At 36.5% G+C, this 144,179-nt stretch overlaps 1 protein-coding gene across 3 annotated transcripts; it reads left to right on the top strand.

Moving 5' to 3' along the window:
• Window positions 1-34,608: 34,608 nt before the first annotated feature.
• On the top strand, window positions 34,609-123,532 carry tlx2 (T cell leukemia homeobox 2). 3 transcript variants are annotated; one of them, XM_051928047.1, is made up of 3 exons: window positions 34,609-35,655; window positions 61,615-61,852; window positions 123,193-123,532. In XM_051928047.1, exons 1-3 carry the CDS (start codon window positions 35,175-35,177, stop codon window positions 123,242-123,244), a joined length of 771 nt encoding a protein of 256 aa, XP_051784007.1. In that variant the 5' UTR covers window positions 34,609-35,174; the 3' UTR covers window positions 123,245-123,532. The 3 variants fall into 3 exon arrangements, with proteins under 3 accessions (XP_051784007.1, XP_028657360.1, XP_028657361.1); XM_028801527.2 differs by lacking the exon at window positions 123,193-123,532 and adding an exon at window positions 90,610-94,336; XM_028801528.2 differs by lacking the exon at window positions 123,193-123,532 and adding an exon at window positions 79,486-80,313.
• Window positions 123,533-144,179: the final 20,647 nt, after the last annotated feature.

The following is a 144,179-nucleotide window of genomic DNA, read 5'->3' as shown; positions in this document are numbered from 1 at the left end:
CTGCTGTTTATTTGGAATTTGTGTTCTCTCCAGGCCCATATGAGTTTTCTTCTGGCTCCTTTGTTTCCTCTGGTGTTAGGTTAGCCTAATATGAGAGACCCTGGGTGTGGGTGGGTACTGCAGTGGATAGGCAACCCTATCCGGCTGCATTCATTCCTTTCAGATGGTAATATGGATGCCTGTAATGGAGATGAAAAATGTTTAAATAATTAAGACACGATCAAAAAAAGTATTTATACTATAGCTCCTGTTCTCTTTGTAATACACAGTGAAGCTTTAGATGATGAGTAAATGGTTTCTATGAACAGCATATCTGGGTGGGAGCAGTTCTTCCAGGCCCTTGACTGCTTAGTCAGATATACCCCACTGTTCTTTTTATGAGTGCATAAGAGTTGCTATGTTTTCATTTATCAAACTGAGTTTGATTTTCTCCAAGTCCTAAATTATATTGGTCAGTTTTACACCATGGATCCAGCATTTCAGTTTTGTTTCCCAGGCCCAGTTTTTTTCGAAGCACAAGATTGCTTACATATTCTCTCAATGTCTGCGTGAGTTTTCCTCCAGATATTCTGGTTTTCCTCCCACATCCCCAAAGATGTATGTGTTAGGTGGCAATACCAAACTGATTGTGTATGAGTGTGTACATGAGTGGGCTATTTAATGAGCTGCAATTATGTCCATTGCTATTTTCGGCCTTGCATCCCATTCTACTGGGACAGACTCTGCCTCTGTTAACCTTAAATTGGGTTTGAGACTGTTGTGCTATGTTATTCATATCCTCTTGACCCAAAATTACAATATGCTTGACATATTGCCTGACAATTCCTTAACAAAAGTGACAGTGACAGAACTGAATGACACTAGTGAAAGATGTTTAAAGACATGGAATTCCTACCTGTTGATCCCTTTGACCTGAAGGGCATGTATGACTTTGATAGATTATGGAATCCAATCCTTTAAAAGCTTGGCTATAGATGACTTTACAATCAATTCCATAAAAAATTCAAAAATTCTACTAGCAAGTGCAACTAATATCTTAAATGTGTAAGTTGGGACCGGGAAGCATTTCTTCACACTGATAGTGGTTTAAACTAATCTTTTCATTCACACAGTCAAACTGAACATTGTGATATTAAAAAATAATAACTGGTAGAATGTTAATCAAGGATTGTAAAAGCTAACCCTGTATCCGAGATTGATGCATCTACAGAACAGTTATTACATTAAATTGTAATGCGTGTATTTTTTGTCAGGCAACCCCATTGACACGGTGATTAGTTCCACTGTTTCACAGCTTCATGTAACTGGTAGAGGTGAGTTTGTAGGTTCTTCTGGTTTCAACATAAGTTTTCCCGAAATTGATCCCATTAACATATATGGCAAATTAGTCAGTGATTCTAAATTGGCAAGGTCTGACTAAGTATAGGTATTCCTGTGAGTGTACCCTTGTGATGTATGGAAGTCCCTTTCAATGTTGATTCCTGTCTTGTGCTTTATGTTTGCTTTATCAGACCCTACCTCATATTCTCACTTCCCACTCAGCTCAGTAAAAAGGTGAATAAATGAAAGAATAGAGCTATGGTGTTATGATCAGCAGACTTTGTTGATTTTTCGTGGGTTGCGATGAATTAAAAAAATGCATATACTGATGTAAGGGTTTTGGAACTCAAAGATTCTGAAAATAAGATTTTTTTTTATTTTATGATGATTTAGAAAAGTCACTTAATATATAGCATTGCCGCAAGTCCATCTTTGCTTTGCTTTCGTACAAGAAAATACAAACACATAACTCCAGTTCTTAAATCCTTACACTGGCTTCCGGTTAAGTTTAGGGCAGATTTCAAAATCCTCCTTTTAACATATAAAGTATTAAATGGCCAAGGTCTGGATTACTTGTCTGAACTTATCATGACTTACAAACCAGAGCACACATTAAGATCTCAAGATGCCGGTCTGCTTATGATTCCAAGAATTAATAAAATAACAGTGGGATGTCGAGCTTTTAGTTACAGGCCCCTAAACTGTGGAATGGTCTGCCTGCTACTATAAGAGATGCCCCTTCGGTCTCAGCTTTTAAATCCCGGCTGAAGACTCACTACTACAGTTTAGCATATCCTGACTAGAGCTGCTAATTAACTGTACAGACAGCATCTCTGTTGTTAGTCATTAGCACTAAAACATAAGTAACATGATAGTTATAATTTGTTACCAACCCGCACCTATTCTGTTTCTCTTCTCGGCACTCAAATGTGGCATTTGGTGCCACGGCCCACCCTGCCAAGTTATTTTGCCTGCCTAAGGTAAAGTCATCCCTGATGGTGGATTGCAGGAATCGTGGGGTAGAGAAGTCCTTTCATCGGATAGGCTGGCCCAGCGTTGTTTCAGCTGTGGAATGGCCAAATGGGGGAGGCAGCTTGATGGCTGAGGTCTCCAGGACTCTAAACAAATCCAAATCATATTATGTGATATCATCTACTGTTAAATTCTGCTCCATACTTGTAAATTTTTTATTTTTATACTGTATTGAGGATTTGTTCTGTTCTGTGTATTGTATTGTATTGTATTGACCCTCTTCTTTTTGACACCCACTGCATGCCCAACCTACCTGGAAAGGGGTCTCTTTTGAACTGCCTTTCCCAAGGTTTCTTCTATTTTTCCCTACAAGGGTATTTTTGGGAGTTATTCTTTGTCTTCATTGAGAGTCAAGGCTGGGGGCCTGTCAATAGGCAGGTCCTGTTAAAGCCCATTGCAGCACTTCTTGTGTGATTTTAGGCTATACAAAAATAAATTGTATTGTATTGTATTGTTTTGTAATATGAGCTTTCAGGGTGAAGACATTGGATTTTCCATGGCAGTTTTTCCCCAGAATTCCGGATCCATGTGACATCACCAGAGTGACCATTTATAAGTTGGCTTGTGCATTTCTGGAGTATCCAAGATAGATGGATAATTCCTTGTGTGTGTAGTTTATTAAGAATTAGATTTTTATTCTGGTTATCAGTCCTAGAGTTTAGATTGGTGAAATAGTTTTGACTAGCCAACCCACGGAGTACCATATGCCGCATAATCAGGCCGCTTTTTTAATGATTTTTAAGCACAGGGAGAAAATTAACATTTGAAAAATAGGTAATGTAATAAATCGCCAAGAAAAGTAACATTTCATGTGCCCACACCCAACTCGTCACCTGAGTCGTTTTCCTCTTTGCACGTGTGAGTCACGTAGACTTTTCATTGTTGTTTGCGGTTTTGGCTGCTTTTCTATATATAATCCACCAAGTCACCCGACCATGATAGTACCGAGGGGGGGGGGGGGGGGGTGTACAAAGGGCAGGGACATGATCAGTGCGAGCGTATGACCCGCTAGCCATGTTTTTGAAAGTTTGGCCCTGTGCCTTATTAATTGTCATCGCAAAGGCAAATCTAACAGGAAATTGTCTTCATGGCAATTTATCCGCGACAAACAAACTGTTTTACACGCTGCATACCAACCCGCGGCGTAATATACGTCGCATAATCACGCCGCTTTTTTAATGTTTTTTAAGCAGCAGGAAAAAAATGAACATTTCCAAAATCCGGAACGCTGCTTTCAGTAAGTACAATGCACACGCGTTTAATTGTCGGCCACTTTTTGCCAGCCGTCTTTTCTGGTTTGGGCTGCTTTTACAATGTTACCCGCTTGTGCATATAAATCTTGAAATCCTTTGAGTAAGTAATTAACTAACTAACACCCACCCACCCAGCTTGTGTGGAAAAAAATGCGCCCGTTCTTTCATCATTTTGTTGCAGCCTATCAAAGACTTGCTGATCATGTTTTCTAGACTCAATATACATTGGCTTTTCACTCAGCGCGAGGGCGCGCATTCATCTTGGATTATTAAATCCAGCTAGTCTGCTAGACTAATCTGCTACACGGCTGCGTTTGAAAAACCGACTTATCCCGGATGAGTTTCACCGGCATTAATGATTAGGAATCTGGTTGGAACAAAACCCTACATCCACAGGGGTTCACCAGGACCGAGTTTGGGAAACACTGCTGAACACAGACGAAACCGACTCAGGTGAGGATTGGGGGCGGGCAAAGTAGTTGCAGCTATTGATTATTCAGTGTTGTTTGCCTGGATGTCTGATCTGCATTGACTGACATGGCTATTTTCTGCATATCCCATGGTTGTCTTCCGGCAGTGTGAATGCCTCGAGAGACAGGGCGTCCTTGTGTGGTGAGTTGTTGCAGTTTGTGACCACCTCGCCGATGTTATCCCAATGTTGGCAAACAAAGCCAACAGCCATGTTGCGAAGTTTGAGATCAACAGTTTCGTCAATGACATTTTTCCAAAAAAACCTGACTGATAGAAACAAACAGTTTCCTGATGCAGGAATTTCTATAACATTGAAAGAAGTGTTGTTTCCATGAAATACATTTGAAGCCGTAGCCATGGAGGGCAAAAGAACAGTCAACGTGGCTCACAGCTGGATTTGGACAGCAGCACAGACCAAAGCGAGTATGTGTTTGATGAGCTGTTCGAGTTGGCGGAGGGTTAGAGTTTCTGGGTGGGGCTTCGTTGTTCGTTTCCCATGGTTTTCGATGGTGGACGTGGTCGGGTGTCGTAACCGAAACGAATAATGAAAAGTCAACATGGCTCAGAGGTGCATATGGACTCGTAGCACAGACGAAAGGGACTAACTGGGTGGTCAGTGAGTTTTTGCGTCCGGGCACATAAGCAGGCAGTGTGAATGCCTAGAGAGCGAGGGTAGACACGGGCCAGGGAAAACGGAGTGTTGGCGGGCGGTGAAACATCTTCCATGTTCCTGCAGGACCATCTAAGAAGACGTATGTTTGTCGCGGATGCGAATTGCTGTATGAAGTATGTAAAACAGTTTGCTATGGTGCACGCGGTCATGCGTCGTAACCGAAAAGTCAACGTGGCTCAGAGGTGCATGTGTACTGTAGGACAGACAAACATAAATGACGGCGTTTTTTCCGAGTCGTCGCGTCCGAGTTGGTGGGCGTGGCTCTGCGAGTTGTCGTCGCATCCAATGGTCTTAGAGTTGGTGGGTGTGGCTCCTTCCTGCATGCGCCATGGGCATCTTACTTGTCGGAGGCTTAGTGAATCCACACCCCTTCTGGCGTGCTTTCCATGGGTGGCTACTTGTCGGCGGCTTAGTGAATTATATATATAGATGTTGGATCAGTTTGACCTTTGGCATTGACCTTAGGTTGTTCCTCACTATGTTCATCTCTTGATCATCATCAATAAAAACATACTTTCTCATTTTGAGCCAGTAAAAGTGGTATGTGTGTGCCCTCTCTGATGGACTGGTGTCCAAATCAGGACTGGTACTTTGTCTTGTGTCCAACACAGTTCTTCTTCCTATTACCCAATAATGCCCAACAAGCATGTGAGAAGAAAAGTATGGATGCATTATAGTGCATTTGCCAGATTTTCCTTGTAATTCTTTGACACTGGTATAAAGTAATAATATCTTATTTATTGTTTGAAAACTGTACACGTTCTTGCACACTTTTGAGTTTTGAAGATTAGTTTACAGCACATCACCAAATACTTTTATTCTGACACAATATTGTAGTGTCTGGGCTTACTGAAGAACTTCATTTCAGTAATCAAATTGTGATTGAATTTAAACTTAAAAATGACATTTTTTTAATGCAGACACTTGCTGTTTGGAATTTGCTACTTTAATACTGTTGATGTCTCAAACCCCACATAAATCATTTTAATAGCTTGCATAATTTTTCAGCATGCACTGTCTGATGTGCTACAATATATATATTTTAACAATAATTAATCACAAATACCTACAACCGCTGGGCTTCATTCTTCATCCTAAAGTCTCACTCTGGAATTTTTTTTAACCAATGTTACCAACTTTGCCTAAATCTATTTTATATATGTACACATTGAGCTCAAGGCAACACTCTTCCATATTGAATGTGTTCACCCTGGAGCCATCACTTAATCCTTCATATTTAACACAGCTTCACAGTACAATAATAAAATAAAAAGAGAAATGATTCATGGACTTGAAAATTCAACCTAAATGACATATGTAAAATGACCCCTCTGACATATTGATGTACAATGAAGAACTGATTGATTTCTTTTGATAGATCACTGAAAGCTGAAAATTTGCATCTATATTGTAACTATTCTTAATTACCAAATTTTGACAATAAATAAATTAAATTAGTTTTACTGTATATTGGAAACGAGAATTGCATGTTTGATTATTATTTCGCTAACTTTTAATTTGCATATACCATCCCATGTCTGAGGCAGTTTCTTTTTGACTGTTGTTGTGGATGGTAGCAGTGGACTGAAAACTAAGATGACTTTTGATTTGATGGTCAATCTAGACCTTTATTTGTCCCCAGGGGGATGTTTGGCTTTTTACAGAAGTGCTTTAAATAAATACATACATAAATATAAACACACACATCTCTCATACGATCCTCTCCATACATATTAAAGTACATTCAAGAATACGATCAAAAGGAATGGCATTAAGAGTGCAATAGCTATTAGGAGGTTCCTACAAAGGCTTCACTCTTCATGGTAGTTAATTTGAAGTAAACTCAGTTCCCAAAGTTTTCTCTGGAATGCACCGGGGAGTCATTGGGAAGGGAAAAGGCACTGTCCTTCCAAACCTGGAGCTGGTGCCCCTTATCCCAGCAGGTGATGTAAAGGCTGTATCTGGTTACAGATGGTGGATAGCATCCTCAGAGTTATTGGCTTGTTTGCTCTCTTTCTCCAGCCTCCCCTCTGGTCTTGTGGGCTTTGGAGTTGGGTTAGGCTCTGGAGACATGATGCTTGATCCTCGTCATCCAGGCTACCCTGGCCCTGTAGGCTCTCTTCTTGGTAGGGTGATAAGCTCAGCTATATGAGGGATCTTAGAGTAGACCAGCTCTTCTCCTTCAAATGAATCAAATCCAGGGTATTGCTAATTCCTTCTGGAGAATTCAGACATAACCTACTGGTAGGAAACCCAAGACATGCCAGAAGGATTGTGATATTTGACTGGCCTGAGAACATTTGTCAGTTTTCTAGATGAAGCTGGAAGAAATTGCTGAAGATAAGATAGTCTGGTCTTTTTAGCAGGACAGGTGGCCAATGCAGCTCCCTTAATAAGAAACAAAATCAAAAGTGAGGTGAACAACAACAACAACAACAACAACATTTATTTATATAGCACATTTTCATACAAAAAGTAGCTCAAAGTGCTTTACATAATGAAGAAAAGAAGAATAAAAGACAAATAAGAAATTAAAATAAGACAACCTTAGTTAACATAAAAAGGAGTAAGGTCCGATGGCCAGGGTGGACAGAAAAAACAAAAAAAAACTCCAGAAGGCTGGAGAAAAAAATAAAATCTGTAGGGGTTCCAGGCCACGAGACCGCCCAGTCCCCTTTGGGCATTCTACCTAACATAAATGAAATAGTCCTCTTTGTAGTTAGGGTGAAGTGAGGGTGAAGTGAGGAGCTATAGGACAGTTTTGGGACCAGGACTTTTCCACTGTTTTACAGCTAGATCCCAGGCAGGTTTAGTGATGTCTTATGGTCTCATGGTGTATTAAAGTCAAGGACTGAACTGAAGTCCAGAAAGTTTAGCTATTAGGCAACAGTACCTAAAAATGCACATGCTGTACCACTGAAAGGGAGGTCAAATTATAAAAACAGTTTATTTACTTGTGTGCAATGGTTAGAAACTAGAAAGAGAATGTGTACTAAAATTATGTTATGTGGATTTATAATTGATGCTAGTTTCAGACAAAAACTTGCAAGAAAAATAAAAACAGATTTTCTAAAATGACAGATGACTAGTGCAGTAAATATAAATTCGGAATAAACAGAGAAGCTTCTAAAGAGGTGCATTACTTTACAGGACCAACAATAATAAATGTGCATCTTCATGAAAGCCTGATGCATAATAGTGTTAAGTGCAAAGGTCTGTGCTGTTACTTATTACCTGTTTTTCTATGTTTTTACATAGTGTACATAAAATATGTGCACTAAAAGGTAAAACCAATCGTCTTTCTCCATTTCTTTTTCCAAAATCATGAAAAAAATTCACTGATGCAGAAAAGACTCTCAAAAATGCATTTCACTAGATGTACATAAAAGTATAATATTACATAAATAAAAATACAAAACAAAAACAGAAAAATAATATGTCTGTGTTGTTTGTTAATTTTGCTGTTAAGTATACATTTATATAAGCAGAAGCCATTTCACTGAGACTGCTCAACTAACTGTTGTTGAGACGTTATGGCTGGCTAGAATTACCAACATGTCACCCATCCTCATCCTTCTAGATCCAGATCTCTCCTTTGACACAGTCAACCATTCGATCCTCTTTGACACTGTCCTTGACATCATCATTACTGGGACTAATTTCAGATGGTTTGAATCCTACCTCTTGGGCAGATATATAAACATTTTGGTGGATTTGACCATGAAAATATGTGTACACCAAAAAAACAGGAAATGCATATGCCAAAAAAAAAATAAGATTTTTAAAACCTGGATTGCACATTTTTCTGTGACATTTACTTGTATGAATTTCAATCATCTTGTAAATGTACATGCATCAATGCACCTCAGACTATTCCTGGTTGCCACCCTGAAACAATCATATATACAGCATGCTAATCAGTCCCATATGTATGCAATCACAATGCTGCAGAACTTCATTGGCTGGTAGAGCAGCCTCCTTTTTGATGAGTCAAGACCCCGCAAGAGTGCAATATCATGCGCTACATTATAGTGCCTCTCGTCTCTCTTTTGGGTGTCAGGAAAAGGCTTAAGGTGCTTACATCTGAGTGACTAGCTGCTCTAACCTGGCACATGAAAAGAAATTATTGCAGTTACAATGAGTACTACAGGCCATATAAAACACTGAGAGTTCAGCCAATTAGTTTCCCAACAAGCCAGCTACCACCTTGAGTCCTAACATGACTGCTGAAGCTACTTTGCCTCCAAATAAATGAATCATGGGTTGACCCAGGACACCAAGCCATGACATTTTTCAATCTCATCTTGGCATCACTGATGACTTGTACTTTAATAGAATATAACTGCTTGCAATAAACAAGACCAGCTTCATTCATACTGGATGCCCTAAAAGCAATATGAGTGTAGTAAACTGCTCTAATTAGGGTGCAGACATTTAGGAGAAATCAGACTCTGCTGCAATTTGCATTTTTGTGTTGGTAAAACCATGTTGTGTTATATGTATACACACCCAAACCATACAAAAACTTCTTAGTCAGGTAATGGCTTCCAGTACAGCAGCCACAATGGAGTGAAGCTTGGCTGAGATATTCCTGACCTGTCAGTCAATTTCCTGAGAAGTGACAATAGGTGGCCAATATAAACTTCTGTAAAACCACAAACGTTCTTCAGTGCAAATATATGAAATTGTCCCTCTTAATTGGGAACTAAACTACAGAGTACATTATATTCATCATTTTTTCAGTGAAATTTATTTGTCACATTAATTCACATTATAATAATGACTTAGTGATATGAATTATTATATGCACAAGTCGTATTTAGCTGGTTTAGCTGAATTTCCATACTTGATCAAGGGTGTTTTCATTTCGCAGTTTCACTGAAATGTTTCCATACATATACACAAGTTCTGCTATGAGCTTTTCTTTAATAAATCCTGACTTTAAAGTGAAAAGCAGAACATGCACATTTCAAGCCCCTTTCTGTACATTCATAAGTTTTATAAACACCTGACCCCATTTGAGGTGAGATATCAAGAATGCATCAGGCAAGCACGGGGTGCCCCAAGGATCAACACTGAGTCCTCTTCTCTTCTCTGTGTGTTATATATTCTTATCCTCTGTGTATGTTTAAATACAACCAATCCCACTGAGTGATGAACAACAGGAACGCTTTATTCAATGAAACCGAAACAACGGCAAATGCTTATATCTTCCTCAAACACTGTTTACTCAATACTCCACACCCACTTATTTATATTACATATGCGCACACAACCATGCCCTTTACCATATAAGAAATAACATGATACCCCTTGACATTTACAAGATGAATACATAACATTACATAACACTGTGAACACCACCTCATTAGACCCTGTCACCCAGACCCATGTATTCTCATATCAGTGTTATGCTGCACCTGTCATACCCTCCAGAGGACTACAGCTTGGCATGTCTCAACTGATATCTGTAGCTGAATGAAGGAGCACCATCTCCAGCTTAACCTTACAAAAATGGACCACATTGTTATCTCAGTGTGGCTATTCAGCACTTCATCTCTGTTGAACTAAGCTCATTGTTGCTAACACCCACCAACTTTGAGAGTTAGATTGATGATCAGCTATTATTCACTGACCGCAGTGCAGCTGTTTCTCATTTTTGCCAACTTAATCAGTATGATATATGCAACATTAAACAATATCTGACAGAATATACAGTGCAACTCCTGGTCCAGGCATTGGTTTTGTCACTCCTTGACTACTGTAACTCTACTGGCAACAGAACTTGCATGTGCTACTAAGCTGCTGCAGGTGATTCAAAATCCTTGTGTTTAACCAGCTGAGAATGACACATGACACTTCTCTTTCCGAGTCATTGCACTGGTCCTCTGTAGTAGCAAATATTTAGTTCAAACCTTTAATGCTTGCTTACAGGGTAGTCAGTGAGTCAACACCTATGTACAATTAGGTCCATAAATATTTGGACAGAGACAACTTTTTTCTAATTTTGGTTCTGTACATTACCACAATGAATTTTAAATGAACAACTCAGATGCAGTTGAAGTGCAGACTTTCAGCTTTAATTCAGTGGGGTGAACAAAACGATTGCATAAAAATGTGAGGCAACTAAAGCATTTTTTTAACACAATTCCTTCATTTCAGGGGCTCAAAAGTAATTGGACAATTGACTCAAATGCTATTTCATGGGCAGATGTGGGCAAGTCCGTCATTATGTCATTATCAATTAAGCAGATAAAAGGCCTTGAGTTGATTTGAGGTGTGGTGCTTGCATGTGGAAGATTTTGCTGTGAACAGACAACATGCGGTCAAAGGAGCACTCCATGCAGGTGAAAGAAGTCATCCTTAAGCTGCAAAAACAGAAAAAACCCATCCGAGAAATTGCGACAATATTACGAGTGGCACAATCTACAGTTTGGTACATCCTGAGAAAGAAAGCAAGCACTGGTGAACTCAGCAACGCAAAAAGACCTGGACGTCCACCAAAGACAACAGCGGTGGATGATCGCAGAATCATTTCCATGGTGAAGAGAAACCTCTTGACAACAGCCAACCAAGTGAACAACACTCTCCAGGGGGTAGGCGTATCGATATCCAAGTCTACCATAAAGAGAAGACTGCATGAAAGTAAATACAGAGGGTGCACTGCAAAGTGCAAGCCACTCATAAACCTCAAGAATAGAAAGACTAGATTGAACTTTGCTAAAGAACATCAAAAAAAGCCAGCACAGTTCTGGAAAAACATTCTTTGGACAGATGAAACCAAGATCAACTTCTACCAGAATGATGACAAGAAAAAAGTATGGAGAAGATGTGGAACAGCTCATTATCCAACGCATACCACATCATCTGTAAAACACGGTGGAGGCAGTGTGATGGCTTGGGGCGTGCATGGCTGCCAGTGGCACTGGGACACTAGTGTTTATTGATGATGTGACACAGGACAGAAGCAGCCGAAAGAATTCTGAGGTGTTCAGAGACATACTGTCTGCTCAAATCCAGCTAAATGCAGTCAAATTGATTGGGCGGCGTTTCATGATACAGATGGACAATTACCCAAAACATACAGCCAAAGCAACCCAGGAGTTTATTAAAGCAAAGAAGTGGAAAATTCTTGAATGGCCAAGTCAATCACCTGATCTTAACCCAATTGAGCATGAATTTCACTTGTTGAAGACTAAACTTCAGACAGAAAGGCCCACAAACAAACAGCAACTGAAAGCTGCTGCAGTAAAGGCCTGGCAGAGCATTAAAAAGGAGGAAACCCAGCATCTGGTGATGTCCATGAGTTCAAGACTTCAGGCTGTCATTGCCAGCAAAGGGTTTTCAACCAAGTATTAGAAATGAACATTTATTTCCAGTTATTTAATTTGTCCAATTACGTTTGAGCCCCTAAAATGAAGGGATTGTCTTAAAAAAAATGCTTTAGTTGCCTCACATTTTTATGCAATCGTTTTGTTCACCCCACTGAATTAAAGCTGAAAGTCTGCACTCAAACTGCATCTGAGTTGTTTCATTTAAAATTCATTGCGGTAATGTACAGAACCAAAATTAGAAAAAAGTTGTTTCTGTCCAAATATTTATGGACCTAACTGTATATGGAGACACTTATGAAGTCCTATGTTCCTTCTTGCCCACTCATGTTTGCTAGTGAACAGCATCTGGTGACACCACCTCTCTGTGACATCAAATCTCAATCTACACTCTTTTCATGTGTATCTGAGAGCTGATGGAACGAGTTGCTGATCTCAGTCTGTACTGCTGACTATCTCACTGTGTTTAAGAAGCCTCTGAAGACTCTCTTGATCTATGAATATCTGCGTAATTGATAAAGGCTTTGATAGATTTCTTGTAACTAAGGAAAAACAGCTAGCTTTGTGTTCTGTTTGGTTTAGAGCTGTATACTTGCGATGATCAATCTTGCAAACTTGTCCAGTAACACTTAAACAAATCCCTCAGACTAATGTTTATTGAATTATGTTGACCTCTTTTATAAGTTACTTTGAATAAAAATGTCAGTTAAGCAAATAAGCAAATTAATGTAGTGTTTTTGTTATCTGCTCTGGCTCCTGAATGTGGGGCTTAAGGGGGTGGGACCACCTAATTAGGCAGCTGAGGTACTGGCCCCAGCAGTGTTTAAACCAAAGCTGAAGATGAATCAACAGCTTTGGCACTGTATTTGCTTTGTATTTTTTTTTTTTAATTCTCTCTGTGATTATGTGCTTTCTTGAATTTACTGGCTTAAACTTCTGCTTTCATATTTAATACTAACCTGGTTTTTTTCCATTTTTTTACTTGATGTCCCTTCTCACCCAATCAGGTTTACTAGTGAACAGGATTGGTGATGCCACCTCTGTGTGGTAATTCATATACTTTACTATATGTGAGCTTGTTTGATCAGAGGTTTTTCTATGTTTTTTTATTCTCTGTTTAGACATTGTGGATATTTGTATGTTTGGATATCTACCTGAGTCCCATTATTGGTTCTAAGCAGTAGTGAAGCCTGCTAATTAAGTAGGGGTAAACTGTCTGTGATGAGTCCTATTCCTAGGGCCCAGACCTGAATCAGGAGTGGTCTGGCCTTTATGACCTGCTCCCCTTTCTGTGCACTTTTGTGGCAGACAGCACAACACAAAATTTGGTTTACAGTTTCCCTTGCATTTTTATTATGGACATATTGAACTTTTTTACCAGGCTGCCTGAGGTGAGGCCTGGCTTTTTGTGTGGGTTTCTAAGGCCTGTTCACCTTTTTGTGCTTCATTGTATTAGGGAATCAGAAAACCAACAAGTGCTAGAAGTGAAGTAAAGAAGTGGTAACAGAAACCATTGAGCTCAACAGAGTATTCTACACTTAGAGCAGTGAAAAGCTGTTAGGATTTTCTATTCAGTCCTTCAGAGAGATCACAAATCCAGCAGCTGAATAGCAATTTTTTATTGTGTAATTAAGTTTCAGGATTTCTGTTTCATTTCATATTTTTATAAAATAAATGTATGTTTTATCAAACATTTATTAACAATAATAATACATTTCATTTTACAATTTGCTTTTCAAATTGTTACAAGCATCATACAGCTGAATAGAATATTTAACACAGAAACTATCAACATACAGAATACATATATTTGTTATTCTAAAGGTTTAGTAAAAAAAGAGAAAAGCACAACAAAACCTCCAGAAAGATTCCTTCCAGAAATCTGCATGTTTGGGCCCAAGGTTCTTTAATAAGAAGAATGTTTGACAGACATCTGAATGCCCACAGTTCTTTAGACAAAAATCATTGTAGCATCATCCAAGTGAATGAGGAAGACTTTGGTACTCCATCTCTGAGATGAAACTTACAAAGAAGCTTCTTCTCCATCTTGCTATGATGTTCTATGTTCTACATTTGAAATAGCAACACTAAAGAAAAGAAAAGACACTACAGTTAAAGCTGATAGAAATGCTAGGTATAATTATAATTAAACTAGTGATCCATCCTTTGTTAATTCTTTTAACCAATACAAAGTTGTGGGGAGCTGCCCCAGAGTTTGCATTTGAGTAAAGATTGCATTCTCTGTGTTTGCATGGGGTCTCTCAGAATATTTTTGAAAGCATTCTCACTTTACATATCAAGTACAGGATGAAGAGAATAGGTGCCTAACCTGCAAACACAAGGAAAGTAGTAGGCAATCCTGGACAAGATGCCAGCCCACTAGGCACTTCATCTACACAGAGAGACATATCTACGGTCACTTATATGGGTCCAATTGACCAATTAGTCTAACATACTCATCTTTGAGATGTGGAATGAACATCAGAATACACAGAAAGAAACTCTTGAGACATGTGGAGAACTTGAAAACTCCACCAACCAGTAACTGTTAAATAATTATTGACAACACAGGAAGATAATTTAGGTAGAAATTCAACAAATATGAGCAAACCTGTATGATGGTGTTTAGTCCAGCTGTTGTTGGGACCGAACAACCAAACCTGCTGTAATTGAAGTGCTCAAATAAATGTAACAACTCTGATAGTAGCATATAGATCATTAACAATACAATAATCTAATTGTTAGACATTTTGAAAAATAAATTAGAGCATACATTTTTGCATAAAAGTTCTTTCTGTTTAGAGTATAACATACTCAAACCATTGTAGCTGAATTCAGGATCACAGGAAATGAAACTTATCTCAGCAGCATTGAGTCCAAACCACAAATCAGCCCTGGACTGGGCACAAGTCCGCTACATAGCACAGCACATCAGGGACAACATAGGGTTACCAGTCTACCTAATCTGCACACCAATTGAGAGGTATGAGGAAAACCCACACAGATACGAGGAGAACTTACTCCACACAGACAATGTCCCGACACGTAATTCAAACTCAGGACTGGTAAAGCAGCAGTGCTAACTACTGCATCACAATACCTCTCTTTAATTTGTTACATATTTAATTGATGTGTGAGTGTCTATTCAATTAAAAACTAAACAATTGTATTCTAAACTTATTCCCTGTCTTTTTGAAGCACAGCACAGTTTGATTTCCAAAAAGAGAGAAGACACATAGGGTGTTGTATAAAGCTAACATTTCACAGTAATGAAAGAAAAAAAACATTTCAGAAACCAGTATTTGTCTTCTGATACCACTGAAGGATTAACCATACGTGTGTTCTTTCAACAGGCCATGTAGAGGATTCTCTGGAGGACAAGCTGTCACCTCCCCTTTGATCCTCACATATAATATTGCATTTTCTGTGGTGGCTCTTTCCAACATTGACCTCATGCCAGCATTTTTGAAAATTTATCACTAAGCACTGACCAGCGTCTCTAGCTTAAATTCTCAGATACATCTTCTCATTATTATAAATGTTGACTTCTACCTTAAAAATGTAAAATGTTGTTTAATATAACATGTACGCCACATATAAAAAGAATTAATTGGTGCATTTTGGTATATTTTACTCATTGGCAAAAAGAATATTATATCAGGAGATAAGCACATTATTTGAACAAAATTGTTACTTTATATACACTATATTGCCAAAAGTATTGGGACAGCTGTCTTTACACACACATGAAATTTAATCACATCCCATTCTTAATACACAGGCTTTAATATGGAGTTGGCCCACCCTTTGCAGCTATAACAGCTTCAGCTCTTCTGGGAAGGCTCTCCACAAGGTTTAGGAGTGTGTTAATGGGAATGTTTGACCATTCTTCCAGGAGAGCATTTGTGAGATCAGGCACTGATATTGGACGGGAAGGCCTGGCTCGCAGTCTCTGCTCTAATTCATCCCAAAGGTGTTCTGTCAGGTTGAGGTCAGGGCTCTGTGCAGGCCAGTCAAGTTCCTCCACACTAAACTTGCTCATCCATGTCTTTATAGACCTTGCTTTGTACAGTGGTGCGCAGTCATGTTGGAACAGGAAGGGAAAATCCCAAACTGTTCCCACAAAGTTGGGAGCATGAAATTGTCCAAAATGGCTTCGTATGCTGAAGCATTAAGAGTTCCTTTCACTGGAACTAAGGGGCCAAGCTCAACCCCTGAAAAACAACCCCACACCATAATCCCCCCTCCACCAAACTTTACACTCGGCACAATGCAGTCCGGCAAGTACCGTTCTCCTGGCAACCGCCAAACCCAGACTCGTCCATCGGATTGCGTGATTCGTCACTCCAGAGGACACGTCTCCACTGCTCTAGAGTCCAGTGGCAGTGTGCTTTACACCACTGCATCCAACACTTTGCACTGCACTTGGTGATGCAAGGCTTGGATGCAGCTGCTCAGCCATGGAAACCCATTCCATGAAGCTCTCTATGCATTGTTCTTGAGCTTTTGGAGGTCTGTAGCTATTGACTTTGCAGAAAGGTGGCGACTTCTGCACACTGTACGCTTCATCATGTGCTTGTCCCCGCTCTATGATTTTACGTGTCCTACCACTTCGTGGCTGAGTTGCTTTTGTTCCCAATTGCTTCCACTTTGTTATAATACCACTAACAGGTGACCATGGAATATTTAGTAGCAAGGACATTTCACGAATGGACTTATTGCATAGGTGGCATCCTATCACGGTACCACACTGGAATTCACTGAGCTCCTGAGAGAGACCCATTCTTTCACAAATGTTTGTAGAAGCAGTCTGCCTGCCTAGGTGCTCGACTTTATACACCTGTGGCCATGGAAGTGATTGGAACACCTGAATTCAATGATTTGGAGGGCTGTCCCAATACTTTTGGCAACATAGTGTATATAAACAAACAATTTTGTTCAAATAACGTGCTTCATACATATATAGTGTAAGAGAGACGCTATATAGCGCGCGACCCGACACAGATTGGACACGGGAGGCACGTGTAAAATAAATAAACTATTTATTTTCTTCCCCTGTGGGTGCATGTCTTCCCCATGTCCCACAGGCAATACACAGTCCCAAGCACAGTAAACAACACAAAAGCACTTCTTCTCTCTTCTACCACCACCACTCCTCATCAGCAAGCTTTGTCCTCCTTCCACCCGACTCTGGGCTGCTGAGTGGTGGTCGCTGGCTCCCTTTTATTGGGTACCCGGAAGTGCTCCAGGTGCTTCATTGGCGACATCCGGCTGCACTTCCGGGTGTGGCGAAATCAGTGCCCAAAAGGGGCCAGCAGCTCTTGCTGCAGCAACCCCTGGCGGTGCCTGCGGAATCCCCACAGAGCTGCACAGAACTCCAGCCCCCATGAAGCCCTGGGGGAGTCCGAGGCACCGCTTCAACCCAGGGAGGCTTCCATCTAGCATCCAGGGGAAGATAATGGGGTTCCCACTCTTGTCCCCCTTGCAGATGTGGTGGGGCCCCAGCCATCAGTCGCAGTATATATATAATTTTGTTTGCCAAAATTTTGCATCTGTTCACGACCAAACGCTCTGGTGGTGAACAAAAACACTGCCGGCCAGTTTCCCTATGCGCGTTCGTAAGCGCCAATGATTTGCCATTCTCCGTTTTCCATTTTCTTGCATATACAGGGACTAACAAAGCAGCTGATGTTGCAAAAAGAGTTATAATGTTAACCAGGCAGAGGCCTCAAGTGCTGGAAGAGGAGGAAAAACTGTTGCTAGTGTGGTTGAACGAGAGGCAACTTGCAGGGGATAGCGTAAGCGAGGCGATCATATGCGAGAAAGCCAGGAAGATTCATGGCGATTTGCTGAAAAAAAATCCTTCTTCAAGTTGTGAAGGTGAGGAATTTAAAGCCAGTAGAGGATGGTTTGAAAAGTTTTGCAAGAGAAGTGGCATTTAATTTTTTTTCCCTGTGGTTATAACTCAAAAAATTGTTTACAGCGAGCGGTTCATAAGGGTCTAGCGCAAACTCTTACAATGTTTGTTTTCTCTGTTGTTCATGGTTTTCTCAGTGTTATTCAGTGTTTGTACATTTAGTTTACTATTACACTGTGCATTCTATGATATAATTAACTATTGTTGTGCTTAAAAAAATATTTATTTACATACAGTTTGCACGATCTGGAACGGATTAATTGAATTTACATACAATCTTATGTGGAAATTACATTCGGGTTGCGACCAAATCGGGTTGCGTCCAGAATTTTGGAACGAATTATGGTCGTAACCAGAGGTACCACTGTATATATATATATATTGTGGCAAGCGGCTGGGGGTGGTACCCAGACGGGACAGCAAGAAAGACCGGAGGAGGGCTTACGCCTCCTCCAAACCACGAAGGGGCGACTGCCCTGGTGGCTTTGGGGACCACGGGAACTGAGCTTGGAAGCTCAACCCTATAAGGGACCGTGGTCACATCCAGGAGGCGCACCAGTCCCTGAGGATCCCTGGCCCTCAGCACTTCCAGGTGTGGCAGAAGAAGACCAGGGACACCCGGAGTGCTTCCAAGTGCGCAGCCGGTACTTCCACCACACTGGGGAGTGCAGGGAGAAGCTAATCGGGAGGCACCTGGAGCACGTCCAGGTGTGTATAAAAAGGGCCGCCTCCCTCCATTCGAGGGCTGGAGTCAGGAGTGGAGAAGACGAGGTCTTGGTGGAGAGGAGTGGAGGCGGACCTGAGAGGAAGGCATTGGAAAGAAGGCCTGGACTTTGGGGGAGTCTTCACAGCGCATCACTTTTTCCACATTTTGTTGTTATAGCCTTATTCCAAAATGGATTCAATTCATTTTTTTCATCAGAATTCTGCACACAACACCTGTGAATACTTATGTACATGTGCTTTCTCAATTTTTGTATTTTTAATAAATTTGCAAAAACCTCAAGTAAACTTTTTTCATGTTGTCATTATGGGGTGTTGTGTGTAGAATTCTGAGGAAAAAAATGAATTTAATCCATTTTGGAATAAGGCTGTAACATAACAAAATGTGGAAAAAGTGATGCACTGTGAATACTTTCCAGATGCACTGTATTTTATTAGCTTGCATAATACAGTTGAGCATGGGGGAGAAGGAAATTGGTCAGTCCTGGATTGGAAGCAAGCTGATTGCTTGACAACATGTACACATTCACAAGGCATCAGTTTAAAGTCGTCTGACATGTTAAGGACAACTTTTAAATGAAGTAGAAATAAAAGAAAGCCCACTGAGAGAACATGTAAATAATATACACTAAGTACATGTGTGAGTTAAAAGGAACCTATAGAAATGAGATAGCAGAGCTGATCATATCCAAAAGACGTGCAAGCTGGGCTGGTGGATCTAAATTGGTTCATTATGTGGGTGTGTGGAAAGCGACGGCCTTGCACCTTGCTCAGCCTGGGTCATAACCGGCTTTGGAAAATCGATGAATGTCACAAATCATTATGTTCATGGCATGCCGACATTTTAATTTTGGTGGAAACATATTTAGAGTGAAGGGTGACCTCTCAGCTATCATTTCCTGGAGCAAATAATCTTCCACCTTCTTATACAAAAGACTAGGCAGAATTATATTTTAAATAAAACAACAAATAGGATAATGTCCCATTTTTCTGTCCTTATGGCCTGTTCTTTGTTGTGACTGAATATCTTGTGACTTTATGGTGCCCTATTACTGCCTCTGCTGCCATTTCTATAAGAGTCTCAAATGGATTCTATCTGATAAGCCTGTTTTTTTTTCCTTTGTTGCTCCACATACGCAGTTCATGCACCATCCCTACAGGACTAATTAGTAATGTCTGTGTTCACATCACTTACAGTATGTGCCGTATCTGTTGTCTGACTGGAATCACCCATGCAGGCATAGGTGCCATCTACATGGGACATTGAGTCATTTGCCACAATCCTAAAGTTGCCCCCATCCTAGAGAACTGCTAGAAAAAGTCACAATGGTTAATAGAGTTGATTATTCCATACCAGATGCATTTGAGTATACAGGCTACTTTACTTATGAAGGCAGACCTGTGCTCGAGCTGTCAGCCTGACCATTAGCTTATCACCAAAATAGCCAGATAAAGCCATCAACATATTTAGTTTATGTCTCTAAATAAACTGACTAGCTCAGTATAATCATAAAATATAATGCAATAGAAATGCAATAACCATCTTTAAACATTTACTCATAACTCTTGCTGACAGTGCCCAGGCCAAGGTATGCAAAGAATGCAATATCACCATTTGCCCAATCCACAATGCTAGAAAATTTTTCAAATGAGAAGCCAACTATAAATTGCTTATAAGCACTCCAGGAAAAAAATGTGAAGGGTGCTGTCAGTCAGTTCACAGATGATACTGGACAATGACGGATCATACGAGGGACGTTCAAAAGGTTTCTCTACATTGTTTTAACTCTATTTTTTAAGATTTTCAAAAGCAAATCACATCTCTTTTCTACATAGTCACCTTCCTTTGCAATGCAATTTTCCTAGTGTCGTACCAACTTTTTAAAGCCCACTTACTACTCCTGCCGCATTCACCATTTCCAATGAAAGTACGAAAGTGCAGAAGATTTTTAAATATCCCTTGTATCTGTCAGATTTTAACTCAACCTTTATCATAAGCCTATTTGAGTTTTATATTTTGGCTTTTAATTAAATCAATCTTCAGCAATTAATTGAAATCATGTTGTCGTGTTGATAATTAATTTTATTTTGTCATGTCTGTGCCTCCTGTATGATGCAATTTGGAGGATTATATTGAATAATAATAATAATAATAATATTTCTTTACATTTATATAGAGCTTTTCTCTCTACTCAAAGCACTTTGCAATCTCCACACAGGGAGGACCCAGGACATGAACCCATGATCTCCTTACTGCAAGGCAGCATTGCTCTTATTATTATTGTTGTTGTTAAAGTTTTTGAGTTTGTTTTTTGAAAAATGAAGCACAACAAACACAACTTTTACACAGATCTTGTCATTATTCCAAATATCACTAATATTTAATATGTTGCAAGTGGAAGAAAAAAAAAACTCCAAAGTAACCTACAACTCTTTTCAACAAGCATTCAAAATGTACACTCCCTTGAAAACTGAAGACAATGATCTACCCAAATATATCAGGTTTAAATGCATTGTTTAAATAAAAGTGTTGCTGCAGTCCTCTGCTTCTGCATCATTCTATACCAACACCCATTCTTTAAATTCAATTGTAGACTGTGATTGTGGCCGCATGTTGGAATGCTATTATTATTTATGCTGTTATGTTGGAGGCTTGTAAGCCATTTGTAAACTGAATTTAGGAGTGAATGTCAGTTGTAAGAATTTCCTCATTAAAGAAATTCACTTATAAATAGAATTATGGTGACACAGTTGCAAGTGTGGCAAGCTCACTGGCCAGAATGCAAGCTGTGTAAATTTTTCTCTGGATATTAATGCTTTTGCCTCACATCCTAAAGGTCTGAGTGTTTTGTGATTTGGTACATTCACCCATAGGAACACTGGTTAATGTGGTCATGAGTGTACTATGTGATGGACTGATGCCTCATCCACAGCAGCTTCCTGCGCTGCATCCAAGTCTACTCGGACTACAGGTATATCTTTTGGGATTATGAACTATACATATAGTGGTTTCTGTGGGTCCTCATATACCCTTTCTTCCTAGATTCACTCTATATTTTATCATTTTCAAATTTTATAATTTGTTATAATTTATTATGAGAATTAAAAAATAAAAAAAAACTTTTTCTCTACATTACAACTACAGTACATAACATATTGAGAGTGTGCAGAAAGAGGATATTTTTCTTAAGGTGTAAAATTATACTAAAACAGAAATTTATAATAATAATAGTATAGCTTTTATAAGTAAGAAAAGCAAAAAACATAAATGTCTTGTCTACTAAGATTGAAGAACTTGAGGAAACCAAACTTTCTACTTATATATAGTCAGTAGGATTCAGGAGTCCCTGAAGCTAAACAGAAAAGCGAGTCAGTTCAGTCTATCAAACAAAGTAAATTTTCTAATTCCCCAAGGTCACGGAGCAGAAAAGAATTTTGAGTCAAAAGAAATAGGAAGGGATGAGGCATTTCATTTTTTTTAGACTAAGCTGTTAACGACAGCACATTTTATGAACTATGAAGCTTTTTGAAAGGGCAGAGGAGTTAGCACTGCCACCACACAGATACAGCCAACTAGGTTCAAGTCTCAGCCCACTCATTATCTGTGTGGATTTTGGATACTCGCCCCTTGTATTATTGCATTTTCTTCTCATATCTTAAGGATGAGAATATAGATTTGTGCAGAAGTGTGCTCGGCAGTAGAATGGTGATACCTTTACTGTTGTTACTTACCTTGCTCCTGATGCTGCCATGGTACACTTTCACCTTCCATGGCCCTAAACTGGACTAAGTGGTATAGTAAAGGAACAAATAGATGTTTATAATAAGAATAATAATTGCAAACAGTGTAAAATTCACATTTCCAGATTAAATAATTACTTAGAACTAAATGCTTGAGGAAAAAAGTTGCAACGGGTATCCAAATAACTGCCTGTTATGCCCCATAACTAGAGTTTAATGAAAATGAAATAAATATGCAAAGTTGAAAATTTCTAAAATATAAATATTTTCAAGACAAAAATTATATATTTGGATAAATATTGGGCACACAAATCTCACAGTGCCTTCTCTGGACTATAAATATGAACAGTCGAAATGCTTAATGGCAGAATATACTACTAAAGCACACAATCCATGGAAATTTATGCCATTATTTCGATTCCTTCCCCCGAAATTTTCCAAGCTTCAAACGTGCAATAAGGCAGGAGATGTTATTCTTGCCGTTGTATTAATGATGATGTAACCTGCGTTCTATATCATTAAGAAGATGATTATCTTCTATCTGCCCGTTTAGCAAGATGAAATCGCTGGCAGAAGGTCCCCGACTGGAGATGCCCGCGGGCCAGACTGCTCCACACATGGAGTGACAGCCGGCCAGTGGCAGCGAGAGGGGCAAATTTAATTAAAGCCTTTAGTGCTGCGTTTGTAAACAGCACAAAGCCAATGACACGCTTAATTAGGAGGCGCATTTCAATAAAAGCTTATTCAGGAAATCGCATAGAAAAAAAAAACGAAAACTAAAGTACGCCTTAGCCATACGTTATGCCTTCAACATGACATAATGAAAAGGAAAGCGAATTCATATCTTGAAATGAACAGTTCTTTCCACCGCTGCGCGTAACGAATTATGAGGTGAATATTAACGCCATTGGCAGCAGATAACTAAATTTAATAAAGCAGACCGCCATTGGTGACCATGAAAAAGTCAAGAACTGGTGCAAAAAAAAAATCATTCCCAGATGTATATCAATCCATCCGTCAAGTTTATGAATTTGTTTATACTATTACAGTGTCACACTGAGCAACCAGATTCAGAGAAGAAAGAAAACACAAAAGTCTTTTTGTAGAGTATATGATAAGGGTTAATGAGTTGTCTTTATAATTAGATATTCATATACAGTGTTAATTGTGCCTTTCGCTTTATTACGACGAGAAAATTGAACGACTCTGTATATGAAACTCAGTAATTCAACAATTTTATTACACCGTAAACGAAAACCTGGTAAGCTTGATAGACAAGACAAGTGCTTTATAGACTTTTCAGGCTGATGGACGGTCTGCGCCGAAACAAGACTATCCGATCTGAGTGAAAACAAGAATAAATATTCAAATTGGACCATTGAGCTTGTTCTGAGAAGAACGGCATTTTACTGCACGTATCTTTACGAGTTTGCCTTTATAATGGGTGGTTATTACTGATAATTAATGTATCGCCTAATAAATATATATTAATTGTTTTAAATATATTTCAGTATTGATTTAATTCACTTAGAAGAAAGAATAAAAAAAATGAAAACGCACGAATTACCTCAAACATGAGTTCCTACGACAGAAAAGAAAGAACGCTGAACGAACATCGATACGCATTTTCCAACAGCTTAAGAAAATTAATAAAGCACTAAGCAAAAATCAAAATGGCTATTACCAAATCTTAAATCACATTTCAAATAAGAAACATTAATTTTCCTGTATATCGCCATTTTACAAAGAACAGGCTGTTTACTCCGGATAAATTATAACTTTCAGGAAGGCAACAAATAGATAGAAAGAAAGAAAGAAAGAAAGAAAGAAAGAAAGAAAGAAAGAAAGAAAGAAAGAAAGAAAGAAAGAAAGAAAGAAAAATGTAAACCTCACGCCATATATATATATATATATATATATATATATATATATATATATATATATATATATATATATATATATATATATATATATATATATATATATTGAATCATGTGTATAATTAGCCGAATATTCGGTTTTTGTGAATATAGTAAGTAGTTGGCTGGCAGCTTGTATTGTTTTTGCACTTTTATTTGAGACTACCAAACAAAATAATATAGCACAGCGTTAGGACTTCGATGAATGAAACAATTTCGGTAACAGAAAGTACACGAAAACGTCCGATGACGAAGATTAAATTATAGCAGTATAATAAGGCACATGAGGCTTGAGGCTGTAAAGCTAAACAAATAAAATATTTCAATTCGTTATGATTTTTGCTAGTAAAGAAAGTGAAAGGCAAAAGTCACTTCAAGTGGAAATATTCTATAGCAGCGTGCATGAACGACTGGCGAAAACACAACTTTGTGTGTTTTGACATTAGTATAAAATAAAGAAATATGATTCTTTTTAAAAACAATGCAATTAATATTAAACAACAAAGCCGAGTAAAACGGGCAACTTCTGAAAGTCAGTAGACTGGAAATTCGTTATTATTTAATTTCGAATGTTAAAAATGTGTATATAGTGTTACTACTACTACTAATGATAATAATAATAATAATTATTATTATTATTATTATTGTTATTATTATTATTAACAAATATTCCTACACTGTTCTCTTAGAGGCTTGAATCAACACATGCAGGCTCTAAATACGGACGTTCATTTAGTGTTCAGCAGCCACCTCAAATGTTGCTATCTGATTCTATGACACGTGTTTATTTCATCTCCTTCTTTTATGTCCGCTTTATAACTAACCGACGATCAATAAACGAATGTGTGCCATCCTTTCTCTCCGGTCGCCTGCCAATGAGCCAGTGGATACCTACTGAGTCTCCCAGTTGGACTGGGAAGTTCATTGCGGCGGTATAATTCAGGGCACGGACGTTGCCATAATGAGTGAGATGCTATAAAATTAAATTGAATGTTTTATCTTTTAATTTCTCTGTACATACAGTATATAAAAAGAAACGAGTAAACAATATTAAAGTGCAAAAACTTACCAAGTATTTTCTAGGTTTATAGCTAAGATTTCAAGCGTGAAGATTTTCTCTGAACAGAAATGCAGGTTAATGTAACACTGACTCGTAACACTGAAAATATATCATTGCAGCTCATAAAATGAAGGTTCTATTCATATTTCAAAGACATACAGTAAAATAAATACAATTCACCAACCATGCAAGAATTTTACGTTATGTATTTTTTAAGCTCTCGGGTTCATTTCAGATATGTTTTGGTGAAGAGGCACCCCCCAAGGACCCAGACAAAAAAGGAAAACGTGCAGACTCCACACAGGTAAAACTCTGTCAAGTATTTATATTTTAATGATTACTGTTAGCACGTGTATTACGCATTCTTGTTGTTTCTGGCATATTTTATCTAAAAACCTCATAATTTCACACACCCTCTATATAAAATATTTAAATATAAAAACACATATCTATTCTTAAATTTCAAAACTGCGTTTTACGACACTTCATATGTCACTTGAACTGGCCTTTCGAGTATTCACTTATTTCAAACTATTGCATCTCCTTTACATTAGTGTTTGAAAAGGCTTTACTTTTCGTTTTTGTTGAAATTTCGTTTTCTTTTGACTGTGTTCACTGTGGTTTGTAGAATATTATTTTAAAATAAATACACCAGAACCGGTTTGTCACACATCAGTATACAGTACTCACGAGCCAGTCTAGGGGGCGCTCTCTCATGTTACGCTCATCGAGCCGCGCATTCTTTGCAGAAAGTTCTACACAGAAATCACAAAGCTTATTATGACCGAAGTTAATGTGCATGTGACTAATAAGCATGGTTAAAGTTTTAAAGTTAATTGCAATTTATATCTTTATTTAATACACACAACTACTGAAAATGTTTTTAGTTCTTTCAGGTTATATTAGGACTAGTAAGTATGATACAGAAATGGCGCTCTGTTCAGGCTTGCTTCCTTTTTTAAAACCAGTGGTGTTAAGATTGTGTCCCGGCTCCTAGAAAGTGTATGGATTAATAATAATTTCATTTGTAGAAAATTATTTTTATCGGATATCAGTTTGGTACTTCAAATCATCCAAAATTTTTTGAAGTACATTGCATGGAATACTTCATCGGTATTTATAACAAACATACTGTAGAAACAAATCTAAAAGAAAACGTTTTCCGCGTTACCAAAAAGTAGATAAAAGGAAAGGCGCTATATAAATAAAATTAATACTTTGTTGTTCCTATTAAAATATTCTAAAACATCTTCCTGTATTTTGAAATGAAAAGGGGGTTAAACTTTTTATTTGACTCGGGCTTGGCAGAACATGTACAAATGTTAGCCCCTTTGCATATTACTGCCACAATCAAAAAGGTTTCAGTTAAAAATACCAGTTTGTAGCCATGTTGGAAACTGCAACCTGGGAAAGTTGTCATTCAGGAGATGTTATGTCTTCCAGTGCAGTTTATGTCTTCTTGTTTTTAAACCCTTTAAAAATCCCTGCATACATGCATAAATATTAAGTTTCTGTAAATTTGCTCTGAAGTGTTAAAAATGCTTTGTAACAATAAACATAAAGTTCAATGTAGTGTTTTTATACATCAAGCACTCCTGACAGCAATTCTTATCTTTTTTCTGGATTTTATTTGTTATGCATTATGAAAATTTCCAATGAATAACTGCTATGCTTAAAGCTATGCTAAATATAATAATAATAATAATAATAATCATCATCATCATCACCATCATCATTTGACATAAAACCCATTCTTCACTTGTTATCTTTTTCTAATAGCGCTTAAAGAAAGTGTATTTTTATTGATGTAAAATGGTTGTCTAAATAATAGAACACGAACAGGGCCAACAAACAACAACAGCAACAACAACAACAAAAACAAGAACAACAATAACAACAACAATAATAATAATAATAAAGAGACGTGAAATTTTAGGTGCTCATTACTTTAAACTGGCACTGATGAGTTTTGTGTGTGTGATGCTTCCAATGTTGGCAGAACAGAGATGTGCTAAACCTGTTTTAAGATTCTTCTTCTCATTAAACTTCCCTTGGGACAAAAAAGTTCTATCTATCTATCTATCTATCTATCTATCTATCTATCTATCTATCTATCTATCTATCTATCTATCTATCTATCTATCTATCTGCCATAATGTGGAGTTTAGATTATAACAACAAAAAATAAAATAAAATTTGAACTGTTTATAATTATAATAATAATAGATAGATAGATAGATAGATAGATAGATAGATAGATAGATAGATAGATAGATAGATAGATAGATAGATAGATAGATAGATAGATCGTTTGGATCGTTGGTATTTAAATACTGTTCGGTTTATATTCCAGAATTTTGTCTTTTACGGCCTACAGCGCAAAGCATACATGCTTTCTCAAACGCATTCTCGATTAATTTGACTTGAGTTGACCCCTTGCATATACAACCTTTGTTGATATTTGTTGATGTTACAACGGCTTTCAGTTTTCTGAATTATCTTTGAAATTCGATTTCATAAAAGCAGGAATAGCGCCATTAGTTATTTGAAAGTCCGTAATCGGTGTGTAAGTGTTGTCTGCCCGTATACTCATCAAAGAACCGTACGCCCTAATGGCAGTCCTCATGTCAGGTTTCGTTGCGCTACGCACGGGGTCGTCACACTGGACTCGCTGAGTGTTTGTCCCGCTAGAAGCGTCTGATTGAGGCAGGAGGCGCCGGGCTTCCCCCGGGGAGATGAAAAGTCAAAGACTGCAGCTCCTAAAGCAGAATAATGTAATCCGATCTGAGCAGGATTCAGCCTAATTACAGCAGAAATAACAACAGGGGGAGGCACTGTGACTGAAAATCGTCGATCTGTAATAACAGACTCATCACTTTAATAATGGGGTCTTCGAGTAGGAGTCATTATAAAAGAGCGGACTAACAGGAGATGAGGCGAGAAGCAGAGTGGCGACTGTCAATCCTGGCAGCCCTTCTGTACCATCAGCGTCTTTAATAAAACAGATACACTTGGTGTGCGGAGTACAGTACACATAACTGAAAGTCAACACTCCTTTAAAACACTGCAAATCAATTTACATTTTGTGTCTAAGTTTTAATCAACAAGGAACAAATACGAAGTCCGTATTAGAATATCCGACCAAGATACGCTGTTGAAATATTGCAAGTTATTTTCCATTCAGCATGAGAATACGTATTATGAATGGCAATAACTTTGATTCATATATAGTCTACTGACAAATCAGTACGAAAGTTAATGTATTGTGTAATAAAATAGCACATTTGATAGATAGTGCACGTCATAGCAAGTTTGAAATGTGAGAAACGCACATACATGCATTCTCAAACTATCTTATCAAATTCATGGTGGAGGGGGGCCTGTAATATTATAATATGCGGTTTGTGATCATTTAAACATGGGAAGCTGTTTAGCTATGCTAACATATTCGATGATTTTCTTGTTCTAAACGCTTAGATAGATAGATAGATAGATAGATAGATAGATAGATAGATAGATAGATAGATAGATAGATAGATAGATAGATAGATAGATAGATAGATAGATAGAATTGTCTATGTGTGTTATTTAATCCAATTTAAGTAATAGATACAAAAATAAAACGTAAACTTCAAAAATATTTTAAATAACCAAAAATATTTTCTCTTGTTTTCCGAAATTGCAATCTGACCCCCGCTCCAAACAACAATATTACGCCATCTGCTTTACAATTTTTTGACCTTTACAAATTTAAGCAAATTAACAAAATAAATAATGAACTTGAGTAAATTAGCTTAGAAAGAAAGAAAGAAAGAAAGAAAGAAAGAAAGAAAGAAAGAAAGAAAGAAAGAAAGAAAGAAAGAAAGAAAGAAAGCTGATATTTGTCAAGAGTGAAACGGGTAACACAGAATTGTGCCGCGTGACCTTTTAAACGTGTGGTTACGGAAACTGTCTTTGATGGAAAGCACCAACCCAACCTTTATTGCTTTGCTTCTAAAAGCATATGGCGGTCGCTTTCTTATCCACAGACCAAATTCCCCTAAAAACATGGAACACACGGAGGGGCAGCAGGTCGCAAATAACCCGAAGAAAAAACTGTGACAAATTCTTATTGTCTCTGCTTTGCTGGTACTTTATTACCCACCAGGCCGAGATAGCCTTCGGGTACCAATTCATCACAGACTCAGATACAGGCTGAAACCCACCCTAGACAGACGCCCCAGGGCGGGCTGCTCAAGTTTGATGTTATTAAAAAGAAGGTAAAAACAGGGGGTTGGGGTGTTTTCACTAAAAAGTCTCTGTGCCGAAAGTGACTGTACTTAAGTGGTGACGTTTTTCAATAAAAACAGTTTTGTTTCTATAAATGGAGCACAATGGAGCTTAATATATTGATGTTTGTTCTTAATACGTTTTATTTCTAAACCGAGCAATAATTACAACAATAGCAACAATGTTGCATTAGACTAATTGGATTAAGAAGGTTGAAAAGATGAATGGATTGATGGGTCATTTTAGATTATTCTTACCAGGTATCTTAACACACAGGCACGTGCACTTAGACCTTTGTACTGTGTTTCCAGTTGGGCGTTGGACCCCCTCAATTAAACGAACACAAACTGGATTGTCACTGCAAAGGGTATGAGAAGCTAGTAAACCAGCCTACCCGTAGTCAAATAGTATTACTTGTTACTTGTCTGAGGTGACTTTACAATATCTAAGAGACAGATTAGGTTAAATTTCTTTTGTTTTTCCAATTAAAGTGCAGGCAGGTGAAAGGACTTGCTAGTAGTCACACAAGATTTGAACTCACAACCTCGGGGTTTAAAGTCCACAGTCTTAACGATTACGCAACACAGTGCAAAATCTGAAAAAGAAAATAACTTTGTATATTAATTTCCAGTTGAAAAAACAACGCTTGAAGAGAATACTCGGTATCATCAAGGTTTTTTTATTTATATATTTTTAAAATGTTGTGTCCACTTGTTGCATTGTACGTCTTTAAAATATTTTAACTACTGTAATCTGTTGGAGTTTTCCTTTGCATGCGTCTTTAAAAAATATACACAGTTGTCAGAAAACTAGAGGCTTTATTATTCTGGCCATTTCATAACAACTGCAGCATCGTTGTTACTCACAGTCAGGTAAAAGTAAAAAATATGAGCAACAATAGTAAGTCTGATACTCGACGAGAAGTGTTTCTAAATCAAAGTAAATTAGTTAGAAAAATTACAGTTGTTCAATTATTGTTCAATTTATTGATCTAAGATTACTAATAATTCATACTAATAAGGAAATCATTAATTATCCTCGCTAGTTCTTTTTCCGAACCAGCTCATTGTTATGGAGGGTGGTCAGGAGCCGGAACTTATCTCGATAACATATGCGGTGAAATGGAGGAAACAGCCCTAGTTGGGTCGCCAGTCCGTCCCAGGACCATCACGTTCTCACACACTCTCGTACGGGTGCAATTTAGAACCGCTAATAAATCTAACCTGCCCGTGTAGATGGTGGCTGGGAAAACTGGAGTACAACCTACGAAACGTTCCACGGAGAGAACTTCCAAGTAGATTGGATACTCCGAACTGCAATATCGTCTACACTTCAGTCATTATGTGTCATTAAAACACACACACACAGCACATTTTAGGCTCTAACCTTTTATTTCAGATGTTAGATAGATAGATAGATAGATAGATAGATAGATAGATAGATAGATAGATAGATAGATAGATAGATAGATAGATAGATAGATAGATAGATAGATAGATTCCTAACACAACAATTTCCCCTGGAGAACAACCATTCAGAATTTACTTTGCCTAAAAAATAAAACGTTTATACATTTCAATATGACTTTATATTAATTATTTTAATTTTCATTGTGACAGTTTAATGTTGCTAATTAAATGATACACGAGTTTATTGATGCATACTGTCGTTTGTACTTTCAACTTGTCTTTTTACTGTTAAGAAATAATTAAAATATAAACTAATTAGGATATGGCATTTTGCCTCGTTGTTCAATTTCATTAGTATTTAACATCTACAGTGGATGAAAATAACTTTGTAAGCGATAAAGATGTTAGAAACATATCCGAGAGAATGTTTTGCTTTTTAGGAGATAATCTAATAAAACGTAATAACGGAGAACAGCTTGAGAAGAAAGCAATTAAAAGTGCCTTCAATTGATCCAGATTCTGTTGTAAAGAATTAGGAAGATCATTTATCAGAAAAGCAATTATTTCATTACGTAATGAGCGTAAAGGAAAACGAATTAGCTTAATAAAAAATAAGTCTAAAATTACTGTCACTGCAAAGCAATAATTAATGAATTGTAGACAGCGTCATACTGTTATCATAGACTGTTTTGTTTTTCAGAAAAAATATAATACTGTATGTGTGCATGAATTTTTTATATCGGTATTGTGTGTGTTCTTTATAGTCTTTTGTATTTTTGATTTTTTTACACAGGGGGGAAATAAATGAAAGAAAGCAGCGCAAGAAGAAATATGCTCTTGAAGACAATTTGATATATTTGTACTCAGTTTTAATAAACGACTTATATTAAATCCCACTAAATTAATCATCTCTGTCTCCAAAGGTCAAGGATTCTAAAATGATTTAGGAAACATTCTCTAGAAGACCCGCCGTATTACTTATTAAACTTCTTTTAGGAGCGATTTTACATGCAGAGAAATTTAGCTTAAAAATATAATAAAACAAATGTGTTATTGTCTCACTGGTCCTGTCTGAGTAAGATTTTATGTAACTCAAAAAGTTAAATTGGCAGACATTTCTCTTTGAAGCCCATCTCGTTAAATGATGGTGATATTCTGAAACACTTAGCGCGTTTGGTGCAATTTCCAGCGGACTTCTAGTAACCTAAGATATATCGCACCTAGTTCAAAATGCAACGTTTTAAAAATGCGACCCGTTTACTATTTGCGTTTAGCATCAATATTTTGTTTCTTCCAACTATATAAGTAAGACAGACATGTTGTTTTAAAAAGTTATCCCCTATCCTCATTCACACCACAACTGAAATATCAATCAACCTTCGTTATTAATATAGATTACAGTGCACATAATTGATTTTTATATACATCCCCATTGCCAACACCAGCGCCTGAGAAATCTTTGTGCTCCGGCTAAAGCTGAAATAAGTGCGTAATAAAAACATTGATATATTAAATTCGTTTTCCCTGCGTTGCGGATTTATTATAACTCATTTTTCATTTATATTGAATTGAAGCCGAGCGCTCTTCACTTCCTGCTTTAGGCGGAGAAAAAGGTTAAATTACTAGTGTCAGTCTATGCAAAAAGCAACCAATCAGGAGCTTGGAGGGCAGGGCAGTGGCATGGTCGAGAACTGAGCGACCACTTACTCGAAAAATGTGCGTTTACGAATGCGTTCTTTGGAATTGTTCTTTCATGTTTTACTTGTAACATTACTGATATGGATTCAAATGCTTGTAATGGATGCAAGTTACATGCCAGATGTCCATAAATATGTACAAGTATAAATTCTAAAGCTAAACAATATGCCGTCTCTGTCGTTAACGTCTTAAAATTTGATGCATAGTTTTTGGCGGTTAATAATTAATAACGTTGCAAAAGAAAAGCACCAATGCGTCAATAGTCTGCATCTTCTGTGTCTTCATTTATTGGCATTATCAAGTATATGTCGCTCCTAAAAGCTTCAACTTTTTTTTTTGTTAGAATTATAGATAGATCATTATCTTGAGACGGCAATAGTACATCTTTACACGTGATGTTTAGGAATTTACATATTTAACGGTGGATTCTAATTAATCATTTGTGTGTTTTTCTTCCTTTACATTAGTTAATACAAGCTGTTACTGTTATAACATTTAGCAAATCGGTGTATTTTAATTGTAGCAATTACTGTTGGACATTTATGATGTAATATGCAGAATTACAAGGATTTAATAACAGCAGTGGTTTTGGCATCAAAGCTGCAGTAGCCTGTACTGTGACCCTAACTTATCAAACGACTATTTCTAGAAAGAAAAATAAAGCACTATTATCGTCCTTATTATTGTTGCTATCAATAAAAATAATAATATAGATGTTTAAGTACATTTACATTATGAAATATAAATACATATGTCTGGGATCATACTGAGCAAGATCTGCAGTACTTTTTATATTTTGAGATTTTCAAATTTACTGTGCAACAATTCATTAAATTTGTAAGGTACAACCCAACAGTAACATCAATATAATATTTTTATTATTATTATTATTAGTAGTAGTAGTAGTAGTAGTAGTAGTAGTAGTATTTAATAAATATTGTGTTTAAACAAATAATTGTTCGGCTACTAGGTATTTTCATATTAGAAAACTTAGTTAAGAGGTTCAATTAATTAGAAGTAATAATGCTACAAGGTTCTTTTCTGTGTCTGAACATTTATCTTGTTACGTCGGTTAGCGATAACCAGAAGTTGATCTTAAGGAAACTAACGCCTGTATATTTTACGAAAATTACGGATTTGTTGTTTTAAATTTTCGATTCATTGTTAATTAAGAATCTGTTCAATGTTCTATGTGAATTATCGTTAACGCCTAATCTAATTTCCGAAGAATGCGGCAAATTCTAAATTACGTTAATTTAAGTATTGTCTTAATGTACACTTTGTATATCAATAAACATGCAATGAAATTTAAAAAATAATAATAATACACGCACACACACACACACATACACACACACACGCACACACACACACACACATATAGATATATATATATATATATATATATATATATATATATATATATATATATATATATATATATATATATATATACACACACACACACAATTTGGAAAAAAAGCCCTTACTTTAATTATATGATCGTTTCAGAGAAGAATAAGGATGTGGTGCAAATTCACAGCAGAACACAGAAGGTGATTTTTCTCTCTGTTACAGCTGGCCACCGTTTCGTTATGAAGCCTTCTCAAGGATCTATTATTATAGCTTTGGTGGATTTGCTTGGGGGATTTTGCGTTTTGCGCACAGTAAACAATAACGCCCTTCCAGTGTCTGCTGGTTCTTTAAGGAAAAGCAAAAAAATTCCTTGCTCCCGCCCCTTGTTCAGCACAGTAGCCAATCGAAAGGCATAAGACGGGGATTTGGGCAGCTCGATCGGCTCACCTGCTCAAAGTCGGCTTCGTTGCGTTTGTGGCTGGCAATTGCTGATTAATATTCATGGTAAGAAATATGAAATGCTTGTTTTGAGCGGTCATGGATTTTCCGAGTCGGGAGATACTGTGTAGTATTTTGGGAGCACCTTTGATTGCGTTTGTCGCTTAAACGTAGTGGGCTCAGAGAACAACAGTTCAGAATCAACTTTTCCTCACTGCGCCGCTTGGGATTTTTGGCTCATCATTTCAAGAACATGCTCGCTGGGGTACCATCCGTGCACTCGTCGGCGCTTGCTGCTAACGAGCATCGGGATTCCGTCGTGGACCATACCTCTTGAGTGCAATGGATTACTAACACCTTTTGCATGAGTGAATTCCGTAGTATTTGGAGGAAAATTACTGCATTCATGGTGTTCGAACAAGAAAACGAACTTTTACCAACTTTGTAGATTTGGATTGTTTTTGCTTATTTTATTATTGTAATTGGACTTTCTTTGTTTCTGATCATTTGCCGCTTGGAGTGCTAGTTTTTTTTTTTCTCATTGGAAATTTTAAATAATAAACAATGGAGCATACTGGCATTGAGCAAGTGAATCAGACGCACCAGCAGCATGAGCCCATCAGTTTCGGCATTGATCAGATATTGAATAACACAGACCAACAAAGCAGCTGTATGCTGCCCAGCAGGGCTAATGAGACGGATTACCAGTTAGCCACCAACGTTTACGCCAATGGGTACAACAGCGTATACAACCCTGCCTGCTCGATGGGCGCGGGGCTGGCAGGCTCCTACAACGTTAACATGAACATGAATGTCAGTATGAATATGAACGTTAATGTGAACCCCGGTGCTGCTGGAGGAGTTATCCGGGTACCAGCTCACAGGCCCATGCCACCAACTGCTCACCCACCGCCCCCGCCTCATCCACCGGGAATATCAGCTGGCATGCCAACTGTGCCCTCGGTACACACCATGGGTAATGTGGCCAACTTTACCTTTCCGTGGATGGAAAGCAGTAGACGATTTGCGAAAGACAGGTTGACAGGTGAGCTCTAAATCGACTATTATTTTAGAAGATGGAAGACGGGCACGCATGCTTTGTGTGTTTTTTTTAAATATCAGAATTCTTTCGAATTTATGCTGCATAAGCATAGCAGATTACAGCGACTTTACATCATAGTGTAAGTCCTAAAATACGTATGTTGGCATAACTTTTTTTGCTTTAAAATTTACATTGAGATGTAAAATTATATTGAGTTACAATTTATATCGAGACGTGGTAGATATTAAAAGTCTTAGATTGTGACACTCCAGAGTTAAGACCTTTTTCCTCTTTCTGTTTTCTAATGCGAATTCCCCATTGCTTAGAAAAACATTACATGGCAAATGAATAAATGGACAGCAAAGTTATTCAAACTAAAGTTTACAGAAAAAAAAACTCGAACCTGTGTCTAATTTTTAATTATTGAAGACTTGGTGACATGTTTGATTACAATTGACCAGAATTATATCGTTGTATGTGCATTCAGTTGTAAGTTTTAACGTGACAATGATCTGTTTACATTTGAAATGATAGTGCTCGTGTAGTTTTTACGCAAGCCCCGTGTGAACTTCAACCAACAGATTATTTTCAAAAGTAAATCGGTAGGAGCCCGCAAAGAATGCCTGTCCTAGGTAGGCTATACGACAAGAACAAGCCTTACGTCATTGGGAAGCGGGTGTGGAGGTGAAAATGTCCAGCAGACAGAATATTTATGGAAGGCGTATAGATAAAAAAAAAAAAAAATTAATATGGACGCATATTATATGTAGACGGCTTATGATGCTCCATTATAAAAAAAAAAAAGAAATGTATTAAATCGGTTTCTAATTATATCGCTATTTAACAAATAATAAAAACACGAAACGTATAATAATAATAATAACAATAATAATAATAATAATAATAATGTATGTTTTAATTTTAGTATTGGATTATTCTGGCCGAGTTTTAACCTGACACCATCCGGTGCAACATAGGAAGTAAAAATGTATTCATATTTTTATAATTATTACTGATGTTGTTGTTAAAAGTAGATTCTGACACTTGCCACGAATATTTTTTCAAAGTGATATCACAGTAAAGACGAAATGAAAATCGGCGCCATCGTAGTTATTTTTGGTCGTTTTGTACCGTGAAAAAGTAATGTCGTTTTCATCCCACTATTCTGAAAAGAGAAGCATCGATGATTTAAAATGTGTTTTTATGTTGGATTAAATGTTAGCTCTGTTTTGAAATATTACCACTGCTTCTATTACTGCTACTACTATTACTACAATTAGTTATACTACTGCCACTTCTACTTTTGCTGCTTCTATTATTATTATTATTATTATTATTATTATTATTATTATTATTATTATTATTATGGACATGTTGCGGAAATATTACCACTGTAACTACTGACGGCTGGTACCTCTAGAGCTATATCATTATTAAAAATAGCACCCATTTAAAATTTGCTATTATTGTTGTAGATGATTGTAAATGTAAAAAAAAAGCAAAATGAAAATATGTAAATTGCATGCATTTTATAAAACTTTGGCATGAATTTATCTAATACAATAAAACAGAACCCATTCATCAATTTTCAAACCGACTTAATACACAACAGGATCGTGGGGTTGTTGGAGCCTATCCCAGTTAGCACAGGGGGCAAGGCAGGAACATATACACAGGGCATGGCGCTAGTGCATCGCAGGCTTTTCAGTCAAATAATGAATTGTGTAATATTATTGAATAATAATAATAATAATAATAATAATAATAATAATAATAATAATAATAATTTGTTTTAATAATTTGTTTTCCTTTCCTGTGTAGTGAGCAAATCTTCCTCTAACAAATATTTAATTAGGCATTCTGCTAAGTTATGATAAATAAGAACATTTTAATTTAAAAGCAATATTCGTGGAAAGTTGTTTTATGTAGCTGCGCTGTAAAATGCGCTTTACAAACACGCTCAGTTTGCAGGGTGGCAGTGACGTTTAACATTTCAAAACAGATGTTAAGTAAAAGCTATGTACTGGTGGATTACACAGGCTGACTTTGAAGCTCTCGTTGTAATGTACATTACACACATTTAGAACAGATTGTTCTGAAGACGACTGATCAAGCGCAAGTTATCTATCTATCTATCTATCTATCTATCTATCTATCTATCTATCTATCTATCTATCTATCTATCTATCTATCTATCGCTTTTCGCAATGATCTCCGTTTTACATGGTTTTGCAACATGAAGTTAATTCCTTTTTAGGTAAATTAGAACTCATTATATTTTGATAGAAGCCTTTCAGCCCACATAAACGTACATAGAGCACGGATATCCTTTCAAGCCTCGTCAATGTTTGCTGTGGTCCATATTCAGTTTCTCATCTTTTAAGCTCACTGTTAGCAAATACACGAAATAATGTAAGACACGCTCAAACATGTAGCATGATATTATTGGTTTAGGTTGTGTTTTATTGGTTAAGTGCCTGCATGTACAGCTTTTAATAAAGTGTATAAAATCGTTTATAATAGTGTAATTAAGATAAACGAGAGTGTTTTAATTAACTGGTCTTTTACGTTAAGTGTAATTTGCAATACGCAATATAAGTACTGAGCACCTGATTTTTGTATTAGTCAATATTATGGTAATTACATTTATCGTATATCGTTTATCAGTTCGAGATAGTCTATTTTCGCAGTAGGGCTCCACAGACATAGCAGTGACATCAGTTTACCCCTTTGGCCTGCACATCCAATACTGCACCCCTGGGTTCAGTGGAAACGAAAGGCTGGGAGCAGAAATATGTGGCTTAAAAATCTGCAGGAAACAGAAAATGACTGATGCTATTAAGATCTATCTATCTATCTATCTATCTATCTATCTATCTATCTATCTATCTATCTATCTATCTATCTATCTATCTATCTATCTATCTCCATTAAAGTTGACCAGTTTTTCGGCCACCACCAGTCAGTGCATCAAGTCCAAAAAGTGCGTGTCAATGATTTGTCTTCACTCTAGATGGTTGGATTCGTGCTGACCGATCGGCTGCGGCTCTGCTTCCACCACAGTCTTGAATTATTGTAAAACAGCATATCCCGTCTACTGATAAAGATGACCATCTTTTTTGACATGATTATTATAAGCTATTCTAAAAACTATTAATAATAGCAATAAACTACCGTTTCTCATGCTCTTCCTGCTTATGATGTTTACAATAATCAGTTAGTACTTTTGTTAATATAATCACCCGTAAAGTGAGCCACTGCTGCTGCTTCTCCTATACTATTACAGCATATTCCCCCTTTACTGCTGCTCATTATCCAGTTATTATCGCTGGGAAGTCCAAGTGAATTTACAACACTAAACGGTCACTCATAATTCATAAGGATATTTTATAACGGTGTTCATGCTATATGTTGTTGCAAATTAAACGTGAAAAACTACATACATTTCTAGTTTTACAAACGATACATAATTAACAGAGCAATTGCATATGCAATATTTTTTATTTAATGGAGATCATAAAAATGACTTTTCATGTTTTGAAAGAAAAACGTGTTTTCCAAAAATTCTTCAAAATACTTCCTGAATTTTGCAGTTGTTTATATCTGTCAGTCTCATTGAACAGTGTTCTTAATATTATCATTTACACCTCTAACACATTATTTTATCACAAATATTTTATTGCACATCAAGAAATTTTAAAAATTACTTTCTTGTATTTTTTATAATTACTAATTAACATGAGTTTTTCCAAATAATGATGTAACACTTATTTATTCTCAGTTATACTTCTAAGTACAACCTTTGCTTAAAAAGTGTACAACGGACAACGAAGACTTCCAAATATGGTTAATTTGCTAATAAGGAGAATTTGTATGGTGAATTAAAACAGCATTCTTTTCCTGTTTAAGACTTTAATTTATACTGAAACATATTTCAGTATTTTATATGAAAATATTTATTAAAAACTTCAGTAGTTGGTCTGAAATAATAGTTGCAAATTAATTACCTTTCTTTTGGGATTTTGAAATTCTACATTTTTTCCTGTATGTTAATGACCTTTTCTTTATTTAACTATTTGCTATTAAAATGAGATTCTTAAATCCAAAAAGCTTTGTCTGTTTTGAGAGTAAGTAAAATTATTAATAATAAAAGGTGTAAGATATTTAGAAAGTTAGTATTTGGTTATGCTTTATTACTGTTTTGTGTAACAAAGTTTAATAACCATTTTGTTTTTGTAACATTGCTTTAAACATTATATGAGTACAAAAGGTTTCCAGCATTGCCCTCAATCAAATTAACAATTGGTATTCTTATTTGCAGACTGTTTATAGTTGGGTTTCTAAAATGAACCGACACATTTATTTTGAAAACATTATTACTGGAATGCTTTATCTGTAGTCCATAGCTGATGTTTCCAACAGGTGTTAAAATATTTAGGATCTTTTCCAACGTCCGCCAGAGTGTGAGTTTTCCAAAACAATTGTGAACTTTGATATCATGGTAAAATTACTTTCCTAAAGGAACAGTTGGAGGAAAATTATGCATGAAGAAACAATATTCCAACAAAGTGAAAAATCATTTTAAAAATGTATTGTGACTGGCGAATGTATAACAAAAATTAAAACTGAAACAAATGCAAATATTTATATTATAACACAATCACTGGAAAAAAAACTATACATTCAAAGTATGGAATAATGACAACTTAAACATTTAACATGAAAGGAGATTAAAACTAATATGACAAAATAGCACACAACATAACACACTGTCAATTTCTTTAATGGCCAAAAAAAACTCCTACCCCGTGGAGATGTATTGATGGCAGAGTGGGCCACTGAGTAGCACTTCTTCCACCAAACTCAAGAACCCTTAGTTTGAGTCTTGACCCTGCCACTGTGTGTGTGTGTGTGTGTATGGGGGGGGGGGGGGGGGGGGGGTGAAGTTTGTAGATTATCCCTTTGTTTATCTAGGGTTCTGTACAAATAGTTTTCTAAACTGGAATGGTGTAATAAATGGGAGCACGAATGTGCCCTGAATTGGACTGGTGTTCTATCTGATGTTCATTTTAGCCTTTCACCTGATGTTACCAGTAATAGATTCTGTTTCAGTCCTGTAAATTAATTAATTAAATTTGTTTATACTTGTAGTACATATGTTAATTGTACTTAGTACCCTCCTACTCCTCCTTATTATCCACGTTTCACTCCTCGTACCTCTTTATGTAGTTATATAGGTGAGTTACCTGCTTGCAAGGCCTTTTGCATGTCTAGTCTACTGTGAACAAACTTCCAGGACTTCTTTTCCAGTTCAAAGTATTATTCTTTACACCAAATGATTAGTTTATGGTTGGGCCAGAGCTGCACAATAGTCAGTACTAAAGGAGGACAACATCCATCTCTCTTTCAAAATCTATCAGAGTTTCAAAAATTCAATTTATTGAAACAATGGACAGTGACAAAGTTGTTTGCACTCCTACTTTACACCTTCATTAACTAGGTTTAGTCCCCCCATCCCTCTCTGCCTTCCTTTCTCTGTGAAGTTTGAATGTTGTCTTTAAATTGTATGATGATTTTCTCTGTTTATTACATCTCCCTCATACACCTCAAAGACAGACATTTTACATTAATCAGTTTCTGTTGGCTCATTATAAAAGAGTATGCCTGTACTGTATATGTGATTGTTCAGAGCTGCCGTATACCATGTGCCAGATGCTGCCAGAGTAGCCTCCAGATCCCTAAAACCTCATATGAAATTATTAGACTTAGTACATTTATAAAGGTTACAAGATAATCTTAAAGATCTGCATGACAATAATTGTAAAACTATTTGTATGAAGTAATTTAATATTAGAGTGTAGACACTTCTGCAAAAAAAAAAAATACGGATAAGTTTATTATTTCTGGGAATTTGAATTTTACCACCTTAGATGGATAATGCCTTAGGATGGAGAAGGGATGGCAGTTTTGTTTGAGTAAAACTGACACGGAAATACCCAGAGATATAATATATATCTATCTCAACTCCAGATGGCTGTATAGTGTAAGGATTAAATGTTCAGTCTGAATTTCCTACTAAAAGCAGATGCAAGAACCCTGCTTTGAATTAAACTTCCCTTTGGACATGCTTTCTAGTAAGACTACATCCCAGTTGTAGACAGTACAGGGACACTCCTGCAATTCAAGTCAATGAGAATATTAAATAAACCATTCACAAAATTTACGTAGCTCCAAAGCATTTTATATTAACATATATGTAAAAGAGGAAGGAAGAGTTCACTTCAGTAAGCAGAAAATATTATTTTTTTGCTTAATTTCTTTACCTTCTGTCTTCTTATTGATTAAAACACTTGATATATATACAGAAATTTATATACAGTATTGTATTATGAATAAAATGTGCCTTAAAAGATATTTGTAGAGGAATTCTGAAAAAAACGTATTTATTTGTTATTCTTTTTATTTCATTATTATGTGTTTTATGAGATACGTTCATGTGTGGAAATCACTTATGAAAGTAATAAAACCCTTGCTGACACATACTTTTACATACAATATCTGTCTAGAGCATAGAACAGAAGTTTTCCTGATAATCAAAATAACAAATGGGTTTTTAATTACATAAATCAAGTATGAAAGACTTGACAAGATAGGAGAAACATACTGACACCAAAATACTGTAACAAACACTTTAAAGTGTCCAACTGAATATACCTTAATAGAAACCCTTCAAAGAGTGGAGTTACTTAAATTTCCTCCACACCCACACCTTCTCCCTTTTACTGTCTCTTCCTTAAATAATATCTTCCTTCTAGGAAACATTTACCTCTGCCTTTCACTGTAATGCCAATAAACCCTGGCAGGGTGTAGCCATTTGTGCACAATCTTAATATTTAGATGAGGGGATGCTCTGAAATTGCTCATAAAGTCCCAGGATCACAGCCACATAGGGCCAAATAGAAGAGGGCTTATGAGCCTCCCAGCATTTCCCATATTGTTTAGTGTCCACCTATACTGATAACACTGGGATGTCCTAACAGAAGGAAGGGCATTTTGGGCACGATCATTCCCAAGCCAACATAGCCAAGCTAGATAATATACTTGGTGCCATCTTTCACTGCATCTGACCAGTAGTAATGTTTATATATTCTATGTTCTATGTAAATGTTGCACTACCCCATGCTTTCCACAACAACAGACCAAATACAATTGTAATCCTTTCAACAGCTTGCATTGTTGATAACTGGTGGGATAAATTCTTGCCATCTAGAGGTTTTCATCATATCCTGCATTAACCGGGAGAAAGTAGAATGTTTTGGGTCAGGTGATATATTTCCAGTCCTTCAGTGTCCAAAATTTGTGCTCCTTCACTTATTCATGTTTATGGCTGGCAAGAGTGAAACTCATTTGGCGTATCAGCTACCATACTCCACATGATGTAATGATTTGTCTGTTGCTGTATGTCTGTTTTGGCAAAAATCCTGTACCCTTCTGTTAGTAAATATATTATAGCCTTTCTTGTATTCTGTACAAGGAATATCAGTTTAATTTGCAACATGGTCAACACACAGTTTCTAACCGCAGAACCACCATTAATTAGATTTTTTTGGGTTGTGGTCTGTTCCTAATACAACTGAAATACCCCCAAAAAAGTTACTGTCTCTGATAAACTTGTATACATCTGCCACCCTCTACCAAGACACATTCAAATACCTCATAAGTCTTTATTATGCCTCATTCTTCCACTGTCTGAGTGGACAATTCCAAGAAATTACAGTTACACCTGTGATAAAAAAGCCATTCACCATAAATACTTTATTTAACAGATTTTGAAAAGTTTGATTGAAGGCTTTGTTTGTACAAAACCTGATGAGCTAAGTCACAGCACTATAACTTTCATCAAACTTAGCTGGAATAAAGAAATATAATAAGGCTTGTTTAAATTGTCAAAATTCATCTGCATTTGGCTTTTCCCGGAACTTCCTCTGATAGGGTGTTGTTTCAATGTATAACTTGGCACAGGGTAAAACCTTGTCTCATCTTTTCGTTTAATATAAATAACAGTAGTAGAAATAGCAGACACGTTAAATATAGAGAAGAGATGTGCCCTTGTTTTCTTTATGTGTTGAGTGGCTAACATGTCCAAAATTGTGGCCATCACTTTAATAAGCAACATAGCATAATCTTATTTAGGGAGTCCTTATTTTATCTCCACAATCAAAGTTCATTGGGTTATTACAACAAATTTTACCTTATTCTTCAACTGTAATTGATCTGGGATTAGCATAGAGAGACCATGTGGCCTCCATAAAAACTGCCTGTTTGCAATTTTCCTTTGGTGAAAACCACTTGCCTTCAAACAGATCACCATAGTCTCCAGGACCTAAAGTCTGTGTTTTTAAGGTGTTTCCTAAAGTAGATCTGTAGGAAAGCCTACCCCATCTTTGTTTAGGGCCTTCCCCAACTTGTGGTATGTTTACTTTTTTTACATCAATATGCCAGAGTCATATTCAGGTCCCTTGAATCCATGTTCCTTAGTATCTTATTTGAACAAAATGAAAATCTGTACATCATCTGTATATTGTATTATATTTAGAATGATTGAGATATATATATTTTGTTACGTTATTATTTATTTGGGGCACAAATAATTAATAAAGGAAAAATAAAGCTGCCTACCACTTCTCTGCCATCATCTCTTAATAAAATGAAGATGCCCAATAAAACATGTGATGAAAGAGCAGTCGGTAACAATCTTTAGGCCAAGTAAATGAAGCAACTTTATGGTGATGTCTGTAGTGGGAGAGGATTTGCGGCCTCATTTTTTTTTCTTCTTCATATGTGGGGAAGGATCACAAATCTCTTAGACAGTGATTGTGAAATGGTCCTTATTGCCTTTTATCGTAATTGATGGTGTAGTTTCCCTTATGAATGTTTAATGAGGTTCTCTTGTAATAACTGAGAAGATGTTTGAGGGTTTTTTATGAACTTTGGACTAATTTGACCATAGTTTCATCACACTGTTGTTTTATGCAGTCCATGGTCAAAGGTTATATATTCTTTAATGAAAGGATGCCAGAAAGAAGACTTCTATCTGAAATATATCTCATCTCATCCTTTGAATTAACACTGCCTGTATGCAGTAGTTTTTTTGCTTTAAAACATTTCCAGTCAAAGCAAGTGTATTTACTTTATGACACCACAGCCACTGCTGTTTTCTGCCTTGAACCCAGTGTTTGACAGGCAAAGCTCAAGACTCATTTTAACCCTAAATTGGATTAATTGGGATCAAAAATAGATGTTTTTTTATGAATAATACAAATTGCCTTTACCTTCATAAATTAGTTTTAAATTTATTGTTGATAGTTTTTCTTTTATGAAAACAAAGTGATTACGATAAAATTAAATATAACATAATAATTTATGAGTGGCCTGAGCAGGAGCTCACAATGAAGGATCCCATATAAGATTAACATATAATAATTGTCTGATGATTGCGCTGGCATACAATAATAAAAATGTTTTTTGAATTTTCAACCTCAAACTTCTATCACTAAAATGTTAATTAATCAGAAATTTTGAAAAAATACATCGACCAAATCTTTCAAGTGAGAGAGAAATATTACTGTGGGGCAACCAAAGACAAAAATAATTTTAACTATAAGTCCTCAAAGTGAAAAATATAACTTAGAAATGATAATGTAACATAACATTCTCAAACTCGCTTAGTCCAATGCAGCATAATGTGGGGCAAGAGCCTATACTGCTAGCATATGGCACAAGGTGTTTGGAACAAAAGACTAGTCCATCAGAGAGCCCACTCACACACCCACCCATACAGGCCAATTTAGAATCAGCAATCCCCCATACATAGTTGAATCTTGCATATGAGAGGAGAAACAGACACTGGAGAAAATCCACAAACACACTGGGAGAATGTTGAGAAGCCAAACAGAAGATGACATAGCACAGGTTTCAAACTAAAGATTCTAGTTTGAAAGATCCTTTCCCTATATATATATATATATATATATATATATATATATATATATATACATTACACACACGCAGATAGCGAGCGACGGAGAGAGAAAGAGAGATTTTTTATTTTAAATATACAGATAAAGAAAAGATAATACTGCATCACTTGAAAAAAAACACCCCAATCATACTTTAAATATACACACATATATATATGTGTGGTAAATCCTTAGACTACAAAGCACAAAAAGGGGTGCAGGCCTCCAAGAGTAGGCCTAACTACAGATAGCCTCATCCCAATTACTAAGGCACGCTTTAGACCTGCCTAGGCTCAGAAAAGGGGAAAAGGCTTGTAGTAAGATAACATCAAAAAATGTCCAGAGGAGAGGAATAGAAAAAACATTTAAAAACCTCTAACCTAAGAACAAAACAAATTATTCAAAAAAAAATCCAGAATAAAAAAATAAGGTAAAAATCCAGTGAAACCACATAAATTTGCCTTTGAAGCAAAATAAAAAAATAATAAATACAGAACCAGAGACAGTAGCTTAATTCCAAAGTAGAGGTCAAAAACAGTAAATTCAGTATCAAAAAGAAGCAAAGAACACAAAAGTAATGCCAAAGCTGTTGAGCCTACTTCAACTCTGGCTTAAATCCTACTGGGGCTAGCACCTCTGCTGCCTAGTCAGGTTGACCTGCCTTTTTAGGCTCCTCATACATTAGACAGGGCAGACAACCAGAGCACTAAGAAATACAATAGACTTAACTTTGTATAAAACTGAAAAATAATGAATTAACAACAAAATCTACTATATAATAAAAAACTACTATTTGTGAGTGTGTGTGTTTGTCCAGTCCTCCAAGCAGTTCTAATTGTTCAGTTTGGCTTTAGACTGATTGGCCATTTTTTGTTGTGGTGGCAAAGTGGTAGGGATGATGACATAATTTCTGATGTTTTTTAACAGAAAAGAAGTTATAATGGAGTATTTCAATAAAAAAGGTAATAACTTACCAAGCGACGTTGGGTCGCTAAATATTAACACGGTGCAAGTAAGTAATCACAAGAATACTGATTAGGTTTTCATAAAAAGGACAAGCAAGGTGCCTTGAAATTACAGAGCCCGAGAAGCAGGCTTTATGGGACGCACTTGAGAGAGGAAGCACTAGGCAAGAGAGGTTGAGACACATGAGGATACCGAGGAAAGGAGTAGGAGGAATGGTGAGGATACACATAGGGCAAGAGATATCAAATATTAATTATTTTAAAATTTATTGTAGCTATTCCTACCTACTGTATTTATTCTTACCTAGTGGGGAAAGTATTAAATAAATAAAATACATACAGAACAAAACCCAAAACAAAATGAATAACAGAATATAAAAATGATATTTAAACAACAAAAACATTAAACAATTCACAAACTTGAACCAGGGTAGCATACATGGCTGAAACATAATAATATGAAACACATAAGAAGTTAGAATGCAATGTAAACAATAGGAGCCATTTATGAACCAAATACATGAAAATGGCTTATAACAATAACAATAATAAATACAGAAATGAATTGAGATAAATGGTACAAACATGGGAATCACAACAAACATTCAACACCGTGGGTTTATGTATGCAGGATTTGTGTCCTGTCTAATGAGTAGGGTGGCTGGCTCACTCATCTAAGTAATAATTAATTACATTTATAGAGAGCTTTTCCAACTTACTCAAAGCATTTTATATAGAGAGTGGGGAGCCATTTCAACCACTATCAATGTGTAGCTTCCACCTGGATGATGCAATGGCAGTGATTTTTGCACCTGTATACTCACCACACATTAGCTATTAGGTGGTAAAGGAGTGACAGAGATAGCTGATTAGAGACGGGGGATGATTAGTCGGCCAGAATGAATAAGGTATTGTTGGGCAACTTAGCTAAGACATTGGCAAACACCGTACTTTTTACGAAGGATGCCCAGGGATCTTTAAAGACCACAGAGAATCGAGGATGGCGCCAATTTTTACAGCACAGTGTTCCCATAACTGCACTGGGACACTGGCATCCACAAACAGATTACTGGATAAGCTCCCTTAGGTAGCATCACCAACACGTCTTCCAGCAGCAACCCAAGCTTTTCCTAGATGGTCTTCCATCCAAGTACTGGCAGGGCTCAAACATGCTTAGCTTCAGGTGGATTACCTATTTTGAAGTGCAGGTGGTTTGGCTGCTTGTTCCTACCAAAATGATAACTTCAACAAATCTTCTAGATTTCAGTCAGTCAAGCACTTGTCTCCATGTAAATTCAACATTTATTAGACGGGTCTAGTATGTTCATTATAATGGGTAACAGGTAGGCACAAATAGCAAAACAAATATTCCTGCTGCTATCTATTTGTCTGATCCACCGCAGTTCTCCTTTCATATCATCAGGTATACAATAGTGCCACTGTCAGTGGATGAACATGACTGTCAACGCCACAACTGTTACATTGTCAATGAAGAAACAACTACGAATCCTCATTGCTTGACTCCTTTCTTGCATTATGGGAACTGACACACAGCTCTTCTTCTATATAGTATATGTTTTTCTTGTTGCTGTTTGTGAATATACTTCCTTACAATAGCACACTAACTACACAAGTCGTACGTTCCTTCTACTTTTTCATAGGTATCTAAATTTCGACTTACTCATTTGTATGACTGTGTTTGGTTATTTTATTGTCATTTGTTGGTGACGTTACTGCATTGTTGTTTTGGGAATTGTTTGTTTACCATTACTAGGCATGGGGGTCAGTCACATCTTCTGCATTGGTCATGTCTGATGTCATGGTGCCAAATATATTTAATAAGTTCTGACTAGTTTTGAGCATAAAATATGAAAAAGAAGGATTAAAATCACCTTTTGTTAACTGTCAGTCAGGGTAAATATCAATGGTCAGTGTAAGGATTTTAGTGATACTGTTTCTTAGACTTTTATTTTGGTTTTACATTTTGGGTTTTGTCATTTTTGGCTTACTGGCTTTTGTGTGTCCCTGACAAGATTTCTGATGTGTTCATCTGCCCAGAATTATTTCCAGCCAAAAATTTTCAGGCTCCTGTCAATAAAGTGAGCATAACACACCCATTTTCTGAACTTGCTTTGTCCATTATTACTTAATAGAGTATAATTTCTTAAAACTATGTTGTCTGATTTTGGGTCGGGTTACAGTCATGATTTTACAATTGTATTTTATAGGATAGGGTCACATATGTTTTGTGGAGTCTCTCATGATGGCTCGCAGCTAGCAGTTCAAGCAGTCGACCTTGCTCCACTATAACTGTTGGGAAAGAGTGTCCAAGGGGTGGTTGGGTGTCAAAGACAAGAAGAAGGCAAAATTATATAGCGAGAAAAAAAAGTTTAAGAAACACTGTTGTAGAGAGCTGCATATTATTCTGACAAAGTAAGACTCAAGTAAAGAGCCAGTCTTGAAAAGGAAGTGAGTCCAATATGGTGCACATTTGTGGAAAAACTATTTTTCAAAGTCAAAGATTTACTGTTGACTTGAGAGTTAAACAGGCCTCTATCCCAGTGTGTTTAAAGCTCAACTAGAAATTTAGTTCATGGGCTCTTAAGACGTATAATGTACTGTTTTGATTTCTTTTCTAGTTACTTGTCTTAATTGCATTTCTTGTAGTCAGAAACTCTGCTGAAATTGTTAAAGCAGAGCTCTTCCAGATTCTATAATAAATTGCAGTGAAATGTTTCTGCTTTATTCAATACATTTGTTACATGGTCTCATCCCCCCACCTTCCATACTTCTTGAATCTTTAACAGTTATTTTTATTAGATTGCACCAGGTAAGGTAATATACACAACAGGGCAAGAAAATCCTGTCGCAGGAAGTGTTATTAAGTATAAATGATTTTGTTATGGGATGAGATTTCTCTGAGGCGGTATTTATTTTTTGATATGCTGATGCTAAATTTTATTACTTGCTCAGACTACTTTGTATTCACTGCAAGCAGCGTAAACCCATGTGCAGGGATGAGCTTTACATCCTTTTAAAGGCACCATTGTGGAGTCCCTGCTCATAAGAGGCTGTGCTAATGGCATAATAATTAGCAAATTATTTCTAACTGTACTCTTTGTTCCCTCTAGGCTAATTGCCGCCTAAATATAATTGTTATTTCATGTTTTTAAAACAGCTTGCAACTAGCTTATGATTTCCTCTGGGAGAATAAACAAAAGCTTTGTGACTGCGCGTCTTAGTTTCTTGTTATGCATTTATTTTCTAGCATTTTCTGCTTCTTCATGTGCAGTTGCTGAGATCCCCTGAAGCCTCCCTTCTTTGGTGCAGTCTTTTCTGTGAGGTTCATTTAGATTTGTGGTTCTTGTTCATCTAAAGTGTCTGCCATTGTTAGTTGATCAAGGTTCTTCTGTTAGATACAGTTTAGACTTTCCTGTCCTCATTTCGTAAGCCTAAAAATGGTTATAAAAATATAAAGGAAGACCAAGGAGAACCTAGGTAGATCAAATCAAGGAAAGATCAGGACTAAAAAAGTATGGAGAGATAAAGAGGCTAGCTAAAAATTGAATATGACAGAGAACCATCACAGTCAACCTTGTGATAGAGTCTAACACCTGATGATGATGATAAAAGCAAGATCCTATTATCTGATCTTTTTGGCTATTCCTTCTTCTTTTTTGTGCAAGGTTCTTTGATTATAAATAGAATGACAACTTTTTTCAACTAATATCCTTCTAAGATTATACAATTAGACTTAATTATTTGTGTTGTATTCCTTGTTGCTTTATATTGTGTTGCATTAATGCTATTGGGCTGATTGGTCACTTTAATTTGTCCTGTTTTTTTTTTGTGGCTGCATTCATATACATGATGCGATGGGCTGAAGTCCACTTTAGGACATTTTCAGACTAATCCTTTAATGTACATTGTTTGGACAAACTGACACAAGAAAAGAAAAATAGAAAGTTGAAAGAGTTTTGTAGACCAAAGGCTGTTGCTTATCTGTGGATTTTGGTGAGTGTCAGGATTTTACCAAAGAAATTATTATTATATTAACTCCATTGTAATTGAATTCAGAAAAACAGATAAAGGTAAGAAACACACTTGAGAAGTTATGTATAGGCAGCAGTAAAAACTTCAAATTATGGAAAAGCCAAAACTAAAGTCAATGCCAAGGATGTGTCCAGGGTTGGTCAAGAACAAATAATGAAAACACAGTACAGAGTGGTTAATCAGTTTTTCAGAACTAAAGCTTTCTGGCTGAAAAGTGCTTCATTATGTCATAGAAAGGAGCTAAAAATGCATTTCACAAGACAGAATTCATTCAATCAATTGAGCTGTCAGTACTTTAACAACTTGTCATATCTGAAGGAAACATAAACCATGTTCAGTAATACATGATTCTAGCGTTCTCTTTGCGAGCTGAACCTAGTACAGAGGTGTTGTACCGTGTTAGCCATTATGAATGTAGTAAGAAGTTAAGCAAAATGACACCTTTAACTAGAAAATGAATTAACTAGAAAGATTACAATATGCAAGCTTTCGAGCCCACTCAGGCCCAGTTCTTCTGGCAAGATGAGCTGAAGCTGAAATACAACTGGATCACTATGCAAGAGAATGACCCAACATGAAAAACACAAGAACTTCTATATTAGAAAAGTTGTTCCAAAGAAATCTGAAGTTTCAAAAAGTACTAGTCAAAGACAAAAACCCACTTAAATGTTGTGATAACATCCAAGGATAGCCTAGACATCAACTATTTTTGCAAACGTCAGTGCATCCATTGATTTGTAATTAAAGTATACTATTCTCATTGACATAAAAGCAATGGCTGTGTTGATGCTCCACTGCCCAAATAAATCTCTGTCCTTCTGTCTCTCAGAAAAGCAAGAAACAGTTTAATCATTAGCTACCATAGACTAGAGGAAATCAAATTAAAGAGAAGTCTTCTAACCAAGATATCACCTGGTTTAACACAAGATATTATCACAATTTTCCTAAAGGTTCAACTTATTCTTTTACTTAAATTATTTTAAGCCTTTGTTAATTTGAGTATTGTGATGAATCGTCTTGGTTTATGTGGCATCATAAGCAGGGCCGGATTTATATGAAAAGAGGCCCTAGGCTATTCCACTTATGAGGCCCTTTCACCTTCCATTTTTAAGTTTGTAAATTACATGAGAGATAATAAAATACGTAATACGCATTGATCTTAACCAATACATTTTTATGTTTGTTTATTAGTCATATGCGTAGAATTTCTCCTTATTTTCGGTTCAGTGTTTTAGTGTTCACTGTTTTTAGAATAGTGTTGTTTTAATTTTGCTAACAATTTGAATGTAGGCCCCTCTTGATCTTGAGGCCCTAGGCTGAAGCCTAGTTAGCCTATAGGAAAATCCGGCCCTGATCATAAGTAGTTATAGCAGAAGGCTGCTGACCACTTGTATCTGCTGACCCTGCTTCATTCCCTAACACAATAACACATAATTTCTTCTGCTGCTTTAGATGATTCACTTCTGGGTGAATCTTCTTAGATGCACATCTGCCTATTAATGTTGTAAAGAGATCTTATTTGAGTACTTTTGGGCTTTTTGTTCACTTGAACAAATCTGACCATGCTCTGACTTCTCTCATTATCAATTTTTGTTTTCACTGCAAATCTACCACTCACTGGATATATTTTATTTTTTGTAAAATTCTCTGCAAACTTTTAAGGTTGTAATGTGTGAAAACCTCAGGAGGAAAGCTATTGTAGCACCGGCAACGAATACCAGAATGGCTCCTTTGCTCTTTAAATGGCAGTTTTTGGTGGCTCACCATCCTTAAAAGGACTGCTTACCTTTACCTCATTAGACAGACTACTGATTGCGACTTTGCAGGCTTACCGTTTTTATAGCCTACCCTGTCACTGATGATGGAATGCCATCTCATACTATGGGTGACTCATTCCTGGCTGATGCAACATGTCCTCCTTTTCAAAGTAGGTATCTCCGTCAACCACTTCCAAATTCCTGAAACGGCACACATCTCTTCAAAATGGTGGAGTGGTCTTCATTTCTGCTGTGGTCATGCTGTTGCTGACAAAAGCACATCAGCAGTGGTCTTGAGCATTTAGCTGTTAGGTGGTGAAGCAAGTATGTTGAGTGCTATGTTGTCACATGGTGCAGCAGGGATGTTGCATTGTCAGGCAGTTTAGCAAAGATGTTAAACACTTCTGGGCAGTGATCTGTTGATTACAAGTAAGCAGGAGAACCTGTGCAGCTGCAGATATTCAGGTCTTTTGGCTGTTTTCATTTTCTGAACTGACACTGCAAACTCCATTCCAGGCCCAGATTTCAATTTTGAGACTCTCCCTTTATTGCTGCTCCACAACACCCTTGCAAACTGCCTCATCCTTTGTCTACACAGTTTTACCACTGGCTGTGCTTCACATGGCTCACTTAGGGTTCGTGACAACTTGATCTGCCACACTTTTGCCTAACTCCATGAGCAGGACGCTCCACAAACATATGCGCAATTAGGCCAATGGACCTTAGCAGAAGGAGAAACGTTGGTGGAGCTGCAGAGGTAGCAGTCTCTTAGCTGTCTTTCTCCCTGCACAGCTTTCCAGATCCCAGATCTCAGCCTGGAGACACTCCAGCAACTTCTCAGAAGAGCCAAAGCAAGACCATTGTGGTCTCTGCAGCACTCGGTGCTTTGGGAAATCGGACTGTAGGTCTTCTTGTCTGGTTGTTGACACCAATGTAGCACTGCCACAGAGTGCTGGACTGGGTCCTTTGCACTTTATATGATCCTTAAAATGACTGCTCACCTTTGCTCCACTAGGTGAAATAATGTTTGCAACTTTTTAGGCTTGCTGTTTTTATGGTGCCCCTGTCACTGGTGATTCATCCCAGGTTGATGTAACTTGTCAGTGCTGTTACACTATTTCTGAGATGCTGAAACCACCAATATCTGACAACATGTTCAGTGTTGTTTAGGTCATGTGTGTTGCCTATTCAAGTCTTTTGTCAAATGAAAACCGAACCTCTAGATCATAACTATGTATACTGAGTTATAGCCATGGCTCTTTGGAGGAACACATAATTTGGTATGCCTAATAAAGTGACCTTTAAGTGTCAGAGAGCTGATCCTGAACCCAAATGACACCCAGTAGACAAACGTAACAACAAAAAGAGAATATATTAACAAAACAAGTAATAACTACAACAGGGAACAAAGCAGAAACCCCAAAAGGGTATAAATAAATGTGTTATGTCTTCTGACGCTATGTAAGCAATATAGGACACAATCTACCCCGTGGGTTGGCTGGTCCTTTTTCTCACTTCTGTATACATGCTTTTGTCATTCTTGACGAAACACTCTCCTTGTCTAACCTCTGATTTTAATTCCTCCTGTCTATGGAGTCCTTGTTGCTAACTATTCTCAGCTGTTAGCCCATTGACTGGAAGGGGCTTTTAAGCATGTGGCTTACTGCTGACCTCCATAGAAGTAATTTCAGGTTACCTGAACATGGAGTTATTCTTTTCTTGACACATGAAGAATTACAGCATTTTTACAGCCAAAGTTTCTGTTTAAATGTTTTTCCTTTCATGGAAAATCAGAAATGGTGTTTTGCGCCTTTTAGTCCCTGCTGCTGTGTCATTTCATTATTGCCTAGCCCATCAATGTTTTTCATTTATTGCTATGCTTCTGTGCCAGCAAAGCTCTTCACAATGTTTAGCACTCTGTAAATGATTTCATATTAGTGAAAGATCATTACGAAATGTTATTTTCCTCTTTAGTCTCCTGTAAATCTTTTCAATTGATAAAGATGATGTATAGTTGATGAAAAAACCTTGATGCTTCACTATTCATTTCTCTTTCTCTGACACATTTATTCCACTAAAAGTCAGTAAAAAATATTTCACATTTATTAGAAGGGAGCTCTGCAACTTTATTGCAAGCTCACATGAAGATAAAACACTTTGTGGTTAGTGATGTGCTTGGAGAACTTGCTGCTTGAAAACCTCACACCACTTGGATATTGATTAGATTCTTGCTTGTTGGTAGATTATCACCATCTTCTTTAACATTTGAAATGAGCCCATATTATTGTAAGTGAATGTGAATGTACGTGTCAACATGCCCTGCTATGGGCTGCTGGCCCATCCATAGATGGACCATAACTTGTGGCTGCTGTTGCTGCAGTACTGTAGGCTCCAGCTTCTATGCTGGAAGCAGGTTTAAAAGTTTCTTGATGGCTGGAGGAGAAAATTACAGTCGGCATTCAGCAATTAGTTATCCTCATTTAATTTATTGGATGGGCTGCCCTGAGTGTGGAGGTTTCACTTTCTAACCCATAATTGGAGGAAGTTTTTTTAGAGACCCTGGCCAATGAACTTGCATGATACTAGGCTGTCGGCACATTCTACATTTATTCAAGGACAGTTACTACTGCAAACAAGTTCAGGAATTTTGGAAGTAGATGAATACTTCAGTTTTGTCCTTACTTTCCCAATCACACACACACACACAAACAGTAGCTATTATATACTGTAGAGTTAACCTCCAAAAGAATGACTTCGTGATGCAAAAGGAAAACAGAGCACTTATAGAAAACCTATGCAACCACACAAAGGGAATGTAATAAAATAAGGTTTTATTATATTTTAAAAATGGGTCCAGATCCAGAACCAATTGAGTCTTTTCTTCATGTTAAACACTCTCTGCACCACTTTCAAAGCCTACTCATTCAATAATGCATACCCACCCCAAATTTTTCAGAATAATAAATTAGCACTGTCCCTATTCTTTTGTAGATTTCTAAAAATGTGTAGCTTCCATTTATCGGGTTGCAAGGGAAATTGCTGTGCTGGTAACATCTCTAGTCAGTAAATTTTAGCAAATCCCACAGCAGAAGATGTGCATGGCTTTTGAGTTATAATGATAGTTTCCACGTGAAAGATATTTCCATAAGCACACTGCCAAATTATATGGGCCTCATTTATATTACATGCTTACTTCCATTAGAATATTTCCATTTATCAATATTATAGTGATTGTACAGTTTAACCAAATGCCACATCAGCTGTTCATCTAGCATACACAAATGTGGGAGAATGGTTTAAATATATGCTTTATTAAAGTCACTTTGCCCCAAAGGCTATTCTGACACTGCTCCTGAAAGTGTGTGTTTAGAAATGGCGACTGGGTTCAGAAACTATAAAAATTGCGGTTCTACAAGCATCATTTCTCGTGAACATAAAAATCAAAATAAATGCTCCTCTTAAGAATGCTTTAAGCAGGTTTTATTAGTCCCTATGACCTGCTATATGTACAAGAGTAACACCATTGTTGTACAAAACTGCAAATCAGTGTAGAGTATTTAAAGAGCATATCCTAAATATGTCACTTTTATTAATAAAAATATAAAATCTCATTATGCATACACAATAAAAGGTGTCATATTATAATGATTGCTCACTAAATGTAGGCGTTTTGCTTTAATTTTATTCAGTGTGGTGCTAGTTTTTGTTTGCCTACATAAAAAGATTTCTGTAATTTGGCAACCTTTGCAGTGACATCATTTGATAACTCGTTAGTGTGGGATTTTACTTTCTTTGTTGTTATCTGTCTTTAGAAATAATTTCACCATTAAATGGCAATATAAGTGTATTTCATCCCCAAATACAATATCTTTAGATTTAATATTAATTAATTTGTAATTATTTGGCTGAATAAACTCTTCATCAGCTCAAATAAATATAATTGTCTGTCAAAAAGATCCTGTACTGCCTCATAATCTAACATTACCTTATTTACATATGTTATTATTTATTTGAGTTAACAGTGCTTTTGAAACAATACCTTCTGCACAGTGATGGCAATCTTGTGTACTAATATTTTTAACACTCAAATATACGTGGCTCACTAAAACAGAAGAAAATTAACACAATCTAACACTTTACACATATATACCGTATATACTCGCGAATAATTTTTCCTGCAGATAAGTCGGGACTTGACTTTACAATATAATTTCTGGGATTTTATAATGTCGGTCGTATAAGTCGAATGCAGAAAACTCACACTATTGGTACAAGAGTTTATGATATGCTAATGCCCACCTGAGAGAGTAACCAGGAAGCACACTGCCTTTTTTTCTATGTGGGTGCGGCAATGCGCTGTATTAGCGGGTGCTCCTAACCTCTCTCTCTCTCTCTCTATTGTGCCTACGTGACCACACGGTAATACCTGAACTATTCCGAAGCAACATTTGCACTAATTTGTGTTTTTTGTATCTTACACCCTCATACACCGTTTATGGTAAAAGCATCCCTTATCTATAATGGAATTTTCGATCAGAAGAAAATATGAAGCTGGTTTTAAATTAAAAGTCGTTGAAGTAATGAAAGAAATTGCGCTGCTGCAACAAAATGTGTCGTCTGAGAAACTGATGCGAGATTGGAGGAGGGAAGAAGATGTAATAAAAAAAAAAGTGTCGCATTTTTGAATGGGCGTAAAAATCAGGGTCTAATTTTATGATCGATTTTTCAGGTTTCAAGACCCAACTTATACTTGAGAATATACGGTAATTGTTTGTTAAGAGTTCCAACCACTTTCCAACAAGGTGATGTCACTTTCAAGGATTAATTCGGTTTACAATGTGATTTTACAGACCCAGATATGGATTGTCTCTGGCTCAGGTTTTTTTTAATAAAATTTTAAACAATAATGGAATGGAAATTGTCCATTGGTGCTCTGTTTAGAATTAGTTCATACTTTTCATTTGACATGCTGGAATAGACTCCATCAGCCTTCAACACTAGAATTATATGATTCAGTCAATGGGTCAATGAAAATTTCCCATGCAGTATATTGTAAACATTTGAATCATTATTAAATGTCATTTGCTTTTCCTCAGTATCTTCACGTTTCTCAACTTTTTCTGCCTGGGCACTCCCTCTTTCATTTGGATTCCAGTAAAGCTTGCTTCTCAGACTCTGTAATTTTGAGACACCTTACTCATCTTCTGTCTGCTTTTTCACTATCACTAATGGTAGCAATCATCCACTGTGAAAACATAATTCATATTCCTGAAATACTTCCTGTGTTTGAAGGTGACTCTCAGTGTTCATCCTATGCCTTTACTTGGTATACTCATGTGTCTCGATCACTCTTGCTGGGCTATTCCTCTGTTGATCACATCACCAAAGTCAAATTGACTATTCAGATTGCTTGAAAGTACCAGACACACACAAACACACACACACACACATACACAGTAGCATATCAAGAATTATAGTTTTTGTTCTTCTTCTGTGAAGTGGTGGTATGGAGGAAACAGATAATTACATGTGTGTATAGATAGATAGATAGATAGATAGATAGATAGATAGATAGATAGATAGATAGATAGATAGATAGATAGATAGATAGATAGATAGATAGATAGATAGATAGATAGATATTACATTAACACAGGATGACCTAAATCAAGTCATAGTTTACAATGGATATATACCAACCAACCTTTATTTTATACAGCACTTTTATTAATGTTAGCACAATTATAAGTGGTTTTTAAAAGTAGTGATAGGGTACATTTATGATTACATTTTCAGTGATATCAAAAATACAGTACATAATGAAACTTTTCATGTTCATTTGAGTAATGGTCCACAGATACACATCATTTTAACATTCTTCATCTAGATTCACTCAGCTATTCCCTAAACTGTGTTTCTATAGAGCATCGAAGTTGAATTTAGAAGCACTTGTATAAATGGGGTTATAGGATTCAGATTGGGTCACCAAAGCCTACATCTGCCCTTAAACAAATAGAAATTAACATTGCAATGTTTCTACTTTGATGTCTTCTCCTAGGCAAGAGTTATGGACTGATGTATCAACCTGAATGTTTGTCTCCTCTTAGCGAGAGCATACATATTTATTAGTATTATTTTTATAGAGTAACAAGAAACTCACGTTATTTGTTCACGTTTTGTCCTAGAAAGCTTTCAGGGTAAGCACTAAAGGTGTTTGCCGATAAGTAATATTTTCATTATGGCTGCTTTGTTTGACAAAGACACATCTTGTCATGTTCATCTTGTAGTTTGCCTCTCAGCTTAGAACCACAGAATGTTAAAACTTGTGTATAGTATAGCCCACAGATTCTTACCAGCATATTGTAAATTACTAAAAACGTATAATTATTCTTAATAAATAAAGTAAATTTAATGTAAATTAATTTATTTTTTCATTTATTTTTCCCAATCTAATTCTGAAATGTAGTTTTCAGTGCTAAAATGCAACCTTGGAAGCATTGGCCACAATTTAGGAATCAGTGGTGGAGGGATTCTAATCCAATGCACTATCTACTAACACGCACATCCACACCATCCTAAAGAAGATCAGCTTGTGGTCACCAGTCAACCTACAAAGGATGAATGCATTTTAATTGAACTGAGCATAATGCCTAAAGTATTTACTAGGAGCAGCAAATGTCAAATGTTCCCATCAAAGTTAGAAATATAAAAAATGTCTGAAAGAGCATCTTGGGAAAAAAAAGTGTTTTCCAGCATTAAGTCCTTTAATTTCAGTATATGGTTCTGATCACTTTGTGGCATTTTCATAAAATGAAAACATTCACATACCTACCTCATATTTTAATGAATGTGGAAAGCACAATATATCAGCCAAATAATAGTCTTGATAGACTTTGAAGTGGCTTTCTGACTGAATCTCGTAGAATTGTTCTTTAGTGCATCAGTCTCAGGAAAGACAAGCTAGGGGCCAAAGTTCAAGAATGGTGTCTGGATTGATGGGCAGCCTCCAGCCTGTTTCTTCTATGGAAGTCTCCAGAGCATTTCCCTGGGCATCTGTGGAAACTACAGCCAAACCCTGTAATTTAGAACATCCATTTGTAGAAAATCCCCTTTTAGCCTTTCTCAGGGGTAGCTGCCCAGATGAGACTGAAGTTTGCCCGGACAAAGGGCCTTGAGCCTTATCTCACAAAAGCTTTTTAGATACTTCACACTGTTAAGTTTTCAGACAGTTGTTTTTATTGTATATAAAGTGGTTACTTAGTAGTGACCCTATTAATCTATCATTGTTTTAATAATTAATACTATTTACCATTATGTGTTGTTTATATAAAACAAATAAAACTGCAACAACACTTATGAATAGAAAAAACATTAATGTAGCTTTAATACATTTTGAAACAATATAGACAGAGGTTTGGAAAAAAAATTTAGGAAAGAGTACAATTCACAATTGAAAAAATAAAAATAATTTAAAACAGTGATATGAGTAACACAGTGAAGTCAATTCATTTTGTATCAATGTAATTATTTGCACTATTCTTGGGACATTATATATAAAAAGCATTACATAGGTCTGTTTGGCATTCATCAGTTTAGAACCCGAAGTTGGCAATAATAAATGGAAGCTCATTTATATATAGTTCTACATCCTAACTGCTGTTAATTATCTTAGTAACTTTTATTTTAATAGATATACTTTGACATTATCATAAATCTTTTGACATTATATAATATGCATTATGTTCTATTTGTATTGACTTGTGCTTGATTTAGAATTTTTGTCTGCTGTGATGTTCTACTCTCTCTAAAATTATCATGCTGATAAAATTTCAACAGTCATTCATTATTTAAATTCAACTAAAAATATCTAACTTTACTTATTTAACAAAGTCTGTAAACTTTTTAAATCAAAAATAATAAGCCTAATAAAGGAAAAAGAAAGTGTGTTCCAATGTATTCCATAGTAAGCAAAGTGATGGATAAATATATGCTTTTGGATCAACGTCTGCATTTGTATATTTAGTTTAGTGTTAATAATTATTCATTACTGTACAACTCAGTGCCTACTAATTCTGGCAAAAACAGCCTTCCTTCCACTGTGTCTACAATGGTTAATAAATGTTTTATGTTTTCATTGTCAGATTTGCTAATGTGATGCTATAGAATCTGTACAAATTCCTCATGGGATGGCTTAGATACATTTTGACACTTGTGAAATGAACAGCATCGCCACACACATAAAGGTTTGGGGCACCCACCCATATATTGTCCCTGGCTGCAAAAGGGTTTTGATGGAGCACTCATGTGCATTGTTTTGAGTCCTGAACTGAACTGATGAGGTTAGGAAAAGATAGCGGCTTTATAAGCCAAAAATCAGAGGTGATGTTATTTGGTCCCAACTGGAATTGACATCAGTCTGGGCACCTGAACCAGAAGTGATGTCAGTCTGGGTGCCGAAGCTGGAGGTGATGTTGAATCAGGCATGTTTTCCCATATTTGGCCTGCAGAGATAACAGAGGTAGGTTTAGTGTACCCCGCCACCCCCTGGCCTGGCAGGTAATTACCTCCACTTGGTCCACTCAGCTCCCTCCTAGACGCACGTGTATGACACACTATAGTACATTTTTCCTTTCACAACTTGGACAAATGTTATTTGGTGAATGTGCCCTGTAAGGTCTGGTTCATTGTCAGAATTTCACTGGGTTGGTTTTAGCCTTGTACTTGACGCCACAGAGTTAGACATTTATTCCTTGTGACCCTAATCCCCAATAAACAGGTTAGAAAATGGAAGCTATGGAAAACTAAAGTTAATTCAATTTTTTGCAAGCACAAGAATTGTAAATAAAGTGAAGGTATATTTGAATTAAATGTAATTGTTGTGTTACTGTTTCTTTTTGCTGTGACTATTTTATCTGCAATTTGTTTGCTGAATGTGTTCATTTGATGATTTGGTTTTACTTGCTGAGATGTTTTTATGTTGCAGAAGTGTTCATTTTGAAAACAAATACATTTAATTTTATCTCCAAATTAAAATAACTTATGGATAAATAAAGTAATATTAATAAGGCAGAATGATCAGCATGTTATCACTTCTAATCAAGATGTGTAATAAATGCAATAACTACACAACGACCTCTACAGCTGACAAGCCTTCATTCTTCCTCACAGCTGCCCTGTCTCCTTTTTCGGTCACTAGAAGAATTGGACATCCCTACCAAAACAGAACACCTCCCAAAAGGAAAAAACCCAGGACATCTTTCAGCCGCGTTCAGATTTGTGAGCTGGAAAAACGATTCCATCGACAGAAGTACCTTGCATCTGCAGAACGTGCTACCTTGGCAAAGGCTCTAAAGATGACTGATGCACAAGTCAAGACCTGGTTCCAGAACAGGAGGACAAAATGGCGGTAGGATACCAAATTCACATTGTACTTTTCTGTTTAAAATGCTTTAGGATTTTTTTTAAATGTGCATTGTAGTACTATAGGTTGTTGTGACTCTATAATAATCACAACATTTAAAACAAAGTATTTAAATAAATAAAAATGGAACTTGGGTGTTCAGAAAGTATTTTTTTACAACCCTTTGCTTATATACCTTTCCTATTACTGTATTATAGCTTTATTTGTATTTCAGCAGATGAAAATGATCTGATTGTAATATTATATCTTAAGCAAACCAGAGGAAGATGATATGAATACGATGTTGTCATTTTTCTGCTTAACACACCTCTGGCTTCATCTATAACACCTCTATAGTTCTCTTATCAAATGTTACCCACAAACCCTCAAACCACAAACAGTATTCTCCCTTGTTTGCACGGCCCACCTGAAGCATACATCCTTTCTAATCCAGTCAAATCTCACCAAGACATATGAACGAGGAGGAACTCTGTCAGTATAGTGATAGATGCTGACTGGAAGGTCATAGCGGATTTCACAGAAAATCTTAATGTGGTGCTCACCCTACGCCAACAAGAAAACTTTGTTCTAGTAGTAGTGAGGTATACTGAAATAATAGGTATTTAATATGGGCCAATGGGGGCTCGTACACCTTTCCTGGCAAATCTTTGCAAATTAAGGGCACCTATAATTCTCACAATTATAAAACAAAATTTGCATTGGGACTGCTAATTTCAATCAAATGTAAAAGCAGTAACAGGTTTTCACAGCTCTGTAGGTTATCATGAAATCAGTTAACATTTTAAAATTAGTTTAATAATTAACTCAAAGTGAAAGAAGATCGTATTACCTTAATTATTAAATTCAAATTGCATTTCAGAAGATACAAATGACTCATCATCATTCATGAATTAAAATTAAGAATTTTTAAGCTATTTTTAAAACTCAACATAAAATATTTTTAATATGTTACTACCTCACAAGATTTGTTGTCATAACTGAGAAAAAAAATGTTAATCTCATGTTTTCATGGTGAACATTTCTGATACAATATAATAGGCATGTACGGTGACCAGCAGTAAATGCAATAAAAAAAAAAAATAAAATCTCACATTACTTGTGTCACTTAATCGAAATGCCAGTTAACCTGTTGTATCAGTTATCCAGTCCTATCTTCAATTCAAAAGCTCAGTCCGGTGTGAATGCATTTCCTGTTTTTGCCCTGCGCCAGTTTTTCCAGAAGTGGATTCTGTAACACGAGTAATATGAGATTTTTTTGTCTTTATGGAAATGCTTGATATATTTTGCCATTGTACAGTATTAGTCACCATAACAACAACATTCATTTCTATACCACATTTTCATACAAAGGAATTAGCTCAAGGTGCTTTACAAGATGTCAAAGAAATAGTCAACATTTATTTATATAGCATGTTTTCTTACAAATAATGTAGCTCAAAGTGCTTTACAAGATGAAGAAAGAAAAAAGAAAAATAAAAAAATAAGATTAGGCAATACTAAGTAGCAAAGAATAAAGTAAGGTCCAATACCCAGGAGGATAGAACAAGCAAAGAAAAACTAAGTAAAATTACATAGGAATAATGATGAAGAAATAGTATGCAAAAATAAATAATGCACACTTACATCAGATAGATATATAATTAAGAGAAGTATAGTCCTTAAATATAGAATTTATTATTTTAAGTCCCTAAATGTGAGTCCGATGATAAGGTCAGGTGGCCAGAATAGACATAAAATTAAAAATAAAAAGCTCAATTCAAACTGGAGAAAAAAACCCCAAAATCTATAGGAGTTCAAGGCTAAAAGACTGCCTAGCGCCCATTGGTCAATCTGCATTACATAAATGTTCTTAAGTAGTTATTTATTCATTTTGTTTAGGGTTCATGTTAGAGGATTTGATGCAGTGGGAAGTTCGGAAATCTGCTTTAACTCAGACATCACAGGCAGCTGCCCAGAACTTTAATCAGGGGGTGGTGGCACAAAACTACCACGGAATAACCAGAAAGAAAACAGAGAAAACAAAAGATTAATAAAGATTACAGATTCATTGACAAGTATGTGCATATCTAATTTATTAAGGCTAGAACTAAAATGTATTTATGAAAAATAACTAATTAAAAAAGCAGGCTTTTAGGAGTTTTTGTAAAAAGATCCATGGTATTAGCCTATTGTATGTCTATTGGTAAAAAATTGCAGGTTTTTGATGCATAACAGCAGAAGGCTGCCTCACCACTTCTTTTATGCTTGGCTCTTGGAATAATAAGGAGACTGCTATTAGAACAGCTAAGGTTACGACTTGGAATATTTGAAGACAGGCACTACAAAATATAAGAACAACCAAGATTATTTAAATGTTTTTGCATTTCATTAGTAATATTTTAATGTCAGTTCCAAAGGATACACATAACCAAAGTAAGAATGCTAAAACGGGATGTGCTCTGATTTTCTTTTTCTGGCTAAGATTCTTACTGCTGCATTCTGAACTAACTGCAACTGAATGTTGTCTTTCTTAGGGAGGCCAGTTAGTAGTGCATTACAGTAATATAGCTAAAATGCAGCCATAATAATCTGGTTAAAGTGTGATTTAAAGTTTAGGTCAGAGTCAAAGATTACACCAAAATTCCATCTTGACTTAAATGCTAAAGGATCATGCTTTCATTATTTCTATTTTTACTAATGGCTTGAGGAAATTACTACTCATCCATTCAGAATCAGAGAGCTCAGAGCATCAGAGTCATCAGGTGCTATAGATAGGTAAAGCTGTGGGTCATCTGCATAGCTGCAGTAGTTCACCGTGTGTTTTGAGATAATCTGGCCTAATGGGAGCATATAGATTGAAAATAATGGCGAGCCTAGAATAGATCTTTGTGGTACACCATATACTATATTATGGACCTCTAAGCTGCAATCACCACAACTAACAAAGAATTTTATACCTGTTAAATAAGACTAAAACCAATTTAAGACACTGCCTGAGAGGCCTGCCCAAATTATTTACTACTTTAACCAGTTCAGTTTGTGTACTATAATTTGTTCTAAAAGCTGACTGAAACTTATCAAGAATAGAATATTTATTTAAACAGTCATTTAATTGTTGAAAAACTGCTATATCCAGAATTTTACTTAAAATGGGCAGGTTAGAAATCAGAGGTGTGGCCAGAACATCAAGTGTGGGTGGGCATTTGGCTTGTCTGGGGGGGCAAAAAATATCCATCCATCCATCCATCCATCCCCATTTTTGTAGGGGGGTCAAATAATAATAACAACATAGTTTTATATAACATATAAAAGCAAAAATTGTGGCATAAATCATAACCTATTGTTCAATAAAATTAACAGAGGCAATGGAACTTGTATTATTATTTTTTGTGAACAAATATAGAACTACATCTACAAGGTAAATATCAATAAAGTCAAATATATACAACATATGAGAGCAAGAACAGAAACTTGGCTTATTGTAGACATGGGAGGCTATAGGACATCAGTTTCCAGTGTTTAACCTGGATATTATCTACAGGACCAGTCTGCGGTTACTCTTGGCAAATTCTGAAATAAATTCATTCATGTCTAGATTTTCTGTGATGTTTTTCTCATGTGCCAGAATGACTACATTTCTCTTCCTTGAATGCAGCATTGTTTGGCGGAGTGGAGTGAGAATGCGGTTCAAAGTAGAGAAAGAGCTTTTGCATGCAGCTGAAGACACACCAATGATGAGTGCTGTGATGCAGACATGGCTCTGACGTGCGGGATACTAGACGCATGTTTGTGGAAGCCGCCACAGACTTTTTCTAGAGCTTTTTTCCAATTAGTGTAGCCGTGTTTGGTGAATATGTCCTCACGGTCCGAATTGGAAACACTAAATTTGCGGCAGGCAAAGCAAAAGCTGCCATCACAGACAACAGAATACTCAAGCCATGGTCGAGACTGATACCAGCTTGCACTAAAACATCTAAGTGTCTTTCCGAATGCGCGCTTGGGATAATTAATTAAAATGGGCTGGGATGGGCTATCCATATTTAAGTCAGGCAGACCAGACTGTATATTTTGTTGAAGGCAGAGGTTTGGAGTACCCGACACGGGCGCAGAGCTGGAGGATTGTGTAGGCTTATCTACATCTTTTGGAGTTTCAGTTCCCGACGTGGGTGCACTGTGCTCCGTGTTGGTAGCAGTGGTGCTGGGCTCAACCGTGGAGCCAGCAGCTTGCGGAGGGACAGAGGTTGAAGATGTCTGCTTTTTAATAAAACCACCTATGCATAGCCTTTGGTGTTACCGACCAGAAAATAAAAGAAGAATGGAATGTATACGCTGTTTTAATTAAAGAATGCGGTCAACAGGATCAAAACGTGCTGCAAAATGTGCGGCGAAGTGAACTGTGAGCAGCGCGGTGCCTGTTTAGTGGAGAAGGCACTGACGGATACGCTGCCAAATTCAAACGGGCCGATTGGAAAGCAACTCAGTTTTGAAAATCAAATGTTATTCTTCTCCAGAGTTTTCATTGGACAGACAGAGCATTTCACAGGGTGGGCACGGCTTGTCTCTGGGGGGGCAGTGTCCACCCCAGCCCCCCCGTGGTCACGCCTCTGTTAGAAATTGGTCTATAGTTGTCAAGTACAGAGTAGTTGTGATTATTTTTATTAAGCAGGGATTTGACAACCTAGGAAGACCCTGGTATCTGATGCTAAGATAACTATGTGAAGTACACTATCAGTTAGCACATCGGATAGCTCTGTTGGGACTGGATCAAGGACACAAGTGGAGGGATTAAATTGAGAAATTCTCCCATAGAGTTCTGGAAAACCTATTTCAGTGAAGAAATGTAATTCTCTAAAGAGAGCATCCTGAGGTTCAACATAATTCATTTTGGAGAGATGTATTCTATTATTTCTAATTTGTTTTTGAAAATGTGGCAAAAGTCACAAGTTTCATTAGATGTTTTCAGGAGGCATTCTGTTGAATGAACTGGGTTTAGAAAATGATCAGCTGCTGAGAATGAAAATCTTGGATTTCCAGCTTTATCTTTTATAATTTTAGAAAAATAGGATTGCCTCTCAAGACTGATTGCTTTGTTATATGCTACCTTTAATACTACATAATGGACTGATAATTTAGTTTTCCTCCATTTACATGTAGCTCTACAGCAGTTTATCTTAAGATTGTACACTCTTTGAGTTTTCCGAGGTATTTTCATGCCAGAAGATTTGTTAACAATTTTTTCAGGAGTCATTTTGTCAGCTGCAAAAATATTCCACTTTATTGGTATGTATAAAAATGCAAAAGTACCAAAACCAATATCTTTACAGTTTCATTGGTTGAGAAAATACTCAGTAAACTTTTTTTTACTTTATTTGGTAGTGCTGCTTCAGTTCACACTGCTGCATCATCACTACTGAGCCAAATTTCACTCAATATAAGAAAGTCAATCACTGATAAGATCATTAATATACAAAGTTTTACTGGTTAACACTCTACTACTTAGTAAAGCCACATTTAAGGTCTAGAATGTAAAAATGAATCTGTTTAGAATTATCTATATATAAAGTCAATGTATGTATGTATGTATGTTCCAGCATCATGTCCGAATGGCTGGAGCAATTTTCATGAAAATTGGTAAACATGTTTCTCAATGGTTAATTAAAATACTGTAGGGTGAAATCAACCTTAACCCACCTTCTTCTGGGTACGGTGGGGGTTCTTCTTACGGTCTTGTATGCATGTTATCATTGAGTTGACACTCGGAACGACCACCAGAGCCCGAACTGAAGTTGACTGCCAGCATTCTTTATATTTGAGCACAACTGCACCCCTGTTGCGTTTGAAATTAAATAGAGTTGGCCGGGTGCAAGTGTGTGTCTCTCTGGGCCAGAAGTGACATGTAGAGTTGGGGTGAGGGCTCCAGCTCCGAGGATACGCAAGCAAGGACAGCACACCAGCAAAAGGAAACCTCCTAAGAAAGACAGTCATTTAGCAGCTAATGCACAAACGATGCGAGCACGTCCGCAACACGAATCCTCATAGCAGAGAGATGGCCAGAGTACTTCTGACGAATTCAATACTTACACACAGCTTACACAGTTAGTATATAGCAGGTGACTGCCAGCATTCATTATGTTTAAGCAGCACCATACCCCTGTTGCTTTTTAAATTAAATAGAGTTGGCTGGTTCCAAGCGTCAACTGGATGATAACATACATACAAGACTGCAAGGCAAGGACATTAGTGAGTCTTTTTTGTTTGTTAATTTATTTTTATTTTTAAAGTTGTGTTTTTTTTAATTATGTTTTTCTCAAACAATTAAAAAAAAACACTTTATTTTCCTCCTGGGCAATGCTGGGTATTTCAGCTAGTAAGAGATAAAGAACTATCATGTAGAGGGGAAGTGTATTGAGAACAGCATAGTATAAATGAAACAGGAATGAGAATATTAACAGAATATAATAATAATAATAATAATATCCATCCATTATCCAACCCGCTGAATCCGAACACAGGGTCACGGTGGTATAATAATAATAATAATAATAATAATAATTCATATACACCTATGGTTTCTGTAACTTTAATTAGGCACATACTCATCAATGTACCCACAGCTAAACAGAACATTCAGGTCATGTAAAACAATCTGAAGAAAATTCAGAGTGAACTATGTTTGTAATCTCAGTGTACTTTCAGAAAAACGAACCTTTGGGAAAACGCAGCTAGCTACACAGTATACAGAACTTAATTGAAAATAAAAGATGATAAAAACAAATATAGCACTAAACATAAAAAATTGAAATTAATCAATTTGCCATGACTAGACATATGTCCTCCAATAAGTTAATGATTGCTCTGTATAGACACACAATGGCATAGGTTTTCTGGTGGCTGACACAAAAAGAGAAATTATAAAGGTCTTACATGTATCCATTCCATTATGTCATTATAATAAAGGGGTAGTGACAGTGTCAGAGAGTGCGTAGAGCACTTTAAAGACTGGAACACAGGCATTACCAGTCAGGCCTGTAGAATCACTGGCAAACTGCATTACTGTAAGCAGCACAGAACCAAGAGAATTAATGCATGGCAATGAGAGAAGTAGAGGCAGCAACTGGAAACACAGAACTCTGTTGTCCACCTATATATGCATGGCTTTTAAAAACATTTGCCACAAGAGAATATTTAAACTTCTAGAATAGTAATGAAAATGAATTGATTGGGAAGGCAGTTTTGCAGACAAGTTAACAAAGCTACCAGGACCAGAATGGCATATAAAAATTTCCTGTTTATATTGTTATCAAATCATAAATTTTCTTTCCACCCATTGTATGAAAATATAGCAAGCATTATACAGTAGTTAAAATGCAAATGTCAGTTGGATTGACAGATATTTCTATTATTGGTTAAATTACTTAACACAAGAATACCTTGTATCTCCTTAATCTATCTTTATGCTAGGTGAAAAGATTCAACTGCTTCAACCTTCCATTTTATTCACTTTGTAGTCCTAAAGTAAATACTTTGCTGGGGATACCCTGTCATAATGTGCTTACTGTGGTGAAGGGGCCAGAATGGTTCATAATACTTAAGATGTGGCTGCTCAAGGTGTTTTACGGCTTAAGTAAAACATCTATTGATCTGTGATCTACATAGCATGCTCTATCGCCTAGCATCTGACCAGAAATGCTTGGTAAACTAAAACTTCATTATCATTTTCATAAAATTTACTTTCAAGTTTTAAACACCATTGGAGTAGTTATATTTTGCCTGTGATGGAGAAAAACATGCAGAAAACGAAAAACATGCAGAAATACCTTAGAAAAACATATAAAAATCCTGACTATAGCAAGTTACATTTTCTTTTCACTTCTATGAGGAAAAGATCATTTTTTTGTTTCATTTTCATTTACTATATATTAGTTACTCTAGTTACAAGCTAAAAGTCTTTACAATCATGATGGAAAAAATTCTCAATTATTAAGTGAATTTCACACAAATATTAAAAAAGTTCAGTATGGTGATGCATTGGTTTGTGTTTTGAATACAAATGTTAGAAGTTTAGAATTGCGTAAATTCATGGTTGTTGTCTGTGTGAAATGTAACCAGTCTGTCAGGGTTTGTGTGAATTTTATTCACATGCTTCAGTTTCCTTATATATTTTAAATTCATGTAAGTTAAATGAAGAGATGACTTTAAAATGAGCAAGTGTAACTGTACAATACCAACAACAAGCAGTGAACAAACACAAACAAATAATTCAATACAGGACACCAGCAGTCCAGTGGTTTTGAAGATTAGGCAGCGACTTCTACAATCTATGTATCATTCTTCCATTTAATTAATCTAATTGTTTAGTTACCTGGCCTACAAATATTTTTAAGGAATTCTTAAATATTTGTATTCATTGCCATGTCTTTAAATTATTTCATTTCTTTTGCCATTTTATTTTGAAGTTTCTATATATTTGGCTCCATTAATTGTATTCAAATGTTGGAGAGCAGCAATGACCAATACAGACATAGACACAAACAACTTGAATGCTAAAGAGGGGGCAATTATATTCCTGCTGTTTTAACTTAAACGCTCATTAAGAAGGATTTCTTCCAAATAAACAGATAAGTGAATATAGCAGTGAAGTAATTATTCCATTTTAACATTCAGAGTTGTGCAATCTGCAGCCACGGGGTCTCCAGATCTGAACTTCTGAGCCACTGCCATACACTAAATATAACACAGACAGACAGACAGACAGACAGACAGACAGACAGACAGACAGACAGACAGACAGACAGACAGACAGACAGACAGACAGACAGACAGATAGATAGATAGATAGATAGATAGATAGATAGATAGATAGATAGATAGATAGATAGATAGATAGATACTTTATTAATCCCAATGGCAAATTCACATACTCCAGCAGCACCTTACTGATACAAAAAACAATATTAAATTAAAGATTGATAACAATGCAGGTAAAAACAGACAATAACTTTGTATAATGTTAACGTTGCAAGATGTTTTCCAAAGCCTCGGGACTCTCCCCTGTTCCAGGCTCAGATTGAAGATGCGCTGTAGATGACCCCCCAGCTCCGATGCACAGACCTTCAGCAGTCGTGGCGATACTCCATCTGGACCCGCTGCTTTGCTGGCACAAAGTCTCCTCAGCTCTCTGCTCACTTGCGCTGTTGTAATTGTGGGTGGGGATGTCTCTCCTATGCTGGTATCAGCAGAAGGATGTGTGGAGGCTGCAGTGGAGGGTGAGTGAGAGTGGGTTAGGGTGGTCAAACCTGTTAAAGAATGTGTTCATTTGGTTTGCTCTCTTCACGTCTCTCTCGATGGTGGTACCCCGCTTCGAGCTGCAGCCAGTGATGATCTTCATCCCATCCCACACTTCCTTCATGCTGTTATTCTGCAACTTCTGCTCCAGCTTTCTTCTGTACTGCTCCTTCGCCGCCCTGAGCTGGACTCTACGTTCCTTCTGCATGCGCTTGAGCTCATGCTGATCACCGCCTTTAAAAGCCCTTTTCTTCTGGTTCAAAAGGCCCTTAATGTCACTTGTAATCCATGGCTTGTTGTTAGCATAGCAGCGTACAGTTCTTACTGGAACTACAATATCCATACAGAAGTTGATGTAGTCAGTAGTGCAGTCAACAACCCCCTCAATGTTCTCACTATGTGATCCCTGCAGGATATACCAGTCTGTAGTTCCAAAGCATTCTCTCAGAGCCTTTTCTGCCTCAGGGGACCATTTCCTGAATGAGCGTGTGGTTGTAGGTAGGACCCTCACTCTTGGTTTGTAGTGAGGCTGAAGCAGAACCAGGTTATGATCTGCTTTCCCAAGCGCAGGCAGCGGGGTGGTGCTGTATGCGTCTTTAACGTTTGCATACAGTAAATCAATAGTCTTATTTTCCCGGGTGTTACAGTCCACATACTGGGAGAAGGCAGGTAATGTTTTGTCCAGCATCACATGGTTAAAGTCTCCAGTGATTAGCACAAGCACCTCAGGGTGCTGCGTTTGTAACTTAGCAACAGCAGAATGGATGATGTCATTCACTGTCTCCACGTCCGCCCGAGGAAGGATGTAAACAATAACAACAATGACGTGTCCAAACTCTCTGGGCAAGTAATAGGGTCGCAAACATACGGCCAACAGTTCGATGTCCCTGCAGCAATTGGAGACTTTGACGTTAACATGTCCAGAGTTACACCACCGTGTATTAACATAGAGAGCGAGTCCTCCTCCTTTGTGCTTCCAGCAGGTACTTGCACCTCTGTCCGCTCTAACTGTGCTAAACCCGGGTAGCTCCACGTTAGCATCTGGGATGGTTGTAGTTAGCCACGTTTCGCAAAATCACAACAAACTGCATTCTCTGTAGGTTCTGACATTTTTCCCCAGAGCAGCCGAAGTACTGCTTTTAAATTTTTATTAAGAAGAAAAGAAAACCTTTTTAAATTGAGGGAAAATATACCAATAACAGTTTGTTAAGGATCTTTTTTTTTGTGAAGCTGCATTCAGTCAGTTCACGTGAGCCGCTCTCTTGTGTGATGTTGCAATGTCCACGGCTTTATTTAATGTTAGCGAAGACCCGGCACTTAAAAGTTTCTCGCTACAGCAATTTTAAGTCCGTTACAAAGTGATCCAAAGTCTCGTTTATACCTCGTGTCTTCTCATTAAACTTGTATGTCGCGAATATGGTATTGCAAACGGCAGCGGGAGCGTTTCTATAAATTTAATTTAAACTTACAGTTGACACCGTGCTTTGTTTGCGCAGTATCGAAGTGATCACTCGTGCTGCATTCAGTCAGTTCACGTGAGCCGCTCTCTTGTGCCTTCTCAATTGTGTAATGAATGTTTTCTTCAGCGCTCTTTGGGGCTCTTCTTTGTTTTCAGTTCACGTGATTGCGTAGGAGGCGTGATGACGCCTCCTCCATTACTGTATATGGACAAAAAAGAGGTTACAGTTATGACCATTACGCATAGAATTTCGAAATGAAACCTGCCTAACTTTTGTAAGTAAGCTGTAAGGAATGAGCCTGCCAAATTTCAGCCTTCCACTTACACGGGAAGTTGGAGAATTAGTGATGAGTCAGTCAGTCAGTCAGTGAGGGCTTTGCCTTTTATTAGTATAGATTTAGCATCTTACTCTGTTTTATTTTTTCTCTTTATTGTATTTAATACTTTTTATAGCCTGTATTTATCTGTTCTAGTGTTCCATGCAGAAAATATTTGTATCCAATGTTACATGTACCTTACTGTTCTTTCTGGGAGTCTGTAAAGTGCCTTGAGCATGGGAAAGTCACTATATAAATAAAATGTATTATTATTATTATCATTACTGCGTTTGCGTAGCTTTATACCCTGTGGATAAAACTGGCCCAGAATCTAATGGTGCAAATTGTAATGGTCCTATAACATTCATAGGAATGGAGAAAGGAGAAAAGTGACCATATAGTATGGCTGAGATCTTTAATAGTGCTGTTTTCCTTTCTATGGAAGCATGTGTCATACACGCTGAACACATGTCCTGAACAGAAGGCAGTGTAATATGAAAGTGATATATTGAACGGACTTTATCATCCTCCGCAGTGCTATGCAGTCCCGAGCTGAGCAGTTGCCAAACAGGTTGTTTTGTAACCAGAAAATATGAACAGCACTGTGCATCTATAGGAGCTGTAGTGCATTGTTGGAGCTTTACATGGATGTATAAATAGGTATGGAGCCTTCTTAACAATAGGTGAGATGTTCTGTGTCCATTTCTGGTCACGACTAATGGTGACTCCAAGAATTCTGAAGTTGCTGACTCTACCCTCAGCATCCACTCTGATATAAAATGAAGTGTGGTCTGTCTTCTTCTTTTTAAAAACCACAATGAGCTCCTTTGTTTTTCTAACATTAAGGGAGAGATTATAGTCCTGCCACCAGTGTACCAGAAGTCAGATATAATGAAGGAGTTGGAGCTGTGTCTTAAAATGAATCTTGCTATGCAACTTCCATCCAAATTTGGATATGGTTTCATTCTGGAGTGGCAGACAGTTATGCAGCATGTTTATATTTTCGAAATCTAAGTCACAGTAAACATCAGGTACAACAAAAATACTTTTGTCTTGTTAATATTTTATTCTTTGCTGCATGTTCCTGCAGGAGATGGGAATTATTTCACTTAAGTATCTATTTCTAACTCAGAAGACAGATCAATCTATTCATCAATTTTCTGAATTCATTTTATTCATCATAAGACTGCTGAAAGCTGGAGCTTATCCTAACAGCAATTGGTGAAAGTGGACAGTTTTGAAAGTTGAGAGACAAGAATATAATGGCAGGACAATAGGGAATGCACTGTAAAAGCTTAAAGAGCCCTCACCCTTGTAACTAGAGGCAGCAAGAAACTGCTATGGAGACACCTGCAGGGTTGTCTGACATTTTTGGTAAAAAGTGGGACATCAGTCTGACAGGTTTACCTAGGGTCACCAGACTGAGTGTGAGGCAGGAGACCCCAGTGGTTTTCTAGATCTATGTCCATCCCGGAATTACTTAAAGGAAACTGGAAGTGGTCTTAAAAATACTCCCAAGAATTAAAAGATGCAACTGTCCATAGCACATGTGAGCCTGGTGTCAGAAGAGTAATTGTGGAAAATAGTTCACCTGCCCGGAGGAAATGTGGTCAGAGTTGTGCAGAAATTAGTGAGGTAATTGGAAGCTGTGTGAGTGCACACAGTGAACAGCCACCCCACAGTCTTGAAACATTATCACCTGTTACTTTAGGTGGAATTAGAGAGGCTGCAGTCTTCTGTTATTTTTGGGTTGCATTAGGTTATTTTGTTTTCTGGGTTTGTTACATTCTCCAGTTGAGAATAGGTACAGTATAGATTCCTTGTTGCAGACCACCCAACCAGGGATTAAACCAGTGTCCAATTTCTGGTTGGACATCATTGTTAAATGCTGTGCTACTTTGTTGCTGTAAATGGATCAAATGATGCTATTTTAATTTTTCCCTTCCTTGGGTCAATAGCTTCTTTCTGGTGTGTTATGAGAAGGAAATGTAGCTTCTTTTTACCACAGTTCATATCTACTCAGACCAGAAATTACTGGAATGTGTTTTGGTATGGGGTGGTAAGAATTATATTAATCACACAGCCACACTTAAAGGGTTTATTAAAGAATTTAAAAAATACTCCAGAAATGACATTTTCTTTCTACATTATGATGTGATTATTTAGTTTATTATTTTTATAATATCTATGGCCAAATGGCAACGATGTGCAGTAAATTAAACACTCCTGAAAGCCAAACCCAGGAAAAAATCAATCCCCTAGAAGCCCACAGTATTCAAGAATACAAAAATTTGTTGACCTAGGCCAAATGATCATCCACCCCCTCCTAGGCAATGTAAATTACATTATCCAAGACATTATATGTCATGAAATTATGAAGGTCTGATAACATCAAAGTCCCTGTACTAGTGTTGTTCTTTAAGACAATGATACATTTATTAAGACTACTGTTTTAGGTCAAGAGGGCATTTTACGGAAGAGACTTATTTACTAATATTTTAGTAAAACTACGTGTGTTTGAGATGTTTTGAGCATATGACTGGATGACTTCACATGTGGATTTTGCAACAGGAGTAACATGAGATTTTTTATGAATATTTTGATATTGTTCACTGTTGCCCATATGTTAGTCACCATTGACTTGTGTTCTGTCTGAAACCTTGTTCTGCATGAAAAATCAGATTAAATATTGTCTTGGTCATGACTACAAACTACATAGGACGAGTAACAATTAAATAACAAAATATAATTTTCTGGATGCAGTATTCCTTTAAGGAAATTCCTGTTCATCCTCCTTGTAATGCTATCTAGGAATCCAGTCATTGAGCTATGAGCATCCAGGAAATTAACCATGACTAACATGTACGCTATAGTGGTGTGTCATCTGAATAGCTATGGAAATGTAACCTGCACTTGTGGATGGTTTACCAAGGGAGGCACATATAATGAGAATATTTCAACACAATGTACAATGGTAATGACTGTTAATGTGAAAGTTCAGCTAAACGTAAAGAAACAAAGATATGTTATATAATAACTGAGGACATAAAAAAATTCACAGATACCAGAAAATTAATCACCCGCTTTGTTTAGTATTTTAGCTAATTCCAGACTGGCATGGTGTCAGGGTGTCCAGTTTTTTTTATGTCCATGAATCAGTAATAATGTCAACATGATCATTGTACACTGGATGTTAATTTCATCTAGTGCATTTCTCTTTTTGAACAATTGGAGGTAAGTGGTAATGGAGGTCATGACCAGTATTGAGACAGCTCAGTAATGGATTTAGTTAAAGATAAATTTGATGATATAAGTCTTCAAGCTTATCATAATTATAGCAGGAATCAGGAATCAAGCATTGATGTGTTTCCAAAAACAGGAAACTTCTGAAAACACTGGTTGATCAAAACAATGACCAAAGGACAACATAAGAAATGCATTTGAAAGACAAAGCTGAAAACAGAAAACACTTTTGCCATTCTTTCTGACCATTTGCAGTGTGTCTTTCACCATATTGCATTGCCAGGGTGGATTGAACCCAAGTTGCAGGTGCCAGTCAATATTAAGCAAAGTACTGCAGTGATGGAGGAGAACTGAGCTGCACCCTCTCTCTCAAATGATTAGTAGGTTTTGTCCCAGCTAGCAGCGAGGCTACAGTGAAGACTGCTCAAATTCATGTCACTCACCAAAATCAGTGGCTCATTCATCATGTGTTTCCAAAACAGCTGGTTTTGATGCACCAACAGAAATGTCAAAAGACTTCACCAACAACAATACATGCAATGATTCAGAACTCAGTCAATCAATGTACAAGCAGGAGGTGAAGATAAAGGAAATGAAAATGTTTTGAAGAATACAAGAAGCACCTAATTAAATATTCCGCACAAATGGCGGAATATCATCTCATATTGAAGAGATATGGCAGATGAAGTGTGGCGCAAATGATTGTAATGGACAAAAGGATCACTGTTTTAGAAAATAAATGTTAGGCACTTCATAATAAACTAATCAACTCCAAAGGCAGACAAAATTGAGAATACTCAGGATATTCAGAAATCCTACTTAATTCATGTAGGAGTTCTTTACTAAAAATTTGGGATGAATCTTTAAGTAAAACTCTAAAAACTGAAATTGGTCAATTCTTACCAGGTAAATGTTCTCCACAATCATTTAATGTTATGTTTGCGAAATAAAAGGAAAAAGAAAATTTGTTGCAATAATTTGAAAAGAAGAAAATTATTGTCTTCGAGAACAATCAGGTCTAAAGTTTTTTTTTTAGACTTTTCTATGTTGTTCACATGTGAAGTATTTGGGCAGTGTTCATATTTAGCAGGAAGTGTGCTTGTCAGGCATTCACTATGAGTTAATGTCTCTAGCAGTACTGCAAATTGTTCCTATTATAACACTCACATGTGTAATTTACCTGAGGATACAGGGAATGGCTTGAAAACGTGATCAGTTGACAGCTCAACACTTTTCTTCACCGCAACATACGGCCTTAGGCTAGATAATATTACTACAAACTAGATCATTGACCTTTGACCCAAGGTGCACTTTTGAATTATGTTGTGTTCAGACATGGTATTCATTACAGACAGTCCAAAAGAAATCCAGTAATATTTTGTGTCTCAAATTCAGATCAGACAGGCCATTCTGCCCTGTTATGTGCCTGCAGATATTTCTGTCATTCCTCTGATGAGTGAGAGTCTTCTAGTGGGAGTACATAGTTAGTAGATGCTACCCTTACAAGCACCAAATACAATGTTTCCAAAACATAAAATACTTTGAACAGCAGTTTACAAAATTTTCCATTCTGCAAGTTGAAGTCATATTGAGGTGACCCTCTTGTTGACCAGAACAATATCAAAAGTCAAATTGGTTGCATGTGAGTATTATGACATCTCCCTGAGGTCATTCCCATGGGACAACTTCTAAGTAAGAGAGATAGACCACCTTTGATCAAGAAGTTTTGATCCATAGGCTGTATTTTCCAACATTCTGCACAATTTCTGAATCCTTCATAGCTCATGAAATCATATCTTAATAACCAGTTTCCACTCCCAGAATCTATCATGCATGGCTCTCTATCTCTCATTCTTGTCTGTCATCCAATGGCTGTTGCAACTAATGCTCATTCTTCACTTCATAGATACTCTCCTAGAAACACCACTTCCAGACCTAGCTCTTAAGAATATATCCTAGTACCCTTGTTCAAAGGGAGATTCTTCTCATTTTAAATAGAACTTTCATGTGAGTAAATTATGCTTTGGTTTTTGTTTGGCTTTTCCCTGGTAAACAATTTGTCCTAGAGCTCTTGGAGGACCACATATCTACAGACAACATACAGTAGCTAGAAAGATCACTGAGGCAGTCCTCCCATCATACCAATGTCACAATCCTAAAAGGGTACTTATAAATATTCTATCCAGTACACATTCTACTCAATTTTTTCAAATAGAAATATGTATCATTGTTTGCAAAGTATATTTATGAAGTGTAATATTTATTATGATTATATAATTTAAATTAGAAAGGTGCATTCTTTTTGTTTCTAAATATATGGATGTAATGGAAAGTAAGCAATTTTCAAGTCAACCATCACTACATAAGACAATATAGTTTTCTGTTGGTGCATGTCAAGGCAAGTTGTAACAGTACTCCTGTTTCCTTGTAACAACACAGACAATGTAATCTCATGGACATGCATTAGCAGATATTTTGAAACTTTCAAGCTATATAACATAACATCCTCAGCTATAACACATAAACTAATAGAGCAATTAGTTTAGAAACTGATACTGCAACAGGTCACCCACACTACATTCACACCTGGATGAAGGAGAAACAACCAGAACTTAGGATCAGGGCCAATGGAAAGCAACATTTGCTATTCGACCAGCTGGCACTGAACAATCTTACCATGATTACACTGCAGAAGGACAGGGGGATGAGAGAAATCATTGGCACCTGCTCAGAAAAAGAAAAAAATCCTTTGAGGTTTAACTGATGGACAAAATAATGCAGGACATAAATCTAATAAACATAATACTCAGGAAGAGTGATTTGAGGTACACTCAAAACCTGTTCTTTACTACTAACATAAAAATATGTTACATGCTGTTTGTCACTCGAGGTTACATTTATCTAAGCTTAAGACTGGTGAGGACGGAATAATTGTTAGGTATATCCTAGTGTGAAAAGTCTTAGAACTGAAAAGGATACACATTCTTCTACACATGATGATAAACGCTGCATGTGTTCTTAACAAATTATAGTTTACAGTAATATTTATTTATATTTACGCCAATACAGAGATTTTAGAAAGTAATTACATAAACATTTAAATGTATTTTTTCTTACACCCTGACAAAAATAATTACACACAAGCAGTGCTACAGTTTACATGAAGATGTGTGTGGGAGGTTACTTTGTATGCTAATATTTACAAAGGTTTACATGACAGTTAATCTCTTGCCTGCCATTAGCAGACAATTCATTGAATTTTTACTGCTGCCATAGATCTTAGTAATATGTTTGTCATTTGTCAATTTGTTGAGACAATTTTTTGTTTTTATTAGGCTGTGTGATAAGACCAATAATGTAACAGAAATGGTGTAACACCCATTGGGAAGGATCTGGGGAACTCAAAGAAAAAACACCTTGAATGAGCAGATCGTGCAACAAGCTGTCACAGCATGAATGATCTGCAGCATCTACAAGAAGCCTTCCATAGGTATATGGGCAATGTTCATATTTCCATGGGCCATTGACTCTCAGAATGGAACACAACTACACGATATCCAGTATTACATCTGCTGTTGTATACTCACCATTGGCAACAATATGTGGAACAGTTCAAGACACACTAACATTAGACTTCCATTAACGTTCATTGAGTCTCCTTCTGCAATGATTTACAATTCTCCCTTAAAACTAATGACTATAATATCTGCATGTAGAGATGATAGTGTTCAGCCAGGAGACCTATATAAATCAGTACAACACCAGAACATCAGAAGTCATTATGCTGGACATCATCGTTTATGAGAGCCAATCACCTCTGATGCTTCCTTGGGAAAGTTTGGACACACAACAATTTATAAAGAATATCCTGTCTCTCTCGGAGATGGCCTAAATGGCCTTCAAAACCAAAACTACCTTCTCTTAGGAAGACTAATGTGATGTTTAATGCCTTTCTTTGGTCAGTTGTGTTTTCAGACTCATCTAAAATGCATTATGTTGGACGCCAACAAGAGTTAGCCTGCAGGAACAGTTGCATTTTGGTTAGTTAAATCTGCCACTGGGGAGTGCTTGACATATGTATGACTGTGGCACACCACATATCTGCTTGAACTGATCCATTTTCATCAAATATATTGTTGGAACAATTTCTTACTAATTTAACAAATGTTACAAGCTTAATGATTTGACTTGAAACTTCACGTTTGATGCATCTAACAAAAGTTGAACTGCTGAAACATTGCATTTCAAATTTTTTACATTTTTTTCAGCATGAAACTTTCACCTTTCACATTGTGCAAATACTCACATGTTTGTACATTTGCAAAGCATGTTGTGAAAAAGACCTGGTAGGAAAGCTTCATTGTAACTCAACTACATTTTGTAGTTGAGTTACATCACACCATTAATAATGTATATTGCATGGAGAGTTGGAGAGATATTTGACCATTCAGACAGACACTGTGAATTACTGGCCAGTGATATTATATAATGGAAGATACTGGCTGAGGTCTGTGTTCTTCCTCCAAGTTTCCAGATAGTAGAGGAAAGGAGCACATTATATTTCTGGCATCCGTAACCACATTTTGTTTCTTTTCCACATTAGTCCCTGTAAGCTTAGAAGAATGATCTCAAGCCTGGTGTATTGTGTTCTACTGAATCATGCTTTGTGTATTTGGAAATGCAGAAAAACTCTAAGCTTGTTAATTATAAATGTTCTTCATAAATAAAATCTAAACTGCCAAACATTGGAAAGAATTCTACTTGAATCATATTAGTATTCCAAAAGTCATTATTTGCTTAAGGTGTACATAACAAGGCATTAAAATATCTTTTGGATTGTACTGAATATATATTTTTATATATAGATAAAAAAAATACATTTCCCTTGGAATTTGGAAAAACATGAAAATTAACTTCTATTTAACCTAACTTTCAAATTTACTACTCAGTTATGTAAAAGTATATCCCTTTCACAAACAATAAATGAAACATTGTTCTCTATAATGAAATTATTACATTGCTGGAGCCCTTATAAGGTGTAGCAAATATATCACTTTACATGTATGTAAATATATTATTTGCTGTCTTCTCTAAAGGAAAGTCTACATACGAATGATGTTTTTTGCTGCCAGTTTGATAAGAGTATGATCAAATGAAAATATAATAAATTTGATTACAATAATCCTGTTAGCCATAACGTGTGGCTAATGGACAATGCCTGGCATGTTTAAAAGATGAATAGATGAGTTTAGACTTTTAACCCTTTAAGCTGGGTAAGATGGATGAAGTACAGTATATTGTATATTCAGAAACTAGGCATTGCATCCACTTATTTATGTATTGCATTTATGTACAGAATAATATATATATACATTGTAGATTCCACATGGGTGGGATGGACATCCCAAGCAGAAGAGGGGATGATTCCTTACCCTTAGGGAGGCTCCTAGTAGGCAGACAGGCATCCCTGCCGGGGAGGAGAAGGGGATCTGAACCGGAAGGAAGAACCAGAAGGGATGGATGGACAGCCTACCAAAGATGGAAGATGTTGCGGAGGGGCTTTTTACTCCCCCAACACGCTAGATGGCAGTGGCCCTGGATATTGCATGCCCTGCCGGCTTCCCACTGTGTCACCTACTATATATAAATGTGTGTGTATGTATATATATATATATATATACATATATATATATATATATATATATATATATACTGTATATATATATATATATATATATATATATATACTGTATATATATATATATATATATATATATATATATATATATATATATATATATATATATATATATATATATATATACTGTATATATATGTCTGTGTTTGTGTGTGTATGTAGTAATAGACATTTGAAATGTGGGGGAGTCAACTGACGACCCCGTGTAATTTGAGAGAAAATGTGGGCAAAATAATAAGCACATGAGGGTGCAAAAGGTTCCAACAAGTCGGCACAAAGATAAAATAAAAAAGACAAAGAGAGACTAGTCAGCAGTGTGGTCTCCTGGTTCACACCTCCTAACAGTTGACAAGGTTCTTGTATACTCTAATTCTGGAATAGGCAAAGTTTGAAGGAGGGAACAGAAGTGACATCAAGTCTCCTTTGGTCATTGAGCTTCTGAGCTATAAGCAAAGAAGAGTGCGTTAACATTGGTGTCCCCTCTTGGCTCAAGATGGAATTGCTTACCTTTTCAGAGCCCTGATGGTAAATCCTAAGCTCTCGTACATGAGTACTTATATGTTTTTATTTCATGAAATGTGTTATAAACATACGGCACAGGATATGTGATTTAATTTTCAGTCCACTGCAAGATTTTGAAGTAGCTGCAACATGATCTATTCACATTCTGTCACACTGAATGACTAATGCTGCTGCACATCAACAGAGTATATCCACATCACAGCTTTGAAATACAGTTAAAAAATAAAGAAAACAGTTGATAAATATTTTGGAAAAGTATACACAAGATAAGAGCAACATTTTTTAAAACCAGGATTCTGTCCACTGGCACCTTTTTCTTGGTATGTAATGTCCCTGCGATAGTAGTACTGAGTAAAGTGGGTTAAGTAGAAGGGTGGTGGATAAGATCAGTAAATGTCAAGATGCAAAGATTGTTCTTGAAGGCAAAAATATATGGTGTCATATATTAACATGACATTTTCACTTTCTCCATATTTCATGTATGTAGTAAAATTCCCTTCATGATTTTTTTTCACCAAACTGAGTTTTTAAGTAGAAAAAGATATTTGGATACCCTTAGAACATGATTTAAACTTAGTTTTGTAAAATTTGACTTGCTTGTATGAAATGTTATTTGCTTTTAATAAATTCAATAAAATGTTAAAAAAAAATGATGTGTGCAATTTTGAAATGATGTTTATCCATTTGTTTGTGTGTTTGCAGTAAAAAAAATGTTTAAATAATGAATGATTGGAATGATTATTATTACATTTCTTGGACGATTTCCACTCGTTAGTCTTAAGAGCTGATAAGGCTTTGGGTAAATTGCAACTACCCAGCTTTTAAAGTTCAAACATTCAAATATTGCTCAGAAGTTTGCAGAATCTGGCATACTCATTTAGAACATTGAAGGAAATGCTTTTATGAATTTTGAGTTGAATTCAATGCTTTAGTTTGAACTCATAAAATTCAAAATTTATCCATTCAATAGTTACTGTAGCCAAACACCACTTACAAATAAACATCAATAGCATTTTAGACTTTTGTTAAACTATCATGTCTATTGTTTGAAAGTATGTACTGTTTCATTGTTTTATTTTTTTCTGCTTCAAATGTTGATCTTAACAACTTCAATTTATGAGTTGGAGTGCGCTATCTCTTAGATCAGGGGTTCCCAACTCTGGTCCTGGAGGGCCTCAGTGGCTGCAGGTTTTCATTCTAACCCTTTTCTTAATTAGTGCACTGTTTTAGCTGCTAATTAACTTCTTTTGAATTCATTTTATTTGTCGTTTTTTAAGATTTGTTCCCCTGATTTTCTTCATCGCTCCTCTGAATTGTTTCTTTTCTTTCCTTAAATGGCACCCAAACAGAAATGAAATGAGAAGTGAGTGAGCCAACAGAAGACCAACTAAGTCAGGGCCTCAAACTCCAATCAATTTCACTCCAAGCAGTTGCTTAATTAGGCATCAATTCTTGTTGTTAATTAAACCCGTTCTTTAATTCCATGACTTGTTGCTGCTCTCATTGTGCAATAGCAGACATTTCTGAAACTATTGATTTTTTCTTTTCTAAGAGCAATGTTAAAATGTTTTGTGGACCTGAGCAGATCAGCATTCCTGAGACCTTCATCTTTCTTTATTTTCAGATATTGTGTGATGGACACATTTTGCTGGTCATGTTTTAGCTCACTTTGTATCTCATTTTTGTTTGGCTGCTAATTAAGGAAAAAGAAACAATCAAGGGGTCTGAGTCTTCAAGAGCAAATCAAATAAAATTAATTCAAAAGAAGTTAATTAGCAGCAAAAACAGGTCACTAATTAAGAAAAGGGTCAGAATGAAAACCTGCAACCATTGGGGTAATCTAGGACTGGAGTTGCATGACAGAAGGTGTGGGCTTCTACTCTACTTTTTAATCACTTAACATTCATGAGCAAAGGAAACAGGAGAAAAAAATTGAAAATTACAAGTGAATTGATTCATTAATTACTTGTAAAGTTTAAATATTTTGTTTTTTAAGACACAAAAGAAGTTTTTTTAATAGATTAGAGTTTAAAGTAGGCTAAAATCTGAAAACTGATTTGAGTGGTATTGCACCTAAGATACATTTTGGTAAATTCACACTGTATACTGTACTTAGGTTGTATATATAGGAAAAATAATATAAAGGTAACATCAGTTTTAAAAATTCTTTTTGGTTTCTAAATGTCACATCAGACTAAATTACATATATGAGTAATTTAGAAATTTCTAGAACGATGCGAGAAAAAAAATACCATTTTTATCGTTTCAAAAAGAGGCACATTACACTATCATGTCTTCCCAATGGCTTATTACTAGGATGTATGTCATGTGTGCCCCAGCTGTGGAATTAGGCCCAAAATGTATCTTTTCCAGCTGAAAGAGTATTAAACTTGTTCATGCCTTAATTTGTTCCTTTTTGTTTAGCCATCACTCACTGACGTGTATCGATGAGCGTTTTTTTCACCACGGCAGTGAATTGTTAGACACTGTTCATTTATTGAGTCATCAATCATGTCCTTCTCTCACTGAGAAGCATTTATTAAGTCTCATGGCTGTAAGGTTCTAGTTGTATGGATGCTCAATGCAACATGTGTGAAAAAGGTAAAGCTGCTGGGCTTTTTTATCAGTTACTATCATTTCTAAAACTATTAAGGGTAACATTGCTAAATTACTTTTTCTGTCAGCCTTGAGTCTCACTTACTCATATGGCTGACCAGTCATTATTGATTTGCTCACTTGTCACACTTCAGTGTTGCCCTCTTCCTCTGTGTTTATCCCATTAAATAATCATATTATGCTTTTATAGTAAACAGACATTACAAATCATTTTCCTGACCTAATTTGGCATTTCATAAAATCTAATATTTCTTTGCCAGTACATTATCCTGCAGAACATTGAAAACAGTTAATTAGTGAAGAAATACACTTGTCGAAACTATAACAGGGCTTCTTACCTGGTCATGTTTTCACTGCTATATAGAAAGATATATTATGCTGTAAAATATGAATCTTTCTGCATATGCAATGTAAGATATACATTTTTAAGAGAAGTGGAACTACTAGTGAGGCAGTGTCATTTCAAACTGAGGAAGTATGTAAAATCGATTGATCTTTCCTCTTTTTTGGCAGCAGTTGTTAAAATGAGCACTACATGAAACAAAAAATAGGTAGGGGATATTAAGAAATTAACTGTCTCAATTTATAGATTTTCTGTTTTCACAAGACAGCAAAGAAGATCTATTGTAGCTTTTTAACTTGAATGCAAATGTTAGGGATGAAAGTTTCATCGACTATCATCTCAAAAGAGATCCACACAGAAAACTGAGGAAGCTTGTGGCTTTTAAAGACAATTTTTGCCATTGATTTTAACCTTGTTTTAAAGGAGTGTTTATTTATTGAACATTTTAACCTCCACTTTTCACATTTTATGGATTTTTTTTATTAATTGGACTTCACTGCACTTTGGACACTTTTTGATTTTTTTGTAAAATAAAGCAAGCACTTGCAGCAAACCCTTGCTGACTGTGTGCATCCTCATTTGCTCGGCTCATCCTCAGGTATGCTATCAATGGTTGCAATTTCATGTGGCTCCTGGAAGCAACCATGGAGTGTGGAGCCAACCTGGACCATCTCAAACAATGTTGTACCTGTTAAATAAGACTGAAACCAACTACTAGAGAGTCCCACTCATTGTCTAAGGTGACTTTATACGAATACTGTGATCTATGGTGTCAAATGCTGCACTCAGGTCTAAGAGAACAAGAACAGATATTTTGTTTGTGTCTGAATTAACCTGCAGATCATTTATTACTTTAACCAGTGCAGCTTCTGTACTATGATTTATTCTAAAACCTGAGTGAAAGTTTTAAATTAAATATCTATTTTGAAAATATCACTTGGGTTCATAAATGGTAAGCAACATGACCATAGATAGTGGCATTTGATTAAAGAGCCTTAAACACAGTAACAGACTCAGAAATGGACAATAAAGAGCTGGGCATTTAAAAATGTTGATAGAAATGATTAAATAAGTAGTAGTGGTAGTTGTATTTTACACCACTGAGGTGGATTGATGTTTCAGAGATCTTTTTCAACTGTAGTGAATGTGATAGCTGGTTGCAGAGATGATGACTTTGTGGTCACTGACAAGGCTACTTCAACTGTTGAACCTGCTTCAGATGGAGAGTGTGGGAAGAATGATGGTCCCACCCTGGCTCGTTTCACCTTGTCCTTTTTAACATTGGAAATGTTGTCTGGTTAAAAAAGATTTACCACATACTGAAAAATGCCATTGAGGATTGATTTGAAAAATCCAACAGTTTTGGCATTTTTGTCAGTACTTTCCACTCACATTCCTATTTTGTTCATACAGTACCTTTTCGTTTTTGCACTCCACTATTGTGCCTTTTGTGACCCATCAGAATGAAATTGATGACAGCACTTCAAAGATCATAGCTCACCCCTGCCCCCTGCATGACCTTGTTAGTTTTGACTAGCAGCCCTCACATTAACAAAGCTCAAAATCAATAAGCAGAACTTAATTGACAGATGTATAAGTAAACACCTGTTTCACCAGTTTGTTTTTTTTTTTTTTTTTTTTGCAATTTGGACATAATATGTATACTTGAATAGCCATTCTAGAGGAAAGAATATTTCTTTGGAAAAACCAAAATCAAATATTTATTTGTACATTTTGATTAATTGTAGGCCTCCTTTAGCTTAGGGTCTCAGGCTACAGCTGTGGTTAGCCTGTGCATGTGCTAGTCAGATACCCTTAAAGTCCCTGAACAAGCTCATTTACATGCCATGCCCTATATGTGCTCGTTACGCTGCAGTTTTCACTTGATTATACTATGCTTCCAATTTACAGAAACCTACCTGTAACAATTTAGTAGAATCGTTATGTTTGCTTAAAGGAACTTCCAGACACATTTCAGAGCTATATGGTTGCTAAAACTCACAAACCATGGTTAACTTTGGGGCAGGGCAATGAACTTCAACTGATAGCAGAGACAACAGAGTTTTCAATTAAAAAAATTACCAAAGGCAAAAGTAACATTAGAGTATTTTTTACGTACCACATGAATATGTGCAACATAGGTCTTCCTTACTTACACTTGGATCCCTATCTGAGAAAGGGAAAAGCTCTCCTGGTTCTCGCAAAAATGCTTCAATGGAAATCATGTGCTTTCTGAATACTATTAGTCTCTGTTTTGTCTTTAGTAATATTTTTGATCTTTGATTTTGATTTTTATCATACATACCTCACAGTGTTAATATCATTTACTTGATTGACATTTCTTTAGATTTCTATCTAAAATGTAACAAAGTAGATTCCTCCTTCTCCTCCTTTAAAGTTATTTTTGTTCCCAGATCTAGAGATCTTTGCTTAGGTTTCATTCAGGTGCTATAAAAACTTACATATTAAATCTAAGGGTATACTCACTCGAGGAACATTTGTTCTTCACCATACCCGAGCACGATTGCCCCTTCCCTCGCCTGCACTCACACTGTGCTTTAACTTTCTGGGCCGGGGCACACTTTCATCATCAAGATGCGACTTTGTGTAAAGCTAAAAAGATCCAAACACGAAATGACTGCATGCATGTCAAAATGAGTTTCGTTATTGTGTGTTTTTTTTTGGAGTCATATAGGGCAGGATAGCATCCTACACTCTTACTGATTGAGTGTGCAGCGCAACATTCTGGTGTCAATTATGCCGCATGTAAAGAGTTAAATGATGTTAAGGGAGGAATCTGCAGCTTTTCTTGCCAACTACAATTCATGTTCAATCGTAAGGTCAGAATAAAAACCTGTTTTTAACACAAATGGTATTGAATGAAATGAGAATTGCACTATCTACATAGTAGTAAGACTTGTCGCATTATTGATGCCATGTCTGTGTTCTGTGCTCTGGCACATTTAGTGATCACACTGTTCCTGAATCCTACTGAACCATGCTGGGGCACACCTCTTCCAGGCGAGCCAGGGCACAGTACGGTTGGTCTAGCATGGAGCAATCATACTAGTCAAATGAACTAGTCTTTGGGAGATTACATGCGTGCAAACGTGCGCGGGTATAAAACAAATTGCTACTGTGAGTACACCCTTAACTATAAATATTGTTGTCAGCCAATGTTAGCTCTTCAAACACAGTCATACTGTATACTCAATCTCCTTGAATATCACTCTCTCAAATGGGGGTTAATTACTGTATGTGAGTTGAAGAAGAGGTGATGAGTGGTCATGGAAGAGGCAGTGCTAATAATGATGTGGCATCCAGGGTTTTTTTCTGTAACTACTGAAGGATGTTTCCCCTGTATCTTTATTTTTTACCTTAAGATGATTTGAATGCTAATTAATATAATAAGCCTGTGTTGGTTGGAAGGCCTCTTCTTGCATAAATTATTTATGGTCAGTTTACTTAGGTCAAGGATTTCATATGTCTCTGAAATTATGAAAAGGGATATTTGCTTTTATAGTTCTCACTGCATAGCAATTAATTTTTATCTCTCTATTAATTTTTCACTTCATTTTACTTAATATTTTGATATTCATTTAAACAACTAACAACAATGTGGTGATGATACTTAAAAATAAATTGTTTGATTGTTCAAAAAAGTAAAATATACACAATGGTAAAACACCCCAGAATTAGGATTAAGGGGAATTTAAGGTCATACAATTTGCTTAAAGCAGCAGCATTATCATCCATTTTCAGTGTATTAATGCTTTTTGCAGGAAGACCATTATGAAGAGAACTGAAGTAATCAACTATTAGGTATGGTCTTTCTTGGCAGGTTTACAATTCTAGACTGCAGTGTTTTTATAGATTTTTAAATCCACTAGAATATTATCTTTATTACCGCTAACTATATATAAAATGTTTAATAGCTCAGTCAGTATAACTCAGATGCAGGCTGACACAGCATAATTTTCAAATAAATAAGCAACCACAGGGAGAGAAACATCCATCCATCCATTTTCCAACCTGCTGAATCCGAACACAGGGTCACGGGGGTCTGCTGGAGCCAATCCCAGCCAACACAGGGCACCAGGCAGGAACCAATCCCAGGCAGGGTGCCAACCCACCGCAGGGGGAAAGAAGCAGTAGACTCAAATTTCTCACACAAAACAAATAAATATATTTTGTATAAGTCCTAGGCTTTCTTTCACTGCTGCTTGAACCTTCAGTTATCTCACATCTCTTGGTTTCTGCTCACATAATTGCCTCACTTTCCCACGTTTACCTTAAGTCTCTGGCCTCCTTTTCTTCTGGCCGGGAACTGTTATTCTCTGCTTAACTCTAAGCTCCTTTGCTACTTGCAGAAATATTGAACTCAACTGCATCATGAGGTTAATTACAGGATTATGACTAGAGTAGCAGATCAGGGTTCACCTCAAAAATAGCCTGCCCCTCAGACTATTTTGCCTCCTTGCAGCTCTTAGGTGTCTTTTGCTTGTGATCTTTACATTTCCATTACTATTATTTAAAACCAATCAGTTCTTCTTAGTGCACAGGCTTCCTTCATTCTTCCTTTCAGGATTTTTTCTCTCACCCTGGGATGAAGGACACACTTGTTGCTTGAAGCATGCATTGACCCCTCAGATATTTGTTCATTTCAAAAAGGTCCCTGGTTTGTCGAAGAACATTACACATTCTCTCTTTAATCTTGCAGTTACTAGGAACACTAAGAATGTTCTTCCAAAGTCTTGAAAATATAAATATTAACATAAACCCCAATCACTCTATCACCCCAAAGTGTATTTGTTTGAGCAAAAGAAAGATGGATTAATCTGACAGTGCTCCCTAAAAGGGATCACTGGGCCCAAATATTGTTATTATTTTAGTCTCCTGTTTCTTGTGTAGCTTGTTGCTCCATTTTTAAAAGCTGGTTAATCATGTTGAGGAGTTGATAAATAAACCTTTCTGAAGCTGTCATCTTTGTTTATCAATAGGGATACCCTATTATAATTACACAGTTGTTGATTAAATAAATGGTTAAACATATTTCCAGCTGTAATAGTGCCCTTAAGATGAACTTGCTATTATCTGATGTACAAATGTAGCCATTCTTTTACTGTAGATTTCTACAGATTAAAGTCCTTTCATCATTAATAATAACTAAGTATTTTCTAATAAACTAAGCATTATATACAACTAATTATAACTTGTTATAAATAGTAGTAACAAACGAGGAGAGAATATTTCATAATTCGTATTATGTGTTTATTCCAGGAGGCAGACAGCAGAGGAACGGGAAGCAGAAAGGCAGCAGGCCAATCGACTGATGTTACAGCTTCAGCAGGAGGCTTTTCAGAAGACATTAAGTCAGCCTCTTCAACAGGACCCCCTCTGCTTGCACAACTCATCTTTATATGCCTTGCAAAACCTTCAGCCCTGGGCAGAGGACAATAAAGTGACCTCTGTCTCATCGGTCGCATCAGTAGTTTGAAGGAGGAAAATGATATACACCTTTCTATTTGGGTCAAAGCAAACAAAAGAAAAAAGACAGAGAAAACAGACAATGCTGAAGACTCCATCACTACACTATATAAGTTATCACTAAGATGTACTCACACTGGAATACTGAACTCTTAACATTTACTAGGGCCTATTTTAAACATTAGATGTTAAAAGAACTCAGTGATTTTACCATCTTTGCCTCTTTTTATGACTTAAAATTGTCTTTTGCAATTCAGGGCATGTAAAAAACACTGTCAAACAATGTAAAGCCAACTTACTGTGTCTGAAAAATTGCAAAACAAAATCTGGCAGAAGGATATCTGCATTGAACCATTAGTGAGTATATGTCAACACGTCAAAGCCTGCCATATCTAAATTGTCTTTCTTACTAAGCTCAGGCTGCATTCTCTTGAATCTTCCGATTGTGGTCAGAATGGCAGATATAATGATAAACCCTTCTTTAAAAGCTGAGACAATGAAGAATACCAAAGTTCAATGTTTTTCACCCTGCAATACCACATTATGTCCAAGTTTCAAATTTTGCCATTCCAAAAACATTCATAATGTAACATTGGTAAAATAAAATGAAACAAAATAACATTAGCAAGCCCTCCTACAAATCACGTTTCTTAGTGTGACCATTTTTTTCTATATTCTGATAATTTTATTAGAAATATGCAATTTTTTTTATATGCAGTCATTGTGCACTTTTATTAAGGGCAGTTGAGATGTTCCAATGAAAATAAGATTATACTGTGTTGTATTTAGCTGGGTAAATATACATCTACAATACACATATAAGTACAATACATACATTTATAGTATCCTGTGACCATGAATTACAATAAACAGATTTGAGAATGTGATGTTATATTACTGTATATTAGCTAAAAATAGTTAAATAGTCAAATATACTGTATAGATGTATATATATATATATACTATATATATATATATATATGTTTGTATGTATATGTATATATATATATATATATATATATATATATATATATACACATACAGACCAATAACAAAAACAAGGTTTAATGTAAGTTCCAGTTACAGGGGATGAGGAACCATCATGTAAACATTAGATACAAGACAGAAAACAACCATTCCCACAATTACACTCACTCATTCAGGGCCAATACAGAGTCACACATTGACCTTGCATGTTCAAATCTATCCACTGTATCTGTTAGGTCAGTTTTTAAGCCACCTGGCAAAAGGAGACCACAGATTAACACTGTATATTATCTTAATGTATAATGTCTCTATTTTAATTCCTTCCACAAATCAAAAGGAGCAAACAAGCAAATTTAAAACAAGACTGCAAGGACTTCCTTCACTCATCTAAATCTATGAGGTTAGTGCAAGCGCCTGCCTACTTAGACTGTCACTAGTGAGTCCCAGATAAAACAACCTAATGCTGTGAAAGCAAAATTCTAAACAAAACATATTATATCCAGTGATCATACAATAGCAACCATTGCAAACTGCTCAAGTAAATATATCCAATTTGTGGGAAAACATCATGAAAGTGATGCCAGACTATCCAAAGAAGATCAAAAATCCGGATGATTCCTTCAAATAACAAAGCTCATTTTGTAGAGGTAAATAGGCAACATAGTGTCACATGCCAGTACATACTTGTCACACAACATTTCTGTGCAGTGTTTATACCAATGACAGCACAAAGTGCAACAGTTATGAAAATACAGACACAAAAAGTAATTGTGAGGCAGAAAAATGGTAGGAAAAAATATTTTGAGTTATGATACAAAGAGCAAAATAACACTCAAAAGCCCCCTGGTGCTATCTATCTATCTATCTATCTATCTATCTATCTATCTATCTATCTATCTATCTATCTATCTATCTATCTATCTATCTATCTATCTATCTATCTATCTATCTATCTATCTATCTATCTATCTATCTATCTATCTATCTTGATGTAAATCTGAAGTGCCCAGTCTTGAATCAAATACAACAAACAGAAAGAAAGGTACACACAGATATCTGACTTAATTCAAGGATACTTACATAGTCATCATCATTTACAATGCAACTGCTGTGCACATAGTAACCCACACATTCCTGAATATCGACTCAGACATACAGAGAGATTTCCTATAAAGAATTTCTATACTATATAATACCTATACATAACCTGCTGTGTTTTATAAGTGAAAATGTAAATATTATTTATAATATATATGAACAGTAAAGAAAAGTCAAAGACAAGTGGCATTCTTCCACATTAAATACCACATGTTTCCCCATTTAAAAATAAAAGGTGAGTTGATACAAAGAAAGAGCAAATGGCATCTTTCTTAATATAATGAAAACATTATAATATTTACTAAGGTTAGTACCATGTTAGACCCCTGTCTATATTATATTTCTGATAATTAAAATTCCTAATTCTTGGTGGAAAATTTCATTGCTTTAGTCTTCATGACTAATTCATCCATTTTCAGTGTTGTCTTTTCTAATTACAGCATCATGACGAGCAGAGCCAAGCCTGGCAGGACTGAGCAATAGGCAGGAATCAACCCTGTTGGCAGTTCATATTGTGAACCCAAGTTCATGCTAATTTTTCACTGGGTACTCAAATGGCAGATTAAGTGGTTTGCTGAATTTAAACTGGCATGGCTTGAGTGAGCATGGGTACTGTATGTGAATGAGTTTTCCATGAAATGGGATGCTATTTCATCCAGGGTTGTCTCCTGCCCTGTCCTTGATGCTCCAGGGATAGACTTTTGTCACTTGCAGCTTACATATTGTATTAAACTGTTACAGAGAATGGATGGATGGATAATTATTTAAGGTTTGTGCAGTATATGTATGGTTGGGTAGGTGTTTTAAGATGTGCAATGTTCACATCATGACACTCACCTGCTCTGCACCCTGCTGCCTCTCTGCTTTCTTTTCCATTTCCTTGCCACAGAATACATGAAGCAACAGAAACAGTATAGCATTTTTGATTACACAACCTTTAAATTTGAATGCAAAGCTTAACTAATAGACGCCATCATCATTGATTTGGAAATGATCATTAATAACTCTCAAAAATAATTAAAATATCAACCTCAGAGCAAACTATCAATTCATCTGTTCTGTGAACCATTACAGAGTCACAACAAGCACTGGACACAAGGCAACAGCTAACCAACTGATAGAACAACATATGTTAAGAAATTGATGGAATTGTCATTGATTATAGCATCATTTGCATCATTACAACAGTAAACACATAGGAATAACTTAGCAGGTGAAAAGCAGATTTTTATGTAAATGCTTCATCTGTTTTCACAAATTCTTTTGAATATAAAATTTAAGCAGATATATGAAACATTGCACAGAGACAGCCATTTTGGATGTATCTCAATGCTGCCATTTCATTATTAATAAATAAACTTTTTTTGGTTCTTCGGTACATATTTATTTAAATCCATTTGTTTGGTGTGCACTGCCTTGCTAGTAAAAACATGGAACTATTTCAGTGTCTGGTGAGTCTTTGAGTGAAGAGTGTTCAAAAACACTAGGCCAGTCTTAGAATTATCACAGTTTTTCTTCAGGTCCACTCTATATGACACACTGCCATTATTTCACTTTTTAGGCAGATTTGCTTTTTTTTAAATATACATTATAATTTTCTGAGAGTGATCTGCATGCAGTTAAAATATTTTTTGACAGATTTCTGTAACAGATAAGCAATGACTACTTAGACAATAGATGCAGAGGTTGCACTGTGTTCTTTATAAATGTTTTGTGTTATACATGTTTTAATTTATTTCTGACTTGCATTGTCATGAAAAATGTACAAAAAGTGTACAAATATATATAAGTGCTATAAAAATTATTCACCCCTTTGAACTTTTCAGATTTTATTGTGTTATAAAATGGAACCATGACAAATGGAGCTGACAGTTATTGACCACTGTTCAATTTCAAAGACATTATATTAAAATGAAAATAACATAAAATGATAGTAACAAGAGGTACACAGGAAACCCCCTGAGCAGACACTAGACACTCTGCACAGATTTTATGTTGTAGCTGTCCTGGGAATTCAGTAGTACCCAGAGATTCTATTGCTTAGAATAGGGAGGTCTAGTGTGATGATCTTGGCATCTTGCCACCATTGTCATTTTAAATAATAGCAAAGGTTAAGGTTAGGATCCTTAGAAAAAAAGATTATTAATGAAAACAGAAAATGAACAAGTCTGTGAGTACTCACATGTGATGGAATGATGCCCTTATTTGTCCCATAATTACTCAAATAAGGTTCACCTGAACACAACAAAGCCATTCAGGCTACATATACCTGCCTCAGGCAACTCTCACATTTAGGCAGTACAGCACCTGACACCAAGGACATCTTGAAAACAAAAGGTACATTCAAAGCAAATCTAAGGTACAGTTCCTGAAAATCAACAATCAAATTTCAAAGGCACTGAAACACCCAACCCAGAACAAAATCAATAACATAATACACCAGTCATGGTGTCCATCAAAAATTCTATGGTGCCGCTAAATGGATTGTGTTTTTTACAGCTGAAGTGGGAGAAAATATGCATGCTGTAACATTTCGCAAGATGCTTATCAAATCTGAGATTTGCAGGAGAGTGACAAAATGAATTCCAAATACAAACATTAAAAAATCCTGCGGTGGGTTGGCACCCTGCCCAGGATTGGTTCCTGCCTTGTGCCCTGTGTTGGCTGGGATTGGCTCCAGCAGACCCCCGTGACCCTGTGTTTGGTTTCAGCGGGTTGGATAATGGATGGATGGACATTAAAAAATCATCCTTACAGTTTTCTATCAGGGCCTGGCAAACATAACAAGAGAAAAGGATAAAACTCCCAGAGGAAAATCTACAGGTCTTTAAGAATGGAGGAAAAGATGTAGGATAACGAGCCATTTGTACTACTAAACCAATATTGCAGAGAAAAAAAAACAAAAGTCTAATGATACCTCGATGAAGTTCTGGACTACCGTTCAGTATGTGGCAAAAGTAAAAGACTGCTCATCACAAACAATCCTCATCCAATCTGAAGAACAGTTAGAAGTTTTGAGAAGATGACCAAGCTTTTTAAAATATACACAGCTGGTAATTATTTAAGATTTTATAATAATTTAAGAAATATTAAGCATTGCTGTAATATGTGCCATCATTTCTTCTACCAAATATCGACTCAGTTGAGAGAGTAGGAGGCCGTTTATATTATTGAATCTGTTATTCTCTGTCCTTTTTTATAGTTTGGCAACATTATGGCAGATTGGCTGCCCCATAGCTTCAGGAGATGCAAATCCTGGGCTGTTTTTACCGTGTGTGACTGCATTTGACTTGTTTTCTTTAACCCATCCAGAAGACATAGATCTTGGGTTACCTGCCAGTTTTAAACTGCCCTGTAGTGTGGGAGTCTGGGCGTCTGCATGACTGCTTGCAACCTGTCCAGTTCCTGTCTTACACCAAATGCAGCCCTGAAGTTGGATTAAGGAATTTTAAAAAATGGAGTTTAATCTTCAGAATTATTATAGAAGAATTTAAAGAACTTGGATTTTAACTTTATTATTATAAAGTTTTTTGTGTTATCAAGGGAAAAATAATCATAATTAAATACAGTTAAAATTCCAATATAAGACCAAAAATGTAATAGGGTGAATACTTTATATAAAGTAATTCTGGGAGTACTTCCCATTCATAATCTAGAAGGCAGATTCCCATGGCTAATTTGTGCCCCAAGAGTGGGTTCAATGATATACAGTATATATATACTGTATATATTTTATTCCACCAGAGAATGATAAAATGTTGGCCCACTATTTCAAGTCAATGACTTATTTCTTATTATTTAATCAGAATTTGAGGTCATTTATATCCATTCTAGTAGTCTAGCAAAGACACTCCTGAGAAGAATAATCAGTGTAATCCCTCAGTAATTCGCCTTTTAATAAGTAGGAGTTACTACCCCAGTGACAGTGTTGAGGCATGTTAATCATGGAATCTTCACAATATAAATGCTTGCTTCATTTCTGACCAGAATTCATCTTTCCTCATGGCTTTGCCACTATGGAGTTTTTTAATCAGTACAGTAACTTTCAGTGCCTCTAAGGAGGAGGAGTATGGTGTATCCACAGAGTTTTGGTTGTTCCAAAGAGTTTCACTTCCTTATGATATCCCCAGGTAAGAACAACATTTACCCACCTGACCCACCACTGACAACATACCATTTGCCCTTTCTGGTAGGTTGCCAGAACTTCCATGTGGCATTCTGAAATTCACCCAACTACTAGCTCATGTCGTCACTTCAGCCATGGCTACTTCATCTATCTTTTTGGTCATGTTCATCTAGGAGCTCTTTTGTTAACGTTTCTTCATGCTGGTTTCCACCAATGGGTCTTATAGTTGCTACCATAACAGTAACTGACCACCTTTTGGCAGCAGCACCCCACAATGGTCTGTTTTGCAGAAACGGTCCACTGTGATGCCAGGGTTGCCCACAGCTGGCAAACTCCTTTGAACCCATGTCATTGATAGTCACGAAACCGAGGATGGACTGGGCAATAAGGACACATAAACAATCAAAGGTTTGTGAATGAAGTGCTTAGTGCTTTTTAATAAAAAGTGTTCCAAAATCAAATTTCAGACTCAATGTTTCTGCCATATCATGAGAGGACAGTGAAACTCTTCCCTAGGTGAGTAAAATTCACCCTGAACAGTGGCATTTTTTAGATGGTCACCGTATTCATTCACTACCTGTTTGAGTGTTCCAGGTCTGTCCAGCAGATGCTTATTTCTTCTGAACCAACTCACTATCAAGTTGTTGGTTAGTGGCAACTTAGCACATTTATTTTCTGAGTCCCCAAGACATATGACTAGACAATCACTCTATCTAATGCAGTAGCACTTGATTAATCTCAGTTTGGTAATATAAATGATCAGTCAAATTATGCCCCAGTATTTCAGACGAACTCCCAGCTTTGATTTGTTTTTATACGTTAATAGAGTGATATTCAAAGATAGGCCTTAGGTGTTGTTATTCTGTAATAACGTCTGAGAACCGCAATGCCTGTCTGTGGAATGTAGACGTATTTAAATCTACCTTATCCCTTCCTCACTCAGCATACTAAGACTCAGCCTTAAAAAATCCATACGGAGCTGCCATGTGAGTTTATCATCTGCGAGGCCAATTACAATACCAATCATCTGACAGGCATGGGAGGGACAAATCCAGTTACACTAGACTTTGAGAGAGGAAAGTGACTTTTACAATAACAAGTTCTGTTTGGAATGGCCCTAGAGCACATGCTGGAAAGGAATAGTTGAACTTCATGCAGTATTAGCTATGGAACCACATTCTATTAACCTAATGTTTATTTTTCTGCTCTGGAAGAGCTGAATTAAAGGTCCATTTATAGGATGTGGTACTCTCACCAATTTTAAAAGAGTGGGTCAAGAGGGTGTGTTCCGTTTACTCAGGTAATCTCTATCCTCAGCCTCCCTAGAAAGCCATTTTTATTGTAACTGAACAAAGAATCTTACCCAATAGCTGAATCTAGGATTCCAGGGTTAAAATTCCATCATAGTCTGGAACAGTAAGTTCTTTGTTCTTTTTCTTCACATATATGAGGAGTAAAGGTTAACGTCATACATTATGTACATTCTAAAACTAAGAACCTTGCATCATCTTACCTTGCGAAAAGAGGTACAAACTTGTAGGGTTCAGGGCCAGTGCTGCTCGTTATTTGGTCTCTGTATTTATGGAGCAAGGGTTATATTTACAGTACATACTTGGTGTTGACTCTTCTTAATGTGGTCATAGGACTTCACTAAACATGAAGTATAAGAACCAAAAGGGTTACCACTCTGCAATTTGCTGACAATGTTGGCCTGCTGTCCTCGTCAGACTGTGATCTCTGGTGAGAGCTTGGGCACATTCAGGTAAATTCATGATCCTCTTTTTCTTCAGGTTAGAGCCAATAGCTGAACTAAGTGGTAGAGTTCAGCTGCTTTAAATGGAGGTAAAGTGCCAAGTATTAAGAACTCAAATAGAGGTTTTGATTTTGCATTCAGTGTGTAGTTGGTTTTTTAATATTCCAGGTCATGCAAGTAGGATAGCAGAGGTTTGAGGGTTCAATATGACTAATAGTCTCAAAGAACAAATTCAAATAATTCAAGTAAATTTATTTCAAAATTAAGTTAAATCATCATAGTGTCTACAGCTCAAGGCAACAAGGTAATCCACTAAGATATTTCATTTATATGCTAGCTTATGGAAAACAGGTACAACCTTCCATAATCTACCTATTATTTTATTTCATAAAGCCAACGATTTTATCATAACTAAGCAAATTCTTATATGAAGTTAATGTTTGACATTTACTTCCTAAGAATGGCTCTCACATGGTGTTTTTACTATCCTCAAGTAGTATAATAGGATGCAATCTTAAATTAAAGCCCACCACAAAATGCAATTAAAGTAGCACTTTTAATGTGATGAGGTAAAGGGGAATTAATATGTGTTAATAAAACCTAATTCCATTCCAGTTTAAACATCACAGTTGTTGTCAGTCTGTACCCCCATGACTATATGACTAAGGGTGTAGTGTCAAAACTTTGATAACAGCGGGATTTGACTTGTACTCAAAAGGTTCTCACACAGCAGTTTCATGTGGTGTGTTTGAAGGTGTGATTTATGTATGCCCCTTAAATAACTTGATGTTTAGTTAATGTGCCAGTGCGAAACTAAAATGCATTATCCAATAGGAGCTAGAAATTTTATAGCTTCTTCCACTCTTGTTCTCCTATTCTCCTTTGTCTGTTCTTATGCAACTTATGCATCTATTTTGCCAGTGCATCTGTCGGATTATTTTACAACTTTGTTTTAAGGTTGTCAACCAATTTTCAACATTATATTTCTCTTAATTTTACATCAATAAGTAGTCCCCTGTTTCTTAGTTACATAACTCTGATTGGTTGCAAGAAATCTAAACTGATAATTTTCATAGACTAATCAATATCTGACATACAGAGATAGTTCTAATAGTGCATTCGGAGTGGAAGCTTTTGTATTTTTAAAAAAAGATTGAAAAAATATCAGTGAATAACACTGTACACAGGCATGCCTCTCTTCTTGAGTTCTTCTGCTTCGACCTTGTTGATACTTGTTAGTGATAGTATGCCTGGCATGATTTTTAAAATAGAATGTCTACAATGCATTTGCTAGTTATTACATATTTCTTTACACAAAGAAGAGTTTTTAAATAATTTGGTGTTTATTTTTAGTTTCTTTAACTTAAACACATATTTTCAATGATGCTTATTTCACTAAGAAACTATTCTTGCAGCCTTAATCAATTGAATAACTACATTTATTATTTGTTAATTATAATTATTATAATAATTCATAATGAAAATTCTTAAATACTTGCTTTAAACATTCATTCTTAAGAAATGGTTGCAATGGCATAATATTTATGCATATACTTTGATTTCAGTATTGGTACAAGAGGTCACTCCACTTCCTCACAGCTATATTTTGCTCGATATTTCTCCAAGTACCTTGGGTTCCCACACATCTTAAAGTTGTTCAGTGTTGGTTTCAGCTCTTTATGCAACCCTGTAATGAGAATAAAAGGAAACAGAAAATGGCTCTACTGTCGGCCTCAACATTACCAGTTGAGCAGTGGAACTTATTTAATCATGTAAACCTGAGGGAGGCATTTTATTTACCAGTACCTTCAGCTGCAGAAATATATAGTTATAGCATATGATTTTTCATTGCTTTGGATAACAAAATCAAGGAAATAGAATTTATTTTGTTTTGTGGATGCAGTAGGGTAAATTTAAATATTCATATGTTGGTGTTCTTCAAACATTCCCTTTGACTAATAATTTGTTTATAATATCTACAATGCAATTAACAATGATGTAAAATAGGAAAGTTTAGAAATCAGAGAATTTATGACATATACATTGACAGCAAAAATTCAATACATATATCAATAAAACTTAAATAAAATAATATCAGTTAATTATGTTCAACACCACCATGGATGTTCACACCAACTGCAGCAAAAACAAAACAATGTTATCTGTGACATGATTTTTTGACAAATTCATATTTGTTAATCAATGTAGCAATGTGTTCATTATAGAGTTTATAATAAGCTTTGCCAGCATGAAAACTTTAAAGCTACCATATAAGCATTGTTGCAAGTTCAGTAAACATGTCTGCATGGTGTAGAAAATCAGAAATTTATCTTTAACAGTGTTTTATTTTTTTCAAATAAAGTAAACAAGTATCAAAAGAAGAATAACTAAGCATATGAATATTCAAGGAAAAAGTAGGATTAGTGCTTAGTACTGTATATGATGACCTTCTTAACAGTTTATTATTTTTGTTATTGGTGGTTTGTCGTGTGATGGCTGCGGCAACACACTATATCAGTGCATGCTCCCCACCTCCTCCTCCTTATTATGAAAAATATACCATTAATATGAACATCACAATTATATAGAGAATGATTCTGTTTTTATTATATTGTTATTGTTACCATTATGTTTTATTATTATATAGTATAAGAGAATTAGATGTTTGACACAAAAGAACAGAGCATTTTGGTCCATCAAACTCATTTAGTTACCTAATTACTATGCTGTCCCAATATCTCATCTAGATACTTTTTACAAGTTGTTAAGGTTTCTCTTTTAGCTAAATGACTAGGATATTTGTACAAGATTCTAAGACCTTTTGTGCCTTTCCCATTAATTTTCATTGATATTCTTGAGAATATAATTCCCTTTCAAAGTTATAAGATTGTTGCTGGATCTGTTTTATCCACGCTTTTGAGAACTTTATGGATTAGATCTTCATGCATCTTTCTCTGCTTACAACTAAACAGGTCAATTCCCTGAGCCCTTCAGAGTAGGACATGTCCTTTAGTCCTTAGGCATGATTGGTTGTTGTTTTCTATGCTGCTTTAAAAACTGCTACTGTCTTTTTTATTTTTTGTAATCTGTACACAGTGGTCTACATGTGGTCTCACTAGTACATTATACAATCTGAGCATAGAGTCCCATGATTTATATACAAGTTACATTAAGCTTTTTAAATTTGTTCCAAATAATCCATTGACAATGAGAATATTGTATCAGGATAAATCCCTAAATCCTTCTTATACATTGCTTCATGTCTGCATCACCAATTTAGTATTATAGTTAGGTGTACACATATTTGGACAGTAACATAATTTTCATAATTTTATCTCTGTATGCCACCACAATGAATTTGAAATGAAAAAGTCATTACATAATTGAAGTTTAATATTTCAGCATTAATTGAAGGGTTTAACAAAAATGTTTTTGTCAAGCCTCTTGATTTAAAACTGTAAGTTTACACTCACATCTTAATTGCTTCATTTCAAATCCATTAAAAGCAGAGCCAAAATTATGAAAATTGTATCACTGTCAAAATACATATGGCCCTAACTGTATATTTAATGTTTCTTTTACCTGTGTGTAATAGTTAGCTTTTGAAAAGAAGTAAAATTAATCTTTCAAGTGTTTTTCCCATTCTGAAGGTTGTCTAGGCCCCTTTAAATTCTTTTATTTGCCTCCTCTGTCTTTGCACTCAATGCAATTTTGTATCTCTTGTAAATTTTACAAGTTTACTAACCAAATGAGAGGTCACTAACATAAATTTGAAAGGGTTAACTGTTCAAGTGCGGATCCCTCTGCGATGACACTGGTTACATTCTATGCACTCTTTGGTCCATTACCCAACTATAAATCGAGTTCCCAGTTTGAATTTCCAGCTGGACTATTCAGAGAAACACTGGGGTTCCTGTTGATTTGCTACAAGTATAGATAAACTGTATTTTTGTGTAAATAAATAACAAATTGAACATATCAAATGTATATCACGTCGCTTCACATGCAATTTGACCTGGCTGAACAGGTTATATTTTTTATCTTACTAAATTAACTAATGTGAAAACTCAGTGTTACAGCAAAAATCAGATAATTTGAGTAGCTTTGTTTTCTCTGTATTGTGACTCATAGGTATTAGGGCATTCACGTAGTTTTGCCTGTCTGATAGCTCAAGAATGCAGAACCAATTCTAACAAACACAAAGCAACAGATGTCACCTTCTTGAGGCAGAAATAGTATTGGACTATCTTCCGCTTTCTGTGGCTTATGCAATATAGTAATTGGAGTAACTCAATCAAATTAGAAGGCTCATAAATAGGGTGAAAGCAACATTAGCAACTATACACTTAATCTTGCATTTGTTGCTTGGAAAATTCTAGTAATATTAAACAAAAAATTGCTGAACAGTCACACCATATTTATTAAGTACACATTTTTCAACATGAATTACCAAATTACATGAATTATATGAATTACATAAGTATCATTTATTAATAATAACATTTAATGCCAATCTTTGTTAGTAGTTGCAAAATTTAGGATCTGTCAGAACCTAAAGAGAACAAAGATTAAAATAGGTATATATACGTAGTGTATTTTGTGATATTTGAGCATCAGCTGAATAGATTTGCTAAGTATTTTAGTATGATGGATCTCCATATCTAAGGTCACAGAAAAGCAGGGATAATCAGAAAATTGGGGTACACATAATAATATTCTTCGGCAACATGTTAATGAAAAAACCTCTACAGGTTGACATTCAAAAATCCAGCTATCGATAATCCTGTTCCTTCCGATTTCCGGTGTGGATTTCAGAGCACATTTTCAAATTTACTGCTTTGGCACGCCACTGTTTTCTGGATTTGCCGTTTATGTTTTGATGGCGTTGTAGTCGATAATCAGTTGTTGGGTCTTGCTTGCACCTGCTAACAGGCATTCCTGCTCATTCATCTTCATTTTATCATTTATTTGCTGCTGTATAGCCCCATTATGGATTCAGCAAAGAAAAGAGGTGCTGTACAACGTAAACATTGTGCATTGTGGATTGCAGAGAAAGTGGAAGTGCTAAAAAAAACTTGATAGCATCGTGTCTGTGTGAACCATTTATGAAACATATGACATTGGCTCTTCAAAAGTGTTTGATATTAAAAAACAGAAAGAAAAACTGTTAAAGTTCTTTTCTGACAGTGGATCAAAAAAGCAAATGTTTGTAAGGAAGTCAATGATGGAGGGAAAAAGTTCGGAACTGGACCGAGTTCTCATAACCTGGTTTAATCTTTGTGTAAGTGAAGGTGTGGAAGTTTCTGGTGATTTATTAAAGGAACAAGCCAAAGTGGTTCATGAAGAGCTGGGATTGCAACACAAGTGTGAATATTCAGAAGGTTGGCTGCATCATTTTATGTAGCGACATGGCTTACAGTTTCGTACAGTGTGTGGGGAAAAACGTTCAGCAGACAAAGATCCGGCTAGTGCATATGTGGATGAATTTGCAAAGTTAGTTAGTGAATAAGTGAACAATGCTGACGAGACTGCCTTGTTTTGGAGATGTATGCCAAAAAGAACTCTAACAACTGAGGATGCCAAATCACCATCGGGGTTTAAAGCTTCGAAGGATCGCGTCATGGTAATGTGCTGCTCTAATGCTGCGGGTAGCCATAGATGTAAGTTGCTCGTTACTCTGAACAGTTTACATCTAAGGGCCTTCAAGAATATGACACAGTTTCCTGTCCATTACCATGCCAACAAGAAGGGGTGGATTACCACTGATATTACATTGGATTGGTTTCAAAAATGTTTTGTTCCTGAGGCTAGGGCTCACTGTAACTCGGTTGGATTAGACCCTAAATGCAAGATACTTCTTATTTTAGACAATTGTTCGCACATTCAAAAGCCAATCTTCTAGTGAAAGATAATGCTTTTGTTATCTACCTCCCATCCAACTGCACATCACTAATTCAACTACAGGGCAATGGTATTATACGTTCTATGAAGTGTAAGTATCTTAATGTTGCGCCTAGTGAGTTCAGTTAATTCAGGCACCCCAGTACAGAAGTTCATAAAAGAATTTAACATTAAGGATGCAGTGTACTGTGTTGCCAATGCGTGGAAGTCTGTGAAAACTAAAGGACTGTACAGGTAGTCATTTTCTGTTAAATATATACAGCATATATAACCATCCAAAATCTGGCATTTTCGAAAATCCAGTACTCCTCAGGTCCGGAGGTTGCTGGATTTTTGAATGTAAACCTGTATTCTTAAAAGTGGCTATTTATAATAAAGGGTGGTCCAGATCTAATTATGCAACTTTTAATGCAATGCAGGAAAACAATGCAAGACAAAAGAATTGTTTGAAATATCTTGTAATAAACAAAAATGGACTTACATTGAATTAATTCACTGATTTTCCATGTAATGTCCCACTTGTCCTCTATTCAGTTGGATACAGGCTTCAGAGTCTTCTGGCTACAGCATCACATGTGTCTCAGCACATTTCCAGAGGAACTTTCCCAAACTCCTCAACAATCGCCAGGCACAGATCCTCCAAACTGTCAATAGGATGCGTGTGGACCGTGTTCTTAGATATCCCCAAAGAAAAAAATCTGGTGGGGTAAGGTCAGGTGACTGTGGAGGCCATTCAACAGGCCCTTGACATCCTAACCACTGGTTTGGAAACTGTTGGTCAAGGAAGTTCCTCACATTTATCGCAAAGTGAGGTGGAGCCACGTCCTGTTGCCACTACATATGGTCGAAGTTCTGTCTGTTCTGCAGTTTTTTATTACACTATCCCTCCATTGTCCTGTCACTATGGTCCAAGCCTCTTCAAAGGACTATGTGTCTGTCACCTCCACTGCGGTAGCAGTTTTTCTTCACATCACATATTGAATGATGTGTCACTCCAAAAAAGACTCAGCATGTGAGTTGATACACAATTAACACTTTTTCTTAGCATTTACAACATGGACATGAAAGAGATTTTGTAACGTCATTAGCTGTCTCAAATGAACACTTTTCAGATATGATATCCCAACAGCCAGCTGGACTGAGGCGCGTAATGTTCCTGGGACACATCTAAGCAAGTGTGGTGTAGCGGACCAAAGTAATTTTTGGGAAGCTTAGTGTAGAGGATCTTGTTAAGAAGGCAGAGGAAGAAGGAAAAGCACATCCAGCATGACTTGGAAGAGGAACATCCCAGTGAACATTTCCACTGTTCGAAAGAAAGATTTTTGAACTAACCAAAAATAAGTTTAATTTGATTAAAAGCTCCTAATTGCACTGGAGAAACAGTGAGAGAGAAAACTTTCTTTAAAGAGAAAATTAAAGGTATCTAAAGTAAAGAAAAGGCATACTCGGCTAAATACAGTAAATGTATTACCTTAAAAAACAGTCAGAGGAACAACCTTTGCAGTTCGTCGAGTTATTTTGGAAATTTTATTTTAAAATTCACTTAATAAGAAACTATTAACTCTGCTTTTCACTTTGTCATTATGGGATATTTAGTGGAGATTGATAGGCAAAAATTACAATTTATCCATTTAAAATTAAATCTACAAAACATAAAAGTGAGCAGAAAAAGAAGGGGCCTGAATATGTTCTGAATCCACTGTACATACACAGTATATATCATATTGCTTTCAAATTAGGTCGCTGTTAAATTTAAGTTACACTCCCCTTTCAATAATAGATTTTGATGATACTGGTATATACTAGAATTACAAATAAACATACTAGTATACCAAGACCTTTTTTTTTCTTTTTTGGAATCAATCAACCTCATCTGCATAGATCTGCTTTCCCTTTCACAAGCGCAGTGGCTGTATTTATGAATCTTTGTGTGGATTTGATTGTGAAAATATGTGCGTGCTTAAAAACTGGAAAATGCTTATGATAAGAAAAGACTTATAAAATGTGTGTACTCGCATTTCTATGCAATTTTATCCTCATAAATCACAGTCATCTTGGAAATGTACATTTGTGATCTCATCTCAATGCTAATCAGCCTCATACATATGCAATCATGATGCTACAGATGTTAATTGGCTAGTAGAACAGCCTCCCTCCTGATGTGTCAAGACACCGCCATCTGCATTCAAGAGCTTTTGGATACACTCCACAACTGAGCACACAAGGTCATGCATGGCATTATAGCACCTCTCCTTTGTGATCTGGGTGTCTGGGAAAGGCATAAGGTGCCAGTGTCTAAGTGGGTAACCACTATCATCTGGCATATGTAATGACATAATTCCTGATAAGTGAATAGTATAAAATATATGAAAAACTGAGGGTTCAGCCAGTTAACTTCCCATCAAGCCAGCCACAATGTACAGTACCGTCACATTTGCTAAAGCTAGTTTGCTTCAATCTTACTAGGTTTCCTTATTGTAATATGAGTGCAGTAAAGTGATCCGATCAAATCAGACCTGGACAATGCGGCAAATTGCCATTTTATGTTGGCAAAAATATGTTATGTTTTATGTATGTGCACCCCCACCATACAAAAACTGGATGTAACACCTCCTCAGTCAGCTAATGGCTTCCAGCACAGCAGGCTGATGAACTGAAGCTTGGCTAATATATTCCTGACGTACAAGCCAGTTCCATGAGTAACAACAAGTAGCTGATATAAACTTACAAAAAAACAAAAAAGTCCTTTGGTGAAAATATGCAGCATTGTCCCTCTTAAAGGGGAACTAAAATATAATCTGTTAATCATATTCAACACTTTTGAGGTTTTAATATGTCTGCCACTTCAACGCACGTTATAATAAAGACTTGGTGATTATGAAAATCTCGAAAAATGTGCAACACTCCAGTCCTCAGGTACTTCTCCTTTCTCAAGTGACTTCTCAAATATACCTATAAGGATTTATAGATGACAACTTTAATTTCTTTCAATAAATCGATTGAATTCCAATCAGGTCCAAGGGTTTTATTAGTCTTAATCGATTGAGGACTTGAAGCACATCTGACTCTTCTATTTTAAAATCTATGAACTTGGAGCTTGTTTAACTTCAGCATGAGGCATTCAATTTGTTTCTTCATTTACAAATTCTTGGGTAAAACAATTGTTTAATTCATTTGTTATTTCCTTCTCATTTTCAATGATTTCTCCTTTTGTATCCCTAAGGTTCCTTAAATTATCTTTAACCATCTTTTACTAGAGTAGTACTCAAAAAATTGCTTGGGGTTTGTTTTGACTTCACTAGTAATTTTTGTTTTTTTCAATTTCTTTTTCAACCTTATGAATGTGTTTTTGATCTCTTGCTGTAGTGTCTAGTATTTCTTTGAATCAGAACTGTTTAGGTGTCAATTAATGTTTGTGCATTGCTTTTTCATTTTTTTACCTTTTTAATATTAATAAAAATAGTTATCCATTTTGGCAAGTTTTTTATTCTTTTTTGCTTTATTGGTTTTAAGCCTGGATCAGAAGGCCTTGGAAGTGACACCACCTATCATTTATAGTTGCTAAGTTTTTACTTTCCCATTCTACATACTTCCCCATTCCCATGAAGTCTGCTTTCCACACATTTTAAGTCTTTGTTTTGGTAATCATTTGTTTATTTTCAAAGATGATCACAAATTGAACCATGTTTTGATCACTATTGCTTAAGGTATCAAAAACCTCTGTTTTTATTGCTCTTTCTGTACTGTTCAAAATGATGATATCTAGATAGGTCTGTAGAAAACTCCAATAAGCAAATCTCTGGCTTTATACTTTACTAGCTTAACCCACAGTGATTCTGATGTGTTTCCTTCTTCCTTCTTGAATTTATGGGTCTGAATAGTATATTTCACATTTAGCATCATAGCTCTTCCTTTCCTGAAGCACGTATAGCCACAAATATTGTATTTCTCTCCATCAATCTCATTTAGCCCCGTCTCTGTAATTCCTAAAATATCATAATCTCAAGTCAATGCTGTTGTCTTAACATATCCATCCATCCATTTTCTAACCCGCTGAATCCGAACACAGGGTCACGGGGGTCTGCTGGAGCCAATCCCAGCCAACACAGGGCACAAGGCAGGAACCAATCCCGGGCAGGGTGCCAACCCACCGCAGTGTCTTAACATATGTATTTTCTTTTTAATGCCCCAAGCATTAAAGATAAAACATTTTAAACAAATAAGCCTACTTATTGTGTTTTTGGTCGAGTTTTCTTTTGGTCAGGTTGGCTGTTTTTCCTCAGTTTTTCCCTGCCACAATCTGGTTTAAATGTTAGAACATTTCCATGAAAATTCTAGCTCCTAAAATATGTTTCCCTTTATCTTGCAGTTGTAGTCTACCTCGGTAAAGGAAATGTTTACGGTGAAAGGCATTCGATTGGCTGATAAATATAAAACCTTCTTGTTTGAATCATGCTTTCAGAAATGCATTATGACTGAATATTATGCTCTGTTGGTTTCTTTTCTGGTTCTAAAAGAATTTCAGAGAACATAACTGATTTGGTTCTGGCCATTAGCTCATTTTCATGTTCCATGATTTTTTTTCTACAAGGATTATGTTCTTGTCATTTCAATATCAATTGTTCCAACATTAATTTTAACCAGAGGATCTTCACCCACCCTCACCTCCAACTGGTCCACTCTTTGGGTTATGTAGAAAACTATCAAGCTGACAGTATATCAGAGCATGAAATTTCCAACAACTAGTACTTCCCCTTTTCTGTTCCTTATTCACTTTAACTTGGTTTGAGTGAACAGTTTCTTCAGGGTTTTGGAGCAAAGTACATCTTTTGGTTAGTTCAGTCTTATTTTCAGATGAGATGCTATGGTGTCTTATTCCTCCTTTAACTGCCAGAGTCCAACTTTGTTCTGTTTTAGTTTATACCTTGTTGCTATTCTCCTTACTTGGGACACGTTGTTTCCTAAATATCCTTGTTGGCTTTATCTTGGTGCATTTTGCATTTTAAAGTTCACACCTACGCTAACGTTAGAACTAGCCAGATAGATTACTTTAGCCATGTGTGTACCCTGAGTAAGACAGATTCAAATGAAATACATAGTTTTTAGACCAAGAACAACCATCCCAGTACAGTGGAACCTCAGTTTGCAAGCATAATTTGTTCCGGAAACATGCTCGTAGTCCAAAGCACTCGTATATCAAAGTAAATTTCTCCATAAGAAATAATGGAAACTCAGATGATTCGTTCCACAACCCAAAACTATTCATATAAAAATGATTAATACAAAATATAAAGTAAAAATACATAAAACAAATTAACCTGCACTTTACCTTTGAAAAGAATCATGGTTGATGTGAGTGAGTTTCTAAACTCTTGTGGGATTCCACACAACGGGACGACACGCGGAAGAGTGTCCCAAAGCAATCACAGTCTCCCAGTGCTGTAGCAGTTCGCCGTAAAAGTGAATCCGAAAAGATCGCGGACATGCTATAAGCGCCTGCTGTCGATGGGTGATACAAGGAACAAGGAACATTATAAATGCGCAGGGCACAGTATTACTTGGCCACAACCCTGTCTTACTGCTGTGTCTGTGTATAGGACAGTGGCAGATCCCACTACAATAAATAACCGCGCTGTTGCTGTTTCAAGCTGAATAAAGCTGGTGTTGCTAAAGTACTGAGATTCAGCTTCGTGTTTTGGGGTGCAAGACGGGGACTCGCACGTCACAGCACACACACACACACACAGAGTCACAATGCTGTAGTAAACAGTATACACTCGTACAGATGTTGACTATATGAGTGAGGAACGCCGACTCAGACAGAAAATAGGAGACGATTGCCCACAATCCCGTAGCAAAAGAGAGAGAGAAGAACCATCAGCTCAGTTGTGATCACATGACACTCAGCAGACAAAGCATATACATACTACTCGTATTGCAAGACCTCGCTCGTTTATCAAGTCAAAATTTATTAAAAATTTTAGCTCGTCTTACAAAGCACTCATAAACCAAGTTACTCACAAACCGAGGTTCCACTGTATTTAAAGTTAAAAGAAAACACTTTTACACTTTATAGTTAGAATGCAACTTTCATTGATGCTGCGTTTGCTGCCTGGTTGTGATTTTGGGTTTGTGGTTAGTGGACTATGTCCAATGAGGTGTCACTTCCTTTTTTCATTGTTGCTGTTGGTTTGATGAATATGTACATTGCATTCTTTTCATTGCAATTTTAAAACAACTAACTTTCATTTCTTTCAATAAATTGGTTGAATTCCAATCAGGTCCAAGGGTTTTATTAGTCTTAACCTAGTGAGGGCTTGAAGCACATCTTTCTCTTTTATTTTAAAATCTATGAACTTGGAGCTTGTTTAACTTCAGCATGTGGTTATGCAGGACTTTGCTCCACTACTGTGGAGATGTCATAGATGTGAGCAATAATAATGTGGGTAAAAGAATGCAAAAATTCTTTAAAAATATAATTATTAATAGAGTCATTATAAGCCACCAAACACACCATCCCAAAAACCTCACTGATCCCAAACAAATTTACCCTACCTCCATCATCCCATATTGGTTCTGTATGAATCTGGTAAACCTGCTTGGCATCAGAAACGTGTTGCAACTACTGTCCCCTTTATTTAAAATCTGCAATGACATAATAAGGTGGGTATGTGCTGAGAGCATGAGATATTGTTGTTATACCAGCTGTTACTCTTTTAACTCCCTCATTTTGGCACAACAGATTTCAAAGGGCCAAAAGGATTGTGATTAGTAGAATAGATTATTTCATTTCAAGTACTGACAGGTTTCACTACCTTTTCTGGGATACTGAAAGCAATTAGTTTGTGACGTGGACCTGCTAATTTAGACTGTTATTGTGGTAACTACTGTTTGCTTATTCATTTGGTTGGTCTCTTTATCCAAATTAAACTTATAAGATTAGTGTACACTATATATTTTTTTTCGTATACTGTAGTAGGTTTTTCAAAGATTGCCCAGTAAATCATAGGTGGAAATTAATGGAGCGTCCTTTTAGCTTAAAGTTGAATGCCTTGACCACTAGATCATGCCACCCTTTCTAAACTGATTAGAATCCATTTAGGTATCCTACAAGAAGAGACTTTGCAGAAGATGTCATTAAATTCACCCATCCATTTACTTAAATGCTTATTCCACAACATGACTGTAGGAGGCCAGAACCCACCTCAAAAGGAAAAGATGCAAGAAAAGGGATGGGATTCTATTCCATTCCACAGCAGGGCATATTCATTGATACACCCATACTCACTCAGATTGAATCCTTCTAGAGGTATCAGTTGATCTAATATGCTCATGTTATATACATATGCACAAAAGAGCTGAGCATTTTCAGTTTAAGCAAAAGAAGATCAAGAGGAGACATGATTGAGGTGTTTAAAATTATGAAGGGAATTAGTACAGGGGATAGAGACTGTTTTTTTTAATGAGATCATCAAGAAAACAGGGGCACTGTTGGAAACTTGTTAAGGGTAAAGTTCACACAAACATTGCAAAGTTTTTCTTTACATAGACACTTGGAACAAGCTACAAAGTAGTGTGGTCAACAGAATGACTTTAGGGACTTTCAAAACTAGACTTGATGTTTTTTTAGAACAATTAAGTGGATTGGACTGGCAAGGTTTGATGAGCTGAATGGCCTGTTCTCGTCCAGATTGTTATAATGTTTTAATGTTTGGGATAGAGAAGGTGATTGATCTGGGAATTCAATCTGGATCCCTTTAGGTATGAGGCAGTGGTTTAATACTTATTTTAAAAGGTTTAGTACTTGTTTCATAAATACAAAAAATATGAAGCAAGTTACTACAACAGCAAGTAGAATAACTAAAAGTTTCTATTTGAAGACAAATGAAAATACATGGACCACTGGTGCTCTCTGAACCAATGTAAGTGTTTTTGTTTAATATAGCGAGTGTCAAAGGGAAATCAGATATCAAGGCAGCCATATATGAACTGATCAAAAAAGCAAAAGGAAAAAAGATAAAGGGGTTCTTAAAATAAAACAAGCAAGAATATGTTTTGGATAGTTGAAACCACAGGTGTTTATAAACAGTCATCTGAGCTAGAATTATCAGCAGAATCAGATGTTTCTCCACATTGAACTGAAACCTTGGCTGAAATGAATTTTTTGCTTGTGATTTGTTGATGTCATGTTTGTTCAGTTGCAAGGACTTTATGGCTCACTGAAAATCTGTCAATGGGCAGCATTCTTCCAGGTAACACCCTCCTGGCCTGCATTTCCTCTCTTAGCTCCCGGCTTCTTTTATCTCTGTGCTTCTACCATGATGTTGACGTGAGCTGGCCCATTTCTGCTAAATTCCTCATCATTGCTGTTTTGACAACCAGCTTTTGTGTTTTGCTACAGGTGCTTAAAACCTTTTTTTTTTTTTTTTGCCTTTCTTGCGAGATGGTTGACTCCCTGTCCTATATGATGTCACCGCCCATAAAGGAAAAAGCTGGAATTTGACAATTATTGAAGGTCTCCATCCAAAAGAAGAGTGAAAGAGAAAATGTATTACTTTTACTATGTTGACATCTCATCATAAAGTAAAAAATAATGCAAGGTGACAAAAACGAACATGACATTACAGTAATTTACATTCTGCAACCATTTATACAATCAGAATCAGATTTTATGGCATATCAGAATCAGAATATCTTTATTGTCATTGTAACAAATACAACGAAATTAGGTGCAGTCCCTGCAGTGTCAAAATACAGTATAAAGAAATATAATTACAAAAGGATAATAAGGGATAAGAAGAAATAAGGTAGAACACAAACATTCAACATAAGACCTTAATTGCACATGAACACTACTGCACAAGATGTCATCTATTGCACTGCCGCATTAGAGGTGATTAGGTGGCATTCAGTGCCCTGGTAGCAACAGGGTAGAAACTGTTATTCAGTCTATTAGTCTTTGTTTTGATGCTCCTATATCTTTTGCCTGATGGCAACAGTTGGAAAATTTCATGAGCGGGGTGTGAGGAGTCTTTTAAGATGTTTTCTGCTTTCCTTATACAGTGAGAGCTGTGCAGTTCATCCAGAGATGGTAAAGAGCAGCATAAAGTAAGAAGCACTTGAAATATAACCGTGGGACTGATCTGAAACAATTGTTGGTAAAAGAATAGAAAAAAAATGGACAATTTCCAAATACCATTTATTTATATATTTTATTTTGCTAATGGAATTGGTTGCCATTCCAAAAAATAAATAAACAGCTGACTACCTTGCCAGCCATCATTCTGAATCTCAGAAACAACACGTCAACAGAAAGAGCTGAGGAGATTTGTCTGTATCATCCTAATTTCTCATTATTGAATTCAAATTAATAATTTTATTTGTAATATTAAAATTATAAAAATTGCTTGTTAATTTTATTTGTTACTAGCCATGTTACCTGTCAAAGATGGTTAATAGAATCAGTTTTAAATATTTGATACCTCTTGCTTTATGTGCTTATTCCTTGCCTTTCTTCAGTATCCACACATGCCTCAACCTGTCTTGGCTGACATTTCCACCCTCGATTGTGTTCTCGTAAAGCCTGCTTCTCAGGCTATGTCATTTTGGAGCATGTTGCTTACCTCCTGTCCACTTTTTCATTACCACCAATGGTAGGAGGGGACCCATTCCCCACTGTGAAAACTGTGATAACTCTTAGCATTCCTCCTACTCCTTTCTTCGATATCATTGTGTGTTTTAACTTTTCTTACCCGGTGCTTACTGTCGCCTTCACGTTTGACTGAGCAACCGAAGCAAAACAGACCAATCAGATTGCTCAGAGGGACCAGAAACAAACACACACACACATCAGTATGTTATTATGAAAGATTATTTTTATATGCACTCAGTGTAATTGGGGCCATTTTTGTTGGAATTCTCCTTTTTAGTTGGAAAAACAAAGATTAGCTTATCATCATTTGGCCACTGGTAGGTGTTCAACCAACCAAGACAGTCGATCAGGTAAGAAACCTTTTGATCCAGTAATGCTGAGTTTGTTTATTTATGTTATTTTCCAGGTGGAAAAGTTTCTCTGCCAACTGGCAGAGTGTAATCATCTTAAATAACAAGGCCAATATCAAATATAAAATTGTTATGATTTACTTAAATGTGAAGGACAAAACAATGGAACTCGCTCCTGAAGACAAACGTATACCTGCTGAACAGTAAACAATGACATTTAGTTAACCAAACAAACAAGGAACAAAAATAGTTAATAAGTGATTTAATTATGATAATATAATACAATACAATTTATTTTTATATAGCCCAAAATCACACAAGAAGCCCCACAATGGGCTTTAACAGGCCCTGCCTTTTGACAGCCCTCCAGCCTTGGCTCTCTAAGGTGACAAGGAAAAACTACCAAAAAAACCCTTGTAGGGAAAAAATGGAAGAAACCTTGGGAAATGCAGTTCAAAGAGAGATCCCTTTCCAGGTAGGTTGGGCATGCAGTGGGTGTCAAAAAGAAGAGGGTCAATATAATACAATACAATACACAGAACAGAACAAATCCTCAATACCATTTAACAGTGCAATAGAAATATTACAAGTACATAGCAGAACAGTAGATGATATCACATAATATGATTTGGATTTGTTCAGAGTCCTGGAGACTTTGGCCATCAAGCTGCCTCTCCCTATTGGCCATTCCACAACTGAGACAGCACTGGAACAGCCAATCCGATGAAAGGACCCATCTACCTGATGATTCCTGCAATCCTCCATCAGAGATGACTTTACCTTAGGCAGGCAAAACAACTTGGCAGGTGGGTAGAGGCATTGAGTGCCACATTTGAGTACTGAAAACAGAAACAGAATAGGTGAGAGTTTTTAACAAATTAGAACTATCATATTACTTATATTTTAGTGCTAATGACTAACGACAGAGATGCTGTCTGTACAGTTAATCAGCAGCTCTAGTCAGGATATACTAAACTGAAGTAGTGAGTCTTCAGCTGGGATTTAAAAGCTGAGACTGAAGGGGCATCTCTTATAGTGGCAGGCAGACCAGTCCACAGTTTAGGGGCCCTGTAACTAAAAGCTCGACCTCCCACTGTTATTTTATTAATCCTTGGAATTATAAGCAGACCGGCATCTTGAGATCTTAAAGTACGTTCTGGTTTGTAAGTCATGATAACTTCAGACAAGTAAACAGGACCTCAATAGATAGATAGATAGATAGATAGATAGATAGATAGATAGATAGATAGATAGATAGATAGATAGATAGATAGATAGATAGATAGATAGATAGATAGATAGATAGATAGATAGATAGATAGATAGATAGATAGATAGATAGATAGATAGATAGATAGATAGATAGATACTTTATTAATCCCCAAGGGGAAATTCACACAAATTCACACAATAAGCTCAATAGAAAAAAGAAAAAGAATTAAAAGGACCTAACAAACAAGTGAGACTAGTAAACTAAAAGAAACCTCTAAATTAAACATCCAAGCATGTAATTCTAAAAAAATAAAATTTTTTGTGTGTCAAAACAGAATCCTGTAATATGATGCTCATTATGTTTAAATCCTAAGGTCTTGAAAACAGGTGTACAAAGGCAACAGAACAGCAAAAACACAGACCATTAACAAAAGCCAAAGTCAAAAACTTGAAAATTCAGATTAAACCATTCAAACCGAAAAAGTGCCTTAGGAAAGGTAGTAGGGGCCAAATTCAAAGCCACAGAACAGAGCTGTGACAAAGGTCGGCTTTAAAATTGACTAACTAGAGACTCTATCCTCCCCAGTAGTTAAAGTAAATAAGAAAGTGGGAACAAGGGGAAACAACAAGGAAAAGTAAAAATAAGAGAAACTGAAAGAAAATAAAAGAAAAAAAACTGGGATTAAGGGCAGAGGAAAAATCCAAATCTGATGGAATTTGATTTAATGAACACAACTGTTGGGTTTAGCTGTTGTTTCAAGTTGCCTGTTTGAAGGCTGTTCAAAAGTTGTTTGGAAGTAATGTTTTATGACTTAATAAGCCCTTGTTTAACACATTCCATTTTTTGCTCTGGTGTAAATATAGTGTTGTGAGTGGAAGTGCTCTGCAAGAAAAAAATTAATTGAATTTATGCTTTTATTTAAAGGGTAAAGTGAGATACTGTAGTCACATTATGGACAGAAGGACAGATCATTTGTAATTAGCAAACAAGGTTGTAAGTCATGGGTTTATTTTCACTGTGTCAAGATGGCAGAAACCAAGCTACATTTATAAATTTCAATGTCAAGGGGGTGTTTTAAGCTGTAAAGGAAACTAATTTTCAAATATAACCAAATCATCAAGAGCGGAGATAGTTACATATTGTGCCTTTGCAGATATCTAAAATGAGTATCTTTATTATGAAGAACTGCAATTCACATGAATGTGATTGAGAAACATCCTCCACAGAGAGTATTCAAATGAATGCTGTGTAAGCACATCTTAGATCTTAGTGGTGAAGTGCAAACTTACAGTAATTCCTAGAATTCAGAATAAGCTCAGCTTAAACAAAGCCTTACATTAGAAGAAATAAACTACACTTTATTTGAACCACCGTCCGCATAAGAAGCCAGTGGTAACTAGAATATTCCGTAAATGAAATGTAATCATGGTAAGCAGTGGTTGGATTTTCAGCCTCCTTGATTTTACTTGTATAATGTGTTTGGAAATTTAGCATACTTAATTCAGTCTGTTTTTAATTAATAAAGACAGAAGTGACTACATTAGTTCAGAGAAGGGCTCATTGTTACCATCACATATTTTCAAGCTCAATTGTTATTTGATTTTTCACAATACTGCATAGAAGCTCGAAACTAAGGAGATTGGATTCCATAGCAAGCCAAAAAAATACTTAGAAATGTCTCAAATTGCATTTTTAAAATATCTTGAAATGCATTTAAGATATCACAATACATATCTGAAAATATGTTTATTTCAAGATTGCATTTTCAGACATCTCAAATACTGTATATTTCATGATACCTAAAGATGATATCCTACTCACGTTCCAAAATTTTAAGATACCTGTATGTCATGGGTTACATTTCCAAGCAGAGTACGGTTTTGGCAGTATTTACCTCAGATTCCCATGGGTTTTCTCCATTTATTATTCTTTCATAAAGACATGTGTATTAGGTTAATTGGTAAATCTGAATTACCTCTGAATAAGTAAGTTTATCATGTTCTGCAGATAAGTGACTGAATATACTATTTTTCTGCATTTTAGGGTTTTTAGATTTTCTTTTCTTATAGCAGTTTGTTTGAAATTTTACAATTCTGGTATTTTGTTTCAAGAGGGCACTGTTATTTAAAGTTACGAGAATTTTAATATGCAACACAGTGAGTGTGGCCAAGGTTACACAAATAATCATTACCAGTGAAGAGCTTTTAAACCAAACACAACTAGACATTATCAATTTGACAGATTTTCACAGAACAAGAGTCTTCTAATGCTTCTTAAACACAGCGAGGGAGTCAGCAGTTTGGGTGGTGGTGGGCACCTGGTTAAATGAGCAAGAAGCTACACATGGAATTGAGATTTCATGCTATATAGCGTAGGTTCACCAGGTCCCATTTATTTTCATTAACAGATCTAATTGAGCAAGAAAGAGCACAATACCTCATGAAGACCTGCATATACAAGGGTGTTGATCAGTGATGAATGAACCCCACTGAATTTGCTTTGCCTTGAGTTTGGTGTAAATGCAGAAATGTTCAGGAATTTTGGTGAACTCATTGAAATGCTCTAAAATCAATGATGTAGCAAAAACTGAAGTAGTTTTAAATGGATCATAAAGGCACAATGGTCTCTTAAGTGTCACTCAAAGCCGGGGAAACGATATCACACATACGTGCATACACTGTAAATTTATTCACGCATGCACAAAACAGATTGGGCAGTGCAATAAAGTACGAGGTGGAGTACACTTACAGTACGCATGTGTGAAAGTTGGTCAGGTAGCGCAGATAATATAGTGATATCCACATCCAAAATGGCCGGTACAGCACTTTGATGTCACACGGGCCTCACACAGCATTATTAGGCATGGGGGTGGGGGGAGTTCAAATAAGCTGTCCACCTCCTACAAAAAAAATTGCTTGAACAAATAAGCTGTGAAATACGCACTAGTAAATTTCTTTGACGAACATTAATCCAATCACTACTTTGTATGCAAGCATCAAGGATTTGAACCAAATGTGTGCTGCTACATGGAACAATGGTAGCGACCCGAAAGAAGCATTGACACCTTGCCGATTTTGGGTTGTTGAACACTTTTGAAACATCTGCAGCAGCTTAATAAAAAAAAAAAACTCTTTTGGGAAAAAATTGGAAGAAACCTTGGGAAAGGCAGTTCAAAGAGATACCCCTTTACAGGTAGGTTGGACATGCAGTGGGAGTCAAAATAAAAGGGGGTAAATACAATACAACACACAGAACAGAAGTAATCCTCAATACCATATAACAATGCAATAGAAATATTACAGGTACAGAGCAGAACAGTAGATGATATCACATAATATGATTTGGATTTGTTCAGAGTCCTGGACACTTTGGCCATCAAGCTGCCTCTCCCTATTGGCCATTCCACAGCTGAGACAGCACTGGGCCAGCCAATCTGATGAAAGGACCCATCTATCTGACGATTCCTGCGATCCTCCATCAGAGATGACTTTACCTTAGGCAGGCAAAACAACTTGGCAGGTGGGCCATGGCACCAAGTTCTTTGACGAACATTAATCCATTCACTACTTTGTATGCAAGCATCAAGGATTTGAACCAAATGTGTGCTGCTACATGGAACAATGGTAGCGACCCGAAAGGGGCATTGACACCCTGCCAATTTTGGGTTGTTGAACACTTTTGAAACATATGCAGCAACTTAATAGCACATGCAGGTACTTCTTCAAGTACAAAAGTACAGTAGTTAAGGTGTGACAAGACCATAGTCAGAGCAATAAAACTCTACAGAAAAAAGCCATGATCATGCACCAAGAGACTGAGAAAGAACTAGAATTCTAATCATGAGACTGCTTTAGCAAACACAATATTATGTCACATGCATACAACCAAAAAAAAGACCTTTAATTTTGTGCTGAATAAAAGTGTATAAATAAACCTTGCAAAACATTTTTCTGCTTAATTGAAGTAATGGTCATAGTGGCCTGGAACCTCTCCTAACAACACTGAGAACAAAGTAAGTGTCACACAGGACTGTATTGAAGGCTCTTTATGAGAATCTAAATGAGAACGAAATTTGGGTGAGACACACTATATTAACTTCTCATCCTCTTCCAGCCCCAGAGTGGAGGAAAATACCCTGGACAAACTGTGACAACTGCTTGCAAACCTACCCAGACGTTTCTACCCTTTCTGGTTGCAGCACCATATTAGACAAGAAACACATGGAAGTTGGTGTTTGATTTTGGATCCACCTCTGCCATAGCCACATCAGCCCAAAGGAGCAATAGACACTTAAACCAGATGACATGAACGTTTTTGTTATTATTTTGATTTGTTTTCATATAGCTTTGCAGCTATCAAATGGGGTGTTCCCTGAGACCCCAACACTTTTTGTTTGTCTTGTTTCAGTGATACACAAAAAAGGCGCCACTTCATTGCAGACCCCATTCATGCACACATCCAAACTTTCACATTCACATGCAGGCCAAGTTACAATTGCTAAATAACCTAATATGACTTAGATTTTGTTTTGTCTACTTTCTATAAGTATGAGGAGACAGACAGACAGATAGATAGATAGATAGATAGATAGATAGATAGATAGATAGATAGATAGATAGATAGATAGATAGATAGATAGATAGATAGATAGATATTTCTGTTTACATATCTTTCTATGTAAATTATGTGTTTAAAGCAAAATAAATTTATGACAACAGAAAGAGGTAACAAAAAATTCTGTTTCTAGCAGCCTTACACAAATTAGCTGCCCAGTCAGTATAAGAACATTCCACAACAAACTCAAGAACAGGCAAATTTAGTTAAGTTGTTATAAAAAAACATCTATTTATCACTAAATATATTTGTTTGGACCATTCTGTATGAAAATGATTAAAAGATGTGTTTATCTTCAGATTGCTATGCCACACAAATGTCATAAACTCTTGCATTTTTATTGTATTTTAACAAAGAGAGACCTTGCATTTGCAGAAGGAAAAAAATGGGTTACAGATTTATTTTATAAAGAAAAAAGAAAATAAATATCAGCTCTGGAGCCTACCTCACATGTTAAAGTTTCAAATCTTGCATTTCTAACTTTTTGTATGTTTTGAAGCAGAATATCACCTTCCCTTTCAGGTGTGTTCGTATATAACGTGAAAAGCACTTACTGACATAGCCTCTGTCTGCTGTGTGTGTCTGTCTGTCCGTCCGTTCGTCCGTCCGTCCGTCCGTCTGCATAAAAAACTCTGCCCCCAGTTGACCAATTTTGTTGAAATGTGGCACACTTGTTCTTCAAGGAAAATTTATCATGAAAGTTCAGTTTTCATTGAGATCTCAAACACATCAGAAAGCATTGACATCTGCAAGCTCATCTGTCTTAAAACAGAGGAAGATTCTGTGTAACTTAAACTACAAATTAGTTTACTGATACCACATGTAAATTTTGCATATTTTCTTCTTTTTAAAATTCTGGTAGCTGCTATTTATTTATTTAGGTTATGTTATTTGGCACTTGCAAATATATCACTGTATAGGGTATACATGTGTATGTGTGCGTGAGTAAGAGTGGTCCCTGTGATGGACTACTGCTCTGTCCACGCCTGTTTGCAGCCTTTTGTCAAATGCCAGTGAGACGGGCTCTGGCCCCCACAACCCTGAAATGAATTGAGAAGGTTCTAGAACCTACCTACTGAACTCTGTCAGTTGAGGGCTACAGTGCCTGCACAGCCCTCTAACGCACCTGAATGTTCCGCCATGCGTACATTTTGTAACTTGTTTATAATGGATATTTTTTAACTTTCCAGCTCTGCCATTTAAATGCTAATGAGACATATTATCAATATACAGTAATATCAGATAACTGTTCACATCTTCTGACAATAGAATATGTTACTTTGTTGACAATATTATTGTTATCTATGATATATTATGCTTTTGAAGGAAAGTTTAACAGACTAATTCTCATGGAAGAAGATGCGTCGCTGAAGATACTTGCATCTAAAATGGAAAATATTGAGAATTTAGAAAAATAAATTATTGCTTTGTGAAATTATTTAATAACATAATCTGCATATCTGCAAAAAGCAATACAATTTATTTTATTTAGAAAACAATTTATATTTTTCTTCAAAGATGCTAAAGTAAAAATCTCCTTCGAGAACTCTCAACAGAGTACCAAGCCTGGTGTAACAACGCCATCTAAAGTCCAGTAGTGTTAGTGCTATAATTTATTTAAACAAATCTACCATATCATTCCAGTTTTCGCTAGTTTTGCTTATACAGTAGCTGGGGAATCAAAATTTTATTTTTAATTCACTTTTTCATCAGTAGCTGCACCTATTTCATACAGGTTATAGTACTGTGCTTTCCAAAGAGATATAAAGAAGAGCAATGAATTGCAAACAGAATGAATAATTTTTTTTTTTTTGTAATTCTTATGTGTATTTGAGGGAGGTTGTTTGCTATAATATTCATGAACTAAAAGCTAAAAGTTCCCTATCTATCTATCTATCTATCTATCTATCTATCTATCTATCTATCTATCTATCTATCTATCTATCTATCTATCTATCTATCTATCTATCTATCTACTCCTTCAATTGCACTTCACTTTTTGTAATCAATACAAGATCATAAGCTCATAAGCATACAAGAGTTCTCATAACAATCCTTCAAGCATGTCTCAGGTTACTACTGCCTTCATCACTACCACAAAAAGCAACAGACTGACAATGGGTCCCTGGTGAAGTTCCATGTTCATCTTAAAACTATCAGCATCTCCATCTGCCTGTCTTGATTACCAATCGTGATTCCTCATATATTGACCTCACCACAGACATTTAACTATTTCTATACACCTAACTTCACAAGGCAAACTTTACCACCCGTTGTGGAATACTGTCAATCACCATCTCCACAGTTATAAATACAAAATATCTATCTACCTAGTTTAAATGAATAATTTCTATCGCTATCTTGACTGACTGTGATCATCTAAGTACTTTATTCAAATGGCATTTGGATATAATGGATCCATAATATAATGGATTCATTATATTTACTTCTGTAAGTTCTGTTATTTTATGTAAATGTTTGGGTTACAGGTCAGAAGGCAGTAATATCAGTAGGTTGAGGTTTTACAGTAAAGATAGCCCTCTGCTGGGTCATCTTTCTTACTGCAATAAAGGCTAAAATAGTTACATACCTGATAAATGCTATACAACTAAAATGTTGTGTCTGTTACCTTCTTTCCTTTTCAGTGTGAAAATAACTTTCAACTTTGTTTTCTCTTTGCAGATGCAGGCTGACCCAGCCCTTCACTGACTCCATTATACAGTACACCATATAACAAGAATGACACAACAAAACAAATCTCAGAAGACAAAATAAAAAGACACACTCGGACAGTGGGATTGAAATTGGATAGTAAAGTTATTAACTTTTGTTCTGACAATGACTGATTATCTGCTGTGAACTTGACAGTGGTAAAGCAAGTAGCAGTATGCAATTTATTATGAAAACAGAGATAAACTAAAGGCATCTTGTTGAGATTTTCTGTGCAACTAATACCATATAGTACCCCCCTGTTCATATGTTTCTGATAATTAATTACAGACTCATAATTAATTATCAGTCCCTGCATATCTTTAATATTTTAGTTTATGTCATGTTTGCCAATGAGCATTAATATAAGCTATCACATTCTGGCTCTATCTCCTAAAATGTTGGTGGTTTGTATTATTTTCTCTTTCATAAAATCTGTGGTCCTTCTAGATGACTCTGTACATTGAAGCTTAGTTTCAAAGTCAAAACCTTTCACAACATTGAGTGCACTAGTTTTGTTCTGATCAGACAATTCTTTAGGGGCTGCTATGATCTTACTGAGTTCGGACCTGCATTGGTGACTAGAATGGATGATGAACTGAAATGCTGTTTCTTCCGTCTCCAGTTCTGAAACAAAACAGACATGCTCAGTGCCAGTGTTGGCAGACATATCTGGCCCTTTGTAGCACATAGGTCATTGAGCTGTCCTGTCTCATATTAATAAAATGGATTTATGTAAGACATTCATCCTGAATTATCCATATAAAGGAATCATAGTTGTAATAATCAAAACAAAAATAAATGTTCCTTATATAACACCTTTTCTTTGATCAAAGCACTTCACAAAAATTCAAAACATAGGAATAGGTATAAAAGCACCAAAAAAAATTAAATATGGTTAACAATATAACATTTTATCAACATTAAGCAGCAAATCAAAGACAAAAAAAACACCACACTACTAGTTTACAGCCTTGCCTTACTCAACTGGAAGAATCTCAGCCCACTTTCTATAAATCTTTGGGTAAGCAACATTCTATGCTATCTCAAATTAGGACAAATCAAATTCTTTCTTCATTAATATTACTATATTTTATAATAATCATGCTGGGTCTTTGTTATGCTTTTAATTATTCTATTATATTTAAAAATTTAAATGTGTTTTTTACTTGTGTCTCTCTTCTTTTTCTCTTGGTATGGGTTGAGTCTACGTATCTATTTTTATTTTTCAATAGATTGATTTTGAAGTATATGGTTGTATCTTATAGGTGAACAAATATATCTGTTGATGCTTCTGGACATACAGTATCTTTAGTGATATTCCTGGAAATCACTGGGTGTTTTGTGTCTTTGAACATCATACACCTCTGTCCAGGTGACTCCAGAACTTGATTTGCTTCTCCAGGCCTACCAGTAGTTGCCTATCCCTGGCAGAGGCTAACGGGGTCTGAATTACTCCCTAGGTCTGATAAAGCTGATTCATTGAGGGGTTATACTGCTTGTGCCACTTGACTCCTTCACTCATGGTATTCACCACCGCCTTCAGGATTTCATAATGTATCCAGCAGTATCTCCACCCCCCAAGAGCTTTAGAACAAAAAATGAGTATATGCTTTAAGGTTCCATGTTTCAAACACAACAGACAGGCATGCTATCGTCTCTGCTTTGCCCCATGTGTTGAGATTTGCTACAATAGGAAGCGCATCACGCACAGCGTAGACAATGAGCTGGATCCAGTGTGGCTCAGCTTTCTACAGCTCAGACCATGTCAACTTCCACTCTAGTGCATTGTTTTATCTTGTCCAAGTGCCTTATTGCCTCATACAGTAGCAACCGTTCTGCAGGACCTTTCCTCCTCCATTACTGCTCTCACATCCCTCTGGACCAAGCCATGCTGCTCCTTCACTGTGGTGGTGTCTATCTGGAAAGGTGGGAAAGATTTCAGCCCAGTCCTGCCACAAGTGACCACTCCCACCAGCTTTCTCGGGTGTAGCCTGTTCTTTGCCTGCTGAACCACTTTCACTTCACTTCATTCCAGTCCTCACCTCGATTCCAGATTTAGTGTCTCTTGGGTCATTTTTCTCATAATTTATTTGATTGAGTAGCATACCATTATAATGTCCTGGTTTTCAGAAAATAAAACAAAAAGATAAATACAAGAAAGATGAAGCACTGATTGAATACCACAATCTTCAGCTCTTATGCAAATTTAACAGTGAAGAATCTAGCCTGATGATGTTAAAGTACTCCCAGCTGATCTTTAACTTTAATGAAATTTTACTTAAAACCAATTCAAAATCATGATCGGTAATCTGCATCGTTGTCTACTTTAATACAGTAAATATAACCAATGTTATTGTGCAGAGTTTTATATATCCTATTTGCACAGGTGTACTATTTGAGATTTTTATTGTAGGTTTTCTGCATTGCTGAAGTTTGGTGAAATACTTTAGATACTTCAACATATGATCCAAATTTCACTGGAAGACTGAAGATCAGAATAAACAGATTCAAGTCTCTGCCAGACCACAATTATTAGTCTGGAAGATAATTTCAAATGGAAATATTCTAGTGGGTGGCACAGTGGTGGTGAGGCCTCCTCACAACAAGGAGACCATGGTTTAGTGTGCTCCATGTCTAAAGTTTGCATGTTCTCCCCATTTCCATGTGGGTTTCCTCTGAAAGCACCAGTTTTCTACCACAGCTCAAAGACATGTACAGTACTTTAGGTGGATTGGCAATAGTAAATTGCCTTCTGATATATATGTGGTGTGTGTGTGTGTGTGTGTGTTCATCCTGTGATGCCCTAGTGCCCAGTCCTGTTCCTGCTTTGCACCCAGTGCTTGCTGGGGTACGCTACAGCTTCCCCAAGATCCTGCTCTGGATAATAGATAGGAAATCCTAATAGCACATCTATTTTTTTTCTTTTTGATTAGTTCTTTCTTTCTGGATACTAATTCACATGCAAAACTCTAATTCTTAATTAGGATCAATCAGATTTGCCTTAGGTAAGAGTGTAAACTCAAATTTTCTGGTTCAGTACCATTTGATCCAGGTCCAACACAATATAAACATGGCTAAAATCTGTCAGGTATATTGAGAAAGTGGATATTATCTTTGAAGAAAAGGGGACTGTTGCTGGGAGTGTAGAAATCTACTCTTGTCAGTTTAGTTTGTGACATCTGAGAGCCTCACAGGATTATGATACAGTTTAAAAATTGTCTCTCTGAATTCTATTCATTGTATTTCTTAATATTATGGTGGTATACTGTGTGTGCTTGCTTTTAATAAATGCTTTCCACCATCTCTTCCATCCATTTCCTCAAAAATTCTTTCAATTACTTGTTTTATTGAAGCAGCAGAGTATCCCTGCAGGATCAGGAAGAAAATAATCATCAATTATGGATGGGACACTTTGTATACAATTATACTGTATTAAAAATTGCAATTAGCCCAAGCTCAATCCCATGTTTAAAGTATCTTTTTTTGTTGAATTTACAAGATCATCCACTATTCTTCTGGGTTTCCATCTGAGACAGGCAAGTTGGTGATATTGTTTCTGTGTGACATATCATTCCACCTATACACTTAAAAATAAAGGTGTCACACAACCAAGTAAAGTGCCATTAAAGAACCATTATTTTTAAGATTTTAGGGTCAATATTAGCCTCACAAGTATATAAAGCTGATAAAAATACCACAAAGATTTTATAAAGGAAAAAGTGGAAACTTTGATGGGTACTCCATTATGAATGCAGGCTCCTTTTTTAAAGTGTGAAACGTGTGCATATATGGTACATTCAAAACTTATGTTAACTTTAATTTACACTATCTTGAAGCAAATCAAGTAAAAATCAGTTTTTAAAAATTCTTGTATAAACGTAAAATGCAGTAGAGAGGGAGAAAGGGAAAGTGATAAAAAGAGATTATGTAGGGGAAAAGGGACAGAAATGAACTAATCTGCTGCTGAAACAAACAAACGTCTTTCTTCATGAAACATTTAGTATTACATTATATTATTACGCATAGAGTATGGTGTTTTTCAGTTTTTGCTATGACTGTGTTTGTACTTTGTAAAGTTTCCCATGATCATATTCACTATGAATGGCAATGGATGAAATATAGATTGATTTATGTTCAACTATTCAACTCACTTAACATATTGTACTTAGAAGATGATTCTGCTCAGGTAAAATAGATAGATAGATAGATAGATAGATAGATAGATAGATAGATAGATAGATAGATAGATAGATAGATAGATAGATAGATAGATAGATAGATAGATAGATAGATAGATAGATAGATAGATAGAACTTTAATACCCAAGCGTTAGGCACCAGAATAAATTAATATAAGTAATAGGTGAGCTATACCATTTGATTGGTTTCTTATATTTGCCAGAAGAACTTCAATGTTTCTTTGCATTTTATTTAATTACTCAGCTAGGAGGAAGGATGTGGGGACTGGTGATTGGTTAAAGCATATGAAACACCACTGGGAAATCACTATATGAGTGCCCACAGAAATTCCCACATTTTTCATATGTGTTTGTTTTAATTAAATCCTCCAGCAAACATAAATTTGTTTGCTGACAGCTGCTGAAGGATGTTAATATGTTATGGGTGGTTTGCCCCTGCAGTGTAAAACTATCAAATTTCTATTAAAAAAATAATACAAAAATAAATATACAATAAGTGGGATGTAGTTAGAACATATTAAAATACATGTTTTACTGCTTTTTTTATTATCATGAGTTTTTGGACACTTGCTCCTTTGTTCAAATGATGAAATTATGATTAAAATGAAAGATAATAATGCACAATATTTATTAAATTGGAGATGTTTAAATACTCATTGGTGGTTTTAGATTACTTTTTCATGAATACTATGGCAACCTCTATACCATAGGATCTAAACAAACAAAAAAAAAAAGTAATTGTATATAAACAGGTCAACCTAACTTAATAGTGATATGAGTGTAGAGTTGGAAGCTCATACTATTAAAGTCAGGAGAAATAAAAATAACATTTACTTTGAAGCTGATCAATCAGATTTCCCTTTGTCCCTTCTGCAACTCAGAGCTCAGAGCTACTGTATATGCTCAATATTTCACATTACAATATAAAAGGAAACAATGCCCGCCACTGAAGGCCTGGTTCACAGTTGTGGAATCTTTGAATTGATGCCCGTGTACATGATTGATTTCTTTAACATTCCTAGTATTGGCCTGTGATAAATTAATTCTTCTCTGTCACGCTCTCCTTGTCTTAGTCTGTGCATCTGCATGAAATATCTGTGAGTATTTAGCTTTTTTTTAAGTGATACATGACTATAATTTTATAACAAAGAATCTGCCTGATTTAGGTGTTTGAAAACCATACATAAAGATAATTTATTTTAGCATAATATACCATTATTAAGGCTGCTGGTTTGGATGTTTATACCGTAAAATCGTATTAACTATTTGTATAAAAAGCTAGTGGCACTTATGACTGGCCATTACTAATGCTTCTCCATTCTCTGTTTCTTCATGCTGTCTAGCTACTTCTATCTTGACTAACCTACTCTTGCTAACCATGAAAATGCATGAGAACATTTGGAATCTAAGGTGACAGGAATGCCATAGTTATACACAGTAGGATGTTCTGTAAAACATTGAATGATGTAACTGGTTGACTAAGATCAGACAGACCTAGACTCTGCATATTGCAAATAAAAACACCTTAAGTTAAATAACGTAGGGCTAAATACTGCACGTTTGTGCACTTTTCTGTTCTTTCTGCAGAGAAGCGTGGTACATAAGAATACACTGAATTGAATTGAATATGCACTAAGAAATACTCATGAGTGCTTGGGTGTTGTGAAACACAAGTCTGAGTCGATATAAGATGGTCAGCACATTAGCAGTGAAAATATTCTGTATGTACCTTTGATGTGAACATCTTGTATGTAATGCATTAGTCAAACGAAATAGTATTTATTTTAATGTACTAACAGGATTAAATCTTCAGTAATGAAGTGGATTATAATAAGATGTGCACACTATTTGTAAAAAGAATGCATAAGCAACGCAACATTCATTAAATAAAGATATGAAACTCACAATATGAATTAGGATCTCTTTTTTTTCCAAAGTGATGTCTCAAAAGACAGAATGTCAGATTTCACTTAGTATTTAAAAATAATAAAGATTTAATTTTTCAGCAGGTAAAGCGGTCAGAGTTTGCACATTGTAGAATGTGTATAGTATTTAATGAAGAGGGCTGAGAATGTCTTCTCTCCAATTTTATGACTTTCAAAAAGTAAACACAATTGAAATCCTTTTGATTTAAGAATAAAAGCAGCTGTGCTACATATCAGTCTGAAAACCTGTGCAAAACTGACATTTTGTTCATAGCAGACAAAGCTTTCTTGCCATGGTTAAAAAACGGGCGTGCAGTTCTATTAACTAAAACGAGAAATTTCCGTGTCTGCTACGACTGAAATCTTGTTCGGATACAAGTGACTGTCATATTCCTAAAGATCTGTCATTGGATTTAACTATCATAAGAGCTGCAAAGCCAAAGATAAGTCTTCACTGATGTAGAATGTTACAGTACAGAAGAACAAACTATTTTCAAACCAACAGAACATCTACACTGGGTATACTTTGGACACACAGCACACCAAAAGGAGCCATACAGTACCTGAGCTGGCATTGAGGCACACTTCAGCAGCACTGCCGTCTCACAATTAAGAGACAGGGGTGCTTCCTGGTGTGTACGTGGGTGTGAGTGTGTGTTCACTCTGTTACGGCCTTGTGCCTAATGATTCCTGTGACCCTGCCCTGGATAAGCAGATTTAGAAGGTGGATAGTACTGCCTTACTATTCCCAGAGTCACCATACACTAAAGGGGTTTTTAAATTAGAAGTATCATTTGGTTTAAATGAATGTAGAGAAAAGCCAAGCAAAATGACACCTTTTATTGGCTAATTAAAAAGATTACAATATGCAAGCTTTCGAGGCAACTCAGGCCCCTTCTTCAGGCAAGATGTAATCCAGAAAAACTGTCCAAAAACTCAACGATTGATGTGCTCACCTTGCTTGTGTATTAGCAGCTAAGTGAGTTTCTCTTTCTCGGCAGTTTCACTTTGGAGGCATATATATTATATACTGTCACAGACGGCTGGGGTTCTTGCCTGGCTGGGACACCTCTTCACTGAAAGAACCTGGGGAGCAAGCATGTACAGCACAGTACCACCCCCAGGACGTTAGATGGCAAGCCCTCTGGGTTGCAGTGGTGCCTCGGACTCCTGCAGGGCTTCATGGGAGTTGGGGTTATCTATAGCCCTGATGTATATATATACAGTACTGTGCAAAAGTTTTAGGCATGTGTGAAAAAATGCTGTAAACAAAGAAAGCTTTCAGAAATATAAATAATGATTGTTTATTGTTATCAATTTACAAAATGCAAAGTGAGTGAACAAAAGAAAAATCTAAATCAAATCAATATTTGGTGTTACTACCTTTTGCCTTCAAACCAGCATCAATTCTTATAGGTACACTTGCACAAAGTCAGGGATTTTGTAGGATTATAGTCAGGTGTATGATCAACCAATTATACGAAACAGGTGCTAATGATCATCAATGTCACACGTAGGTTGAAACACAGTCATTAACTGAAACAGAAACAGCTGTGTAGGAGGCTACCAAGGTGAGGTTTTGGAAGACAGTTTCATGTCATGGCAAGATTGAGCACAGCAACAAGACACAAGGTAGTTATACTGCATCAGCAAGGTCTCTCCCAGACAAAGATTTCAAAGCAGACTGGGGTTTCAAGATGTGCTGTTCAAGCTCTTTTGAAGAAGCACAAAGAAACGGGCAACGTTGAGGATCATAGATGCAGTGGTCAGCCAAGGAAACTTAGTGCAGCAGATGAGAGACACATCAAGCTTATTACCCTTCGAAATCGTAAGATGTCCAGAGTGCCATCAGCTCAGAACTGGCAGAAACCAGTGGGATCCAGGTACACCCATCTACTGTCTGGAGAAGTCTGGCCAGAAGTGGTCTTCATGGAAGAGTTGCAGCCAAAAAGCCATAACTCCGACGTGGAAACAAGTCCAAGCGACTCAACTATGCACTAAAACATAGGAACTGGGGTGCAGAAAAATGGCAGCAGGTGCTCTGGACTGATGAGTCAAAATTTGAAATATTTGGCTGTAGCAGAAGGCAGTTTGTTCGTCGAAGGGCTAGAGAGCGGTACAATAATGAGTGTATGCAGGCAACAGTGAAGCATGGTGGAGGTTCCTTGAACGTTTGGGGCTGCATTTCTGCAAATGGAGTTGAAGATTTGGTCAGGATTAATGGTGTTCTCAATGCTGAGAAATACAGGCAGATACTTATCCATCATGCAATACCATCAGGGAGGCGTATGATTGGCCCCAAATTTATTCAGCAGCAGGACAACGACCCCAAACATACAGCCAAAGTCATTAAGAACTATCTTCAGCGTAAAGAAGAACAAGAAGTCCTGGAAGTGATGGTATGGACCCCACAGAGCCCTGATCTCAACATCATCGAGTGCGTCTGGGATTACATGAAGAGACAGAAGGATGTGAGGAAGCCTACATTCACAGAAGATCTGTGGTTAGTTCTCCAAGATGTTTGGAACAACCTACCAGCCGAGTTCCTTCAAAAACTGTGTGCAAGTGTACCTAGAAGAATTGATGCTGTTTTGAAGGAAAAGGGTGGTCACACCAAATATTGATTTGATTTAGATTTCTCTTTTGTTCATTCACTGCATTTTGTTGATTGATGAAAATAAATGATTAACACTTCCATTTTTTCACACCTGCCTAAAACTTTTGCACAGTACAGTACCGCAGGGGGCATGGGAAATGGAGTCTGGAAATGTAACCCTGCCGGGGTCTTTGGGAATCACCAGAGGGTGCTGCTGGGAGAGGACTGCCCTGGTTCCCGCATGACCCAGACGTTCTCCAGATGACTTGGAAAGGACAATGGACACAGTACCTGGGTCAACTTTAAAGGTGTCTGTGGTTTGGGGATCATTAGCACCTCCGTGTGGTTAATATACAGTATCTATCTATCTATCTATCTATCTATCTATCTATCTATCTATCTATCTATCTATCTATCTATCTATCTATCTCTCTCTCTCTCTCTCTCTCTCTCTCTCTCTCTCTCTCTATATATATATATATATATATATATATATATATATATATAATATATATATATATATATATATATATACAGTGGTGTGAAAAACTATTTGCCCCCTTCCTGATTTCTTATTCTTTTGCATGTTTGTCACATAAAGTGTTTCTGATCATCAAACACATTTAACCATTAGTCAAATATAACACAAGTAAACACAAAATGCAGTTTTTAAATGATGGTGTTTATTATTTAGGGAGAAAAAAAATCCAAACCTACATGGCCCTGTGTGAAAAAGTAATTGCCCCCTTGTTAAAAAATAACCTAACTGTGGTGTATCACACCTGAGTTCAATTTCCGTAGCCACCCCCAGGCCTGATTACTGCCACACCTGTTTCAATCAAGAAATCACTTAAATAGGAGCTGCCTGACACAGAGAAGTAGACCAAAAGCACCTCAAAAGCTAGACATCATGCCAAGATCCAAAGAAATTCAGGAACAAATGAGAACAGAAGTAATTGAGATCTATCAGTCTGGTAAAGGTTATAAAGCCATTTCTAAAGCTTTGGGACTCCAGCAAACCACAGTGAGAGCCATTATCCACAAATGGCAAAAACATGGAACAGTGGTGAACCTTCCCAGGAGTGGCCGGCCGACCAAAATTACCCCAAGAGCGCAGAGACGACTCATCCGAGAGGTCACAAAAGACCCCAGGACAACGTCTAAAGAACTGCAGGCCTCACTTGCCTCAATTAAGGTCAGTGTTCACGACTCCACCATAAGAAAGAGACTGGGCAAAAACGGTCTGCATGGCAGATTTCCAAGACGCAAACCACTGTTAAGCAAAAAGAACATTAGGGCTCGTCTCAATTTTGCTAAGAAACATCTCAATGATTGCCAAGACTTTTGGGAAAATACCTTGTGGACTGATGAGTCAAAAGTTGAACTTTTTGGAAGGCAAATGTCCCGTTACATCTGGCGTAAAAGGAACACAGCATTTCAGAAAAAGAACATCATACCAACAGTAAAATATGGTGGTGGTAGTGTGATGGTCTGGGGTTGTTTTGCTGCTTCAGGACCTGGAAGGCTTGCTGTGATAGATGGAACCATGAATTCTACTGTCTACCAAAAAATCCTGAAGGAGAATGTCCGGCCATCTGTTCGTCAACTTACAAGCTGAAGCGATCTTGGGTGCTGCAACAGGACAATGACCCAAAACACACCAGCAAATCCACCTCTGAATGGCTGAAGAAAAACAAAATGAAGACTTTGGAGTGGCCTAGTCAAAGTCCTGACCTGAATCCAATTGACATGCTATGGCATGACCTTAAAAAGGCGGTTCATGCTAGAAAACCCTCAAATAAAGCTGAATTACAACAATTTTGCAAAGATGAGTGGGCCAAAATTCCTCCAGAGTGCTGTAAAAGACTCATTGCAAGTTATCGCAAACGCTTGATTGCAGTTATTGCTGCTAAGGGTGGCCCAACCAGTTATTAGGTTCAGGGGGCAATTACTTTTTCACACAGGGCCATGTAGGTTTGGATTTTTTTTTCTCCCTAAATAATAAAAACCACCATTTAAAAACTGCATTTTGTGTTTACTTGTGTTATATTTGACTAATGGTTAAATGTGTTTGATGATCAGAAACATTTTGTGTGACAAACATGCAAAAGAATAAGAAATCAGGAAGGGGGCAAATAGTTTTTCACACCACTGTATATATATACAGTATATATATTTATTATAGTGGTAACCATAATTTTCTATTATCCCACTATTAAAAGTGGTGAGAAAGGAATGGGGAAGACTTGCTGTGTTCAGTCACTGTAGGAGAAGGAGACACTAGTACGTCTTTTTGGTCAACAAGGTGGTTTTAACCATACAGGATCACATAATAACTATTTTAAGTGCCTTTCCATTGTTGGAAATGTTCATTTTGGTTGCATCAGCCAACAAGCAGTTTTATACATTTTCATCTTAGTTGGATTCTGTCTTAACACATAGTGCCTACAATTATGTAGTTGATTCATGTCACTTGTATTACATTTTTGGTTTTGGGTGGGAAAGACAATAGAATCAATTTAGTTTAGTCTCGCTTGTTATTTCTTAATGGCCTGCTCCCAACCATTGTGCTCAAAAGATGCGCTGCATTAAAGTATCAAGTCAGATGCAGCATACTGTAACGCCAGGTGTAGTTTTTATTTTTCTTTCTGTCTGTGGATCTCACTGTGCTCTATTATTAATGTACTAGTTTCCTAATAAACGTTCAAACCTTTGTCACAGTTTTTTTAAACATTTCTAATAAGTAAATAATGATATTAAGGAGTATTTACTTAAAGTTAGTTAGTGTTACATTTGACACATCCAGCGGCATAATTTTAAACTAAATAAACTGAAGCACTGTATGCCATTATGTAAAAGAGAGAAGGAGCAAAGACTTCTGGGAGCAAAAAGAATCCTAGCTGTGAAAATAAAAACATTAATGACTGCATTTATTATGTGTAAGCAATCATGACCAATTTTGTGTGTGTATCTTATGGAGATTAGCAGTAGAATGAAGCAGTAAAAGCCTACCTGGCTCCACTTGTGATTACAGTGATCCCTCGCTATATCGCGCTTCGCCTTTCGCGGCTTCACTCCATCGCGGATTTTATATGTAAGCATATTTAAATATATATCGCGGATTTTTCGCTGCTTCGCGGGTTTCTGCGGACAATAGGTCTTTTAATTTCTGGTACATGCTTCCTCAGTTGGTTTGCCCAGTTGATTTCATTGGCAGATGGCTGAGAAGCTATCCAGCTTACTTTCTCTCTTCCTCTCTCTCTCTCTCTCTCTTGCGCTGACGTAGGGGGGTGTGAGCAGGGGGGCTGTGTGCAGCTGCTTCCTGAAGGACAGGCTGCACGGAGCTTCGCATACTTAAAAGCTTAAAGGGCACGTATTGATTTTTTTATCTGTCTCTCGCTATCTCTCTCTCTCTCTCTCTCTTCCTGCTCCTGACAGAGGGGGTGTGAGCTGCCGCCTTCAACAGCTTTGTACCGGCGGTGCTTCGCATACTTAAAAGCCAAAAAGCCGTATTGATTTTTTTTTTGACTGCTTGCTTTGCACTCCTTTGAAAAGGAAGATATGTTTGCATTCTTTTAATTGTGAGACAGAACTGTCATCTCTGTCTTGTCATGGAGCACAGTTTAAACTTTTGAAAAAGAGACAAATGTTTGTTTGCAGTGTTTGAATAACGTTCCTGTCTCTCTACAACCTCCTGTGTTTCTGCGCAAATCTGTGACCCAAGCATGACAATATAAAAATAACCATATAAACATATGGTTTCTACTTCGCGGATTTTCCTACTTCGCGGGTGGCTCTGGAACGCAACCCCCGCGATGGAGGAGGGATTACTGTATATCAGTTTGTGCTCACTCCCAATGCTGGTATTTTCAAAAGGCTGCAATTTCAACTGTCACACTTGTTTGAAAGGTACCATTTTGAATTTAAATATATATTTATTTTTAAAATGAAAAATGAAACGACATTTTTGTCTAATTTGAAAGTCACAATTAACAGCGGGCGGCACGGTGGCACTGCTGCCTCGCAGTAAGGAGACCTGGGTTTGCTTCCTGGGTCCTCCCTGCGTGGAGTTTGCGTGTTCCCATGTGTCTGTGTGGGTTTCCTCTGGGTGCTCCGGTTTCCTGCCACAGCCCAAAAACATGCAGGTTAGGTGGATTGGCGATCCTGAATTTACCCTAGTGTGTGCTTGGTGTGTGTGTGCGCGTGTGTGTGTGTGTGTGTGCCCTGTGGTGGGCTGGCACCCTGCCCAGGATTGGTTCCCTGCCTTGTGCCCTGTGTTGGCTGAGATTGGCTCCAGCAGACCCCCGTGACCCTGTGTTAGGATATAGCGGGTTGGACAATGACTGACTGACAATTAACAGCACCTTCCTCATTTTAACAGGATTTACCAGGAAACTACTAAGTTAACAAACAATAAAGAGCAAAATAATAATTCAAAGCACAAGAAGTGTAGACTATAGACAGTTTTTCAATAAAATGCAGCTGTCAGGTGTGTGTGACCTGACTTCATAAGACTAAAGCGTGCAATGCCATTTCAGTGCTACAAGCATAACATGTTGGTTAAAGAATGTTTTTCCCTTTATAATTGCATAAAATGTACAACACAGGTGACCTGAATATTGTAAACTATGTGTTGTTGTTTTTGAATATTAGAACAATCTAGACAAGAGCAGACCATTCTCCCAACAAAGCACACCAGCACCTTCCACTTAATTCTTCTAAAATAACATCAAGTCCAGTTTCAAAGTCCCTGAAGTCCTATTGCCTACCACACTACTTGACAACTTATTCCATGTGTCTATGGATCTCTGCGTGAAATAAAACTTCGTAATGTTAAGGCGAAATTTATCCTTAACAAGTTTCCAACTGTATCCCAAAGTTCTTGATTAATTTATTTTAAAGTAGCAAGCAATGTGTCAAGTCAACAACTAAAATGAAGACTATGTGTGAACCTGTGGTTGGATAAAGTTGCAAACCGAGTGCTGCCAACTCTGAAGATGCTGCTTAAATTGGTGATTATTTTATAAAGCTGTTATAATGGTAAAAGAAGAATCAGAGTCATGGCTTTTATTTTTCATCATCATTAATGAGAAAGAAAACAAGAGTTTTGCTTGATATGAAGCTAAAGGACTCTAAAATAAAACAGCAGTAAGGACTATCCAGGTCAAAGTGAACTTTAATGGGATCGAAAGCAGAATGATAGTTTTAGTTTGCTAAAGAAGTACTGTATTTCAAAGTGTTTTCTTACTACAAAGTCGAGAACAAAGAGGAGAGAAGAGTGTGTAGGGGATGTGTGTTGAAAAAGCAGGCGGCTTTCTAATATTCTAATCACTAGTGACAAGAGGAGATCACTGGATTGTGGTATTCCCACAGGCTACCCAGGCATTACCAAAGAAAGACAAAAATAACTTAAGTGTTTGCATTTTAGAGGGAAAAAGAACAGAAAAGAGACAATGGCATCTGACTTTCTTGTTCAGCATATGAGAATGCAAGCCATAAATATCAGGGTGTCCACCTTGATGACAGAGTGGACTGGTCTGTGAACACAAATGTCCTATACAGGGGGGGGGGGGGGGCAAAACAGGTTTCCTCAGAAAACTCAGATCATTCAGCATATGTAGTGAAATGTTGTCTTTGTTCTATCAGAAAGTTGTTGCCAGAGTCCTGTTCTTCGCTGCCATGTGTTGGGGAGGCAGTATGACAGTTAAGAACACAAAGAGGCTGGTCAAGATGGTGAAAATGGCTGGCTTCTGAGTAGGACTGTGTACTCAGTGGCAATGGTGGTGGAAATGTATATGGGAAGAAAGGTGCAGGCCATCCTTGACAATAGCAGTCACCCTCTCCACAACATTTTGGCAGGTCAGAGAAGTAAACATAGCAGCCGTCTTCTCTCACTGCTCTGTTGAACAGAAGAATGCTTTAGAACATCATTTGTTCCGACTGCCATGAAATTCAAGTGATTCATAACCTGGTCACCACTCTACCTTCCAAACCTGTAACAACTGACCATTTATACTTTTTACTATTTATTTTTATTTATTTTTATTTGTGTGTCTATCTATCTAAGATGATGCTTTCACTATTATTTCAGTGCTGTTTCAGTATGTTAGAGCACCTGTCCCCTCACTTTCCAAGTCATAACTTTTTATCTTTTAATAGTGGCCTGCTTATAAATCCACAAGCCAAGCATAAAAGAAGTGGTGAGGCAGCTTTTGCTGTTATGCACCAAAACTCTGGATAACTGTACCAGTAGAGATACATCAGGCTAATACCATGGATTATTTTGAAAACCCAGTTTATTTAATTTGGCTTGTTTGTAGATACGTTTTAGTTCTACTCCTAGTAGATGTTACATGCACAGAATTATCTTACTCTTCATGGGTTTGTAATCATTATTAATATCTTTTTTATGCTTTCTTTTCTGGTTTATCTGTGGTGTCATATTTGTAGCAATACAAAGCACTGTGAAGCTGCATGTGATGCTTGAATGAAAGTAGATACCCCAACTACACATGAGACCCACAGTATTGAAGCCTCTACGACAAGGCCTAAAAACAATCAGGAACAGCTTAAGAACATTTATGTCAGGTACCTTGGAACCCCTTGTCAGAAACTTGACTCAGAGTCATGGAAAGGTTTGGGGCAGCCACCCGTATAATTGATTTCCTGGCTGCAAAGCTGAGCAAGTAAATAAAGCACTGTTGTGCACAAAACCGAGTCCAAAACAGAACTGAGGGAATAGGGAAAAGGTGGAGGCTTTTAAAGGGGAAGACAGGAAGTGAGGTCAAAGGGGTTGGGCTCATGAAGGTCTTCAGCCATTGGTTCGAGCCCAGATGTGACATCACAGGGGCCGGTGCCAGCAAAGTCTCCTTCCATAGGATCAGTCCCGGAAGTGACATCAAGAGAGCCAGGTTGAATCTCCTGTGAATGGTCTACAAGAAAGGGATAAAAAGAGTCAGTGCACTCTGCCACATCCCAGCATGCCTCAGAACTGCCTTCACTCAAGCCCTTTAGCTGCCTCCCATGTGCACGTGTGTGACACCCTACAGATTTTGTTTTTTTTTTTCTTTCCAGCTTAACTTGAGTTTTTTTTTTCTGTCATCTCTGGCTATCTTACCTTATCATTGGACTCATCTTTATGGACTTAAAAAAAAGAAATGATACTATATATAAGTGCTCAACCTTTCTATTAATTATATATCTTTTTTTTGTAAGCTCACATTGATTCTTTTTTTGTTACTTATTCATTGTATCTCATTTTTTCATTCCTTGTAACTATTTTGTTGACATCTTCTTCTTGCACTTTGAGCTACATCCTATGTATGAAACGATGTTGTTTATGTTGTTATTGTCATCTCTTTTTAAAAGAACACACCAACTAAAAATATTTTTGTATCAATTACTTACTCTGCATTGTTGATAGTGAGGTGCCATAGAAAAACTTGTAATTTACTATTTTCAGGGAGAATAGAGCTAACAAAATTCCTGATGCATTATAGTGGGCTTGAAAGGGGATCTGACTTGAACATCAGCAAACAATATCAAAACATGTTTGAAAATAAATCTCAAATTACTTACATCCCAAAAGGGTGGTGGAAGCTGGGTGGTGAAAGTAGAGTGGAGTTTTACTGGAAGAGCAGTGCAAGATGAAACAACAGGGCTTGATCAGTGGCTGACAATGGAAAATGGGTTTGGCGACTATGTAGCTGTCCATTTTAGTGTCACCAATTGGCATCAACCTCTGAGCACTGGTTCATTGTACTGTATTCCCTCTCTTACAAAACTGTGATTTAGATAATAAAAACTGATAAGTCAATTTCACATTATGATACAGCCAACCATAAATGTTTATGTTTGGCAGTTCTTAGTGTCAAAGCACTTTGGATCATAGCTTTCCTAGGAGAGATCTGTAAAATTAAATGTTTCTGTGGTGCAGCATTTCATTGGATGGTTTCTTTTTTTTCTATTTTGCTGTAATTATTCTTTCATGTTCCAGAGTCTTCACAGTATACATACTATACTGAAGTTATCTTTTATGTTCGTTTTCTTTTTTGTGCAGTAAGAAATTTAGCATTTGAGAATAACAATCTGTATACATCTGTCTCTGCATGATAGAATTGTAGAAATGAGACATTTGTCCATTTTATATTCTAAGTTTGTTTAGCATAATGTACACTGTCTTGATATTTGAGTAATATTAATGTCAAGCACTGATCTCTAAATTATTACATTTCATCGTTAACACAATGTTCGCCGTGGCATGTTACTCAGAAGAAGGATACAATCTTTCCAGTATTCAGGCGAGATCTTCTATGCTCATGAAAGGGAATATGAGATATCAGCAATTAATGGTAACATTTTAAAGAATACAGAAAAAAGATGCATAGTAAAATTATTAATAAAAGTTTAGTTAATGCCCAAAGTCATGTTTCTTTGATGGATATTCTTTGATATCTAAGTACAGCTTAAAAGAGAACATAGAAATTGTAGTAACCACACAATTGAGGCAACAAAAATAAATTGCCTAAAGAATGTTACCAACTGTTGAAATTATGCAGTTCTTTCTGTTAGTTATGGCACAAATAAGAAGACAACTTTGGAGGATACATTCAGAAAATGTCATAGAGCCAGTGGAGTTGGTTCTTGATTACTTAAAGCCTGTGCTGATAAACTTTGTGGTATCATCTGCTGTCTGTGCAGTTGACAACTAAGGCACCAGAAAGTAATCACTGCTATGGAAAATATTGTGCATTGTTCCAGTATTAAAGAAGGCCAAGTGACTCTCCAGCTTATGACTACATACTAGTGGCCCTTACTTCTCACATCATGAAGACCTTCGAGAGGCTGGTCCTGGACTATGAGTCCTCTTGTGAATGACCACATGGACTCATTGTAGTCTGTCTATTGGACAAAGATTGTAGGGATGATGCAATTACTGTATCTATGTACGCCATAAAGCTTATTCCCATCTGTACAAAGTTGTCAGTTCTGTGAAGATTACATGTTTTATTTTCTCTGGGGCCTTAAATGTCATTCAGCCATACCTGATAAGGAGTAAGCTCAGGGATAAATAGGTGGATGAGGGCATGGTGACCTGGATGTTTGATTATCTGTCTAGCAAAACACAGTTTGTGAGGCTCAAGGACTATGTCTCTGATATGGATGTGGACAACACTAGAGCATCACAAGGAACAGTCCTAGTCCTGTCACCTTTTTTGTTTGCACTCTTAACACCTTGGACTATAAATATAACATCGGGTAATGTCACTTGCAGAAATTCACTGATGACTCTGCACTAATCGAGTGTATTGACAAGGGGCATGACACAGAGTATAGAACTCGTATGGTGAACTTTATTTCTTGTTCAAAGAGAATTGTCAACAACTTATCATCAAAGCCAAGGGGGTGGCTATTGATAATTACTGCACCAAAGAGGTTTTATGTCCAGTCACTATTCTGTGGAGGTGGTTCACTGCTACAAGTACTTTGGTGTCCACAACAATGGAAAGCTGCACTAGTCCAGTAACACAGAGGAACTAATGTACAGTATATAAGCAAGGACAGAGGAGAGTCTATTTTCTTAGGAGACTGCTTTTCTTTAATGTGGGTAGTGACATCCTTTGCATGTTCTGTAATTGTGTGATGGACAGTGTGATTGTATTCACTGTAGTGTACAGGGAGGGTAACATCACTTCAAGAGAGGCCTACTGAATTAACATGCTGATTAAGAAGTATGCTCAATTATGGGATACAAGGGATGGTAGTGTATGAGAGAATGAAAACAGAACTGATGGCCTTTTTGAACAGTACAGCATATCTTCTTGTCTGACACACTAACATTGAGTTCTTTTATCCAAAGAATTATTCAAAAAAAGTTTAAGAAACACTTCTGGGGCTTCTTTTTACTTACAGCAATAATTGTTTATAATGCCACACGGGGACTGCTCTTTATCTTTAGCCTAGTCTGAAGTTGTGCGTATTTAAGGAGGGGAGGTTGTTGTTTTGTACAATAGTCCTGGAGCTTCTGAAAAAGGTACATATCTCCATTGGGACAAATGACGTACTGTACTATGTAACTTTAAAATTTGTCCAATACCATGTTACTACCAAAACCTCTTCAAAACCTGGCTGCCGTTATCTGGGAGCCTTTGTCTTTTCCTCCACATAACTCCTTGCTTCCTCAATCTTTGCCTGAAATTGTGTCATGAGCTGTTGTGGTCACTGACAACGTCTCAACTAATAAAGCCTCCAGTGAATAATTCCTCCTGTAATTCAGCAAGTTACATTGAAGGTGGCCAACACTTTTATGTAGTTAGGACATTTAGGCCTTTCCATGAGTAGTCCTTGACATGCCTTTTGGGGCATCGCTATCACAGCCTAGAGCAAAAGCTAATGGCATTGTCCTTAGCAAAATACAAGAGTCATTCATCGTAAAGTACACAATACTTTTCCTGCTAAGCTCTGGGGGCGAACATAATGATGTCTCTCCACAACACAGAGCTCAGATCTTACTTCCTGCTTTGGAATTGTGTTTTTAAATTATGTTGGTAGGATTCACAAGAAGTAGATTGTTGGAATATTTTTTTAGCATCAGTATTAATACATATTTAGATAAAGTTTTAAAATGAGAAAATGGCCACATCTATTGAAGCATCCTTGTCCTAGGAAATATTTTCCTCTATCTAATGTTCTATTTTACTATTACTTTTTTATTTAAGTATTTTTATTTACTATTTAATTTAGTTTTTGTAGTTTGCAATTATTCAAATAATGAATACTATTTAGAAGAACATCAGTCTTATAAAAAGAACAGAAAACCCAGATTTAAACTCAATGCCACCCTTGGCATTGTTGTGAGCATTTTTAAAAAATTCAGGTGCAGGTTAAAATATAGCGAGAGAGGTATTGCTAAAAGTCATGCCCACAAGATGGCGCCAAATAGCTGTGTAGCTAATTTTCAGTGCCAAGTAGTCTGTGACCTGAAAGGCTGCACTGTAATACAAATGTATTCTAAAATATTTATTTTGTATTTGTAAGGTAGCAATGGAAATTTGACAGATTGAAACAACAATACAAACTTCTATTTATTCAAAGGGATCCTGTTTATTTTGATACACTTTATTAATTCGCAAAGAGAAATTGTCTTTTCAGATGATCTTCGGAGGTTATAGCACAGGGTTAGCCATTCTACAGCACACCTAGAGCAATTTCCTGGTTAAGGGCGTTGCTCAAGGGCCTAGCGTGGTAGGATCCCTTTCTGGCAGTAACAGGAATTGAATCAGCAACCTTCCAGATACAAACACAGATCCTTAGCCTCAGAGCCACCACTCCACTTATTGTACTTTAGATGTAATTGACAATGTGTGATCCATCCGAGGGCGGCATGGTGGCACAGTGGTAGTGTTGCTGCCTCGCAGTAAGGAGACCTGGGTTTGCTTCTCAGGTCCTCCCTGCGTGGAGTTTGCATGTTCTTCCCATGTCTGCGTGGGTTTCCTTCCACAGTACAAAGACATGCAGGTTTAGTGCATTGGCGATCCTGTGTTGGCTGGGATTGGATCCAGCAGACCCGTGTGTTAGGATATAGTGGGTTGGATAATGGATGGATGTTCCATCCAAGTTTTGTCTTAATGAAATAAAGACTTCTATTGCAAAATCCAGATAGTAGGAGGTATTTGCTAATGCCACAAAATCCCAGCCAGCTTCCAGCTTTTGTTAAACTTTTAAGTCACTAAATGGAACAAGAATGGAAAATGAACAAGAGAAGCTGGTGACTTTGGTCTCTTGAACAAGATCTTTCTTTCTTCTTTATGTGTGCGCTGTGCATTGCCTGCATGACATGGCAGCAGGAGAAAGTTTCTTAACTACATTTCAGGGGTCATTTTGTTTTGCATCTTAAAAAAAATATTGTTCAATCCCCATGCTAGATCAGTGGTCCTCAACCTTCAGTCCTTAGGGCCTCGTGTCTCTGCAGGTTTTTGACCTAACCCCCTTCTTCTCTTATTATGATTCAGTTAAGCTTGCCATTATTTTCCCATTTTTTGCAGTATATTTTTTACAACCATGCAGAAACTGCAAACTGCTTATGCAATACATTTACTAAATAAATATTTATATGTGTTAAATGGGCGAGAATTGATTCTTTTTCCTTTTTTTTATTTTTAATGCTCTGGATATTTAGACAATTATTTACTAATAAGCACACAAATGGGTAATAACACTGAAGTAGCTGCTCCTTTCA

The sequence above is a fragment of the Erpetoichthys calabaricus genome, chromosome 5, assembly GCF_900747795.2.
Source record: "Erpetoichthys calabaricus chromosome 5, fErpCal1.3, whole genome shotgun sequence".
Lineage (NCBI taxonomy): Eukaryota > Metazoa > Chordata > Cladistia > Polypteriformes > Polypteridae > Erpetoichthys > Erpetoichthys calabaricus.
This window is presented reverse-complemented; position numbering and strand designations above follow the sequence as displayed.

What these genes read in the sequence shown, in the direction of transcription:
- tlx2 (XM_028801527.2), top strand. Translation starts at nt 35,175, where the DNA reads ATGGAGCATACTGGCATTGAGCAAGTGAATCAGACGCACCAGCAGCAT. An exon ending in TGCGAAAGACAGGTTGACAG is followed by an intron (nt 35,656 to 61,614) that starts GTGAGCTCTAAA and finishes TCTTCCTCACAG; the next exon opens with CTGCCCTGTCTCCTTTTTCG. An exon ending in AACAGGAGGACAAAATGGCG is followed by an intron (nt 61,853 to 90,609) that starts GTAGGATACCAA and finishes TGTTTATTCCAG; the next exon opens with GAGGCAGACAGCAGAGGAAC.